The 141028-nt window shown below is 44.7% G+C and overlaps 12 protein-coding genes and 2 long non-coding RNA genes across 24 annotated transcripts in view; 10 read left to right on the top strand and 4 right to left on the bottom strand.

The window, feature by feature from the left end:
• The window catches only part of alpha-Man-Ia (alpha-Mannosidase class I a), a 66587-nt gene extending 46229 nt beyond the window's left edge, over positions 1-20358 (bottom strand). The window contains exons 1-2 of one of the 4 annotated variants that reach the window (XM_033383538.1): positions 20076-20358; positions 18219-19133 (exon numbers count right to left, since the gene is read on the bottom strand). In XM_033383538.1, the coding sequence (XP_033239429.1) occupies positions 18219-18827 (609 nt within the window). In that variant the 5' untranslated portion in view covers positions 18828-19133; positions 20076-20358. The remainder of the gene's footprint in view (positions 1-18218; positions 19134-20075) is intronic. The other 3 variants (XM_033383539.1, XM_033383540.1, XM_033383541.1) reach the window with 3 other exon arrangements.
• A 334-nt stretch (positions 20359-20692) lies between these two features.
• LOC4814859 (activating signal cointegrator 1) lies at positions 20693-22785 on the top strand. Its single transcript, XM_001354995.4, has 5 exons — positions 20693-20888; positions 20971-22113; positions 22187-22308; positions 22359-22553; positions 22626-22785. Exons 1-5 carry the CDS (start codon positions 20821-20823, stop codon positions 22694-22696), a joined length of 1599 nt encoding a protein of 532 aa, XP_001355031.2. The 5' UTR covers positions 20693-20820; the 3' UTR covers positions 22697-22785.
• Positions 22786-22875: 90 nt separating this feature from the next.
• Positions 22876-23385, top strand: LOC4814470 (migration and invasion enhancer 1). The gene is made up of 2 exons (XM_001354996.3): positions 22876-22999; positions 23061-23385. Exons 1-2 carry the CDS (start codon positions 22974-22976, stop codon positions 23323-23325), a joined length of 291 nt encoding a protein of 96 aa, XP_001355032.1. The 5' UTR covers positions 22876-22973; the 3' UTR covers positions 23326-23385.
• Positions 23321-25753, bottom strand: cactin (cactin, spliceosome C complex subunit). Its single transcript, XM_002134277.3, has one exon. It carries the CDS (start codon positions 25637-25639, stop codon positions 23411-23413), a length of 2229 nt encoding a protein of 742 aa, XP_002134313.2. The 5' UTR covers positions 25640-25753; the 3' UTR covers positions 23321-23410.
• Positions 25754-26095: 342 nt separating this feature from the next.
• On the top strand, positions 26096-29257 carry mal (molybdenum cofactor sulfurase). The gene is made up of 3 exons (XM_001354997.4): positions 26096-26491; positions 26584-26734; positions 26799-29257. Exons 1-3 carry the CDS (start codon positions 26377-26379, stop codon positions 28939-28941), a joined length of 2409 nt encoding a protein of 802 aa, XP_001355033.4. The 5' UTR covers positions 26096-26376; the 3' UTR covers positions 28942-29257.
• A 292-nt stretch (positions 29258-29549) lies between these two features.
• Positions 29550-43428, top strand: LOC4814807 (small G protein signaling modulator 1). The gene is made up of 7 exons (XM_001354998.4): positions 29550-30646; positions 37071-37753; positions 37825-38542; positions 38617-38913; positions 38984-40532; positions 40595-40872; positions 40929-43428. Exons 1-7 carry the CDS (start codon positions 30586-30588, stop codon positions 41015-41017), a joined length of 3675 nt encoding a protein of 1224 aa, XP_001355034.3. The 5' UTR covers positions 29550-30585; the 3' UTR covers positions 41018-43428.
• A 1665-nt stretch (positions 43429-45093) lies between these two features.
• tbc (trabuco) lies at positions 45094-59600 on the top strand. The gene is made up of 7 exons (XM_015186441.2): positions 45094-46054; positions 55678-56366; positions 56430-57462; positions 57531-58576; positions 58647-58951; positions 59014-59291; positions 59348-59600. Exons 1-7 carry the CDS (start codon positions 46036-46038, stop codon positions 59434-59436), a joined length of 3459 nt encoding a protein of 1152 aa, XP_015041927.2. The 5' UTR covers positions 45094-46035; the 3' UTR covers positions 59437-59600.
• Positions 59601-61535: 1935 nt separating this feature from the next.
• Positions 61536-63391, top strand: GstT3 (Glutathione S transferase T3). Of its 2 annotated transcripts, none has more exons than XM_002134278.3 (4): positions 61536-61686; positions 62389-62538; positions 62605-63027; positions 63087-63391. In XM_002134278.3, the coding sequence occupies exons 1-4, from the start codon at positions 61596-61598 to the stop codon at positions 63230-63232; spliced, it is 810 nt and encodes a 269-aa protein (XP_002134314.2). In that variant the 5' UTR covers positions 61536-61595; the 3' UTR covers positions 63233-63391. The 2 variants fall into 2 exon arrangements, with proteins under 2 accessions (XP_002134314.2, XP_033241244.1); XM_033385353.1 differs by lacking the exon at positions 61536-61686 and adding an exon at positions 62148-62237.
• Positions 63392-63819: 428 nt separating this feature from the next.
• On the bottom strand, positions 63820-115509 carry RhoGAP19D (Rho GTPase activating protein at 19D). 7 transcript variants are annotated; one of them, XM_015186444.2, is made up of 17 exons: positions 115291-115509; positions 114213-114432; positions 102945-103005; positions 89709-90653; positions 88273-88650; positions 87529-88175; positions 72216-72986; positions 71593-71912; positions 71438-71521; positions 70898-71363; positions 70733-70832; positions 70277-70375; positions 69891-70211; positions 68844-69815; positions 67961-68218; positions 67270-67777; positions 63820-67214 (listed from the first exon to the last, which is right to left on the bottom strand). In XM_015186444.2, the coding sequence occupies exons 4-17, from the start codon at positions 90030-90032 to the stop codon at positions 65560-65562; spliced, it is 6903 nt and encodes a 2300-aa protein (XP_015041930.2). In that variant the 5' UTR covers positions 90033-90653; positions 102945-103005; positions 114213-114432; positions 115291-115509; the 3' UTR covers positions 63820-65559. The 7 variants fall into 7 exon arrangements, with proteins under 7 accessions (XP_015041930.2, XP_033241240.1, XP_015041931.2 ...); XM_033385349.1 differs by having other exon boundaries at positions 67270-68218; positions 115156-115509; XM_015186445.2 differs by having other exon boundaries at positions 67270-68218.
• On the top strand, positions 82106-87018 carry LOC117185169 (uncharacterized). The gene is made up of 3 exons (XR_004470720.1): positions 82106-82784; positions 85608-85724; positions 85779-87018. It is a non-coding gene; the product is annotated as an uncharacterized lncRNA (long non-coding RNA).
• On the top strand, positions 87276-87450 carry LOC6901647 (uncharacterized). The gene is made up of 2 exons (XR_004470721.1): positions 87276-87311; positions 87378-87450. It is a non-coding gene; the product is annotated as an uncharacterized lncRNA (long non-coding RNA).
• Positions 115510-117372: 1863 nt separating the features above from the next.
• LOC4814846 (kelch-like protein 22) lies at positions 117373-120447 on the top strand. Its single transcript, XM_001355000.4, has 4 exons — positions 117373-118166; positions 118249-119098; positions 119160-119525; positions 119582-120447. The coding sequence occupies exons 1-4, from the start codon at positions 118044-118046 to the stop codon at positions 120040-120042; spliced, it is 1800 nt and encodes a 599-aa protein (XP_001355036.3). The 5' UTR covers positions 117373-118043; the 3' UTR covers positions 120043-120447.
• A 951-nt stretch (positions 120448-121398) lies between these two features.
• Tak1 (TGF-beta activated kinase 1) lies at positions 121399-129898 on the bottom strand. The gene is made up of 9 exons (XM_001355001.4): positions 129385-129898; positions 129014-129313; positions 128761-128940; positions 128557-128692; positions 128297-128478; positions 127789-128217; positions 127662-127710; positions 122143-122585; positions 121399-122083 (listed from the first exon to the last, which is right to left on the bottom strand). The coding sequence occupies exons 1-9, from the start codon at positions 129451-129453 to the stop codon at positions 121826-121828; spliced, it is 2046 nt and encodes a 681-aa protein (XP_001355037.2). The 5' UTR covers positions 129454-129898; the 3' UTR covers positions 121399-121825.
• A 1310-nt stretch (positions 129899-131208) lies between these two features.
• LOC6901649 (uncharacterized) lies at positions 131209-133043 on the top strand. Its single transcript, XM_002134282.3, has 3 exons — positions 131209-132034; positions 132091-132619; positions 132730-133043. The coding sequence occupies exons 1-2, from the start codon at positions 131359-131361 to the stop codon at positions 132534-132536; spliced, it is 1122 nt and encodes a 373-aa protein (XP_002134318.3). The 5' UTR covers positions 131209-131358; the 3' UTR covers positions 132537-132619; positions 132730-133043.
• The last annotated feature ends 7985 nt before the right edge of the window (positions 133044-141028 follow it).

Below are 141028 nucleotides of genomic sequence, written 5' to 3'. Positions count from 1 at the left end.
CAGTAGTAGAAGTAGCAGTATTGTAGTAGTAGTAGCAGTAGGAGAAGTAGTACTAGTTAAAGATGGTATCTTGTCGACTCTAAGACCGTTATCTCAAAATGTCCTCTCTGTAGTGCAACATTTCCTTGACGAAATGTGCCAGCCCGATCCGTTGAGCAGGGCCCTCAAGCCCTGGACCTCCACTCAGATTGTACTTAGATCTCTTTAAGGATTTAGAGCAAGTGTAATGCAATACTACTCCAAGTTTTTCGACCAGAGTCCAGAGTTCTTTGCATGATATTAAAGAGGTATTCGTTGAAAAAAGATATCAGAAAAAAAGGTTTGAAGATCAAAATGTTTGATTCGCTGCTGCATAGATGATGGGGGGGATAACTGTAATGAACAGATCCCAAATTCAAGTTAGGGGGCAGGTCAAAGCAGTGGCAGATATTCCCTTAAATTTACAGAAGAATCTACAAGCATCCATAAGGTTGCCAGCCAGCCATATGCACGCCAGGGATAAGTAGTAAATTGCATAATAATAACATCCATCAAGGAAGAAGCAGGAAGGAGCTCTGGCTCTGAAGGAGAAGACGCTGTGGCTGTGGCAGTGGCTGTGGCAGTGGCAGTGGCAGTGGCTGTGGCAGTGGCAATGGCTCGCTGGCACTAAAGAAATGAATGTGTAGCAATCTTTGCCGTTTCATCTTAATTATTTTCAACAGCTTTTCATGAAATTGCGGCTCAAGGCGGGCGGGCAAAAGCAAACAGCAAAACAGATTGCATTACAACAAGTTGCAAGTTGCATGGCGGCAAAAGGATGCAGCAATGTTGCACATTTCATAATCGAGAGAGAGAGAGAGAGAGAGAGAGCAAGAGAGATGGGGAAACTTTATTAAATTTACGCAAGTAAATTGCAATTTATTCTCTTCCCTCTGCCAGTGCCTGCTCCTTGCCAGTCCTTCCATTCGCCATTGCCCTACTAGAACTTCCTTTTCCCCGGTCAGGCAGGACCAAAGGACGCGGGAGGCTATCAAATTGGATTACAGGCACTGGCCACAATGCGTATGCGTCATTTGAAAGTGTTATGGCGCCGCATTAAGTTCAAGGAAATGCTCTAGAGATTCCAGTTTCGATCCATAAATATAATACAATATATATAAGAAATATATAGCACAAATCCATCAGGTTTCATGGGGAAAATGCCCATATATGTATATGCATTTCCCTGACCTGCCTGAAAGGTTTTCCCCAATTACAGAGCAGAGCAAAGCAGAGCCACGGAGCGTAGCAGCACTTTCCACCTGATCGGCCTTGAATTAGGGGGCTTAAGCGCTGACTTTTTCTCCCCCCTCCATTATGGCGGACATACTCGTATTTTGGGGTAATTTTAGCTCAAGTTTCAGCCTCGGAATCGGATGAATCGGATGGAATACTCGTAGGCTTTAGGGCGTCCAATGGTGGTCCCTGGTCCCTCCCATTGCAGGCCTGCGCCTGCAGCTACGTGTTTTCCTGTTTTCCTCTGACATTTCCCACCGAAACATTTCCTCGCTTTCCTCTTCTCTTCTCCCCTCCCCTCCCCATGGCCCTCCCGTTTTTGGGCAGCTGTGTTGCTGCTGCCTGAACGCATTATTTTGTCATTTGCATTTGGCTCTGCATTTCGAAAGCCTCTCTTCTGCAGTTCACCCCTCTCTCCGCCCCCCTCCCGCTCTATTGCAGGCACTCTTTTTTTTTTTTGCCCCGAAAAATTTTCATTTCGAGGCACGTCGAGGCTTCGGATTTGTATATCCTGCACTGAGAGGATTCCATGGGGTGGATTGGACCCAAGGCAGGTCTTTGGAATATTTCTAGACCAAATGGAGATGGCACGTCCTCGTTTGGGCACGCTCAAGCGAAATAAATGCCAAAACAACATACATGCCGTGTACATGATTTTTGTTTAATTTGTTTACCGCTGGCTGCTAATAATTTCCCCTAAGTGAAAGGACACATTCGTGCTGCCACAGGGTATCCGCGTGGACGTTTCTTTGGCTGATTTTTCTTTGTTTCTTATGCCCTAAAGGTTGGGCAGAAGCTTTCTTTTTGGCTGATGCTGTTTCTCTTTTTGTGGATGGAAGGAAGGACGGCAGGACGGAGAAATGGAAGGAATATTTAAATCCAAAATCCAATCCCCAAGGCTCTCTCAATGCACTGTGTCCTTGGCCAATGAGAGTAGTTTCGCTTTTCGCTTGTCAGAGATCCGCAAATCGAGTTAATTTCCTTCCTCCAAAAAAAAAAATAAAATAAACACAAACAATTTGTTGCCTGGCACTGTTTATATGCGGCATGTGGCATGCATTTAACCCGTGCCTTGACCCGTAACCCGTACCCCATACCCGTACCCGTACCCGAGCCGGAACCGGAGCCTCCTTTTGGGGTGAAAAATCAACAAAAACAAACTGCGACATCAGACGCGTGTGTCCTTGCGGATGCAGCTCCAGCAACCTTTCTCTAATTAGTACAACTGTTTGCCCAGCTCTCAGACCCCTCCCCACCGCCCACTTTCCCTCCGGTGGGGCAGCTCTACTGCAGCGATAATTATAAATCTGAGAATCTGAGATTGAAGGGCAGTAGAGCTGCCTTTCGCCTCCTAATGATTTATTTAAGCTTTTCTCTCGCAGTCTCACAGTTTCTTGGGACAACAAAACGTATGAAACCATTTAAAAGTACTTCTACAAGATTCCTAGACCAAGGCAAAATACTAATAATAATAGTACAAAATAAATCAAATAAGCTGGGGATTTCCTTCGGTTTCATGTCCCTTTGGCCCAATTTCGCCTTACGACAGGCCAAATAAATAATTATTTATTAAATTATGAATTAAATTCGATATAAATTAATGTGTATATGATCGAAAGTCGAGAAACAGCCTGACTGCAAATAAATGGAACATTGACTTTTGTCCTGGAAGGAGTTATGGCTGCCAGATGCCCCTCCTGACGGTTGACAGACGATGAATGATGGATAGTCGGCTGTATAATGGTTTGATTGATAGAATCCGGATGGGGGGAGGGGTCTTTGGAATGGGCACACATCTTTCACTCTCTGGAGGGAAATAAAAGATATCTATGAACTATTTTCATAGTTGGTTCTTGAACAGCGATGACTGTACTTCCGAATCAACGTTTAGTTTCCTGCAGCGGTGACTGTACTCCCCAATCTACGTGTAGTTTTCTCTTGTTTGTGGCCTTCACAACGATCGCCTTCGGCTAGGGAGGTGCCTGGGAGTGGGGGGCTTCATTTGCGTGGACATTTGGAACGTTCGAACGATGGAGGGAGCAGAACATTAGGCAGTGAGGCAGGGAGCCATGTGGCATGTGGCGTTGACAGGACGGGCCAGGCAGGCGAGGCAGAACGGATGAGCGAACGCTGTCCACTTCGACTACCTTCTGGTGGTGCCCCACTGCTGCTCCTCCCATTTATTGTGTGTGCGTGCCTCTGAATGTGGTGCGGTTTAAAGCTAAACAAAAGGACAACGCCAGCGCCAACAAGGACATCCAGAAGCCAGAACCTATTACAAACGCAAAGCCCAAAGCAGCAGCAACAGCAGCAGCAGCCAGTCGTCTATTGCAGGCACTTTGAATTATTAAAACTGCACCACAAGGATATAACAATAACAAGAGAGGATGGGGCAGGGAGAGGAGAGGATGGGGCAGGGAGAGGAGAGGATGGGGCAGGGAGAGGAGAGGAGAGTGCCTTCTAATCCTACAGCCGCCAGCACCCTCTCCCCTTCTCCCCCTGGCATAAATCGTCCTTTGTATCGTGTTTGGATCTCCATACCAAAAAATGGTAGAACCATGAAAGCCATATAGAAAATTTTAATTTTCGTAGGTTTTGCGGGAACGGAGAACGGGGAACGGGGGCTTTCGAATGCGAAATTGGTAACCGAAACCGAAACCGAAACCGAAACCGGAATCGAAGCATTATTTAATTAGTGAATGCCAATTGTTGAAAGGCGACAGCAGAAGGAGGAAACATCCACAGCAAGAGCCTGTACACTGTCTCTTCCTTTCGAAACGAGCTGGCACACAGCCAGGACATGTTTAGGGACTTCCCCTTCCACACAGAGATAGGAGAGGGAGAGAGAGAGAGAGAGAGAGAGAGAGAGAGAGCGAGAGAGAGAGAGAGATCCTCCACGCTGTCATGCAGGTGCTGCTGCTGCGACATGAGGTTTTTGGGGATGTGCCGCTGCTGCCAAAGAAATAATTTAGCATACTTTTATGCGTGTTGCAGGGCTCCTGCCTCCTGCCTCCTGTCTGGTGTCTCCTATCTCTTGTCTTTATATTTCCCATTCAAATAGAGGACATGCTCGCACATGCAAGGAACAGCAGCAGCGGAAAGGAGGAGGAGTAGCAGGAGGGGCAACGTTCGAAGCGTTCTTGTCAAGGGCACATGTGCCTCTGAAAACTTCAAGAATTCCATACCATTCTATACCATATCCGTTCAAACTATATATAAAATAAGTAATACACAAATATAATAAGTAATAAAAAATAAATGGTAAGTAATAAAAAAATATAATAAATAATAAATAACTATACGAAATAATAAAAAAAAACTATAATAAATAATAAAAAACTATACGAAATAATAAAAGAAAAACTATAATAAATAATAAAAAACTATACGAAATAATAAAAGAAAAACTATAATAAATAATAATACAAAAATGTACTAAATATAAAATAAATTATACAAAAATATATAAAATAAATAATAAATAATAAAAATACAGAATAAATAAAAAAAATAGAGAATAAATAAAAAAATGTAATAAATACAAAATAAATAATAAAATAAATATAAATATGAACATTCGCATACAACTCATCCCGAATCAACCGATGCGCACTGCCGCATGACGCGAAAGATAATGGTTAACCTTTCGAAAGGCTGGTTCTCAGTGAGTAACAAAAGATAGTTCAAATAGTTGTAATTTTACTTAGAACCCGTACAGCCCCCTGGCCCATCCTTAGTCGCCATTTGGAGTCTGCATTCCGACATCTGATCCCGTGGCGATGCTGTTTGTGTGTTGCACTTCTTATGGTTCCCATTTTTTTGCAGCGAACCTTCTCGCTTAATTGCTTTTTGGTTGTCTGTCCGTCGGTCTGTCTGTCTTTGGCCTCTCTACCTCCTCTCCTGTCAACCAGAGATACCCTTTTTGGTACCGAAAAGACAAAAAAAAAAAGAAACCCCATTCGGCTTCAATTGTTGGCCTGACAAAATGGATTGTCTCTGTGCATTGGGCCCCCGTCCTGACTTTGTCAGCCATTCACCCAGACCAAGAGGTAGACCGAGAGAGAGAGAGAGAGAGAGAGATGGTAGACAGAGAGAGACAGGGAGGGACATCAATTCTGTTGACTGGCGACAAAAGACAGTTTAAAAAAAAAGAAAAAAAAAAATTGAAACCGAAACAGAAATAAAACTAGATTTTTGCAATTAAAATGCAACATGAGGCATGGGCCATGAAATTCAGAGATGGGCAAAAGTGAGAGAGAGAAAGGGAGAGGGAGAACCGGAGCCAGGAGCATGACAGAGAAGAAGACACTGAAATGCGTGACAGAGAGAAAGAGACAGCCAAAAGAGCAACAGAGACAGCGACTGGGGGAGAGTGGGGCAAAATGTGAAGTGAAACTTTTGGGCCAAAAAGTCAGCAAATGATTTTTACAATTTCTGCTGTCCAATGCAGTTACGTGTACGAGAAGACTACCGCCAGAACTAGCAGGAGCAGGAGCCAACCCACAAACAAACAGACAAACAAACGTAAATAAAATGCACGAAAATTCTGCAAAAAAGAAGTACCACACCTACACACACGCACGCACACGGGCACACGCATTAAAAAGTTTTGTCCAAAGGGGAAAGTGCCGTAAAATACCAGGTACAAATATATATATGATATTACGACCAAAAGGATACCCCATACACAAGATAGAGATTTATGTTAATGGAACTTCACCCCGATAGAGAAAGGGGAATCAGTTGCAAATATCAGAGCTATCAGGCACCCACAACTAGAATGCAATCATGCGAAAAAACAAAAAATAAATTTAAAAAATAGATATAAAAAAAATAATATTAAAAAACTACAATAAAAATAAATATAATACAAAATAAATACATATAAGAAAAATAAATATAGTACGAAATAAATATGTATAATAAAAAATAAATATGTATAAAAAAAGAAATATTTTTAATAAAAAATAAATATAATACAGAATAAAACATCTAAAAATATTCAATAAAAACAAATATAAATGTTTTTATTTTGAAAAATACCTTTAAAAAAACTGAATATTATTTTTAGTTCTTTATAATTAATAAATTTATTATTATTAAATATTGAATTTTTTAGTTAATATAAAAATGATGTAAAACTTTAGATTTAATTACCAATTAATAAGTCTTACTTAAACCTTGAACTCGAATCATCACCCCAAAAATGATTCATTAAATGATCCCGAAACTATAGTTAATTACTTTTTGTTTCGTATTTTCACTAGTGACCCCAAGCAATACGTTTTTTTGGCAAATACAATACAGAAAGCGCCACTGAAACGTGTGACAGAAAAAGATGCATCCATGGAAGTCTTGGCTTTTGGTCTTTACACGCTGCGCGATTAACATAGATCGCCTTTCTTTTGAATGTTTTATAGCCATGGGTATAGTACTTATTGTAAAAGTACTTCCACTCATTGTAGAGAGACTGCTGCACCATCTTGGGTCTGTCCCCTGCCCCACCCACCGATAAATTGTTTGTGTGTTGTTCGCCTTTTTTTTTTTGTATACAAACGGATGGCGGGCGCCACAAAAATTATGGTTGGACAACGAGGCCACAAGAAAGGCGTGGAAAGCCCAATGAATTATTAATCCGCAAGAGGAAAAGGAAAAGGAAGGAAGGAGCAACGGAGGAAAAAAAAACAGGTGGAAACACCAGCAGCGTAAGAAAAGGAAGCAAAAAAAAGCAGATGAAATCAACAGCAAAAAAAAAACAAAGAACAGTGTAAGTAAAAATTTCAAAGGAACGCAAAAAATTTAAATACATCATAAATACAAAACACAATAAAATGCAAAAATTAGAAGAAATAAAAAGCAAAAATATATCAAGGGATAATCGAATATTTCAGAAAATATGATACCATTCGCTTATAGGAAATTTGAAGAACAATTTGTAAAAGAATTTAAAAAAAAAATACGAAAAAAATTAATAAAAAACTAAAAATAAAAAATTCTAAGAATTTCAAAAACTTGAATATTCCCGAATGGAAGCAAATGGGAAATTTAAAAACAATATTTAAATCAATAGAAAAAAATAAATAAAAAAAATACCAAAAAATACGAAAAAAAAAATTAATAAAAATAAAATATCTATAAATTAATAAAAATAAAATATCTATAAATAAATAAAAATAAAATATCTAAAAATAAAAACTGAATTCCAATGAATTATTAATTTCAATAATTGAAATATTCCCGAATGGTAGCTAATGGGATATTTGTAAAGCATCTGGCATTGCAAGACAGAGACGTTTTAGAGGTACCCTTTTGGCTAATAATTTGTGGCAGTGAATATATAGCGTAGACCTCAGGTCTGTAGAACTTCAGACAAGAGATGGAGAGCCCAAGGATAGAGTTTTCCTTTGACTTTGAGTATGGCTACTGGAGTTTTCTTCCCTGTAAATCTACTGATGTACACTTTGTCTTGCCATCAAATCAGACGTGTCAAAGTGGAAGGAATGTAAGGGGGGGAGGGGACCTTTGAGATGCTCGCAGATAGAGGAGTAGGGTACACACGCCATGGGGCAGGTCAACAGGCAGACACGAGTCGAAGGAAAGAGTTTGTTTGCCTCCGTTTTGGTGGCAGGAGGAGGGAATTCTTTAAATTCCTCTCTTCATCCTCTCAATGCTGCTGGTTTGTCGGTTGCACAGACACCTACACCTGCCAGAGCTGACACACCTGCCTCTCTCCTCGCTCCTGGCAGCATCAAGTGCAGCGTGCAGCAGGCAGCAGCATCAGCATCAGCATCAGATTGTCCTGGCCTGGCTCTGGTCTTTGGCTCGGAGCGTGCTTCGCTCTCCGTCTGTATCAGCGCTTAAGAGCACTCGAGTTGCCTGTAAACAAACACATGACTCGCTAGTATAGTACACTCGTTCGGATAGATACGGATACGGCTCTGCACAGAATATGATACGCTTTTGTCTGGGGCCTCTCAAATACTTTGGAAGATGCCCGTTGCGGGGCGGGGGGGTTCCCTCCCACTGGCCCCAAAGAAAATAAATTACGAGTATTGTTCTCAGTACAGGTTCCACGGAACAAATGTTTCAGGTTACAATTATTTCGATTCCTTGGGTTTTTTCGCTCTTTTGAGGATTTATTTTCCAGTTACATTATACGAGATCTTTAGATATGATACCATGACTTCTACTGTGAAAGATATCTACCATAAAACACCACTGATTTCCACTGCGAAGGATCTCCACTACTCCACTACTTTTGCCCTAAAAAATATATGACCAAATATCGTTTGGGGCTGTAGTTCCTAATTCCTATCTTATGCCTTTTGCCATACCATTAATCTCTTAAAACCACTGTGTCTAATATTATCCATTGTCTTAATTTTCCTAAGTTTCTTTAATAGATTCATAATAATTTTTATTGTTAACTAGTTATCAAAAAAAAAATAAATAAAATAGGATAGTTCTAGGCCTCCAATTTCCAGACTAGAATCGATAGCGCAAGAGATCGATAGAGTTATGGCGCGAGAGGCTCTTACGATGATAGACCTGCCGATAGACCAACTACGATTTGTCCTTCAGTTTTTAGATATTTTTTAAAAATATTTTCCCAAAAAAAAAAAACCAAAGAGAGACAACCAAAGACGATAACATAAGTGTTTATCGCAAAATCTGAGACCATATAAAAATGTATCTACATATAAAAAATATACATAATAATAATATATAATAGTATAAAATAATAGTATAATAATATATAATAATAATATAATATATAGATTAAAAAATATACAAAAAAGAGTTTAAAAATATACCTTTAATCGATTGATAAAAATAGGTAAGTTCCAATAAATAAAGAAATGGGATATGGAATATGGAAATATGTCTCGACTATCTTTATCGACCTTTTTTATTTCGGTCTTCGGGCTGATCTATAAAATATATCTTCCCTATACTCTTTGGATTCTGCTTGTGGCGCACCAATGGGAGATCTCACTGTACTTTTACACACTCTCTTCTTTGGCTCTTAAGCACTTTCTTCCTGGCACCCTTTTCCCTACCCGTTTCTCAGGTGTCTTTCACTTGTCACTCCCCATTCCTCCGCTCATCTGTGGGGCCTCCCCTCCCCCCCCCTTCTTCAATGCTTCCTCCATTGCGTGATGGTTATTATGGTCTATGCTCTATGCTGTATATGCTCCTTCTCAAGTGAAAAATGACGCATTATGCGTTACTTTCAAATGTGTGAAAGCCGCTTCCTTCCACACAGTCTATGTCTCTATCTGTGTGTGTGTGTGTAAACCCTTGTGGCCACACATATACCTCCATAAAGAACCAGAGGGAGGCGAAGAGTTTTGCCTATGACTGAGATTTTTATGCGTATTTTTCAACGTTTGAATGTGGATTGGCTCTATACACTGAAATCTTTCTATATATAAAAGATTATCATCTAAAAATGTACCCAAAAATGACTCTATGCCTAGCCTATCCTCAATCACATTTTGTATGCAAAAATCCCTCAGAAATGATCTAGAACAACTCTTCGGAACACAGCGTGGATCCTTCAAGTCGGAATACCCTTTCTGTGTGTATATTTTTATATTTTTTTGAAATTTCATAAACAGGGCACACTCTTCCATTCACTGCGCCATATCCCCTTCCCCTCCCCCCCTATCACCATTCCCTTGCCCATACGCCACTCTTTTATCCCATATATACATTTTTTCCCCCCTTTTTTTTGTTCGTTTGTTTTATTTACTGCCGCTGCAACATTTCGCGTGTGAAGAATTTCTCTCTCTTGCCTGCTGTGCGAATGTACTAAATATATAGTATATATACTAAATATATATATATTTTTTTTTCTTTTTTAGATTTAGTTTTTGGCTTTCATTTATGCACACAAATACGAGTACGCCCATATTCGTCGCATATTTTGTTGTGCCCCATGCTGGGAGAGTGTCGTTGCTCTGTCCCTCTGTCCCCAGCTCCCTTGATCCCAAGCTGTGCGTTGTTTTCGGTGTATTCTGGTGATTTTTTTTACCCCATCCTCATTCTTATTATTACTCACGGGGATTCCTCGTCGGCAGCATTCAAAAGTTGCTTTGCTCTGCTTCGAGTGTCAACGAATTTAAAAGTGGAATTTTGCTTGATTAAAATTTGTTTGCAAAAAACTTTTCCTAGAGATGTTTGTTCATAATTCCCGTGGATTTATATCCAGTGGCGGGGGACTGATTTTTGTTCAAGAAACATACATTTATTTCTTTTAAAGAGATTTCCCTGGTTGGAGGATGATTATTTTTAGGCTTTAGAATTCAATGGTAATTTTTCAATTCTTTGCTTATTTTTCATTCTGATTTTTAAAGAATTTCAGTAGCCTTAAAAACATTTTTCAATTAAAAATTATCCCCTTTTTTAATTGAATTTTTCGAAATGGAAATAAAAAATAGAATAGAATATAAATAAAAAAAAAAGAAAATTCGCACAAAGGATTTTGTACGTTAAATATTTACTAGAAAACGACCTTTGTTTAGCAAACAAAAAAAACCCCCCGCATGAAACACGTATTCAATATTTCCATTTTCCTGACCGGAGGGAAATTTTCTAGAAAAATATTTTAGCTTTTGTTTTCAGCTTCTGTTCTGCATCCTGTCATACTTGCACGATAAAAATATATAACTATTTATATTATTATATTATATATTATATTATCTTATTAATTATGTGGTATCAAATAAATATTAAAACATTTTGGCCTTCTAAACTTGAAATTCTAAGCTAATGGGATATGCAAAAAATAGTTATTTTCTGCATAATTTTTCCTAGAATTCTGAAGCCCCAAAAATGTTTCATATTTCATAATCATTTTGATTTTATTTTTCAGTATAATTTTCCCTGTTGAGAGCATTTCCCAAAAGTGTCTTCCACATTTTTCACCATTGTGGAATTCAATATTTCGAACAGTATTTCACTAATTTTTGTGCTTTTTCTGGGAAATGGGAGTTATTTGTGCATGCATTTAATGCCATTTTATTTAAAATATTTCCTGCATTTCATTTTTTAATTTCCCTCCATTTTTCTCTTACTTTTTTGTGGCCACAAGCACTCAAAAAAAAACCAAAAAAAAGAATGCGTATTATCCATACGAAAATCTTTTAAAATCCATTACTTTGTGGCCATAATATTCTGTGATTTTTTTGCACTTTGATTCAATTTTTAATGCAATTTCGACCCGGCCAAATGTTGCGCTGAATCTGTACCGAGTTTTCTGTCACCATTTTCCGTGTTTCATTGCATTTCATTTCATTCAAATGTAAACAAGAAAAAAGCACGTCAAAAAAAATTGAAAGGAAAAGCAAGATGGTGTCATCGGCACATTGCACTTCCGTTTCCGCTTGGCAGCGTCGCCACCGCCACTGCCGCCGCCTGATGGAGGTTTGGCGGTTTTGACCCCTCTGCACACGATGCACCACCACGCACCCAGAATTAATGGCCAACGCAAACAATAAGTTGCCCGCCCGTCTGCCTTCCTGCCTCCCTGCCTGCCTGCCTCTTCTTCCCCTTGCAACTGCAACTTTTGTTCTTTATTAAGTAAAAGAGTAGCCCAAATGGATGCTGGCTGCTGGCTGATGGCTGCAGGCCACAGCCAACGTGCCTGCTGCAGGTATAGCCTTGAACACGCACGTACCACACAGCAAGCTACCGTTACTTGCTGCCGATTTACCGTACAACTCGTACTCGCACTCGCACTCGTAATCGTAATCGTAATCGTACGCGTACGATACGGTGTACCACTCGCAACGTTACGGAAACGCGAAGCGCGCGCGCGTGCAAATGGAGTTGACGCTTCCAGTGCAGGAGACACAGTGAACGCGCCAGAGCCAAGCATCAGCAGAAGAACCAGCAGCAGCACCAGAAGCAGCACCAGCACCAGCACCAGTACCAGCACCAGAAGCGACGGTGGCAAGCAGCAGTGGCAAGCGGCAGCGGCAGTGCCAGTGCCATTGGCAGCCAGACAGTTAGCCCTTCTCCTGGCTCCCCGTCTCACACCCCTGCCTCCACGACGAAGGATAACCAGGAGGCTATTCCCAGCACACGAGCGAAACATAACGACCCGAATGTCGGGCTCTCGTGTTCGGCAGCATTCGGCCCTCGAGTCGAGAAGCGGCGAATCGAAGCGAAGTCCCCCACCGACACCGCAGTCGGAGCGTAGGAGCCATCGACAAAGGCGAGCGAACATACGCCAAGCAGGAAGGAAAGAGACGGAGACAGAGACTAAAGATAGAGCTCGACCTTTGGATACTCTTTACGACTAATGAAAGAGGTTCATAGAGTGCTGCGGTTGATTCTGGTATTCTTTAGTAACAAATACTAAAAGTATACCAAATAAATATCAAAAGTGTACCAAAACAAATACCAAAAAATACCAAATAGCTAAACAAAATTAGCCTAAAATAAATGTGTCAAGTAAATCACATATATACGAGATAAATACCGAAAATTTACCACATAGATACAGCAATATACCACATAAATACCAAAAGCGTACCAAATAGATACCAAAAATATGCTTAAAAATGTACAATATAAATCTCAAAAATGCACCAAATAGATATCAAAACTGTACTAGATAAATACCAAAAATGTACCAGATAGATACCAAAAATGTACCAATTGCATACCAAAACTATAACACTTCAAAAAAATATACTTTTGAGTATTAAATAACTATTTCGAAACTTTCTAACGGCTTTAGGGTATTTTTATTTTCAATAATTTTGGTATTTTTTATCACAAATATTAATTTATTAATTATTGATTTATTATTATTACTTTTTTATTTATTAAGTGTTTTATTTTGTTTATAATTTGTATTTCTTTTTAAATACTTATTTACAAAGTGAATTACTGTTCGAATATACCCCTACCGCATACCCTGTCTAATCTGCTCTGAGAACAAAAACAAAAACACAAACTAACGCCGCAAAACATTCAACAATCTTTTTTTGGCGCCAAAAAATCGCGTAAGCGTAGGAAAGCTCCCTAGACCAGAGCTTTTCGCAAAACAAAAAGCTCGCGGCAGTCGGCGGAACGAAATGGCAAACGGAACACTACTCTCTCGCTCTCTCAGTCTCTCTCTCTCTCTCTCCCGGCTTGTTGGATTGTGGGTGGGGGCATGCCACACACCACAAACAGCATGGGCTTGGGTCCCGCTGCAATATGCATGGGGATCAAAGCTTTTGGCCCAAAGGTCAGCGTTAAATGAAGCGTTGTTTTTTTTTGAACGGCTCAAAAACACACACATCGAATGCGTATCGAGACCCCCGCCATTCCATTAAAGTTTATAACTGGGAAATTCTTAGCTCGAAACAAAATTAGGAAAGAATTATTTGTTTTTCATGGGATATGTGGAGTGGATTTCTAGAGGTATTTATAAAGTATTCCAAGAAGTATTCCTCTATTCCCAGAGGTAATCGCTAAAGGTATTCCTGAAGGTATTGTTTTCCTAAAGGTGTTTGTAGAAGTATTCTTAGAGGCCTTTCTAGAAGTATTGTCAGAGGTATTCAAAGAGATAATCACAGCAGCATTTAAAGGTATTCCTAGAGGTCTTCCTAGACCCCTTCCTAGAGCCCTTCCCGGAGCCCTTCCTAGAGCCCTTCCTAGAGCCCTTCCTAGAGCCCTTCCTAGAGCCCTTCCTAGAGCCCTTCCTAGAGCCCTTCCTAGAGCCCTTTCCAGAGCCCTTCCTAGAGCCCTTCCTAGAGCCCTTCTTAGAGCCCTTCTTAGAGCCCTTCCTAGAGCCCTTCCTAGAGCCCTTCCTAGAGCCCTTCATAGAGGTATTCCCAGAGGTATCCGGACTCAGATGTCACAATTTGTCAAATCTGTTATCCACATTTTCAAAGAAATATTTCGCTCTTATGCTACCATAAACACTACCTTTATTAACTACTATTTACACTATTTATTTATTTATTTTTTACAACTACTATTTGTACAATAGAACTCCTCAAAAAGTGTGCGTTTTGGCTTCTATTTTTGCTTTGTAAATTTCGCATTAGTGTCACTTGTGTAACCACCCAGTCCTCCCCCCTCCGGCCCACATACCATCAATCATTCACTTAACCGTATATAGGTGGAACTCCTCTGAGCCATAATCAGGTTTTTTTTTTCACAGTTGAGCTGCCATTTAAGTGGTTTGCAATTATTACAACACAACGTACTATTACCGACTGGCTAAACGGAGAAGGTAATGACTAGTTTGATGGGATAATATTTCACATTTCAGGGAAAGTTATTGTCAATTGTCTCTGGTGAATATTTTATGGATTGGCGCGACATGAGCAAGTAGGAGGTCCATGCCAGTCTCTTTATGTATTCAGATCGTTTAGATCCATCCAGCCTCGGATGAACAGTCGTATCTTCCCAGTGTCTTCAGATTCATCCATAGAACCGACCCCAGAGCTATGCTCGTATCTGCAACAGTCCCACATCCCTGCGAGATGGAATACAGATCTTTTGTGTGCTTTTTTCGCAAGATTCTATGATCAAGACCTCAATGATAATCAAGACAAAAGATACAGTTCTTTGGGTTCTTGGCTTCACGCATGGTTCAGGCATCCCCTGGCATCCTTCAATGGAGGTCGCAGATCGATGGAATTTGCTCCATTTCCCCGGAATCTCCGGTGTTGCCACATCTCTTAAATTTCCTTTGCGCTTATCCCAGAGAAATGACCTTCCAATATATACATATTTACGTTTGTATCGCATTTCAAACGAAATTTGATACAAATTTAATTGCTTTATTGGTTTTAATGCATGGCCTTTGGTCGTGGGGTAATTTTGATGTTTAACCAAAGAGAAAACAACTATTTGTTGCGCCCAAATAATTGCGATAATAATGGGGGGGAGCAATGGGCAACATGCAAACCCATAAAACACCTTGCGCTCTACCGCACTCTCTCCACGCCCCTCTCTCACTCTCTATCTCGCTCTGTGAGTCACTGCCATCGGGGGAACAATGCCATCGACTGTGTGGCAAGCCCCAAAAGCCAGGGCGCTGGCCGGTTGTTTGGATGGGTTATTGACACATTTCCTTCTATTTGGGATCCCCAATCATTCCGTCTCTGTCTTTCTCTCTCTCTCTATGCGAATGGGTCCCCCTCTCTGTGTCCACTCTTTTACTCTCAATAGGTATATTTTTCTGTGCCTCTCATGCTGGGACTGTTTTTGTTTTGTTTTTGTATGCATAGCACACGATATTTGGTGAAAGCCAAGCCCCCAGAGAGAGTGGGGGACAGCAAAACAGTAGACCAACATGGGGTATATAGTGGGTGGCAGAGTCCAGTGCCACAGTGGCAACACTGCATCGAACACAAAATACAATCGAAATGGAAGAAAATCACCTCCGATCCTTTTTTCACAGCATGAGGTTCCACTGTGGAACCACTGTTCTATGTAAATATTGTGGGCAATGACTAAATTAACAACGCCCCCGAAAAATGAGTGGAACATTGTTCTAAGGCCCCGCCCAGAGACCCCAGCCACTGGTGGCATGAATAGAAATGTCGGAATAATTTTAAATTTCATTTCGTTTCTTTGGACACTTATGACAGGCACATACCTCCATCCTCCTCCACGCGAATAGTTACTCCGATATTTGCAGAGTCATAATCGTGCACATTTTATGCACAACTAGCTCGGAAAATGATTTTGAATAAGTATTCCAAATGAGTATTCAAAATAACATATGATGCGGGTTTATCTGGAGATCTGATGCGATGATGGATTTATAATGTGTGTGCTTAAATGGTTCGTTGAGTGCCCCGCTCCGGCCCGCCCTTCGTCGTGGGCGCTCTTTCAACCGTGAGAGATAGAGCGATATAGAGGGAGGAGTACACAGCAGGGGGTGTCTCTGGTATGCCGATTGCATGTCCATTTTGCAATCCGCAGCATGCAACAGTTGTAGGGCGGAACAGCTGTTTCTCTGGCCCTCAAAAGCCAACCTTTTCGGAGAAATGATTTTTTTTTAGATTTTCAAGGAACAAAATATGTTTGGGAGTTTTTGACGTTCTTCTAGGAAATTTTATATAATTGTTATACAACTGTTATACTACTTCTATACATATGTTATACAACTGGTATACAACGTTCATACAACTGTTATAAAACTGTTATACAAATGCTATAAATATGGACAAAATCGTTCACAACTGTTATAAATCGAAGGAAATAGCTATTTTACTTTACTAACTGTTATACATTTGTGGAAAATATTTTCAGAAACTGTTAGACCTCATAGGAACACATTTTTTAGCAACTAATATACATTATATTATATATGATAAACGTGGAAGTCACCTTTAAAACTGTTATACATCTGTGGAAAACAATTTTAACAACAGTTAACCATCTGTGGAGAACATCTCTAGCCCCTGTTATACAATTCCTATCGAAATTCAATCTCACTTTGAAATAAGTTTTGCGAAAATGGAAATAAGATTTCCACTGAATTTCCGCTTTAATCTAACTCGCGAATCTCCGCAAAAACCCCCGTTGAATCCATATTAAATTGCATGATACCAGATACGCTCAATATCGAAGCAAATTAATTAAATTTGAAGCGAAATGTTTCCATTCCTAATGGCAAGGCCAGTATCTAACGAGGTGATTCATCACGAGGTTCTTCAGTCTCCACTCTCCACTATCTACCTCCACTCGAGAGAATCTCCTCGACAATTCCCAAACATTATCCACATTCGCCGCACACTTGAAAGCGAAACTTGAGAACATTTTCGTTGTGTCTGCGATACGATCGATGATGAGTGGAATGTGGGGCTGGCTTTGAAGCCGTTGTGTTGCGAATTGTTCAATTGATTGTGAAAGCCATCCGGTCGGGTATTGATTTCGGAGAAATAAGACTGCACATAGCTCTCGACATATTTTTTAATTGATTTTCATTCTGCCATAGGAACGATCGTTCTATTCCACTGTCACTCTATCTGTCACTGCCATCTCTAGGTAAAAGTCAGCGACATCGCAGAAAATTACGGCAACCGCGACGGCGACAGCGACGGCGACAGCGACAGCGACGTCGACAGCGATCATCTCGTTTCGTTCTTCTCTGTTTCCATGTACACATCTCCCCCCTCCCCATCCCTCCCGCGGCCTGACAACAAACGTTGGCTGATTTTTAATGATAATTCCAAGACTTTGTTTTCTATTCGTTTCGTTTGCCTACGGGGGCCCCACAGCAGCGTCGCGTCGTCGGATTCAACGGATTCTGGGTCACTGGAATTTAGTAAAAGCAAAAGCAAAAACAAATAGAAAAAAAAAAAAGACAGCAACGCAGAACAGAAAACGAAACGAAGCAAAATGTAAATAAAGAAACAAAGCAAAAATCTTTATTAAGACTTGCAAATTTGTAATGGAATTAATAATTCAGCTAAATGGTGGAATTAACTGAAGAGAAAGTTGCAATTGCAAGAAGGGCATAAAATGCCGCCTAAACTATGTATGTATTTCCCATATGCTGATCCCCCCCCCCCCTCCGCCCGCAGCGTCTGGCACAATCAGGAAGCGGAAAGAGCGAGAGCAAGCTTTAAAGGGGTACGGGTGGGGTGGTACTCTCTGCAGGGCAAGAGAGAGCATGCCGTTAGAAGGTGCCAGCGGGTGCCAGACCCACAGCGGGACGTCGCGCAGCCACGTCGCGGAAGTAAGCACCAGAGATGCGAAAGAGCAAATGGGAGAGGAAGCACAAATAGCGGAATGCTGATAATTGTCCACATACCAAAAAAAAAAAACGAAAAAACCAGCAACAATTAACAAGAAATTCCAAATTAGAGCACGAGAGCGAAAGAGAGAAGAAGAGAGAGGGCAAGGCAGACAGAGATTCCAGGAATGAACAGAGTCGTAGTCAGGGCAAGGTGGGGGAGGGAAAAATGGTATTTCTAGTACAATATGCCGGCGGGACTTACCTCTTTAATCTTCTGACGTCGCTCCTCCAGAGTGGCGTCCACAGTGTCCGGCGCCTGGTCGTTGGCGCCACCTCCCATGGGCAATTGGATGATTTGCTGGGCGGGATTGTTGTGCGTGGAAACTGTGTCGGAGTCGCCCTGTGCTGGAGCTGCCAGCACGGGCACGGCCACATGGCGGGCGTCCTCCGCCTCCGCCCGCTCTTGTTCGAGTTGCTCCTCCAGCGCTGCCGCGGGGGCTGGGGCCTGGACATTGGCTGCATCCGCTTCTCCCGCTGCTGCTGCTCCTGCCTGCGCTGCCGGCGGCTCATCGAGGATGTCGCCCAGCTCTTCTCGAATCTTTTGCTCCAAGCGCTGGCGATCGCCAATAAAGTGCGGATCCTCGTTGCGTGACGCATGGGCGGCGAGAGGGGGGGCTGGTATGAATATCTCTGGACCGGCCTTCTGAAAGTGCTTGTAGACGCGGAGGACACGATCGCCGCCAAAGTTATCCGGCAGCAGGAAGATGCCGCCAAAGCACAGGAAGCACAGGGTGACCAAGACGAGGCCAATCAGACATTTCTCTCGCGAATGGAAGTTTGATTTCCGTCCAATTGGACCGATGCGATACATTTTAACAAATTAGTTGTTTTTTTTTGTGTGTTTTTCTTACTAATAATTTTATTGCTTATGCGGGATTGTTAAGGTTGTTCTTGGTTGCTTTTGATTTGTATTATTTTTTCTGGAGGCACACAGCTGTTCGGTTTTTGAGGTTTTGCCGGTTGAGGTTTACAGTTGTTCACACACACACTGACACACGCGCGCACGCTCGCTCTCGCTTCCTGCCTCTCTTGTGACGTCAGTTATGCGGCTGCATTGTTATTGTTTATTGCTATTTTTGGCAGGTTTACAGCACGCATACAAGTACAATTTAAAGAACTGTATGTACGAAAAGAAACGGTAAATAAAATCGCAGTCCAAAGACAACAACGCTGACACTGCGGCGTGGCGTACGAAAACGAAAAGGAATCGAGGGAAAAGAAGAGCAGCAGCAGACAAAACACAGACAAGCACACGCACACACAGATTTACAGGAACGTTTATGCGTGACACAATTGATGCATCGTTGGTCAAGAAAGGAATTCCTTCAGTTTTCTATTGCAAATACATTGGCAAACGCTTGAAGCACAGATCCCGCTATACCCTGTCACCATACTAAACATTGCATTTTATTGACGATTGATCACGATTAGGTACAATGACAATGAGATTTGTTTGCTTTGAGCCACATTTCTCAAGGGAGTTTACTTCAGCGCTTGATCACGACTGGGGTCCACTGCATAAACTGCAAGTAACACACTCACACACACACACAGTCACTCAAACACAGTGGGACAGACAGGAGAGAGCGAGAGCAAAGGAGAGCAAGCACAGTAATAGGCGCACACGCAATTTTTGCAATACATTTGCTAAAACAATTTGGACGTATTACGGAATATATAGACCGTTATAGCTTGCCAAGAGTACCGTTCGTCGTGAACAATAAAAAAAATGAACAAAAAGTATTCTGTCGTTACTGGTCGCTCTGGGATGCGAGGGAAGGTACGGGGTGCGGTGTGTGGGGGGTCCCTTTCCCCTTCGCTCTCACTATTTTACAGTTACAGCTGACAGACTGGCAAAGACCCAAGAGGGGTGGTTGGTGGGGAGGAAACTGAGGCATCACTTTGATTTTTTTCGCTCTTTCGTTTTGATTTTTTTTTTTTTACTGTCTCTTTCTCTCTCTCTCTCCCTGTCCCTGTCTCTGTCTCTGCTGCTTCTTCACTTCCACGCTATTGTTGGTGCTTTTGTTGTTATTGGAGGACTCGCTCTCTCGCTCAATACCTGAACGTGTACTTTCTCTCTACTAACACAATGGGCCGTTACCGCTGCTGGCGAACATAATATTATTTACAATACGGATTTCACGCAAGCCACGGTTTAATTTAGTTTACAGCAGAAATATCACATATCACATATCGCGGCATTCGATTGGTTTTTTGTTTTGTTTTACATTTTGGCTTAGTTTGTTACATGGCAACTACACGCTGACTACACGCTTGCTACATAATGGGAGAAAAACGAGGGTGTGGACAATAGGCAACACGACCACAAAATGCATCGCATGCAAGGGGAAACCTACCCCACTTGAAAAATATACCTTGAAAAGCCGATTCGCTTTTTGTCTTCAAGGTACATTCTTGGTTGTTGTCCATACCCGTTTTTATAGACCATTCAAAGTAACGACTCATTTTTTCGTCGCAAAGCAGAGCAGCATATTTCGCGGCGTTGCCGGATCAGCTGTTGGTGCTTGGTGCTGTTAGCGCGCAATTTTGCTGTTACAGCAGCTGTTCAAAATATCTGAAATTTTTTGCTATGCATTTGTTGATTGTTGTTGTGTTAATTTTAATTTAATATTTTATCATATATTATTATTACATACGTTCATAATTAAGTGAAAACAATCACAGCTCGGGATCACGGTTTAGCATCAAGAGTTAATCAACACTGCCAGCAGCTGTTCGTTTTTGCTTGCGTTTTCAAATATCTCCGTCATTTCGCATTTTGAGTAAATAATAATCGTTTCAGCATGGAAAAATGGGTACGGGACACGCTATCCAAGTGCCTGGACTGCGTGGTCACCGACAAGATGATGGAGTGAGTGACCGCCTTGGCTGCTGGTTGCCTCCCCTTTCCTTTTCCTAAAATAATACATTTTCGACCCGACCCGACTATTTAGGGCCATCCTGGAGATCAAGGATGACTACGACTTTGATAACTATTTCGGTAATCTGCTGTGCGAGGAGAACGAGGAGCATCGCATCTTTCTGCTCAACTGCCGCCGGATGCTGCTGAGCGGCAAACAGGCGCGCAACAACGCCAAGGGCGGCACACCGACCAAACAAATGCCAAATAGATCGCCAATATTGTTAAAAAAAGCGCCCGTCGCTGGTACTTCTGGCGTTGGCGGTGGTGGAGCCAAGGGTAAGCAGGGGAAATATGTGAATCTGTATTCGAACGATGGCCGGCTGCAGGGCGACACCATTATGCTGAAGGGACGCCGCCGCTGCGACTGCCAGGCGGCGCAGCACAAGCTTATCAACAACTGCCTCGCCTGTGGCCGGATTGTGTGCCAGCAGGAGGGCAGCGGCCCGTGCCTATTTTGCGGCTGTCCCGTTCACACGTCCGAGGAGGAGCTGCAGCTGGCCAAGGATGCCTCCAAGATCAGCCAGATGGCCAAGAATCCCAGCAAGAGTCAGTTGAAGAAGAAGGAGAAAACCTCGAACGCAGGCGGCAACCAGAAGCCTGGCGATGGCCTGGAGCAGGCCGTGGCGCAGCGCGATCGTCTGCTGGAGTACGACCGGAACAGCGAGAAGCGTACGACGGTCATCGATGACGAGCTGGACTACTTCCAGGAGAACTCCGTCTGGCTGAGCGACGTCGAGCGGGAGAAGTACGAGAAGCTCAAGAGCGAGATGCACGAACTGAAGCACGGCAGTCGTCTGACGCGCAAGATCAAGGTGGATTTCGCTGGACGTGAGGTGGCCGAGGAGCTGCCCGTCACCAAGGAGTACGAGCAGCAGGTGATCCAAGATTTGGCGGCCATCAGCAAGGCCGCATCCGCTTCCACAGGCACAGGCACATCCCTCACGGGCCACTCGGCCATGGCCTTGGCCCCCAATCTGGGCATGGCCAAGCCGCCAGTGTATCGGCCAAGCAAGGAGCTGAAGAACTGGCCGACGGCGGCACCCGCAGGGACCGATAATCTGGAGCGCATCTACAATCGTGTGCAGGACAAGGAGCTGCTAGAGATGCAGGACATGCGGCAGTGCATGTCGATGCATCAGCCCTGGGCCTCGCTGCTGGTGGCCGGCATCAAAAAGTGAGTGCAGTGCAGGACCCCTCGATGATCATTTCTAACTCATTAATCTCTCCGTCTCTCTCTCTCTGGGCAGGCACGAGGGACGCGTGTGGTACAGCGAGCATCGCGGTCGACTGTGGATAGCCTCGACGGCCAAAGAGCCACATCCCGAGGAGATAGCCCACATGGAGGAGTTCTATCGGCTGCACTACAAGGGTAAGGTGGTCCAGTCTTCGGTAATTTTTCACCCACAACCGCATCCACAGATCCCAATATGAAATTCCCCGAGCATTATCCCACCAGCAGCCTGCTGGGCTGCGTTCATGTGGAGAACTGTGTGCCGCAGGAGGAGTACCGCGACACCTATCCCCGCGGCGAGTCGGACAGTCCGTATGTGTTTGTCTGCAGCAAGCCGGAGCAGCTGCCGATCCTTCTGCCCGTCCAGGGCGATCATAAGATATGTGAGTGTTTGCCCTCGCACCAGCAAAAAGGGGCTGGCTTATGCTGATCCTTTCTCTCCTGCCGATCCACAGATGAACTGCCGCTGAAGACGCACAATGCCGCCTGCAAGACGCTGCTGAGGGCCAGGGCCAACAAGGGCTAAACAGCCAAGGACTTCCTCACATTCGATTTCAGCATTTAAAATGCTGATTTAATAAAAAAAACATAAACCTCAAAGGGTTAAACGTTAAATCTTCAGTTGATTTTACGTCCTGAAATCCTAAAAAGGCCATAAAGCCAGAAAAGCTAGATATAGCCTTAAAGAAGCTAAAATGTCAGCACTTTTCTTACCGATAGATGCCGCTGCTATCAAACTGTCTGGCAACTCTGCGGCGATTTTAGACCAGTTTCTGTTTTGATTGGATTTTGAATTTTATGCAATGGTCACCGTGGATGTGGAGTACTGGTAGGTAGATGCCCATCCCCATGAGCTGCTGCTGACCACTCCTGGACTCAATCCCTTGCAGCGGCGTGTGCAACTTCAAGCTGCAGTGCCATTTGCTGCGCCAATTCCTCTTGGAGACGGCCGGCCCCGGTGTGGAGGTCAACTGTCGTCAGGGCAGACGCGGCTCCTTTGAGGTGACGATCGACAAGCAGTTGGTGCACTCGAAGCTGGCCACCCTGGCCTTTCCCGACCACCAGAGCGTGCTCCAGCAGGTGCGTCGGGCGGAGAGCGGTGCGCCCGTGGAGGCGGTCCAGGCGGCTCCCATCAAAGATTGCGCTCTAATGTGATTCGAATACAGAAGGAGTGTGCATAGATTTATTCCTAGATTAAAAAAAAACAAAAAAGAATAGTGTGCATCTGTAGAGCATGGGATCAGCGACGGTAGCGATAGCGCTTGAAGTGGAACCACAGCTGGAAGATGTTGTTGTGGAACTGGCAGCGGAATCCCCGCTTGTAGCTAAACTCCCACTCCCGGTTGACTATCTTGAACGCAATATCCTCGTACGGCGGTCCCGTGTGGAAGCGCAGCACCGCAAAGTCCCCATTGTCCGCACAGGGTGTGAGGAAGTACTGCGGCGTCTGTGACTTGTCCATCAGGTCCGGATAGAAGATGTTGAATTTGTAGCCCTGGACGATCTTCGGCGGCGGATTGTCCATGTCGTAGTGCGTCTGGTTGTACTTGTTCCACTCGAAGCCCGTGTGGACGCGATTGAAGTAGCGCGGCTTGCGCGGCCGATACTTGTCCGTCGCCAGCTGGGGCACGGCATCCAGGGTGGTCTCCACGCTGAACTCGGCCTCGTCGCCCTGCATCCCCTGGCGCGCCTCGTTCCGCATGCGCTGCTCCTGCGCGGACAGCTGCTGCTGCTTGCCCGAGGACGATGCATCCACGCGCTCGGGACAGACGATTAGCATACGCTGTCGATGGATCCGGCTCTCGTCGTCGCTCTCCTCGTACATGGCGCCATCGTCATTCTCGTCTCGGTCGCCGGCATGTATCCGACGGCCGGTAAAGTCATCCTCCCTGATGTACGGCGGACTGTAGTTGCCGGCCTGGTAGAGGCGGGCGGCATTGAGCAACTCCCTCAGCGGTCTATCGCCTTCGTCGTCATCGTCCTCATCTTCTCCAGCGGAGAGGGAACGCTGCTCCTCGGCAGCTGCCGCCGCCTCATCCGCCGCTGGTTCGGCGGCAGCTTCCTCCTCCGTCTCGGGGGCCTGCTGCCTTGACTCCTCCTTTACTGCAGAGGATTGATCCTCGCCGACACCAGCTGTCAGTTCGTCCTCATTCTCCCGCTTGAGGAGCAGCAGCTTCTCGCGCAACAGGGCCTGATGACGATCGCGGAGACGGGCCCGAGCCATGTGCGCCTTTAGCTGGGAGAGCAGGCTCTCCCAATAGCTGATGTCGACGCCGTCGGCACGGCTGTTGATCTTGGCCTCGATGCGCTCACGCATCTCCTCCAGCTGCTTGGCGTTCTTGCCGCGAAAGATGTCCGCCACGTCCTTGACGACACTCTGATGGATGCCGTCGCGTCGCTGGTTGAGCGCACTGGCGTCCGAGTGGAGCTTTTGCTGCTTCTGCAGCTCGTCCTGGACAATGGTGACCATGTCGTTCCAGAAATCGATATGCTTGCCCTGCTCCAGCTCCTCGTACACCTTGATGTCCACCAGCAGATCCTCCAGCTCCTCCATGGGCAGGCCGTGGAGCAGCATATACGGCTCGTGCATTTGCATCTCGAGCGACTCCTCGAGCGGGGCGTTGCCAGCGGCAACATACTGGGCCAGCAGATCGATGGGTTTCGCCCGTCCGTCACGGATCCGTATCTCGCTGCGTAGGCGCGCCTGCTCCAGATGGAACTGATCCTCCTGGCGCTGCCACTCGCGGAACTGGACCGCTTCCTTGGCCCGCTGCTGCTGCATCGCATCGTCCTCGCGCACCTGCCGCTCCAGCTCACGCTCCTGCCGGCGCTTCTTCACCTTTTCCAGCTCCCGGCGGTTCTCCATTTGCTTTTGCAGCGACAGTACCTCCACCGTTTTGGTGGATAGATTCGAGAGACCCTCGACCTGAAGCTTCTTGCCCCAGTGGAAGGTCGAGGTTAGGTTGGAGTCCCCGAAGGGATTATCCTCGTTGGAGTACGTCTGGTATTCGTTGTCCCAGCCCATGCGCTCGCGGCGACGATGCTCTTTGGCCTGCTTCTCCTGCAGGCGGCGTGCGCGCTTCTCTTCGGGTGTCTCCTGGGCCTTCAGCTCCTCCTTGCGGGCCTGACGCTCTTCCTGATCGCGCAGGCGGCGCGCCTCGAGCGTTTGCAGCAGCTTCACGGAACTCATGGCCAATGGCGATTTCGATTGGGTTGGTGGCGTTAAGGAGCGTCGCTTTTTGCTGCTCTTGTGGCTGCTTTTCTCACTGTGCCCACTATCCTTCTCCCGACGCCGCTCACGCTCCTGCCTGTCTTTGTCCCTTTCTCTGTCGCGCGTTGTGTCGTGGTCGCGTTTACGTTCCCGCTCTCTATCCTTCTCACGATGCCTGTCCCGACTGCTTTTGTGCTCGGGACTCCTGCTTTTTCTATCCCGACTCCGTCGCCGGGATTTGGTGTCATCTCTGGGCATATTTTTTGGAATTTTTCACGAAATAACGAAATAAAAACAAATTTAATCACAGCCTCAGTGTGACCGTGGTGATCATTAAAATATACGGTCTTACCCTTAGAAATGTACCAAAATATACCGTCCCATTATCAAAATATATCGATGAAAAAAAAAGGAATTTAGCCGACTTAACCCCTATTTATTTATACTGTTTGCAAACCAAAAAACTTTCACCTTAACTCCGCCAAAATTGTACAAGTTTCATAATTTTGTGGAGTGTATTTGAATACCCACGAAGGGCAAATAATTATAATATGCCTATCGATGGTAAGCGGCTGATTGTAATCGATGTTTCGACCAATAACTAAGTAGAAGAGTGCCATCGATAGTGCGAAATCGTAGACAGGGTGACCGTTTACGGTATTTTTGATACTTTTCGGTATTTTTTGGGTTCAAAATGAGCCGACGGTATATTTTATCGATAAGTCCGCGGTCACACAAATTGTAGAGAAAACACCGATTCGTGAATACTCTTTAAACTTGAAATGTTAAATTAAAAAGTGTAATAAATACATAGGAAAAGGCAAATGCAATGAAAAACAACGAAAATCATAGAGTTTATAGTAGAATAGACCATGCCTGCAATAGGAAAATTCAGAAAACCTAGGCTTGCCAACGACTTGAGGCCCATAGCCAAATGTATGCGAAACGAAGGGTATCTTCGAATTTAATTGCGGCAATTTTTGCAAATATAAATAATGGTCTTGGTTGTCGCGCCAACAAACAGTCCAGTCCCGAACATGTCGTCATATCAATCAGAATTCAACGCCGACGAGCAGGCGGCCATCGACAAAGAATTTACTAGACTTGCCAGTGAGTGCGGTGCGACGCGAAGGGCGCCATGGTGAAATAACCCTCTATCGAAAGATAAGAATCTAATAGTGGCTGTTTTTCCGATTGTTTAGACAACAAGAGCATTTATCTGGATCATGCGGGCACCACCTTGTACGCGGAGAGTCAAGTGACGGCCGCCGCAGAGCAGCTGCAACGCGATGTGATCTGCAATCCGCACACGTGCCGCGTCACCGGCGACTATGTGGATCAGGTGCGCTTCAAGTAAGTGGAGCGGAACGATCTGCGTGTCGGTGCGTCTCGATATTAAATTTGTGTTTTATTTCAGAGTGCTGGAGTTCTTCAACACGAAAGAGGATGATTATCATGTGATATTCACGGCCAATGCAACGGCCGCCTTGTCTCTGGTGGCGGAGAACTTCGACTTTGGCCGGCAGGGCAACTTCCACTATTGCCAGGAGAACCACACCTCAGTGCTGGGCATGCGCGAGAGGGTGCAGGCCAGAGCCATGTACATGCTCAAGGAGGAGGAGATCACTGGCATGGCCTCGGTGCCATCAGCAGCCAATGGAGTTAATGGCTCTTCTCCTGGTGACAACTCCCTGGTGACGTTCTCGGCCCAGTGCAATTTCAGTGGCTACAAGATCCCCCTCGCGGCCATCGCTGGCATACAGAAACAGGGTCTGGCCCACGGTCTGGGCAAAAGGGTGTCGGGAGAGGCACCACAGACAACAGACAACAACAACTACTATGTGTGCCTGGATGCCGCCTCCTTTGTGGCCACCAATCCCTTGGATCTGCAGCGCTATCGTCCCGACTATGTGTGCATTAGCTTCTACAAGATCTTTGGGTATCCCACGGGAGTGGGTGCCCTGCTGGTGAGTCGTCGCGGTGCCGAGGCCTTTCGCAAGAAGCGCATCTTCTTTGGCGGGGGCACCATCAACTACGCCTATCCCCATGCGATGGACCATCAGCTGCGTGAGGTCTTCCACCAGCGGTACGAGGACGGTACACTGCCCTTCCTCTCGATTGTGGGACTCCTCGAGGGCTTTCGCACACTGGAACGCCTGGTGCCGAGAAGGAGTGACGTGGCCACTATGGAGCGTATATCGCGGCATGTCCATGGCCTGGCCCAGTACCTAGAAAAGCAGCTTCGCCAGCTGAAGTATCCCAATGGCCAGCCTCTGATCGAGCTGTATAACAGGGTGGGGTATGAGGAGCGCCACCGCCAGGGCGGCATTGTGGCCTTCAATGTACGTACGGACGCTGGTCCCTTTGTGGGCTTCGGTGAGATCGCCTGCGTCGCGGCCCTGCAGGGTATCCTCCTGCGCACCGGCTGCTTCTGCAACATCGGTGCCTGTCAGCGTTACCTCGGGCTGGATGAGACCATGATGGATGCCATTTACAAGCGAGCCGGCCGCATTTGTGGCGACTACTATGATTTGATCGATGGCCAACCCACGGGCGCCGTCCGCGTCTCCTTTGGCTACATGACCCGGCGCCAGGATGTGGACGAGCTGCTCAAAATGCTGCAGCTCAGCTACCTGGCCACCAAACCACAGCAGCGGCTGCAGCTCATCGAGGAGCAGGCGGGCGAGCTACCCAAGGCCCTAAAGGAGCGGGCCCAGCGCCTGCGGCCGCAGCTCCTACAGCTGGCCATTTATCCGGTCAAGTCGTGTGCAGCGTTCAAGATCGAGGAGGGTGGCGCTGGCGCTGGCCGCACCTGGCCACTGACGGCTCAGGGCCTGCAGTATGACAGGGAGTGGATGATTGTGGACATGAATGGCATGGCCGTCACCCAGAAGCGCTGCTCCGAACTCTGCCTGATCAGACCCCTCATACGGGATGACCAATTGGTGCTGCACTTTGGCGACTCGCCCGCCGGTGTCTCGCTGCCGCTGTCTCTGGCGGACCAAGCTGAGAATTCTTCGAGATGCCGCAGCAAAGTGTGCCGCCAGCCGGTCGAAGGTCTGGACTGCGGCGATGAGGTGGCCCTGTGGCTGAGCCAGCATCTCGGACTGGAGGGGCTCCGTTTGCTGCGTCAATCCTCGCAGAGGAGCACCCCCAACGGTGTGCGGCAGCAGCAGAAGCTCAGTCTGGTCAACCAGGCGCAGTTCCTGCTGGTCAATCGCTCCTCTGTTCGTTCCCTGCAGTTCGAAGAGTCTCTGGACGAGACCGTGGATCGTTTTCGGGCCAACATCATCATCGACACGGGCTCGGCCTTCGAGGAGCTGTCCTACAAACAGCTGACCATCGGCCAGGTGCAGTTCCAGGTGGAGGGGCCCTGCCAGCGTTGCGACATGATCTGCATTAACCAGCGCACGGGCGAACGCTCGCCGGAGACACTCACCACCATCTCCCGCCTGCAGAGCGGCAAGATGCGTTTCGGTATCTACATCTCAAGGATCTCCACAGAGAACAACAAGGAGCAACAGCATCTCACCTGCGGCGATGTCGTTGTGGTCACCTAGACACAGCCACCCACAGCCCTGCATTCCGTGAGTTCCATGTGGAGGGAGGGAGATCCAGTGTACCGTCCTTATGCGATTAAGTTCTAATTATCTTTAAGTATTCAATGGAATATTCATACCAAGACACTCCTGATCTGGCTTTCTGATCATTATCATTATTACGTACAATCATACGTATTTATTTATGTGCTATATATGGCCATTAACATGGAAATGAAAACACATTTCCATCAAATTCTATCCCAATATATTCAGAATTGATCATTAGCTTTGATCTTTCAACCGTTCAATAAAGTCATAGTTCATTTTTTGCTTAGTCATTATTATTTGTATTATTTTCGGCGGTTGTTATCCAGTTTAAATAAAGGCGGTTTAAGTGGGCTCGTTTTTTCACCGGTATTTTTACGGTATATTTTGAAAGTGAGACGATAATTGCTCTCTCCTGCGACGAAAAAATGAGTTGTAATTTTGAATGGACTATTAAAAAGGGTACACACAACAAGCAAGAACAGCCAAGACGAATTGCAAGGTTCGTACGAACCCTCACCTCTCGTGCGAGGACAACAGACCTTGCAGACAAAATCGGATTTTTGACTACAAGGTATATTGGGCAAATGGGGTGGATTTCCCCTTGTATGCGTTGCATTTTCTGAGCTGTGTTGGCCATTGTCCATACCTTCTAGTATGTAGCAAAATTTGGGCGGAATTTAGCAGGAGCAGCAGCGAGCGCGCACACACACAGAGCCCCCAGCACTGCACAGTGGGCGAAGAGAGCGAACGAGTGCGCCAGCAGCGAGTGCCCAAGAAAGTATGCCACAAAAGGCACAAGCATAAAAATGCACACCACATCCACTGCAGAAGAGAAGAAAATGTGAACAAAAAATACAATTTTTAATCAAAATATTCATGTGTATGTACGTATGCAGTGGTTTCGCACATATGTGTGGATTTTCAACTACAAAAGCAGCAGGAGCTGAAGGAGAAGTGGGGCAGCAGCAGCATCAACAGACAAGATCCACACACACACATACAGCAGCAGCAGCAGCAGTTGTTGTTTTTTTTATATAAGTGAACGTGAGTGTGTGCGGCTGTGCTTGTCTGTGTGTGTGTGTGTAAGCGTCGTAGTAAAAAATAGTGGAATGCAACAATTACAACAAAAAGCAGCGGAGGCAGCGCCAAATACAACGAAAATATAGGAAACATTTTTTGATACAAATTTTTTGCTAAAATAAATCCAAAGGCTAAAGCGAAAATCATAAGCAGCTGGCAGCAATAACAAATGCCCAAAACCCAACAGAAAGAGAGCGACAGAGACACACTGTGAGCGGAGCGCAGAGCAAGAGAGTCGGAAGCATAAACAACAAAACGAAACCGAAACCAAAAATATTTGCCCAAAGAATTAAGCCACATAAGAAGGACGCGAACACGACACGAGCGAAAGAAGAGAGAGAGAGAGAGAGCGGCGCAAAAGGCAACAGCCACAAGAGCAAAAGCAACGGACAGAGCAACAAAAGGGAAGAAGCAGCAGCTGGGAGCAAAAAGGAGAATCGCAAAAGCAAGGCGCTTCATCTTCATCCACCAACACCACCCGACCGCGTGCCGTGCGTACGCCCCCATCCATCGACACACAGGAACATCAGCAAAATGAACATGTTACAGAGTTTTAGCGGCGGCGCTGCCAGCACCACAGGCGATGCCACCAGCGGTAAGTGTGAGAGAGAAACTTTTACCTTCTGTGAAAGCCCTAGAACCTAAGCCAGGACCCCTGTCCTCGCCCTTCTCACTGGCACCGTAGGACCTACTCAACTCATTTCACTCGCAGCATATTCCAGCAGCAGCAGCAGCAGCAAACAAAAAATCCAATTACATATACATACACACACGCACAGCGTATCCATTGTATGTGTGTGGTGTGTTTTTGTTGTTGTTTCGGGTGTCGCGTCGCTGCTGCGTAGTAAGCGTCGCTGCTGCCGAAGAAGAAGGTGCGAAAGTGAAATGATTTGGCGTCGTTCCGCCAGAAGGAAAGAAAGAAGAGAAAACGCAAACCGAAAATATTGCGCCACAGTGGACACTGACTAAGGGGAATTGGGAATATAATTTGATTATTCTTGCGGATTATAATTCGATTATATTGGAATTGATTGTATCAGCAGCTGACCGAATTTGACATTTACTTAACTGTATGCCATCCGTAATTACGAGTATTTAATCAATAGCCATGCAGGATTTTCTATGTAAATAAGTTCGACTTATAGACTTGGATGTAATGTGCTCCCTAAACGCAGCCACCAGTTTTAGTTCGAAATATAGAATATTTCAAAAACAGACGTTCGAGTAATGGAAGTTTAACTGATTATACTATGCTTCATATTGCATCTGCTTTATACAGTCAGATATACAAGACATTATGGTCAAAAAATATAGGCTTCTTACTTGCACAATCAGTGAAATTGTTTCATTGAAAGAGCTTGATATACAGCCATGCTTCGGTATAAATTCGGCAAAAGTCGTACAAAATCTTTGTGCTCCGGCTTTCGCAACTTTTTCCTATTGATAGTATTTCGCGTTTTTTCACTTGAGAACAAAATCTGTTTTGCTTTTGGAAATTGAAATATTTTAATTAAATATGCCTTCGTTTTGGCAGTCGCATCATATGAAAATCAAAGAAGATCGATATTTGATCTGTCACAATCTTACTATTTGCGAAAACCGAAGCACACACTTTGCGATTCGGCTTATAATGAAATTAATAATAATTTTCTGCTTCTTTTTATATTCATTGTATCAATATTTGCCACGATTTCTTAGTAAGATCTAGAAAGTACAGTTTCCATCCACAAGTATAGGAAAAGCAAGACAATGTCGAATTTCAAGGATAAATCATGTATGTAAAAAGTTAAATTAGACCACAATGGAAATACAGGGAAAACAAACAAAATAAAAGCCGTTCCAAAGAACATTTAATTGAAATAAGCTTTAAAATATTGTTGCCCAATTCGGGCTGAGACCCTGCTGAAATGTTATCGAATAGATCTCCTTCAGGCCCTAGATATGTATGTCTGTATGTTGCTGAATTATCCCTCGAGGGGAGTGCCCTTAATGTTAACGATTTGTGAGCGTGAGCACGTCTCTGTACCTCAGTAAAAGGAGCAGATGGAGGAAGGTTCATTCTAAAGCAGGCTCCATTTTTGTTTGTTTATTTGAAAAGCTGTTTACAAATTGGCTCTCAAGTTCTTTTGCCAGCCAGAGAATTGCTCGCTTGTTGCCCGTACAGAGAGCTTCACTGTAAATACATATATTGAAAGTTCAGGCCAGCGAAAATGTTTTTTGTATTTTTTTTTTTGTAATTGCTCGACTAAACTGTTGAGGAGGGTCGGGGGTAGACGGTGGATGGTTGGGGGTGCGATGTGTGAGTACATAAGAGACCGACCATCAGCTATAGCATACTTCTCGGGGTATATAGGGATACATTCCAGTAGATATGTATATTGTATGTGGAATGGAATAACAAACGGAGAGCAGACACATACCTATGTATATATATACGTACGAGAGTTTAGCATTGTGTTTGTGTGGGTGGAGGATTGCAGAAATTAATCAAAATAAAATACGAGAATGTCGACTGACGACTGTCGTTGGTTTTGTCGGTTGACAGGTGGTCCCCGCAGCAGGTTGCAGTCTCTCTATCTATCTATCCATCTATCTCTGGCTGTGCACCTGTGCGGCTTTGATGTGAAATTGAAATCTGCTCTAATTGCCATCGATTTTGGTTGCAATTTCCCCCCATTTCTCCTTAATTAAATGGCGCAATAAAGACCATGAAAAATGCTAAAGTTCAGGGCCAAACAAGCGTCATTTTCGCATTAATCTTCAATGTCTATGGCCGTGGCCGTGGCTTTGATTTTATTCTAACGGAGAACTTTTGCTTGTATTTTTAATGAGAAAAACGTGAACGTGGACGTGAAGAGAGGCTAATTATCGGCTTTTAATGTCAAACGGCGACAGGTAATTGCATTATAGACGCAACCGTACGTATACTTGATGGCATTACGCTCGGTTAGCCGCCGCCACGCACCCACTTCCTGTCTCTCGACTTCTGACGGGGGAGCCCCGCATTTGAAACTCATCAAATTGCCTGGTAATTAAGTAATCAGAGAAGCCCTAGGAGGCACGATGTCTCGATGTCCATCCATGTCCGTATCATGGCCACGGCTAGACCTCTACCAAGGCCATAGTTTATTCAATTAGATATCAGTAACAGGCAGTAGGAAACTGGGCTTTGGCTCTTCCCACACCTGCATTTGAAAGTAAATCAGTATTGGGTGAATCACTGTTTTACCTAAATGTACAGTCATGTGCAAAGTAGTGACAAGACTTGGGTATGCTTCAGCAAAAGCTTTAGCAAATTAAATAAAATATATTCATATTAAAGCCATGGCTGATATTTTCTCTGGGTGCAGAGCTTGTTGTGGGAGGACACGACTCTTCTGTACCTCCTGTTGCACTCTCCAATTAGTTGATTTCTTTCTACTTAATCTGATTAGCGGTAGAGACTTTTGTGGTTCTCCGTCTGTGCCGGATGCCTGCTGCCTGGTGCCTGCCATTCCTGTGGCTGTTCTTGCTTGCAGCTTGGGCTTTGGGGTGGAGAGAGCCATGTGTGTATATACATAATACACGAGCACACGAGGAGCCAACACGTGTGTACGAGTATGCGTGTGCGTCCTTTGTTGGGTAACAAACATATGTTTGGTCCCCGCTTCCACTTACAATATGGTTGGGTGGTTCCTTTTCCTTTTCACGGTGTGTGTGTGTGTAAGGTAGAGCTTTCTCCCTGTAACTGGGAGCAAATTAAAGGAAACAGCAAAATGCATGCGCCATCCCTTTCTGATTACAGCCCAGAGTGTGCCACACGGGGCAGGCAGCACTGGCATCGTCTTTCAGCCGTGCTACTGCTGTTGCTGTTGCCGTTGCCGTTTGCCGCCGTCTCATTTGCGCCTGCTCTTCTTGCCGGTTTGTCGTTTCGTTTCGTTTCGTTTCGTTTTAGCCCTGTCATCAGCTGTTTTATGTTGTTCAGGGTCAAGTGTGTGGCCTTTGCCTCTCGCACACTCATTCACTCTCTCTCTCTCTCTAGCAGGTGTTGTGTGCCACTCTCTCTCTCTATCTCTTTGTGTATGTGTGTGTTTGTGCTCTCTCCCCCACTCTGCGTGGCATGGCTTTGCTCCCCTCGCAACGGGGAGTGGCGTCGGGCGGGTAGGGCCGGGAGTCCTGTGGTACAAAGTGTAAGGTTATAATTCAAGGAAGTTTTTTAGCATCGCCACCGCCAGTCAAGGTTACTATATCTATTGGTGGTGCGGTGGTGGGGTGGTGGGGTGGTGGGGTGGTGGGGTATTGAGTATTGGGGTGGGTCTCGACTCTCGATTGTTGTTTATTGAAATGCTTTCCCACTTAAGGACGAACGGGGGCGGCAATTGCAAATTGCAAAAGAAATGAGAAAATGAGAATAAACAACTTAGGACCAATGTCGATTTATGTACTTTCTGCTCTCACTGTCTCTCTCCCTCCGTCCTGTCTGTCCCTCTGTCCTGTCTGTTGTGTCTGTTGCGGCACTTAAAATAATATTATCTTTTGTGTACATTTTTGTTTGGTGGCTGTTAAAGCTGCAACGTTGCCGCTTTTCACACAGAGCGAGACGGAGAAGAGACTGAGATTGTCTCTGTTGTCAGCGCTGTTGCAATTTTGTCAGCCCCATCGCCTCCACCTCCTCCTCCACCTCCCACTCCTCCTCCTCCGATGTAAAAGTTTTGCTCCCTTATCGATTTTCGGGAGTTGTTTTTGTTGTTTTCTCTGAGTGTGTGTGTGTGTGTGTTTGGGGGCTGTCCTGCCGGGCATTGCCGGGCCATGTCACGTAGCTGCGTAAATCCTTTATTTCCATTCTAATTAGAAGCGCGCGCCTCTCCTTGGAGTTGTGGCGCTCTCTGGCCCCCAGCTCCTGGCTTTGCTTATATCCTATTAGCATATTTTGTATATGGACCAATACAGGGTATAACCCATACATACATACTATTGTACATACACAGTATACCGTATACAGTGTGTTTGGAAACTGTAAGACCATGAGTTGCTTCCCAATTTGATTGCTTTCCTCCATGTCGACAATTTGTACATCGAATCGAATCGAAAACTTCGTCAACGATGCAGAGATTTTATCCGATTCAAGATACAATCCGTTTATATTCTATAACACAACCATAATAGGGCTTGGAAGTGGTTTTTGTGACAAAATAGCTTGGGAAAAACTCATAAAATATGTGTCGCGCAACATGCGGCAGCGCCCTTCGGTCTGCTAACCATTTTCTGCTCCCATATTAGCATAGTTCAGGCTAGATCTAGCATTTTTGGCTTGATATATCTTGAGGTACAGTCAGTAACGACACAAACAAGACATCGTATGGAAGGTGATTCTCTTTTAAGCCAATTTTTATTAAAAAATAACGATTTTTGGGGTATATTGAAAGTACTAAGTATGAGGATGATGATCTATGCCTCTGTAGGCCTGGATGATTTATTTTTTTTATCATAGTATATATTTGTATCTCAAGCTAAATCCACTTAAAAATTTTAATTTTGTCGTATAGTGTTATTTTTTAAAACATTGTAGTTCTGTTTAAAATTTTATGCTGATGAAATTGCGATTTTCCATGGTAATATTTCCATGAATATAATTAATAGATTTTTTAGAGATTATAACGCAGAATATTAAGACAGACTGCGTGATTCTTGATGCCGTTTAGATACTTTTAAACACCGAATATACTGGTATATTTATCTGATATTTCTCTGATAATCTGAATAATGAGAAGGGTATACTTCCCTTTGTCTCACTCTTGCTTAAATCTTGCGATGGGAAAGCTTTTTGTTTTGTTATTCCAAAGAAACTTATTTTGATAATTGAATGCAAGCGAATATGCCGCCCTTTTTCAGGTTATTTTATTCGCCTTGTAATTCAGAAAAGAACTTATTTATGAATTTTGTTTAAAACACAAAAGTTTGTTTAAAAATAAATCTTAGGAATTCAATAAACTTTATAAAATGAGGTGAACTTCTTAACAATTATCTTCTATATTTAAGAATATTTATGTTCCGACTATCGAGCAATAGGACACTTGTAAATAATTTAATAATTTTTTAAATATTTTTTTAGTTTTTTTTGTTATATTATTTTTTACTTTTTCAATATTTATGTATATTATTTATTTAATTATTTATATATATTTGTATTTACGTATTATTATTTAGTATTTAATTATGTATTTATTTACATTATTTATTCTATTTTCTTGGAATTAATAAACTAATTTTGAATTTTAATTTAATTGAACCAATAAAGTGATTTATTTTTTGCTTTCCTAATATTTTTCTCTTTTGAATAAATTAATTTATTTTTATTTTGTTTTCGAAATTTGTGTTTTTAATTCTTTAAATCCTTTCTCCCCCTTTTTCAATGTTTAATCGTTTGGGATTATGATGCAGTCATCAGATATGTGTCTCAGACAGTTGTCAGCTGCCTGTTACCTGCAATTACACGTGGGCTGATGAGCGTGCATCAAAACGTGACACTCGTGAGTCTTCTGTTGTGCGTTATGCATGCGTTCTTATGGCAACGAAGCGCACTGTACGACACACAGGCCATCACATGCATACACACAGAAGTGCGTATCGCTTTCGTATCGTACATAAGTATTTATGTAAGCATGAGGCAAGAGGCTACAAGGCATGCGACTATGAGGCATGAGGCATGAGCCTATGAGGCTTTAAGAGGCAGAGGGACGACGGATTTGTGCACAGGAGCAAACAGAACCAAAATTGACAGCGATGACAAAATGATTGACGTCGGTCTGGGGCTCCGAAACGAAACGAAACGAAACGGAATGATGGGGCGAGAGGTGAGGAGAGGAGTCCACGTGGGTCTCGGGGCATGTGCAATCAATCAAAGCATATTTATGGGAGGGGCGATCCCTAATAGGGATTGGGGTGTCATTAGCCGACAAGAAAGACAGAGGACCAGGGCAACAAATTACGCTTGAGTCGCATTAATTTCCGATTTCCATCCCCCATCCACCGCCGCACAGCCGAGACCGAGCTCAAGGAGCGGCTGATAGCCAGCGTCAAGAAGGAGGTGAAGCAACTGATGGAGGAGGCGGTGACCAAGAAGTACGTCCACGAGGAGAGCAGCTCGGTGACGTCGCTCTGCGGCGCGGTGGAGGCCTGCCTCAGCCATGGGCTGCGCCGTCGGGCCCTCGGGCTGTTCAAGACCTCCTCGACAACAGCCCTCATCCAGAAGATAGCCAAAATCTGTCCGGAGGCGGACTACGTGAGCCGGCGCCTGCTCGAGCTGGAGCTGGCCCACGAGAGCAGCGCGGTGAGCGGCAAGCGTTCGTCCTCCAGCAGCGACAGCATCATCAAGCCCAAGCTGATCAGCAAGCAAACGGGCAGCAGTTGCAGCAGCAGCTCCGTGACCACCATCAATACGGTCTCCAATGGGGCAGGCGGCGGCGGCGGTGTCCTGGGAGGCGCCGGGACACCGTTGGGCAAGTACCTGTGGATACGGCTGGCGCTGTACGAGAAGCGGCTGGCCAAGATCATCGAGCATCTGGTGGGCAATGCCAGCAACTACTATGATCGCGAGGCGCTGGTCGCCGACGCCGATTATGGATCCATTCTCAGCTCCTTGCTGGTGGGGCCCTGTGCCCTGGAGTTTACGCGGGCCAAGACAGCCGACCACTATTGGTCCGATCCGCATGCCGATGAGCTGGTAAGTGACTCCGCGCGTCCTCTACAGCTGGATCTGATCACCTTTTCTGCTTCTCTTTTGTGTGTTTTCAGGTGCAGCGGCATCGGATAAGCTCGGGCAACCGCACGCCACCCACCTGCCATCGGCCGATCATTAACTTTAAGAGGAGCCTGCACACCAGCTCGGAGGACACGAGCAGCGGCAGCTTCAAGGCCTGCTCGCCGGCGAGCGTGGCCAAGGACTATGTGGAGTCGCTGCACCAGAATTCGCGGACCACCCTACTCTATGGCAAGAACAATGTACTCGTCCTGCCCAAGGACGTGTCCGAGCCGATGCCCGGCTATCTGAGCCTCCATCAGAGCATCCAGTCGCTGACCATCAAGTGGACACCGAATCAGCTGATGAACGGCTACAACGACGGGGACAACAGCGACAAGAGCTTCTACTGGAGCTATGCCCTCAATATCAACGTGGACGAGATCGTCTACGTGCACTGTCACCAGAATCGTGGCGGGGACACCGGCGGCACCATCATCCTGGTGGGCCAGGACGGGGTGCAGCGTCCGCCGATCCATTTTCCCGAGGGCGGACACCTGCAGGCGTTCCTCAGCTGCCTGGAGACGGGCCTGCTGCCGCACGGACAGCTGGATCCGCCGCTCTGGTCGCAGCGCGGCATTGGCAAGCTGTTCCCCTGGCCGAAGAGCGTGCGCCGGCATATACTGCCCTCCGTTATGGAGGCCTCCTCCAGCGACGAGACGCCCATCGACTATGTCTTTCGCGTGGTCAGCAAGAGCCAGCACGAGGAGTTCTGTAAGAGTCGAGTTCCTGTGCGATTAACTGATCGATCAATCTGTACTCATCCATCCCCCCTCTTCTCTTCCCAGTGGCCACGCATCCCATCCTGGAGCTGGGGCGCTCGAGTCCGCGCCGCAAGCACTTGGGCAGCTGCTCCACCACTGGCAGCAGCGACTGCTCCAGCAAGAGCCTCTCCATCGATCAGAGCAGCAGCGATCCGCCCCTGATCCAGGCCAGTCAGACGGCAAGCATTGAGCTCGTGTGCTCCACCATGCGCCGGCAGATCATCTCGCGCGCTTTCTACGGCTGGCTGGCGTACTGCCGTCATCTATCCACGGTGCGGACCCATCTCTCCGGACTGGTCTATGGCCGCATTATGCCCGATTGTAAGTGCCCGATTCCCCTCTCTTCAAGGGCTTTCCTTTACTGTACAATCTACCCCTCTACTCTTCACAGTGGCTGCCGACGAGGAGGGCCTCACCAGACAGAAGTGGCTGGAGATGCACGTGGATGGCGTTGTCTCTGGCGAACTGGAGCTCTATCGTTTGGTCTATTTTGGCGGCGTACAGCCGGATCTGCGCAAGGAGGTGTGGCCCTATCTGTTGGGCCACTACGCCTTTGGGTCCACCTGCGAGGAGCGTAAGAAACAGGACGAGACCTGCAAGCACTACTACGAGACGACGATGAGCGAGTGGCTGGCCGTGGAGGCGATTGTCCGGCAGCGGGAGAAGGAGAAGACAGCGCTGGCCGTGGCGAAACTTAGTGCGGAACAGGCGCGTCTGGCGGCCAATGCCAATGGGGCTGGCGCTGGAGCTGATGCTGCAGCTGCTGGTCCAAATGCTGCACGGCCAATGACCAATGGCACGCGGGAGCTGGAGCTGGAGCGTGGTCTTGGCGACGATGAGGCGGAGCTGGGCGCAGATGAGGGTGAGAACGACGTGTTTGATGATAACGATTTCTCCGATATCTCCGATCCTGGAGATCTGTCCGATGATCCCGAACTGGCAGCAGAGGCTGAGGAGCAGCCTGAAGAGGAAGGAAACGAGAAATCGGACGAGGAGCTGGACCAGGAGCAGGAGCTGGAGCAGGAGGAAAGCCGACGCATGCCGCAGCTGAGCGAGCAGTTGATGCTGGAGTTCCAGAATCTCGACTGCATGGAGCCACTGCACCTGCAGGAGAACTGCTTCGCCGACTCTGAGGCGGAGGGGGATATGGGTCTCGGGCTGGACGCCGGCGGGAACATCCTGCTGCTGAGCATCAAGAGCTCGCCCTCCACCAGCAGCTACGAGACGGTCGGCAATGAGTTCGTGGACATGGTGGATGTCAAGGAGGAGGAGCCAGAAGAGGAAATGGAGCCAGAGACAGAGCCAGAGACAGAGCCAGAGGTAGAGCCCTGCGGTCTGTTGAGTAAATTCCACAGCGCCGACGATGTACGTCGGGACGGGCAGGGCGAGGAAGCAGAGCATGAGCATGAGGAGGAGCACCCATCCACGTCCGTGATCATCACAGAGGCCGCCTCCCTGGATGCCCTGGATGTGCAGTGCAACGACGACGAGACCACCGAAGACTTCACCTCACGCAAGACCAGCCTCATGTCACCCATGAACGATGACATCACGGTGGTGGCCTCCCTGGATGCCCTGCAGGAGCCAAAGTCCGCCTGCGTCTCCCCGGCCAGCTCCAATGGCGGCGTCTACAGCGTCGAGCTGCTCGAACAGTTCGGCCTCAATCTGCATCGGATCGAGAAGGATGTGCAGAGATGCGATCGCAACTACTGGTACTTTGCCAACGAGAATCTGGACAAGCTGCGCAACGTGATATCCACGTATGTGTGGGAGCATCTGGACGTGGGCTACATGCAGGGCATGTGCGATCTGGTGGCCCCACTGCTGGTCATCTTCGACGACGAGTCCCTCAGCTACAGCTGCTTCTGCAAGCTCATGGAGCGCATGATCGAGAACTTTCCCAGCGGCGGTGCCATGGACATGCACTTTGCCAACATGCGGTAGGATCTGATCTGATCTCCTTGATGCCTTCTTTATGCTTATAATCTCCTCTTAATGGCAGATCCCTCATACAAATCCTCGACTCGGAGATGTATGATCTGATGGACTCGAACGGGGACTACACGCACTTCTACTTCTGCTACCGCTGGTTCCTCTTGGACTTCAAGAGGGAGCTCGTCTACGACGATGTCTTTGCCACTTGGGAGGTGATCTGGGCGGCCAAGCACGTGGCATCTGGAAACTTTGTCCTCTTCCTGGCCCTGGCCCTGCTCGAGACCTATCGCGACATCATCCTCTCCAACAGCATGGACTTTACCGATGTCATCAAGTTCTTCAATGGTATGCGAACACCGACTGCTTTTAGGTTATTCGATTCATATCCGATTCTCTTGCAGAAATGGCCGAACGCCACAATGCCCAATCGATTCTGCAGCTGTCCCGCAGTCTGGTCCTTCAGCTGCAGACCATCATCGAGAACAAGTGAAGAAGGGAGCCGTAATCGTAACCGTAACACGCGTAACCATAACCATAGCCACAACCATAACCGTAGATGTGTCCCCGTATCCGTATTCGTACCCGTACTTGCCGATCAGTATTGAGCATGCGATGTACTAGTAGAGAGCACCATAGATCATAGAATGTTGGATAGAAACTGCGCCTAGACATACCCGCACACGGCATACACATAGTGCATATGATATGTAGTAGATGGCAATTAGCTGAAGCTCTCGAATGAGGTTTTGGGCTCTTTTTTTTGTTGTTATATTTTTATAGAAACGGCTGGGAGTCGCCTAAGATGCGATGCAGAAGTTAATTGAAATTTAGCTTAATTAAGGAAATTGTAGTGACCTGAGATGTGACGTCGAGTAAAGTAGAACAAATATGAGAGGAAAATGAACAACGTAAATGAGAAATAAATACTATTTACTATATACAATATATATGATATACATTAACGATGCTATATATGTACATGTATACAGCCATTCCACATATATAGTAGCAGTTACATATTTATACTTTTTGTATGGGGATGGTCGTCACATGAGCGGCCATCAGGAACCATCCACATATACATATATACACTATATAACATATAACATATAACAAATACCAAATACCATATACATACATTTGCGATGCTGTGCGAAGGTTTTCGGCTTGGGCTTTCGTGGCCCGAGGCTGTGGGCCAATTGTTGTTAATGTTATTTTTTACCAATTTAGCAAATGATTAGATATACACACACACACACACCACACACACACACATGTATATGTGCATATATTAGAGGTCTGCAGAGGGATATTAAGATTCATTCTCTCTCATTTGCATTCGTGCATTCGCCACTTCGTTGAAATCCTTTTTTTCGGAGTCACTCAATGAGTTTGAATGCATTCATTCATATTCATGCAGGCCCCCTACATATATTTAATGATATTCAATTGCAATTGTTCGTTTCTTAGGTTGGATTTTGTTTGGCCTTGTTATTTTTGGTTTTAAGAAAAAAAAACATTTTCAGTTTTAGAAGCTTCGGGTAGATCCTGCGGCTATATCCCATATACAGATCGAACAATTGTAGACCCCACACACACAAACACACACACACACAAAAATGTTATAAAAATGTTGTTAAAGAAAAAAGAAAAAAAAACACAAAAAACGTTGAGTTTGAGTTGATTGCGTTATTGTATTAGAAGAATTAATATACAACAAAAATATGATACATACAATACGAATATATATACATATATTAAACGAGTATTTATACGCAAACATATTATATACATATATACATTATATATACCCTATATATAGAGAGCAAGATGTGTTAAATGTGTTACTGTATTTTGATTTGTTATGTTTTATTTTTCTTGTTGGGTTTCCCAACCAAAGAAACGTTCTCTCTCAGGCAAATGTTGTTTCTTGTGTTTCTTTCGAAAGAAATTCTTTTGTACTATTGCTGCTATGTTTTTTGGTAAGTGCAGGCGCACCAAAACTCCCTCCACTAAAGGGCTAAAGGTTTATCGGTTAAAGGTTTATACATATATATATACAACACATTATACAGATACCATACTATATATACATTGTATGGGACATAGGTAAATGCGAGTAGCACGCTTTTTGTGTATAGAAAACTAAACGATGGAAACGAAAAACTAAAAACCAAAAAAATAACTTAATGTGATTTCTTGTTGCTTCTTTGAATATTGATATTTTTGTAAGCGCTAAAACAGAAACGAAAACAGAAACAGAGAAGAAAAACATACAATATATATATATATAATGAAAGATAAAGATAGAAGATAGCAGGCAAGCGAGAGCGAGAGAGAGAGTGCGTGTGTATGTGAAAAATAAGAGATATATTTTACAGATGAAAGCGACAGGAGACGAGACGAGACGAGAAGGGCCTCTGACCTCTGAACCTCTGAGTCCAAACATCATTTTGGCCACACTTTTGATAAAAATATTCGATGAAGGATCCGCCACGATCCAGACGAAACACGAAATACGAAAGAAATAACTCTCGCTATATAATATTGTATCGTAATCGTAATCGTAATCGTAATCAAAGCTAAGCTACTATATATTTATATATATGCCCCGTCTGTGTAGAGACGATGACACCTATAGAGATGACACCTTTCGAGCATATAGTACATACATACATACAAACAGATATTATGTTACTGTTACATATAGCATTACACATGAATAGTATGACAAAATATCCTATGATATGTTCCACAAACAGAACAGCATCACACAGAACAGAAAAACATAAACAAAACCAAAACTAAACATACGATTAAATGTATAATTTAACAGAAAACAAAACCAAAAAACATAACGATGGAAAATAAAAGCGAATTATGTAAAATGTTTACAACAAATCAGGGAACACTATTCATTTGTTTATAAAAGAGTATTAGCCCTCAGATGGATGTGTATATCTCGAGAAATATATCGCCATTACAGCATATTGGATAAAAGGATCTCATACTGTATTCTTACTTATCCATATACTGTTATTTATAGCTATTATAGCCAGTAAATTTTCCACAAAAAACATCCAGAACACAACACATGATAGTCGTGTGGTGCGTCTTCTATATCAATGATTAGTTAGTTAATACAAATCCCAATCACAATTACAAATTGTTCATTTATTCAGCCGAAATACGAGCTATTTACAACAATGAATATTTAAAGAATAGTACTGCAAATTTTGATTACAAAATGAGCTCCCCACAGAGCCTTTACGCTCTTTCCTTCGCTCTCTTCCAGTGTGGCTTGGCCAACAGAAGAAAGAGGCGAATATACTGTAAATTTGAATGCCATTTCTTGAAAGTTCTTTAAACCAACCCCTCGGAAAGACAGCCATTTGGTCTCTATTATTCGGTTTATTTATCATTAAAATAAAGGGATTAAATATTCCAGAAAAGTTTGGGGATATGATAACTATAGCTAACTCTTTATTCTTTCTCTCCCGTTTAGGCTTTTTATAAACAATATAACCCTTGAAGAACCCTTAACACAAAACATCAAACAAAAAGGGATATTTTGTATCTTATTTTGTCTTTAGTTAATTAAATGTTAGCTGTTTTGTTTTTATACTGTAATTTACTAAAGAAATTTGTTTGAAAAATACAACAAATCGGAACATCATTGATCGCAGTCCAAAGTATCGGCATTATCTGTTGTATTCCTTATTTGCAATCTGTGGCATCTCTGCTTGCACCAAAACATAAAGTATAGATGCTAATTCCAAGAGTGTAGCACTATCTTTAGTTCTTCATAGAAAATTCTATTGACCAACACTCTAAATGGCCCACAGAAACCGGGAAATTAGCTAACCAACACTACTGGCATGTGGGCTCTAATGGCATCTTAGTTGCTTGCACCTGAGAGACACAGGAGCCACAAAACTGGGGCACGCACGCAAGCAAAACCAGCCGCCCTGCCCCCCACCACCCACAAGCTTAAGCACACATTTCGTATCCGTACATTTCGGTACACACGAAACCAAAGCGTGGTGCAGGTTATGTTAAGCACTCTAATGGATCGGGGCGGGCAGGGTTTGGGGCGGCGGGGAGGCCAAGCCAAGGCGTTATGGCGCACACTCAATGCGAAGCAACAGCGGGCCCATTACACCCGAAATGTTTTCGCCCAAAAAATGTGGGGCATACTTATACACACACACACACAGAGGCATAGGCATGTGCATGTGTGTGAGTGAGGCTGGGGCATGTGGCGTGTTTTCGTCCTGTTGCTTTTGGCAGGCAGATTTTCACCACACAGCGTGCGACGTCAGCAAACTGTTAACGGTTAATACGCACACACACACACACACACAACTGTATGCATACACACTGGCATACATATGTACTAGGCAAGTGCGAGCGAGATGCCCGATGGCCCAAAGGGCGCAACGCGAAAAGCTTCCGAAACGTAGCGTAATAGAGGCGGGTGTATGGAGCACAGTGGGACAAAAAAAACCAAGGCAGCGAGCAGCAGCAGCGAGCAGCAAGCTTCGTGCGCTTGTTGTTGTTGTTGTTGTCGCTGTCGTTGTCGTTGTCGTTCACGCTCATCGTCAGCGTCATAGCCAGAGTCAGAGTCAGAGTCAGAATTTGTGTCTGGCTGGCGGTTCGGTTCGTTCGGTTGCTTTCAGTTTCAGTTTTCAGTTTTACTTGGGAGTTTGTCGCGTGCAGTAGTTGAGGGCTAAGCAGTGGCTGCTACGCATTCTAAGGATTATAATTAGGGACTTGGTCAGTTGTTCGTAAAGTCGACGAGTCGCGTGGAGTCGAGTCGAGTGGAGTGGAGTCCGTGGTCATTCGGTCAGTGATTCAGTGATTCAGTCAGTCAGTCAGTCAGTCGGCTATTCCTTCAGAGTTTCCTTCTTTCGAGAGATATATTGTTGTAATGATGGGAGCGCGCGCTCGTTGCTCCTCTCCGGCGGCAGGCAGGATGCCAAATTATTTATAAAGCACCAGACCAGGCAGCAGCAGCAACTAGTTAATAGGCAGCCGAAAATATAAAAAAAAAAGAAACAGAGAAAAACAGCAAGAAGGAGCCCAAAAGGAAGAGCATCCAAGCAAAGAAAGCAAGGAAGCGCAAAGGACAGAAAGGAAAGGAACGGAACGGAAAGAGGGTCTAAGAGGGGAGTGAAAAGACGCGCAGCCCACAGGCGACACTTTACCGTTTTACCGTTCATCGCACATCCATTCTCTGCTGCCGCTACCGCTGTTGCTGTTGCTGTTGCCGCTGTGTGCCGTTTACACTCCTCCTCGCACAAAAACAAACAGCCACATTTTCGAAATACATTTTACGCGCGCGCGTGTGACAGAGAGAGAGAGAGAGGGAGAGAGGGAGAGAGCGAGCGAAAAAGGAATTACGGTGCAAAAAGCTTTGGGCAATCTGCCCGAACGACTAGCTAGGCCGCCGTAAGCGCCAAAACACACGCCCACACACCGAAATTCCACGCGAAGAACCACTCGAAAATGGTGCAAACCAATGCAGGTAATACATACAAAAAAACACATCCATATACACACACACACATAGATATATGTGTAGGTGGGTGGATGCGTTTGTAGATAGCGGATGCATTCAGGCATCACTTTTTACATTTTCGTGATTTCACACTCGCCCATCGCGGAAGCGGCGATTGAAGCGATGACTGGAAAGCTTCATGCTAATATTTCACACACATATACATATACATATACATATCCACATCCACATACATATGCATACATTCGTGTGAGTGGGTGGCAATGCATTCCATTCCAACCCATCGGTAATCCCGGGCAATCAGCGAGCGGTGCTTCACTTAATGCGACAATAGTGTGTATCTTTTTTGTTTTTGTTTGCAATGCCATAAGGTGCATGGGGCATGGGGCACACACATTCAAGGCCATTCCATTTTACAGTTCGTCTACGACTAAGCGGAGGGATGGAAGGAGATTCTCAACAGGTTATCCATCCAGAAGTACCCAATAATTGTCTGTTTTTCTCCAAGCAAAAACAACACTTTAAAGACTAGTTAAGGAGGATCCTGCTCCTGCTCCTTGCTGGTAAGCCTGCCCGGCGGCTCCTGGTTCCTCTGGCAACAGGTTATCTGGCCATCTGGCTGTCAGGCATTGCATTGCACAAACAGCAGACCCGACCAGATCTTCCATCCATCAGCCAAGGCCAAGGCGGATGAGCCTTTAGCATAATGAAATGAAAATGAATGTGTCCAGTGCTGGCGGCGGCCATGACTGTAGCCCTTTGGCTTCAGCTCCAGCTCCAGCTGCCGCTTTTTTCTGTCACTTTATCTCTGTGGCTGTTTGTGTTTCTTTCAGCTTAGCCACAATCAAGGCCGCATAAAAACTGCAACAGGTTGGCCGGGTGGTGGGTGGGGAGTAGTCTTGTCCGCCCCCCTTTAATCCAATGTAACGACTTTGGCTGTTGCTGTAACAGAAACATCAGCAGCAGCAACAGCAACAGCCACAGCACAGTCCTGATTGATTGTCTGCGAAAGATTAAGTCCGTCCGTCCGTCTGTCCGTCCGTCTGTCCGTCCGTCCATCTATTCATTCTGGCCATGACGGTGCTGCTGCTTATGACCTTTGCACATACATACATACGATTTGTATGTCTTTTTAGATTCCCAGGATAGGCTTCCCTTTCACCCGGAAGGAGCTGGAGCTGTTGCCGTGCAGTTTTTGTACACTGCAAGAAAAGCACTGATCTCCCACGGAAAGATGCAATCTAGAGACAATATTTATATGATTGAAAGAAGGGAAGGAAGAAAGAAGGGCAGGCAAATGTCCTAGATGCAACGCCAACGATGACATAAAGTGGACCCATACCCAGGGGATATCTCGCCCATCGTCCTAAGGCACCTCGTGTCGAGTCGACTCCCCAGCTGAATCGTTTTTTACGCACCTAGACCCCAACGGAAATGACCTTGTAGGTGTGGGTGGGGGTAAGGGGCGGTGGGAACTCCGTCACATGAAACAGTAATCCCACAGGCAGTAATCCCTTTGTAATCCCTTCTTTTCACATCTTCTTGGGTGCATTTTTCGAGATCCTTGGCCTCAATCTTTTTCTTACGAGCGATTGGGCCGTCCAATGGCGAATGCCTGGGGATGTTTCTAGGCTTTTAGGCACCAGCATCTCGGAAGTCCTAGGAAAAACCAAAGCTAATTGAAAAAGACGAACGAGTAGTGTTGCACAGCGTAACACTGAAAAGGAAGATTGGTAGTTTTACAACACTGAAACGAAATGAGCCTATATAGGCGATCTAGAGCTCGGAAGATAGCCTTGTACCTAAGGAAACGTTGCTCGATCTTGCATTTCTCCCAGTGCATTCATTGCAGTGACTCTTTCGTGACGGAGACGGGGCACGGGGCACGGGAACACTGACACTGACGGATGGGACGCATAGATGGCGCAAAGCCAGTTGCTTGCTTTATGGCTTCCCTTGGATGAACGTAAAACTTTTATGAATGAAAGGCAATTGGCCACATCAATGTGGTAGTGAAACGAATACTAACACGAGACTGGGAGAGGAGAGGAAAGAGCCATGCCTTAGTCAATGCCGTGCCGTGTCGTGTCGTGCCATAGAGAGAGTGGAGTGGAGCGTGGCGCTTGGCGCGTGGGCGTCTGTTTACTTTTTATTCGCCTGTTCTGGCTGGCGGCCTTGCCTTGGCCGCACACAGACATTCGTTCTCCGCCAGGACCTGGCGGCACTTCCCACTCGGATATGGGCGAACGTGAAAGGCTCTGGTGATGCATATCCGCCGCCGACACCGAAGACGGCCGACGGCCGACGGGCGACGAGGCTCGAGAGGATGATGATGATGGTGTGGCCTCTATCAATCGCTCAATTATGGCATTAGCTGTGGGCTAAGGACGAGATTGACTGGGAAAAGTCAGTCACTCAGCTCGGACCTGTCGGTGAGTCCCTTCGTTGACACTCACAGTGGGGCACAGTGGGGTCACAGAGGAGACGCGTAGGGGCACGTGTGCGTTAAGTATGCGGGTCGTAAAGCCGTATGTACATTCGAGCTGGTGCCTCCAAGGGATTGCTAGGCACCGATAATAATCTCCCGCATGCCCATAATAATGGAAGCCAAAAAGCATCCAAGGGGAGATCAAAAAGCTTTCAGCGGATTCCTCCACATGGGAGCCCATCCAATGCCGTGCCAGAGTTGGCCAAGGACTCCCACTGGGAGCACACGATCTTCCAGGGCTCAGTGCTCGCTCGGGAATGATCTTCATGTCCATACAAAAAGCAATCTGCTTGGGGTAATGGATTTCTGTTGTAGTCTCTGCCTCTCGGTCCACGGATTAATGCTCGCATTCCATCTTAAATCTGTTGTTGCAACGCATTCCGCTGCCCTTGGACCTGTCCTTGGATTTACTGCTGTACTGCTGTACCGTTACTTTGTGGCACGTTTTCTTTCCCGACAAAAGCCCTTAAAGATGGGCGACTTACTGTCAGGGCAACAGAGACTCGTTATCCGTGCCGTGCGTGTGCGTGTGCGTGTGCGTGTGCGTGTGCGTGTTTGTGTGTCCTCTGTGTCCTGTGCGTCCTATCAGAGCCATTAATATTAAGCCCAAACGTCAGTGTGAGGAGGCAGAGTCAGGGCGTCGCTCTGGTTAGGCTCTGGCTCTCCTTCAAAATTAAAAGTCCACTGTCTGGTCATCATTAATTTTACGTCCTGCCCCCCTTGGACATGACAGCACCAGTGTTTGTCTCAGTCTCAGCCCCAAACCCTGATCCCTGTCCCTGTCCCCATCTCTGACCCACTCGATTGTCCTTTTATCGTGGGTTTTTGTCGTTGCCCCTTTGGAATGCCTGCTAAAGTTTTCCCGTTTGAATGGCACACAAATTTCTCAAGTTCTGAGAGAGCAAAATTGCAAAAGAGAAATTCCTTAAATTGTCAATCAAATTCCTTAAAAGTATCCTTGGAATTGCTCTCCATATACTGGTAAATTGATAACGATCGCTGTTTGATGGGGTCATACTTTAATGGGCGATTTTCTTGCCTGCCATTATTGAATAGAGATCCTAGAGTGCTCTAGGATAAAGGCCCAGTATTATTGAAATCAAAGTCAGTTGAAGCCAGTATTATGACTTAAGGCTGAAGAGTCTAGAGATGGCTATGTTTTTGTGTCCATGCAGAGCTGAACGAGAGGCAATTTGTATCTTAAATTCCGTAGATACCGGCGACAATTGCCTGGCTATTAGTCGAACCGGCATCTTTAATTAGTTCATCTGAAAGTTTGTTCCAGTTCCTTGAGCTTCGATCTTTGAGTTTCACATAGCAGAGGCGGAACCAGAGCCAGAGCCAGAGGCTATCATATTGATTCAGGAACTTTCTTCACTTTCTATGTGGGCTGTTGGCTTCCCTCTCTCTCTGTCTCTCTTTGTGGCTGCTGTTGCTGTTGCTGCCGTAAGAAAATGCAATTTGTTGGCTTTTTGCAATTAAGATGAAATTCTCTGGACTTTAATTATCCGCCTCTGACCTTTGCTGCAGATTCCACTAGTTACGGAGTGGTCTCTGGTTGCTTTCTTGTGCTCAAGAATGTTGTGCTGCAGAAATCAGAAATCAGAAATCAGAGCTTGCTGCAATCAAAATTACCATTCCACAATTGCAGTTTGCAATTTGCCATTCCTTCATTTTCCATTTGCATTTGCATTTGCATTTTGCTGACTCCATCCACCACCCACACGCTCGCCCTCGCCCACGTCCATCTCCATGTTGAGCTGAAATCCTAATTATGCCGAGCAAACCTTTCCAATTGAGTTTGAGGAGCTCCCTCCTCCGAGTGCAGCCACGTAGTAAAATGTCAGAGGGTGCACCACATGCCCCGGGTATGCACGAGTGCACGTACGCACGGGTGCACGGCTGCACGGCTGCACGGCTGCACGGGTGCACGTCGTGTGTGTAGGCGGGTAATGGATTGCTGAAAGGGGGCAATCACATCCCCTTTTAGTGACCTTTGGCATAGCTTTAAGCCAAGCACTGATCTTTGGCTTAAGCATTCGATTCAATGGAGACTGGTATGGCTGCCCAAAAAAGTAGGCAACACTTTTTGTCTCTAGGCGACTTTGCAGATGTGGCCGAATGTCCTCCTGCGGGGACTTTGTGTCGCAATTTCAGTACAATTTGCGGTCAGAAATGGCCAGACCACTGACTGTAGCTATTTTGAGTAGGATTTACAGGCTACGGTCTGAAGGAGAGCATCCAGGGCGGATGAGTGATAATTCCATTGGCAAAATAGTGTGCGTTCTAGGCTAAATCTATACTTAAGCTCTTATTTGAAGTTTATTGGAAGATCTTAATGAAATGTGGTTTTTTTTTAATGAATTTATGAAAAGTTCTGCAAATTTGTGCGGCTTTTTCCGGCTAAAACACTGCCATAAGGCGAAATCCCTGGCTCAAATATATCAAAGATATTCGTTTTTAATCCCTAAATGAATACTTGACCTTTATCTTAGTTTTACCCCATAATTGTCGACTGCAATGAAACAAACAAACAACAAAATATGCATTCCGTATTCAGGGGGGTATGCCACATGTCTCCCATGACTCTAATTAATCTACTGAATAGCTGGCTTTTTCTCAGATTCGACAAGGAAAGTCCTCTCCTATTTGGGGAAACCGGTCCCCCTTAATGGGTATGGGATTAAGACAAACTTATGGTTCCTTAAGTTTCCCAAGAACGAAACCCCGGTAAACTTTATTCCTGAGAGGATAATGAGGGGGAGAAATAGCTGCTTTTGTTGCTGGGTGTGATTTTATTGGCGGTAAACATCGAAGGAATCCATATCCATATCTTCAGTCCCCCCGCTTTACTTTCCCCACGGGTTATGCCACATTCCCCCCCGAATCCCAAATTAAGTTGGGCTCTGTGTGGATCCAATGGTAATGCAGTTTGCGTGTTGAAACAAGCACCAGACAAGCCCTCGTACTCCGGCGCACACACAAGCACATACGAATACGAATACGAGTACATTAGACCGTAATTAATGTCGCAGTTTCGCACTTCCACTCCCACACCACCCTCCGCCGCCCCCCCCCTTTCTCTCGCTCTCTCTATGAATATATGTTTGTACATGTACGCATTTATGTGTATTTTGTTATCTGTTTATGCGGGTGTTTCTCTCCCAAAAAACAAAAACAAAAAAGAAGGAAAAGGTACAGCTGAAAGCTCATTTAGCCACAAAATGAATTGAAAGCGAAGGCAAACACACAAAAACAAAAACAGAGAGACAGATGTAGCACCGATAGGAGGTTGGGGATAGGGGCGGCACACACACACACACACACACACAGAGGAGGGCTTTCTCCTCCTACCATACTTGGCCACCATATTCCATTGTCTAATTAAGTGTTTATCTTAATTCTACGCGTACATACGAAAAAGTTGGTCAGATTGATAAACTCCCAGGCATTACATAGTACATACATACGAATACATACATATATTTAGATATTCAGATATGAGAATACCAGTGTGTTCGAGTGTATACTGGAATTGATGTCTGCCCCGTATAGTTACACTTCGAATTAAATATTTATGCCGGTATATTGGCACCGAGATCTCTTATCCTTAGCTTAAACGACGCCCAATTAATGCACCTGCACAAATAAAATATAGAAACTTAAGAAACAAATTTTTGTCGACTTTTCCCGAGTTTTCAAAGTCAAAATACCGCATAAAATGGTAAATGGTAATCAAAATTTATAGCTAAATTTTCGGAATTGCAACTAAAAAACTTAAATTTAAATACAAAAATCTATCAGAAAAAGTTCGATTTCGTAATAAAAAGACTATTTGAAATGTATATTTTATTTAAAGATGGCTGTGTCTCCTTTTACTAGGCCAGTTTTCTGTCAGTGCCTGCTCCAAGGTTTTTTTTCTTGGGATGCATTGGGGATCTCTGTCTCCTTCTACGTGAGAACTTTTAGACGCATGAAATGCAAACTTTTCGATCAGAAAACTGCCACAGTTTCAATGTCAAAGGCCTTCAGAAATTGAGGTTTGCATTGGTACTGACCATCTTTAAAATCTTTATAAAAAAAGGTCAAATGTAAAGTATTTATATCGTGCATCCACGCACAAATAGATGGCCATCTTTATAAATATCCTTTCGGGCCATCGAATCGAATCCGGACCAACGAACAGAAAAAAATGTCGCTGGCTGAAAATAGAAAAGCGATTCGCTTTGGAGCTTAATTTAAAATTGTGGCACCCAGACCGCACCCTCAATTAAGGGTTTGCTGGGTGGTTGGGTTGGCCAAAACCTGAGCATGAATCTGTTAAAGCCATCAATTGGCATTTGAGGGCCAAATGAATTTACGATTACGATCCCTACAGGGTGGCCATCGAAGGCCATAGGCCTCTCCATTCCCTAGCCAAGCAAAATGATTAAACATTCTATTGAAGTACGATTTACATTAATTTATTCCAATTTGCAATTTATTTCGAGTTTTTCACATTGAAAATGAAACGCCCTAGGGATTGATTGTGGATTAGGTGTTGAAAGCAGGTGGAATCGCAGCCAATCACGCAGCCTTGCTTTCTCTCAAACACCATCGTCATCAGGCTATGCAAATGGTTGAGAAGCACTGGGACTGACTGGGAAGCCAAGGAAGTGTCCGTCAAAACAATATTTACCAAACAAGCAAGCACACTCATCCGAAAGTGCTGATTGCTGCTCTCCAAACACTTCGATTCCGATGAGCAACAGCCAAAGGTGGCGAGGACCCATTGACCCAGTGAGAGGGACCTACAGAGTGAAGTCAAAGGGTCTTCAGATTCGGGGAAGTGCTTTATGAGGCTGCGGAGAGATTTTGCATTAAATCCAGGGCTATTAAGAATGTGGCGTTTAAACTGCAAGTTCTTTCCGCTATACTCGAATAGTATTTCCATCCGCTTCGGTGGCTTCTGTGCACCTGGAGCATACCCCAAGGAACAATCGGGTGTGGGGGATACTCGAGGTCACCTAGAACGTGAGAGTTACTCATTGGCTCTCTCCGCTGCGATTCCCACAGCTCCGTGGACCAGCTTCTGTTTCTGTTTTTGTCCTGCCTTATGTTCGCAGTCCAATTCCTGTGACTCTTGTGACTCCTGTCCCGGTACCTGTCTATTGACTTCTGCAAGGATCTGCTCATGGTCCTGCGTCATACCCGCTTCCCTTCTGCACTTGGCCCTACTCTTTGTGTGCCCTTGTTGCTGTTGCTCCTCGGTCTGTCCCTGCTGCTTGACTCCTTTTTAATATTCCTGTTGCTCCTTGCTCTTGCCCCTGCAGCTCCTTTCTCTACTCCTGTTTCAACTCCTGTCAATGCTGGCCATTCCCCGATGGTTTTTAAACTTTACTTTGTCGCCAGATCCAATGTCCAAAGGCAGTAGGTGACGGGAATGGGGATGGGGAGGGGTGTTGTGGCAGTAACCATTATCCAATGTATTTCCTTTCATTTGTGCAGCGTCAACATGCGGCATGGGGCATGGGGGGCAAACAAAGAAGCAAATAATTATACAAATCAACCAAAGACAAATAGAAAGTTTTGCTCTCTGCCATCACCATCTCTCCATCTGTCTGTTTGTGTCGCTCTTGATATTTGCATTTCCCAGCTGCCCTGACACCGTTCTCATGCCCCATGCCACACTGGCCCCATGCCACACTGGCCCCATGCCAGTAGAAATTAAGTTATTAAAACTTTGGTGCCTCCTCCCCGCTGGCCATTTAAATGCTAATTGCATGTGTGCCGCATAAAAACTAAGCGATGTTGCACACAGCAAATGAAAATGGTGCAACAAAGGAGCAGTAATTAAAACGGGGAAGCCCCGAGCACCATCCAGCCATCCATCGGAGCCGCACAGCCACAGCTTCAGCCTCAGCCCCAGCCAGTGGCAAGGACATGGCCTGGCGACAACTCGGTCGGCGTCCCAGACATCAGCAGAGTGTCGCCGCCACCAGTACACCATTCCACCCCCCCCGCCCCCCTACGCCCCATGGTAGAGTGTTGCCACATCATCATCATCGTCATCATCAGCATTAAAACGCGGAAAGGACACACATAATGAGCTCGACACGCAGCTGGCGACTTGACTTTACTGCTGAGTGCATTTGGGGGAAACCCTAAAACCGAACCTCCAATACTGGGGCACATCGATATTCCATACCCCCCGAATGTGAGGAAGATGAGGAACCTCACCAACCCCCAACAGGAGTAATCCTTGAACCCCTCTTATACGGTGATTCCCTGTGCGAGTTTCCCATAAGCGAACAGACAAGTTTCGCGATCCATCTAGATCATTTTCCTTCCCATGAACATGTATCGGTGGAAGCGAGTGAGTCGGGGGTAACGAGTAACGAGTGTGCAGATATGTATGTATCTTAAGTCATATATCAGGATCGTTTTTTCTACAAACTTCCAGCTTTCGATCATACTTCATTCTTGGAAATTTGCATTCTTTTATATGAAAATTTATTGCATTTTGCGCTGTGCAACCTTCTTCCCGCCATTTGGCTATAATTCATTCGGAATCCTTGAAACATTATTTATCATTCGTCATCCTTGGATGGGATATTTGTATCTTCTCTCTATATAGTATCTGTATCTGTATCTGCGTGTTGTCATTTGTCATTCGGGCATTCCCCCAGCCATCCGAGGAGCCCTCTCTAAATGGAAAACAATTAATGAAAATGAAATTATCCATGGCCGTAGGACATCACATCATGAATTTTGAGTGCAAATGCCATTAGCATTTGTGCTTGTTCCTGGGTGGGCGTGGCCAAAGTGGTCAACATTTGGTGGAGCAGCCAGCAGCAGCAGGCCGCAGGGGGAGCACGACCCGGCTCTGTGTTCTGTGTGCTCTGGTGATTGGGGGGCGGGGGGGAAGCACATGTTGAACATATTGAATTTCAGAGTGCAGGAAGGATGTGACGCTGCCAGTGCCAGTGGCGGGGGACACACACAAAACTCGTAGATGTGGCAGGAGGCAGGCTCTGACGGCGGGGGTATTTGACATTGGGGCGTTGTCGCTGTGATTTCATTTTAAGGCCCTGCGGGGGGCTATACTTTTTATGAGATTCACTTTGCCGCACAGATGGTGATAATGATGATGTTATTCCAGATGGCTGCGACTACAAGGAGCGGCTGATAGCCAGCGTCAAGAAGGAGGTGAAGCAACTGATGGAGGAGGCGGTGACCAAGAAGTACGTCCACGAGGAGAGCAGCTCGGTGACGTCGCTCTGCGGCGCGGTGGAGGCCTGCCTCAGCCAGGGACTGCGACGCCGGGCCCTCGGGCTGTTCAAGACCTCCTCGACAACGGCCCTGCTGCACAAGATCGCCAAGAGCTGCCCGGAGGCGGAGCACATCAGCAAGCTGGTGCAGGAGATCGAGGCGATGGACCCGAACAAGCGCTCATCCTCCAGCAGCGACAGCTTCCAGCGGCCCCCGATGCTGAAGAAGAGCAGCAGCAATTCGATGCAGTCCGCCAGCAGCAGCAGCAATGCCACCGGCAACGCCTCCACCGCATCCGCCGTCAGTGCCAGTGGCAGTGGCAGTGTCAGCAGCTCGAGCATGGCGTTGGTCAGCATGAAGTATCTGTGGATCCGCTTGGCCCTCTACGAGAAGCGTCTCACCAAGATCATCGAGTATCTGGTGAGCAATGCCAGCAGCTTCTACGACCGCGACTCCCTGGTGGCCGACTCCGACTATGGATCCATCCTCAGCTCCCTGCTGGTGGGGCCCTGTGCCCTGGACTTCACGCGGGCCAAGACAGCCGACCATTATTGGACCGATCCGCATGCCGATGAGCTGGTGAGTCCCATCTGTGTTCCCCCTGAGACGTGTCTCTATTCTGTTTGCTGTTTTCTGTTCCAGGTGCAACGTCATCGAATCAGCTCGGGTCGCCGCTCCTCGTCGACCTGCTCGCGGCCGGCGATCATCAACTTTAAGCGGAGCCTGAACACCAGCTCGGATGAGGCCAGCACCGGCTCCTTCAAGTCCATGGCAACGGCGAGCGTGGCCAAGGACTACGTGGAGTCGCTGCATCAGAACGCCAAGGCGACGCTGCTCTACGGCAAGAACAATGTGCACGTCCTGCCCAAGGACGTGGCCGAGCCGATGGCCGGCTACCTGAGTCTGCACCAGCACATCCAGACGCTGACCATCAAGTGGACGCCGAATCAGCTGATGAACGGCTACAACGAGGCGGACGAGGGCGAGGACATCGACAAGGAGGCCTTCTGGGCGTACGCCCTCAACATCAACGTGGACGAGATCGTGTACGTGCATTGCCACCAGAGCCGGGGCGAGGACAGCGGCGGCACCGTCATCCTGGTGGGCCAGGACGGGGTGCAGCGACCGCCCATCCACTTCCCGGAGGGCGGGCACATGCAGCAGTTCCTCAGCTGCCTGGAGACGGGCCTGCTGCCCCACGGACAGCTGGATCCGCCGCTCTGGTCGCAGCGCGGCATTGGCAAGATGTTCCTCTGGCCGAAGAGCATGCGCCGGCGCATCCTTCCGTCGGTGATGGAGTCCGTGGACGAGACCCCCATCGACTATGTCTTTCGCATTGTCAGCAAGAGCCGGCACGAGGAGTTCGCTGCCACCCACTCGATACTGGACTTTGTGCGGAGCACACCGCGTCGCGCCCAGCTGAGCAGCTGCTCCACCACCGGCAGCAGCGACTGCTCGAACAAGAGCCTCTCCATCGATCAGTATCCGGTGGAGTCGCCGCTGCTGCTGCTGCAACAGCAGCACGCCCAGAACACCAGCATCGAGATGGTCTGCTCCACCATGCGCCGCCAGATCATCTCCCGGGCCTTCTACGGCTGGCTGGCCTACTGCCGTCATCTATCCACGGTGCGGACCCATCTCTCCGGACTGGTGCATGGTCGGATCACGCCAGAAAGTGAGTTCCTGCAGGATCCCCATGCGGTCTATGGTTGCTTAATGCGGTTTCTGTCTCTTTTCCTTTAGTGAAAGCCGATGAGGAGGGTCTCACGAAGGAGCGCTGGCAGCTCCTCAATGCGGATGGTGTCCTCGAGAATGCCACCGAGTTCTATCGCCTGGTGTACTTTGGCGGCGTGCAGCCGGATTTGCGGCAGGAGGTGTGGCCCTACCTGCTGGGCCACTACGCCTTCGGGTCCACCCGCGAGGAGCGTAAGAAACAGGACGAGACCTGCAAGCACTACTACGAGACGACGATGAGCGAGTGGCTGGCCGTCGACGCGATTGTGCAGCAGCGGGAGAAGGAGAAGACCGCCAGGGCGGTGGCAAAGCTCAGCTCCAGCGGCAGCAACAGCGGCAACGAGCGGACGGTGCGTGCCGCCGATCTCGACGCGGGCGGAGAGCTGGAGAACGAGGTGTTCGAGGACATCTCGGACATATCCGATCCGGGCGACCTGGAGTTCGATGACGAGCAGCGACAGCAACAGCAGCAGCAGCAGCAGATCCATGGCCAGCAGCAGAAGCAGAAACACCAACAGCAGCAGCAGCAGGAGGAGGTGTCCGTTAGTGGCATGCACCTGTGCGTGAAGCCCATTCCAAGGGCCATGAAGACCAGCACCGACTCGGGCCATGTGGACGAGGGCGAGAACTTTAACGAGCTCGATGAGGAGGCCGAGCAGGAGCAGCAGGAGAAGATCAACGCGGAGCCGCCCATAGCCAGCTGCTCTACGTCAACAGCATCCTCCTACGAGACGGTGGGACCCGGCGGGGCCCCCCACCAGCCCAGCAACAGCCGCAGCCGCAGCGTCCTCAGTCCGGAGTACCTCAGCGCCGACGATTTGCAGCTGCCCGAGGACGAGGAGGACCTCAAGCCCCCACAGCAGCAGCAGCAGCAGCAGGCAGCTGTCATCATCACCAACGCCTCGGTGGACATTGCCAACTGGGAGCGCAGCCCCAAAGCGGGCAACAGTCAGCAGATGTCCCCCGTCCAGGAGCAGGCGGCAGCCCTGGATGCCCTGCAGCAGCCGAAGTCGGCCTGCGCCTCCCCAGCCAGCTCCAATGGTGGCGTCTACAGTGTAAGTAGAGCATCTCCATGATACGTATAAGTACCCTCGATGATCCTTGACGATTTGTTGCCATCCGCAGAGTGAGCTGCTCGAACAGTTCGGCCTCAATCTGCATCGGATCGAGAAGGATGTGCAGAGATGCGATCGCAACTACTGGTACTTTGCCAACGAGAATCTGGACAAGCTGCGCAACGTGATATCCACGTATGTGTGGGAGCATCTGGACGTGGGCTACATGCAGGGCATGTGCGATCTGGTGGCCCCACTGCTGGTCATCTTCGACGACGAGTCCCTCAGCTACAGCTGCTTCTGCAAGCTCATGGAGCGCATGATCGAGAACTTTCCCAGCGGCGGTGCCATGGACATGCACTTTGCCAACATGCGGTAGGATCTGATCTGATCTTCTTTATGCCTTCTTAATGCTTATAATCTTCTCTTAATGGCAGATCCCTCATACAAATCCTCGACTCGGAGATGTATGATCTGATGGACTCGAACGGGGACTACACGCACTTCTACTTCTGCTACCGGTGGTTCCTCTTGGACTTCAAGAGGGAGCTCGTCTACGACGATGTCTTTGCCACTTGGGAGGTGATCTGGGCGGCCAAGCATATAGCCTCTGGGCATTTTGTCCTCTTCCTGGCCCTGGCCCTGCTCGAGACCTATCGCGACATCATCCTCTCCAACAGCATGGACTTTACCGATGTCATCAAGTTCTTCAATGGTATGCGAACACCGACTGCTTTTAGATTATTCCATTAATATCCGATTCTTTTGCAGAAATGGCCGAACGCCACAATGCCCAGGCAGTGCTCCAGCTGGCTCGGAGCCTCGTCCTGCAGCTGCAGATGATCATCGAGAACAAGTAGAGGGGAAAACACTATACTAAACGAGTAGTAGAGTAATAGTAGACCAGTAGATCCATAGAGAGCATAGATCTTAGTTGGGATCGTCAGTCAAATTTCGTTTGCCAAAAAGGATAATCAAACCAAAAGAAATCAAAAATATAGCAAAAAAAAAAGAAAATGAAAAAGCAACAATAAATAGTATGCATAGGAAATACTTTTGTTTCTCACTCGATGTCTTCTTTATATGCGACATGCAACGTGCAACATGCGACTCTAAATGTAACCGTAACCGTAACTGTAACTGTAACTGTATCTGTATTTATATGAATGTAAGCTGTGTTCTTCCCAAACAAAACATTTCTCACGCATATCCCCAACAAACGGAAACGGAAACCGAAACAAAAACCAAAACAGGGGCTGACAATGCAAAAGACTCTACAAATCAATGGAAACGATTGAAATCTTATATATATCTACCATATACTGTATACTGTATAGGAATCTAACTGTTTTTTTTTTTGTTTTTTTGAATATGTGTGGGTGCTCATGGGACCCATGCAGATATACAAAATATATAGTTATATATACGAGCATATTCGATATACATACATATGTACGATATACGATATTGAGAATCAAATTAGTGCAATGTAATTATCACGCCTATATCAAAGGCAAATCAAATTATGAATATACACCATATACACTACTTATATATAGGGCATTTCAGAACTGCTGTGGGAACAGTGTAACGAAACCCACTTGATGGAGCGACACAACAAAAAATTGGAATGCAATGAAAAGGAATGGATGAGAACAGTCTTACAGCACTGAAACGCACTTTACACCACATACGCAATATATGTACAAATAATAAATGAAATAAATCAAAATGAGATCTGAATCTAAACTCTGATTGTAATAATCAAAACAACAATAAGTCGAGAGAACTCAAACAATTACAATCATTCCATATGTATCTTGAGTGTCTATACTATGCATGTATCTGAATATCTGTACTCTAAAAGCTGCTCACCGAAACCGAAATCGAACAGAACCCAACCAAAATCGAACTAAAACGAAACTTCAAATTCGTTGTTGTTTATTTGAGTTGTATCTTATTTTTTATATAAATATATACATATATATGTATACACATACACACACACACCCAAATTATATATAGATATATAGGGATTATATATGTACATATATGTATTACCATTACCTTCCTCCCTGTGTGATCTCTCTCTGTCTCTACACCGAGTATAAATGTTGTGGATTACTACTAAACCTATATTGTATCTTTATACCCCGTAAATTATGCGATAAACAGGAACAGAAACAGAAACAGAACCAGACAGAACTCCGACAACAATCTTTGTAAATGTACCTTTTCTCAGACCAGAGCCGGGTATAAATCATCTGCTTTTTATCTGATTTTATCTCAATTACAAGTACATACCATATACAGAACAGAACTATATACATATATACCTATACGTATGTAACAAGTACAAAAGAAACCAAATGAATGAACACAAAGAACATGTTTAAAATGAAATCAATAAATACCACATACATATACGATAAAAAACAAAATAGAACCACTTTCGGGGAGCGGAAATACAGAACATACGATAAATCCAGATCCATCAGCTGATGATCATCCCCAAAACCGAACCCAATGGCAACAGAGGTAAACAATTTCACACTATCAAGCGATAAGGCCGGCCGGCGGACGGACCTTCCTCGGACCCAGTACCGATGGTCATATATTGTATACTCTATACGAGAATTGCTGCTTTGGCTATTCCTGGTGTGGTTGCCAATGGGCCAGCAATCTTGGTCACTGTGTGGGCACTGCACATGTTTCCCCGGGGAGGCAGGGGGAACGAATGGAACGGATGATTAGGCAGGGGGAAACCGTCTTATCGCACACCTACTCGCGCGCGCTCTTCGAGTGTCCGATTTCGCCTTGCGCTTTGTTATTCCATTTCTGTTTACTTGCCTCCTCCTCATTCGCATTCGCGTTCTGTGGCTGCCCTATCGTCGCATCAGATCCGACTAGCATCCAATTTGCTAGCATATGTACTAACTACCATATAAAAGGCACCCCTGCAGCTGCAATCAACCCATTCCGCAGAAGTGGCGACCCGTGATCACACCACAAAAACAGAATGTCGTCGCGTTTGGCCACTTTGCTGGGCCTCAGCCAGGGATCAGAGGATCAGCAGCACCTCCAAAAGGCCTTTGAGGAAGGCAGAAAAAGTGAGTCTTATATGTACATATCTGCTATCCGCTTTCATTTCCCCTCTGGGTTGTTCGCAGTAGCAATAGATAAATATGGTGTGATCCCATATTCGATCCCGCCGATAGGCTAATCATTTCGGGTCTTATTGTGATTTATGAGTGAAGTGAGTGTCGCACTTGAGATTGTGATAGTGGAATATTTTCTTAAGCTTATGGCAATGCAAATTTTTGCATTGCTCAGAATAAAAATTCCAATAAAAGACACTGGAGTAAATCTTACAACATATGTACATACCACTTCAGTGATGAAACAGATTTGGTCCACTGTGCATTCTGTATTCTTTCGAACTCCTTTAAAACTTTTCCACACTTCCACAGAGCAAAATATCACGCCAGACTCGAAATACTGTAAATCTTTTCGTTCTTCTCTCTTAAATATCGTAAAGCTTATTTACGCACGCACGCACGCCCTCAAAGCTCGCACTTGCTCTCTCCCGCTCTCGTGACCTACAAGCTTTGGTGGCTGAGCTTTGCCTCATTGATCGCTCAGTCGAATAACTGTGCTTCTGGTGAGTGCTTGTGCCAAAGCACGCCATTGAGGGGCCGCTTCACCGGCTGGGCTGTCTCTTGGGAAGAGGGGAACATATTTGTGTGATCTTTGGACTGTTGTTGCAATTCTGTTTAATCCGTTCTCTTGTGCTGGTGTTTGTGTTTGTGCAGCTCCCACCAGGCAGACAACGAACCTGAAGATGTCGCCGTCGCCGATCAAGTACTACTACGACCTGATGTCGCAGCCCTCGCGGGCTTTGTTCATCATATTTCGCCTGAGCGGCATGCCCTTTGAGGACTGCGTGGTTGCCCTGAGGAATGGTGGGTGCTGTGCCCCTAATCATACGTAGCTCCAATCTAATCTTTGCACTTTGCCCCCCGCCATAGGAGAGCACTTGACCGATGACTTCAAGCGCGATATAAACCGCTTCCAGCGCGTGCCCTGCATCAACGACAATGGCAACAAGCTGGCCGAGAGCGTGGCCATACTGCGGTATCTCAGTGCCAAGGGCAAGATACCCGAGCATCTGTATCCCAAGTACTTTGTCGACCAGAGTCGCGTGGATGAGTTCCTCGAGTGGCACCACATCTCGCTGCGCCTCACCTGCGCCATGTACTTCCGCACCGTGTGGCTGGATCCGCTGCTCACCGGCCGCACGCCCACGGAGGCCAAGATCGAGATGATGCGCATGCATATGGAGCGCAACCTGGACGTCGTCGAGGAGGTGTGGCTGGAGAGCAGCGACTTCCTGACGGGATCCACGCTCTGCGTGGCAGATATATTTGCAGCCTGTGAGATTGAGCAGACACGTAAGTGGATTGGATTGAGTGCACTTTGAGTGTGAATTCTGACCTCTCTCTGACCTTAGGCATGGCTGATTACGATGTGAGGATCAAGTACCCCAAGATCCGGGCCTGGCTGAAGCGCGTGCGCCAAAGCTGCAATCCCCACTACGATGTCGCCCACAAATTTGTCTACCAGATCTCGGGAACGGGTCCACAGGCCAAGCTCTGAAGCAACGCTAACCAGCATCCAGCATCACCATTGCCTGACTGATTGCCATTTTGTACATAGAAGATCATATTCATTTCTTTAGGATAGAGTTTCTTTAGCATTCCTTATGCTACAGCTTAAATTATACAACAATTGTCTTGTTTCTGGTTTATTCTTGTACATTTATTCTTAATATTTGTTGTTTCTCTTTATTGTGTCGTCATTTATAGCATTATAGAAATCCACATTTATTTGTTGTTTGAAAAAAAATAATAATAAAAATACAATATACACATATACATATATAGTAGATGTACATACACATATATGTACACATATATAATATATATATATAATAGAAAATACAATTTTTAAAAAATAACTACCTAAACTCTAACAAAAAATTGGTTTTTATTTAATAATAATATTTATATAGCAACGTTGCGCGCTTGGGGTTTCATTTCTATCATTCGTTTCCTACTCTCCTTCCGTTTCTGTTTCCTCTTCCCTTTCGCTTTCTACATGTCCTTTCCGTGTCGGGTAACAAAACAAAATGCGTAAAAAATATATATATATATGTACCTACTGTATATCAATACATATGTATGTATGTTATGGGGGGGAAAAGGAGGAATGAAATCATAACTTTAAAATGAAAATAATTTGTATATACAGCAAAAAAAAAAATTAAATAAAAATAATCTGTTAATTGGGGATTCATATAGTATACTATACAATGCGTGTGTGTTTGTGTGTGTGTGTGTGTGTATATGTATGTAATACTACACACAACTAAAAGCTAATGTTTTTAATTATTCATACTTTCTTTCTTTTCTTTTCATTATCAAAAAAACAAACAAAAAAAAGAATCATATACAAACCACACAAAAAGTATTTCAAAAAATATGTAGTAATTTATGCGAAAAACGTACAATACTCGCTTTACCTCAAGTCGTCATTTACATAATTTTGAACGAAATATATTGTTATATTGTTGCTCAAATGTCGCCTGTCTGGGTAGCGGGGAAGGATCCCTGCCTGAGGTTGGAATATACAAAATATATCTGTATATGTATATATATCTAAAATAAATCTGATCCATTTTGCACAATCAGCTCATGCGCAGCACCATCTGTGACTCTCGAAAAACTAAATCGAATACAATTTTCGCTAATCCCAAACCAAAATTCTGTACAAAATCAACAAAAAAAAACCACAATTTTGACAAAATGTTAAAGCAAATTATTTAAGGCACCTAAAATGGGTTCTATGCACTGAATTCTCGTTTTTCTTTTTTTCATTTCTTATAGCAGGTACACACACACATACATGCTGACGAAAAAAAAAACTAAACATACGAATGGGAGACAACGAGTGGGTGGGTGGGGCACAGGCACAGGCGGAGGCACAAAATCTTCCTAAATACAAAAAAAAACGACAAAGACTGACAGACAGACAGGCGACAAATAGCATATAATATACGTCTTTTGCATGCATATATACATACATATGCATATGCACATAGGTATATATGTATTATAATGCGTGTGTTTGCGTGTGTGTGGGTGTATATGGTTAACAATTTGTTGCATTCGTTATGTATGATAACGTTACAAATATATATATATATAGTAGTATATATATAATGTATACACTATAAGGTTATTTATGCGTATGGTTTTTACTGTACTGTGTATACGGTTTACAAAATAGTTATCTCTCAAGCTCCCTCCAACCACTTCCTCTCTCTCCCTCCCTCTCACTTACGTTCTCTTTCGCTGTCTCTTTCGTTTTAACGCTAACGCTAACTCTATCTCTATCGCTGTCTCTGTATATCCCCTCGTGCGTCGTTTCTTCCGTCCGTATATCCGCTCTCCGTTCTGTTTTGTCCCTCGGTTCCCATATAATGTATGTAGTATATTTATATTTTGTTTTGTGTGTGTGTTTGAGTGTGCGAATAAATATATAATCGATTCTCCTGAAACATTTTGTTATCTAGGATTTCTTTTGTGTGGTTTTACATTCGTTTGGGGGTTGTGTCTCGCTCGTCCTTTCATTTAGAGTGCCCAACAGATCTAAGATCTAAATAGAAAGGACTCCTTTGAACTCTTGTCTACTTTTCGAGTCGGTCTAGTCGTGTACTCTGTGCGAACCAACTCTCACTTTCGCACACAACTCCCCATCGATCCTTGCATAGACATAGACACATATACATACAACATACATATATATGCATACATATATATCTCTCTATATATATATATAAACCATTATGTAATACTAATTTAAACTGTGTGTTTTGCTGCTGCTGCTGCTGCTGTAAGCTCCAAATCGTCTGCTCCGCTCCTCTAGTAGCGTCCGCGATTGATATTCTTGATGCGAATGCCCACCTCTAGGACTTGATCTCCTCCTCCTCCTACAGCGGAGGCTGCCACCACATTGGTGGGAGTGCTGCTGTTGCTGCTGCTTCCGGATGATGGTGGGGCATTGGAGGCACCACCATTGCCTCCACCTCCGCCTCCCCCACCTGCTGCATTGCCATTGCTGCCATCGCTTTGTGGCGAATTGTTGTTGTTGGCACTGCTGTTCGAGGAGCCGCCGTTGCCGCCGCTGCTGCTGTTGCTGGAAACAGAGCCGCCGCCTGGCAATGCCACCACATTCGGATCGCTAGGCACACCGCCCGTACCCGTACCCGTACCCGTTGCCGAGCCCGAAACCGATCCCAATGCTGTTCCCGAGCCGAGGCGACGCAGCACCGTGGTGGTGGTTGTCGTTGTGGTGGTTGTCTCGGCAGCGGCGGCACCATTACCGCCAACGCCGACAACCACAACGGATCCCTTGAGCAGCTGCTGCTGGTGATGGCGATTGTGGTGGTTGTAGTTGATGGCGGCCAGATCGTGACCGCCATGGGCACCGCCGCCATGGCCATGGCCGTGGCCATGTCCGTGTGTGGTGCAGCCCCCGTTGGCCGAGTAGTCGTGGGGCCCGCCAACGGTGTGGCGGCGCTTGATGGATCGATTCTGCTTGTTCTGGATCTGGCGCTTCTTGGTCAGATTCATGTCAGTCTTTTCGTCCTTGGTCAGGCCCGTGGCCAGGGCCGATGATGGTGACTGACAGCAGGCGGCCGTGACCGTGGCCACAGTCGCTGCCGTTCCGACCGGCGTGGAGCTGCTGCTGCTGTTCACGTGTCGGGTCGAGTAGTTGCGACAGTTGAAGCTGGCGCTGCGAAAGAGCCGATGGTCCCGACGCTTCTTGTTGTAGCGCTCGAGAAAAAACGATGGCGATGGTCGCTCGCCCGCCAGCAGCAGCTTCTCCTTGGGATCGCTGGTGGTCGAGCCCTCCGAGTCGTCGTCCTCGGAGCCGGCCACACCACCGCCCCCACCACCAGAGCCATGATGTCGCTCGTACGCCTGCGATGTGCTGAATCTCAGGTGCATATTCTTGCCGCTGCCGGGGAGGTTCCCTCCTCCAGAATTGCGCTGTGATCCTCCTGCTCCGCCAGCACTGTTGGTGGGTGTACCAGCCACTGGGGTGGATCCCCCTCCAGTGCTGGTGCTGGTGGGCGTTGCAGCACCGCTGGCCGGTGCCGTGGCGCTACCCGGATGTATCTGTATCTGGTGTATGGGCACCGTGGCCGAGTGCTGCAGCTTGTGGGCTGCCTTCAGGAGGCTGGGCGGCAGCGGTGCCACTCCAGCCATGGCCATGGCCTGCTTCATGGTCGAGGGCTTCTCATCGGCGCCCAAAGTGTTGGTGGCCGTGCAGGAGCGGCTCAGGTGCAGCGAGTGGGGGGCATCCAGGGGGCAGAACTGATGGAAGAGACGCTCGGGCGACTCGTCCGCATAGGGAATGTTCTCGGAGTGCAGATGCAGCGGCTGGCCGAGCGTATGCCGGCGATTCTTGGGGAATTCCGGCGACCCATTCTCGTCGTTCGACTCGGAGCCGCTCCGTAGATTCCGCAGCTTGCTGTCCAGCGTATCCGTGATGGTAGTCAGTGACATGGAACCTAAATGAAACAGTGAGAAAGGTTCATCCACGAAGGATCAGAAGAGACCACCTACCTGTGTCGCTCAGCCTGCTGCTGGAGTCGTCGTCGGTGAGGAGTATGGATATGTCCACGCTGCTCCGCTGCTGCTGATGCTGTTCCTTGCCATGTCCCAGGCCCAGACCCAGGCCGAGGCTGAAAGCCATACTGCCGGCCGAGTCCACGCTCGTTCCAGAGTCCTTTTCGTCCAGGCTCGCTTTGCGCGTCTGCGAGCGAGAGCCCCCGCCGAGGAACCCCACACCGCCGCCCATGGTGCTGCGCTTCTTGGTGCCTATCAAGGAGGCCGCGGATGATGCCTTGGACACTGCCGCCGCTTTTATGGTGGCGGCTGTTGTCGAGGTACCCGAAGCGGACGAGACCGAGGCCGCGGCGCCAGAGCTAAACTTTGTGCTGTGGCTGTGGCTCTGGCTGTAGCTCTGGCTGGTGGTGGAGGAGGAGGAGGCATTGGTGGTTGTCTTGCTGCTGCTGTGCAGCGTCGAGCTGCTGCTGGTGCTGCTGGCCGAGACCTTGGCGTAGTCCAGCGACTGAAAGTGAAGGGAGGGAGGAACGGGAGGTGCGGGCAGGATTAAAGCAAAGTCACAAATGCTCTGCACAGCCTTGCGCTGCTGTCGTCTTTGATGTATGGTTGTGTGGTTGGTGCAAGTTGTGGTGCTAGTGGTGATGGTGGAGTGGCTAGTGGTGGAGCTGCTTGGACAACCGCTGCTTACCAGAACACTCTCCCCCGAATACGTGTCCGAGTTGACGGCACTCCGCTTGCCATGGGTGCGCCGCCGCAGCTGTGGAATGAACCGGGAGGTGCGCGTCTCCCGCTCTGTGATCCTCTCGATCTTCGATAGATTGTGCAGCAGCATGTTCGTCTGATCCTCCTGCGTCTGATGCTGCGGCTGGGCAGCACTGGCCATGGCCGTCCCACCACTGACATCGGCCAGATCCGGCAGATTTCCGCCCTCAAAATAGTATTCGTACTGTAATCAACAAAAAATTTAAATAAAATAACAATTTACAATAATTCTTGGGCGAAGAAAACCCCCCTAAAGCCCCCTCCTACTGGAAATACATCACAATCTGTCGAAATGACGAGCGCAAACGTGTGAAAGGAGTCCTTGGCGAACGCGCTTTGTTCTTTCCAACAACAGGGATGCATCGTAATTTTATGAGAGGTGGAAAACTGTAGGCATATCGAAAGAGCGGCTGGAACAGATCACTTGTCCCCAGGCGCACCAAAAGCTCTCACAAATGATATCCGGAAAGGATGTGGCGCGAAAGTATAGTATAGACATTCGGGAGAAGCGTTCGTATGCACACAGCAAGATCATCTTCTCATTTGACTATGAAATGCTTCCCAATTGGAGCATCTTTGACCTTTGTTTACATTTAGGATATGTTTTGAGGCAGGGCAAAGGACAGTCAAGAAGGATCTTCAGCATACAAACTTGTATGGAGGAGATAAATGGTAGCATTGCCCTTTGGCAGCTCTTTCGCTTCTCTATACAAATATTCCAATACAATTAAGAACTGCTTAAGCTTAAATGTTTTCCAATCCCCCAAAGATCTCTCTGCCACAAGACACGTTGTGTGGTAATGCTTCACCTGTGTAACGAGCAGCTCAACGATGCGACACTGGTGCTTCATGTCCTTGACGGCCGTCTCGAGGGTGTCGTTGGGCGTGCGTATGATCGAGGGGCCAAAGATGATGGCCAGATTCTTGGGCTCCATGCGGTTCACCTCACAGTTGTCGCTGACGCGGCACAGATGGCGTATCAGATGCTTCATCGTCTCGTACGGATGACGGGGCAGCGACTCGACTATCTCCCGCAGCAGTACGATCCGCTCCAGGCCGACCTTCTTGTCGGCCTCAATGAAGTTGATGTAGTAGCTGGCCGGCATTAGGGCGTCGGGCAGGCTCCGGATGAAGAGCTTCAGCAGACTGCTCACCACATTCACATCCTCCCATCGCACATCGATGGCACAGCTCTCGAACTGAAAGTCCTTGGTGTTCACCAGCTCCGAGAGCTCCGAAATGGCCGCCTTGTTGCCGGGTATCCGATAGATCCCGACCACACTCAGGCCCTTGGTCTCCACAATGTTGGTGCACACCTCCACGAGATGGGGGACATACGGATTCAGCTTGGACATCGGACAGCTGCGCAGTGGGACCCCAATGGAGCCGCAGGTCTTCGCGGCGCAAGCCGAGGGCGAGGCCAGATCTGTATGGTGGTGGGACACTCCGCCACTGCCACTGCCGCCGCCTCGACGGAACAGCAAATCCTTCCAGTTCTTGGACTTGGGCGACCCCAGATCCTTGTCGGGCAAATGCTTGTGGGAGGACGATTTGCGGGCCTTCATCACCGGCGATATAGAGTCACTGGTGGCGGCCACAATTGCTGCGGCAGCGGGCAAGGCGGCCACATGGTGGTGCTCCGCCATGCCTCCACCCGAATGTGAGCTCAACGGGGAGCTATCCACGCCGGCACCACCAGTCACCACATCGTCGAGATAGTGGCTGGACGTGGCCACCGTTTTCTGTGGTTCCGCCAACTGTTTGCCCTGCTGCGGCTGCTCCTGGAGGAGGGGGAGAGAGAATGGGGTATGAAATATAGGAAACACCAGCATCGCCTTGGATTCGGTGGTGCTCACATTGTCATCGTAGTTGAGGCTATCCTTCCACTGCAGCAGCCCAAAGAGTCGCTTCATCTCGTTGCTGTTCTTTGTCTTGAAGAGTATCTCCGTGTAGGGCCCGCCGGTGCTGCTGCTGCAGGAGGCGGCCATTGGTTCATTGGCGCTGCTGCTGCCCGATGAGGTCAACTTGTCGTGCACATCGTCCAGATTGAGCTCGTTCCCGAGACTCGCCAAATGGGCACCGCTCGGCGATGGCTTTGACTGCATGCGGATCAAGTACTTTTTCTTGTCCAGCGACTCGTCGAAGAACTTAAAGTTTCTAATATCAAGTTCTATCACCTGCAACGACGTCAACGAGAGGGTTTAACAGATTTAGCATTTCACTTCGTTTTATTCCTTCTTACATTGTGCTCCGACTTGGCGTGACGCCCTGAGAAGATGCGCAGCAGATCGCCCTTGATCTCCAGCTTCACCTGACGCCACGAACGGTACTCGGACATGCGCTGAAACGGAAGAACAAAATTCAATCAATCAAATCAGTGGCGGATCTCTAGGGTTTGGCTTTTGGGGAGTTTCTAGTTTCAGCAAAGGATTGAGGCTATGCCTGGGGTACAAAAAAGTCTACGGAACAAATCCTGAGAGACTATCAGGGCGTGTCACACGATGAGCATTGAAGGACTCAATCTATTGGTTTGAGGAGAGGAGCATAGGGGAAACGAGAGCCCCTAGAGTGCTTCATTAACTTCATTAAAATCCTAGTTCCTGTTCCATAGAAAGTCTCCATGGAGAAGCACTTTTAGGACAGCACTAACAAGCATCGAAGCTGTGGGGAAATGTGGGAATCTTGGCCCTGGCCTTACCTTGCCATTGATGCAGGACGATTTAATTTCGATTTCCGTCTCAAAGGCCTCCAGTTCGTTGGGCACATACTTGCCATTCAGCTCGGCGTCGATGTGGATGCTTAAATGAACGACAGATGAATCAGTGGAAAAGTGTGCCAGAGGGCGAAGGAGACAGACACTCACCTGCTGCGCATATCGCTGCTCATCGAGGCCCGGCGACTACTGCCATGGGCCGACAGACGCACATCCTCGAGGCCGTTCGGTGTCTCGATGAACTCGTGGCCACCGCCTGTGCCCCCAATGACATCGTAGGTGGGATCGGGATGTTCCTCAACCATGGATTTGGTCTTTTGTGGCTCAACAACGGCCACAGGCGTCACAATGGGAATTGCAACTGGAATTGGTATCGAAACTGTGGCCACAGATGTTGCTGCTGCTGCTGCTGCTGCTGCCGCGGCTGTTGCTGTTGCACCGTCTCCAGCGGGCGCTGCATCCGGATTGAATTCGGTCTCGTTGTTGGTGGCCCTCAGATAGGAGATCCGGCGCATTGGCTTGCCCTCGTCAAAGGAGCTCGAGGACAGCGGCTTATAGCGTCGTATCACACCAGCACTCGAGCTGCCAGCACTGGCGGCGGCTGCTGCTGCTGCTGCTACAGTGCAACAGACAGGATTAGCTACTGCTGGGAATTGTAATATGTATTCAAAGTGCAGTGAAAAGACTTACCGCCACTGCCGCTGCTGCTCTCGGAAATGTCCGCCAAGGTGGCCCCTGCCTGCTGCTGCTGCTGCTCCGTCATTGCGCTAAACTCTGCCACAGGAGGTAAAGGAGGGAGAAATTAATTTCAATTAACTTTGCGAAACGAAATTCCAAGAACTCACTGCTAACCACCAACGGTGGGGCGGCGGCATCAATGGTGGCATTGGCCAGCGTCGCCTTGTGCAGCTCCATGCGACTGTTTGTCTGTCCATCCACCGTGTTGGTGCTATGTTGCTGCTGTTGCTGATGCTGGTACTTGGCCAGCGGATGCTGCTGCAGCGACTCGTACAGGACACTCTGCTTTTTCACGGTCGAAGCGGCCGCCGCCGCTGCCGCTGCACTCGTGGATGCCGATGCCGCCTCCAAGGCGCTGGTATTGATCGACAGAGGCTTGAAAGGATCGAAACCCATTGACATATGGGACACCAGTTTGCGTTCGAATCTGTGGGCAATGCAAAGAGTAGAAGAGTAGTAGAAGAGCATTTCTTATACAGAAAAACTAAAGCGGAAGCTATATCTCATTTCAGAGCCTATTCTCAATCCATACACACGCCTTTTGGGTGTCGTTTGGAAAGGTTTTTTCTTTCATAGCAACAGAATATGCAGGAGAACATAGTGACTGTAAGAGTCGCAAGAGAAAGAGTAAGAGGGAAAGTTATTCCACATGTTCTCTGGTCTAATGGTTGCCCTTTCTTTCCTTCAGATTCCTCTTTTGGATTTCTTTGTTTTCGGCTACAAAACTCACACTTTATTGGTCACTCCGGTCTCTTGGAGCGTCTCAAAGTAGTCCAAGTCCTTGGAATACTTGGCATTGTTGTTGATCATCTGCACCTGGCGTTGCTGCTGCTGCTGCTGTTGTTGTTGTGGGTGGTGGGGGTGCTGCTGCTGCTGCTGATACTGGGGATGATGCTGAAGCTGGGTGATGTGATGATAATGTGTGGATGAGCTGGACGATGCCTGTATGGGCACCGTCGAGGAACGTTGCACTAGTTTTCCGCCTGCATAGTACATGTCGAAGTTGCCGGCGACTCCCTGCTGCTGTTGCTGTTGTTGTTGCTGCTTCATGAGCACCTGATGGCGACCGCGTGGCGGTGGGGCGATGGGAGCACCTGCTGCCACTCCCGGCGGAGTGTGCGAGGGAAAGAAATGCTGCGGCTGCTGCTGCTGAGCTGGCGACGACTGGGCCTGATTCCCATTGGTCCCGGAGGCGGATGTGGAGGAGGAGCTGATGGTGGTGGGCACCGGCGACTTGAGGAACTCCTCCTTCTGCTTGATGGACTCCCTCAGCCGGATCATCAGGTCACTGTTATCGCTGCCCCCACCGTTGCCGCCGCCTCCGCCGCCGCCAGAGCCACCGCCACCACCAGAGCCTGGGGCTGAGCCATGGCTCACATACAGGGCCTGATTTAGGGCGCTGCCGGACTTTGATTGGCGTGAAATGGGCGTGGGACTGGAGGAGGTGGCCGTGATCGAGCCTGTTCCTGATAATACTGTTAGATTCGGCGGTTGATTGGCACTGAAACACACAAGAGAAAACGGAGGGAGAGAATGAGTAAGTCTTTGGTCAGAAACATATGCAGGATATTCAGGATAATGGTTCAAAAGCAATAGGATGTGTTCGTGTGTCTATCTGTGGGATTCACAATCACCTCCGCATGGGATCGGGCAATCTATAGATGCCACTCTGTCCAAAGCAGTGCAGCACAGCATTCAGCACATATCCGGCCACTAAAAACCAAAACAAACATATTTAGTGCTTACAACTATCTAACCGTCCAACTATCTATATCTAGGGGATAACTCTTCGGGGCATTTTGGTGACGACCCAAAGGCGTAAAGCTTGAAGAAAGCCCCCAGGCACTGCTACCACCTGCAGTAGGTTCCAGTATCGTATCTCCCTCAGAGTCTGGTTGGTTTTCGAAGCCTTAGCCGCCTTAGTTTCATGGCAAATATTTGTCAATTGAATCAGCGATCAACGATCAACGATCCGCGACAGGAGATCCAAATTGGCAGTCAACCAAATAGAGTGTTCCCCCCCTCCATCAAATGTCTCTGCTGTGGCACGTGCCATGCCAAAGGGGGGTTCGGCAGAGGGCGGGCTGTCGTCATACGATGGACGCATGCGCAATACCCTCCGAACGATCGATCGATCCATCGATCGTGCATGCTGGTCACGCTCTCTTCTGCTGATTGCCAAATTTTCGAATTCCGTTTTCATTCACACACACTTTAAGGCCATCACCAATTGCCACGCCCCCTTATTAATAAATTTATATATTTTTTGTTTATCCACTTTTCTATGCACAACAACGAGTATTGTGCATTTGCACATTAATTCGATTTTGATTGGCTTCCGTTCGGACACCTCGACGGGGACTGATGCAACTGCTCGACCGATGGGGCATGTAGAACGCCTCAAGGGCTTATTCCCGCGGCAGAATGCAACAGATTTCGCTCTGTTGGTGCTTCTGGTGCACCCAGAAAAAAACAGGTGCCGGTGCTGGCTTGTGGCATGCATCCCAAACTCGAAGCGAATACCAATACCAGGCGGCGGTACGTAATTGGTGAAAACATTTGTGAAAACCTTTTAGTTTTAGTTTCGCGACAGGCACCACCACACCAAACCACAAACTGCTGCTTCTGTGTCTGCTTCTGGTTTAAAAGTTCTGCTTTCCTTCGATAAGACCCGTGCCGCCCCTCGCTTAAGAAGTTTTACTTATGCCAGAACTTTGAGGAGAGTAGGCAGGGTACACCCATGGTTGATGGTTGTATGGATGGATGGATGGATGGATGGATGGATGGACTATGCAAATGTGCAACAATTTTCCTCCTTGTCTCTGGTTCTTATGGACTCCTGAGGCATTGATTCAATGTGACTCCTTTTTAAAGATCTTACGGATAGGTTTAATAAAACCTAAATAAATATACCTTTAACCCATATTGGTCTACTTTTTTAGGGAGATATTATCTTTGTTAGGGAGATATTGTGGAAGTAGTTTTATTATGAATCCAAGGAAAAAATGGTAATAAAAAAATACGAAAAATGTACCGAATCACATGGAAGTTTGTTATCGATCGATATCGATATTTATCGATATTCCAGTTCCAGGAATTAAGGATGTAAACATTCGAGGAAGCATTGTTTGCCTTTGCAGGAGGGGGTTTTCTGTGCCTTTCCCTACCCTCCCCTCCACACCCCTAACTGGACTAATTTTTGGACAACATGCAACTTTGTTGGCCATGACCCTGACAGACGCGACAGGCGACAGGAGACAGGAGACCCAAGGGACTGGCGAACCCGACGCCCCAGGGGAATGATGGGGATGCACATCCCACAAGGGACCTAGCTGCCGCTCTGCCCAGGTATTACACGCTTTTCCTATTCCGGCTCGTGTCCGAGCTAATGACCATGACCAGGACTCACGGACCTGCAGTGCACTCGCACGCCGCACCCCCCACGGGCCTCGGGCCTCGGGCCTCTCCCTCGCCTACACTTACAGTGGGTCCTGGCCCCTAATAAACTGTGCAAAAAGCCAAAGAAATTAGATTTTGCCAGAAGCAGCAAAAATAATTCAATTTCAAGCGGCACAAGGATGCCAGCAGTGTGGCAGGACACACGGGGGAAAAGGGAACGAGAGAGAGAGAGAGAGAGAGAGAGGAGGCGAAACAAAGGCAGATTGAGAGCATAGAAACATTTGCGTGCGGTTATGCACTGGAAAATGGCAAATTAGTTTAACTATTCCACAGGCACCCACGTCTCTTCTCAACGTTCGCTCTCTCTCTCTCTCTCTCTCTCTCTCTCTCCCTTACCTGAGGACTATACCGCACATCAGAGATTGCGAAATGAAAGTTCAAAGTTCTATAAATAGTTTGCAGGTCGTCTTACGCGCTTGTGTGTGTGTGTGTGTGTGTGTGTGTTTTCTAGGAAGGATATTTAATTCAATTTCGCTTCTAAAAGCCTTTCCCACACTGAAAAGCCAATGGAGGAAGGACGACAGACTACCGATGACGGTCAAGGTCAAAAGGTAATGAATAGAATTATCTCTGCGTCTCCCTCTCACTCTCACTCTCTCTCTCTCTGTTGGTGGTGGTGGTGATGGTGGTGGTGCTGCTGCTATCTCCCCTATTTCTCCCATATTTGGATGATATTTCAAGTCGCAAAATAATAGAATAGCGCCATCTCTGTCCCCACTGCATAAATTTCCATTGCCTAGCTTTCAGGGCAGGGGCAGCGGCAGCGGCAAAGGGAAGTGACAGCAGCAGAGGCAGTGACAGAATACCAGTAGGAAGCGGCAGAGCCACCAACAGCAGCAGGCAGGCAGGCAGGCAGGGAGACAGCGGCAGAGCCACCTATATCAGCAGGCAGAGAGGCAGCGGCAGCAGGAGCACATAAGCAGCGACCGAACAGCAGCAGCGGCAGAAGTAAAGCAGCAGCAGCAGCGGCAGCGGAATGCAAGCATAAAGTGGATCAGGGCAGAGGACCGGCAGAGAGGGAAGCAACGATTGCCGACAGAAAGGTAGAGTGGGAGAAGTGCACAGTGAGAGAGAGAGAGATAGAGTAAAGGGCAGAAGTGCAGAGGCAGCCAGTCGCTGGCAGATGCCGGTAGAGAATCACTGGCAGAATAACCGAAGGCAGCGGCCAGAGAGAATCAGTGCCATGAAATATGAGTAGGCAGTGGGGTGAGAGTGGAATAGAGCCACCGGTGCCAGCACAGGTAGCGCAGGCAGAGAAGCAATGCAGGAATAGAAGTAGCTGCTGGCAGCGAATGCAAGCAGCGACAGCAAAAGCAGCACCAGCAGCAGCAGGTACTCGGTTCCAACGGTAAATTCATTGGATCAGGGCGCGCGCGCTTTTTCTCCCTCCAACCCAGTCAATGCGTATGCGTGTGTGCGTGCTAGTGTGTGAGTGTTGGTGCGTGTGCATGCTTAAAATTATAATCTATGCACATGCTCCACTACACCCCCACAGGCGCACACCAAAGGGCACATAAATAGCACACCGATTAAGACCAAATTAAGCTAGATGTTCGTTTTGGTTTCTGTGTGGGACTCACAGAATATATATTTCAAGATTAATTGGATATTTGTGGACTGGCAAGCAGGCAAAAGCATTCCAGCGAGAGAGGATCTGCCTTTTGTCCCACTTTGAAATCAGAAACTGTTATCGAAACGAAATATTTTGATGATATGCTGCATGCAAATATAAACAAAGATCTCTCACAAAATACTCAAGCGACTCAACGATTCGCAAACAATTCCATCTAGGCATCATTCCAGTCTGATTCCAGATGAATTTGAGCTATCGTCAACAAATTGTGGGATTCAATACGAGCTTTGAAGACAGACAAACGAATTTCGCAACAAAATTGAGACTCAAGATAGATATGTTTATATGACTTAAGGGAATGGAAAGTTGAATAAATTTTGATGTGGTACAAACAATATAAACGGATTGACCCTATGGGACCTATTCGTGTGACCACGACTGTGCGAATGCGTATCCGTATGATCCACCGAAGCATTGACACAAGTGTGACTCTTATATGTACAATTCAATTCAATTCGCTTCGATTTGATTCCGACCTCAACCACACCCACACCCACACCTCGCTTCCTTTTGCAGATTCTAACATTCTAGCATTCTCCTTCCTTCCTTTCTTCCGCTCTCCAACACACACACACACACACTCTCTCTCGCTCTCTATTGTTGTTGTCTTATCGATGAAAGGCAGCGGCAAGCGGCGCGAATGAGCTGTATCTGTATCGTACACACACACACACACACATCCCGCTCTCTCTCACTCTCCCTCTCTGTGTGGCTGTGTGTGTGTGTGGAATTTCGCGCTTTATTGTCCGATTGTTGTATCTCTCCCTCTCCCTCTCTCTCTCTGTGTTGCACACTGAACCTATCCATTGTTGGGCCTCTTGCGCTCATTGTTGTTGCTTTTGTCATCGGTTATTGTCTGATTTGCGTTTTGCCAACGATTGCGGACTCTCTTGCGACTCTTTGCAATTAACAAGTCATAAATAAAAAAATTGTTGACACATTTGATAAGCAACAAAAGGGCGCAAAGGTGGGTGGTGGGGGGGGGGGAACCTGTCAATAGCACACACACACACACATGGCATGGCCCCAACCCCAACCGCCCTTCCAACACAATCAGATACTCGGTGTGAATGATTTTGATATCGATTTCGCTGCCGCTGCTATTGAAACTGCGACGTCTGCGTCAGCAGCAGCAGAAGCAGCGCTGCAGTGCCAGCAATTCCTCAATTGGCCCATTGTTCTCCCCCCCCCCCCCCCCCTCCCTCTCTCTCCGGCTCTTCCTTTTGAAAGGGAAACTCAAACGAATCCCAGCTAGTGTGACCCCCTGTCTGTACCGCGAAACTCTTCTCTATGAAAGGAGAGAGCAAGATCAATGATCAGCTGATCAATCTCCCACCAAAGCATTGAAAGATGGCTAAAAGCTGACATTGATCACTAGATGGTTTCATTCTCACTCTCTCGATCCGCCGAATGATGCAAACGATGAGAGTGAGAGAGGGATCACTTGATACTCTCTCCCGCCATAACAAAAATCAGCTGTGAGGCTCTCCCAAAGTATCGATCGGTAAAAGCTGAGTGTAAAAGATCTAGCACAAAAGATGATCACTTGATTACGCCTCTCCGCCCCCATACAGCAATAGAGAATACGTGTATGATCGATCCCCCACTGAGAATGATGATCGTTGGAACTGAGTTTAATCATTTGATTCTAACCTTCTTTTCGAGGACAAGCTCTTTTGTTCGGTAGACATTGTAGACCCTCTACGTATCCGTAGGACACTTCGCTATGGACTCTACTGACTGAATCAATGGACGGATGGATTTGGACGTTTGTTTTTTACGAAAAGTTCAAATATTTAGTTATTCTGAAATGATCTGGAGCACAACAGGAGCAATAATAATGACTGAAGATCATCTGGAGGATCACTATTATGGATCTGATTGATGTTCAGGATTCATTTTTAGTTTCTTTGGGTCTACTATCCATTCAGTCGTTAGGAATTCCAAGCGTGTGTCCTATATGGATAGTGTTGATTTTTTTGGAAGACACTTGAGCTTTTGATCTGTATCTGATGTCTAGTGTATGTATATTTCAAGGTCTCTGAAGCTGATGGTTTCCTGTGGGTTTTTGCTGTTTCCCCTTTGATCACACTTTTTTCTTTTATCACTTCAACAAACAAAAGGCAATCACCACGGTATTTGCATAGCATAATAAATCAAAGAGTACGAGAGGAAATCTATAAACAAACAGATGGATGGAACAACAAATATAAGCGCAAAATAAACTCACAAGAGATCCCCCAATCCGACCCAATCAAGAGAATACAAAATAGTTGGCAAAATACAAGAACAAAAAACAAAAAAGAAAGTCTGGAAGTGTAACAAATATTTTGCTTGCCGCGAATCACAAAAATATGAAATCTGCGCGCTCCGCTTGCCGTTGTCGACTAAACTAAAGTACAGCGCAGAGTCCATGCAGCTAAACTAAAATCAAAAAAAAAAAAAAAATAATAATAATAAATACAAAAATACAAAAAAAAAATACGAGAAAAAAATAAACAGAAATTGGCTTTGTGTGTGCATGTATGAAATTCATATTAAGCGGCAGAGAGACGGCGCGACTGAGGACTGCGAGCCGACGCAGAAGCAAAAGCAGCAGCAGCGGATAAACGAACCCGAGCAGAGGAGACACTGCCACTGCCAATGGTAGAGACTGGCAGAGGCGGTGGCGGAGGTGTAAGCAGAGCAGAGTGGCATGGCATGGCGTGGCGCAGCGCAGGCAGAGGCTCAGAGCTCCGGCAATTGAAAGAGACCCATTGAGTGGGCAGCGCAGCACAACGGGCGTACGTACGGGCAACCCACCGGCTAGAGATGGGCACTCGGGTCGGGTTATCATCATCGCGGAACCCGAACCAGCACGAGAACCGGCGAACCGGCGCCACAACGCACGACGCCCACACTCGGACTTCTCATATAACATTTGCGCATATAATCTCATCGTCCTCATACTCGTACTCGTCGTAGTTCATACGGTTCCCATTCCAAGCCATTCATCCCCTCACACGTAAATTTGATCTACTTAAAGCCACTCGAAAGCTATTCAACAGATGAGGATGAGCACACACACACACGCACAAAAGTTTTGGCAATCAATAAAATATATATATATGAATGCATGATAGTTATCTGAAAATGATTTTTTCACAATTTTGATGGGTAAAAAATGTTAACCGATCATCCTTATGAAAGATATAGAGCCATAGAGAGAAAGTATGTATGTATACTCGTTGATAGATACTCGTTGTATGTACTCGTTGATATATACTCGAGGTATGGGCTCGTTGATAGATGGAAAGATATACTCGTTCTTAGATAGATGTGGTCGTTGATAGATTTACTCATTGAAAGATGCACTCGTTGATATATTAGGTACTAGTTCATGGATGCTCTTATTAATATATGTACTCGTTACTCGTTACTAGATAGATGTCCCAGATGATTTTTCCCTGAATGATCTGGTTCCAGAAAATAATTAGTTTACAAGAATTTTTCGGTTACCAAATAATAGATTTACCTTCATTTTAGATAAATGTTAACTATGTGGTTTCCTCTGAGGCGCGTGCTCGCCCATTACTGTCCCACCTATCCAGTGCCCCATCCCTAGGCCACCCGACCGATGCTCGCTTTTCTTTGCCACTCATCTTTCGTTTTTTCTTCTTCTTGATTTCGTTCTTTCTTTGTGGGTTTATTTTTTTTTTTAATATTTTATAACCAATAAAAAGATAAATAAATATTAAGAGTGAAAGAAAGAGGAGTGTGACAACTGCCCACAGAATGGGTTTTTGCACAACAGAAGGATGGGCGAGAGCCGGCGATATGCAGCAGGCGACATCTACTGCTCGTTCGGGAATCGCTATCAGTGTCCACCGACTGACTGGCCAAATACTGGGCGACCCAGTACTCCTCTCCACCCCCAATAACTTTGTTTATTTATTTGCCCAGTGCCAGTGCCAGTGTGGAATTGATGCAGAGCGAGAGAGAATGGAATGTGGATGTAGTGCAGTGCAGTGCAGTGTGGAGTGTGGAGTGGCACAAGGTGTGGCTAGGGGGTAGAATACCCAATACTCGAGTATACTACGTATACGTAATGGTCAATGCAAAAACAAGTATTTAAATTTGTAATAATGCACAGTGGGCTGCAAGGGGAAGAGAACCCACTGCAACGAGAAGGAATTTCTGTATAACTCGAAAAGCCTTTCGCATTGCCATAGCCGGTCCTTCGTTTCAGGTGAAAAATTTAGAAAAAACCTTAAGCCCCCAAATGCCACAGCTGTCGCAGTTGGTTGAGTGATTTTTAAATGGAATTCGCATTAAATAAATGAACAAATATTTATAGAAATTGTTCATGCAAATGAAATACGAATGCACCGAATGAAGCGACTTGCAGCATCACCTATCGGTGGAATAACAGAACTTATTCCAGATCAATCAAAGATCATTTGATGTATCATTAAGGAAACATTAAGTAGAGAAAGAAAACCAAATCACGCGACATGCAGCATCACCCATCGGTAGGAGAAATATTCACGAATGATTAACTAAATAAAGAAAGAGATGACCTGACATGCGGTTTCGTATCGATAACTAATTGGGCAGCATGGAAAACCGTCGACAAAAGATGCGGTGGACATTTTGTTGCACAAGATACACCGCATCGCATCCAGAGGAGGAGGTGGAAGAGGAGCACACATGCCACTGTGCGCGCTCATGCATATGCCACACGCATTGTGGAAATTTTGTTATGGATTTTGCTCTTCTGCTGCTCTGCTTTTGGGGTGTCGACATTTTCGCCACCCATCAATCAATCAATCAGTCAGTCGAGTTATAAATGCACAAACAAAAACGAATGAGTGCACGTGGAAGGATAATGCGTTATAGAGCGGTACAGTTGTGTGTAAGTACTCAAAGTACCCGCGCATAAGCACACAAGTGCGAGTATTCCATATTGAAGGTCAACTTATGTTTGGGACACGGACAAGGCAGCGGCAGCGACAGCGGCAGGGGCAACGCCAACGTGAAGCCCAAAACAGCAGCAACAACGTCTGCAGCAGCGAAAAAGTTGACGGTGGATCCAGGCTCAAGAAAAACGTGTTGCCATTATACAATTATCTAGATACCTACTTACATATGCGCATAAGATACGAGTGCGAGTACTGTACAGTGAAGTACATCCATCTGTTTGTACCCATGTTAATAAATACTTACTCGTACTTATAATCGCGTATGTACTTGCGAGCTCGTACTTGGTGCCCCTGAAGTACACGTGCCGAAGGGAACGACGGCTACTCCAAACTCAATCGGAACTCGTCTCAATTTCCATCTTAATGTAGGGACAAACATTTGACAACATATACGTTTGGGACCATGGTATACCCTCTTTAATGAGCACTCTCTTTGGCCTAATGTATTTGGTGAGTGTCCAAGAAATTTTGGTTCTTGTTTTTCCTTATTTAGAAGATGATTAGTGGTTTATTATGAGCTACTCCTTCAAACAAGCCCTATATCTTACAATTTGCAGAAATTCAAGATTAGACACGACATGTATTTTGTTTTTCGATTCGCGGGGATTCTCTTCGACGCTCGTAATGCGTCAGTAATGCTCTGGAATCAATAGAGCGCCTTCTTGTGCATCATCAACAGTTGAAACCCATATGCCTCAAGGGCTGCAAAGTGGAACACAGGGTATAGGAATCTCTCTCCCAACCTCACTCTCTCTCTCTCTCTCTCTGAATGGATGGGAGAGTCTGTTGTGGTGTCTTGCTGTCTGGTTGCGTCGTAGCACACATCTCGATGAATGCATTCCTGGGCGTGGGCGTGGTTCTTCGTTTTATTTGCCATCTCCTATCCGCGCACCTCAGACGCCCCCGCTGTACCAACGAAATACCGCTCCTCTCATGGTTGATAGCCGAATGATTTGACCTATGTATGCCCCCTCCTTGCTGCTACTGCTGCCACTGCCTCTGCTTCTGCCAGTGCCTCTGCTGCTTCCACTGCCACTGCCACTGCCACTGTGCTGCCTGCAGTCACTGCCTCTGTTGGCGCTTCCGCTGCACAATTTTCTGCGCGTCTGCACTGCTTCTATTCGGCGGCAGTGTTTGTTCTGCCTTCTTGAACTGCTTTGATTGCACGGATTCTCTTATCTCTAGCACAAACCACTGCTTGCTGAACACAGCCTGAACTGCTGCCAAAAAGCAGCATCATCAACAGGTAAGTACGACGTATAGTCCTTATAGACGTATAGTGCTTAAGAAAGGTAAAATAAAGAACGATTTACAGTATCGTATGTATCTGATATCCCTGCTTGTTCCTCTGGCAGAGGCCGGCTACTGCTTTGTCTTCCATGAATATACTGCTTCTTCTATTCGTTCAGATTCCACCTGCTTCTTCTATCCGATCTTTCTGTTGCTCTGCCAGATACAGATTAGCTGCCCTTTTTTCTCACCAGCTCCCACTGCTTGTTCTTGCTCCCTCGACTGATTCTTCCTCTGGCAGATCTCACTGCTTCTTCTGTCCGCTTCCACTGCTTCTTCCTCTGGACAAATCCCACCAGTTCTTCGCTTCTTCTGCCCTGATTCCCCACTGATTCTGTTTTTTTGTGCGTCGCCCATACAAAATTCAATTAAATATTTCTCGTAATTGTTTAACAATAGAGGAACAAACGCGCGCGCGCGCGCGGTAACAAATATTCGTGTGACGACGTCGGCAAGTTACAAAAAAAAAAAAATATATATATATATAAATATATACAAAAACGCTATTGTTATTGTGTATTGTTCGGGCGAAATACTGGGGCTTTCGGGTGGGGTGCCAGTGTCGGTGTCGAGTATCGGGTATATCCATTTACACTCCGATTTCTGTACAAGGTATTGCAGTGGCTTTTATCTCTCTCTCTCTCTCTTTCTCTTTCCCCCTCTGCGTCTCTCTATCAACTGACTCTTTCTTCATTAGTCAATGAGTTGTGTTATTGCTTTTGTTGCTGAACTTTTTACTGTATATTAATTGATTTATTTATTCATATTCATATGCAACAACGCTGCGTATACGCAATGTGAGACGACGACGACAGGGCCATTGGATTATGGCCAGGGGCACAGGGGAACAGGGTAGGAGGGTCGCTAAAAGGGTGAAAAATGTTCGATATTGCGTTTTGCATATTAAAATAATTTATTCTCAATAATTCATATGCGACAACGACCACGGGGCCCCACAAACACACACAAATCTCACATTGGAGCCCCTTTAGCTTGGTTGATGGACGTGAAAACTGAATAAGTGGGAAATTGTTTAGACCACTTTGTTTTGCTCACATTTTACGTACAGTTACAGCTCGAAAGAGTGGATGGAAAACAACAAGAAAAGGAGACCATTAGCCATTCACACACACAGGCATTTCTCGGCCGACTGTCACCGCTTAGATTCTTTCACAAGAGCTCTTCCTGGATCCACAGTATTCATAGAATCACAGCTATACTCGTTCCCCTTTAATGCGTTCGAATCACCCCGTCAACATGTTTCTGCTGGGATTCGTCGGAAAAATCATCGCATGTCCAACATTATTGCACACATGGGTATTGTGCATGCACAAACATGTCGCATACTCGGCACCCATAAGAATACATATTTACAGGCGAGGGTGCTCTGTACTGCTTACTCGTTCTCTCTATGTTCTCTTTCGTTCAGATCTGAGTTGCTTCGTTCAGTCCGTGTTGGGCGAGCGATTCAAAGCGAGTCCCCGAATCCCAACGAATCGATTCGTTCGCCCGTTCATGCAGGGCTCTACTAGACACTCGCTAGCAAACCCTTTTGTCAGCTTAGGTAAAAGCATACCGAGAGCTTTTCGGATCTCAACCGATTGTAGTTCGCTCTTTTGTGGAAGATCTACGAGTATTATTCATGCCACGAAGGAGGAACTATTGTATGCCTCCTTTCCCATTCGCTCCGTTCTACACGTACCGATGTTCTGGAGAAAGTAAGTTTTGGCATTGAGTAATCTCTATCTCTGCTCTACGTCACGCCACACATCATGTTTGGAGGGGAGAAAAAGCCACATTGAGACAAAAACGTGACAAATTTCCCAGCAAAGATAAATGTAAACCGTGAACAACGAAGGAGAGGAGTAGTTGGTAAAGGTAAGCGCCAAAGGTTGGAGAGATAACATGTTTGGGGTGAGTACGACCTTGTCCGATCTATGGAGAGACGATGTGCAGCGGTTTCCAAGAGCCTACCCCGTACTAAGGCTTGCTTCTGGGACTGGAATATCATTTCCAGTATTTAAACCAGAGATTCTGACTAGAAGTTTCCCGTTTTATGCTTTCTTTCTCAATCAATTTTCTGTTTATTCCTCAAGTAATCAATTACCTTCTATATGGTCTTGTTGTTCTTTTTGTTTGAATCCTGGAGTCGGATTTATTCCATCACTGACCATATATAGAATGAAATATACATACCAGAGACAAATGTACACGCATGGCATATAAATGTTCATTCCGTACAGATGCGATGGGGAAAACAATGGTTGGAAAATACTCGTATGTATGCCAGACGAGAGACGAGAGATGAGAGTACTCGTTTGAAGAGAAATTCTGATGAAATCACCCAAAAAAATACAAATCAGAAGGGAGGGGCGACACAGAGACAGACCCCAACATATTTTGTCGGATTTTCCATAATTTTCATGGGCGAGAGACGGGTGCTGGGGGTTGGGGATGTATGCCCCTCATATAAATTATTGCCACAGAAAAAAAAAACAAAGCAAAAAACTGGACTTCACTGGCGGCGGTAGAATCCAGTGACCAGGGTTTTGTGGGTCTGATGCATTTCGTACAGTCTTCCATTTACAATTGTCTTTAATTATTCGCATTGTTCGTTACATTCCGGTCCGTTCCGTTCCGTTCTCGTTGGGTTGTTGTTATGACATTAATAATGTCATTTAGCTCATCAGCAGCCTGATTTTCTCTGCTCTTTTTCCCCTCCATCCAGAAATTGCGAAAAAAATTTCGTGTATTGAGAATTTGCTTGTTTATGTTTCAGCTCTGATTGGTTTTGGCCACTTTTTTCATGGCTCAACAGACGACTGGCCATCCACAAATCACACATGCACATATCTGCAGCTGCAGGAGGAGTGATGGCCCAGGATTCATGCAGAAAGTTTGTTCATTTTCACATACAGAAATCTTAATAGTAATTTCATTTAAATTTTAGTTATCTGGCGGACAGAGGAATACTGAATGCAGAAATATTTCTACATCGAAGAGCAAGCCCCCCCAATAAAAACTGGGGGAAATCTTAACCTGTCTCCCAATGAAACCTGTCTGAATCGTGAATGAGAGTGTCCTGAGTTGTGGGGACTTCTCCCATGACACGCCCGACAAACAACCGGGGACTTTTACATGGGAACATACGGAATTCTGCGTATCTTTCATCGGTTGTAAGACACTTGTTTAGACACCTCTAGTATGTAGTGCCATTCGATGTTCGAATGACTCTTCAGACATACCATAGTATTGTATCTTTTTCCGATATACACCTAATTTTGTTTTTACATGGTCTTTTTTTACACGGTTTTGAAATAACACGGTTAGAAAATCGAAGTTTTTACACGGTTTTATTCCATTTAACACGGTTTAAAATAACAACACAAATATATAAAAACACACACAGCTCACAAACAGCTAGAAACCAAACGAAAACAAGAAAGAGCATAAAGAGAATATGTACATATTGGTTTCTCTTTCGGTTTTTGTGCGTTTTCGATCACTGTCTTTTTTTACACGGTTTTATACGGTGTATATATTTCATTGTTTCATTGTAACAAACACTGGGATCACTTGTAACGAATGTATGCCGTTCACTTATGCGAAATTTGTGCAGAGAACTAGGAGTCTTTGATCTATTTCCTATATGCATCACCATCCCTGTTCCTTACATTTGTACATGCATAGATCTCTGTATTCTTGGTAGAAATAGTTCCTTTTTTTATCCTATTTAATGCCAACTTTTATGCTCTTGTATTCTGATAGCAATCATGCTCCTCTCTTGCTCAAATTTCCTCTAATGTGCATTCTTTCGAGCACTTATTCAATTATTCGGAAATGCTCAATCAAAATTACAATACCAATTTGTGGCTAAACATTTGTCAAGGCCAAATGAGAGGCCGGATGTCACGTTGAAATTTAACACTTTCCAGCCAGAGATCCAATGCCACACATCCTGCTTGGAACTGAGCTCAAAACTCAATGGCCATTGGCTGGATAATGATGATTATCCATTAATTAGCCCCAATATTTATTCAATTCATTTCTGTTGTTTTTTGGAAATTGGATAATCAAGTAATCCCTGTTAAATATTTCAAAGCACAACACTTCTCTGTCTCAGTCTCACAACACTTCATATACAAATTACGAATAATAGTTCTTACAAATAATTAGCCAAAAAGCCACCAGCAGGTAAGGGTCAAGAATATCAATTAGAAGACTGACTTCGTTTTAGTTTTGTTTTTCTCTCTTTACATTACAGACGGAATATGATTGATCTGACGAGCCGTGTTCGCAAGATTCGCTTTATTTGCAGTGTACTGTACAACGAACCGCTCGTCTGGGACATAATCAAGAGCTATGCTTTCTTTGCGGTATCCATTCCCATTGCCAAGCATTTCGACGGCATGATGTTGCATCCTTAAATCGCAATCTATGGGAGTCTTCTTAAATTCTCCAAAATTCTATCTTCCATCTTCAGGTGAGGACCAATTGTTAAGGCCTAATTTCTTTGTAACTCTATTCCCTTTACCTCTTTTTTTGGCAGGCTCTGGCGCTTAAATTGTTAGTGGTTTACACAATTAATCTGTTTCTAGATCAAAAATCTGATGTAATCCAAATGTTTCTTTCTTTCATTTGTGTGTGGGGGGGAGGGGTGTATGGGGAGGGGGTGGGAACAACAAAGTTTATTGACTTACCGCATGAAGGCGCCACTGCTGCCGCCGCCGGTGGAGAGCAGCTGATGATGCTGCTGCTGCTGATAGAGATGCTGATGCTGATGCGGATGCTGACGCAGGCCCAGGGCCATATCACCGAAATCAATGCTACTGCTGCCGCCACTGAGAGCCGGATGACGATGATGATGCTGCTGTTGTTGTTGCTGCTGCTGCTGCTGTTGTTGTTGTTGTTGCTGCTGATGATAATGACTCATGGAGACGACTCCTCCGCTGGTGGTGCTGCTTATGCTGGCAGATCGACTACCGCCATGCAGGGGCGGTGCATGTCCATGTGAAGGATGTGATTGAAGAGGATGCGGATGCGAATGCGAATGCGGATACGTATGTGAATGCTGATGCTGATGCGGCGAGGATGCCGGCGATGATGTGGCAGCCACAGCGGGATATGAGATCAACTGTTGCTGCTGCTGTTGTTGCTGTTGTTGTTGTTGTTGCTGCTGTTGTTGTTGTTGTTGTGGAAATGTGGATTTTTGGATTGTGGTGGCGGCGGCGGAGGAGGCATTGATCGTTCCATTGGCCAGCAGCGTATGCCCATGCCCGTGCGATGGCGAGTGCGTTGACATTGTCAACCGATTCGATTCCGGCGTATGGGCAATGCTTGTATAGTGCTTTAGAGAGAGAGAGTGAGAGTGGAAGTGAGAGATAGAGATAAGGGGTAATAGATTAGATACATAGAATATATATATATCATCATCTTCTGCTCACCATTTGTAGCACATCGCATTCCTTGGGTACAACGTGCAGCGTGAGCACCGCCGGCGTTTGCTTGATCATCGAAACGATGGTGCTGTAGGCAATGCCCGCAATCGGCTGATTGTTGACCATCAGCACTCGGTCGCCCGTCTGGAGGTTCGCATAGTGGGCCGGTCCGTTCGCCTGCACCTCTTTGATGAAAATGGTCTCCATCGCTTTCACCTGGTATGGCGGCAGCGATGTCGGTGATGTTGGTGGCGGCTCCATTCCGGCAGCAGCGCTGTTGCTGTTGCTGTTGTTGCTGTTGCTGTTGCTATTGCTGCTGCTGCTGCCGCTGTGGCTGTGTCTGTTGCTGTTGTTGCTGTTGCTGCCACCTCCAGTGGATGCTTCCTACACACAAGCGACGAAGAAATGAAGACCAAAAAGCACAAAACAGAGAGAAAACAACAACAGTTTAAGGCACATAAATCGTGAAACAAATAACAACAACAACAACACATTCACCCAGGAGAGCGGATAGCGCGGCGAGAGAGAGCGCGCGCGAGCGCAAGAGAGCGAGAGCCGAGCTCCGCCGTTGGGATCGAGAGAGCGTGCCGCTGATCCAGCTCCATCGTACGCTTTCCACCGACACTTTGTTCATCGATTGGCAAAAACAAACCTTCCACTCCATCGATCATAAATAATATATTTTTATACTCAAAAGCCCTTACAGACCACACAAAAAAAGCGTCGGTGGAAAAGGTATCGTGTAACGGCAGCTTAAAGAGAGTGTCGGGAAAGAGAGAGAGCGAGCCAGAGCGGGGGCTATGCTTTTCAATATTAAAAAGCAAAAACAAAACGCAAATTAGTGCAAAAACAAAATACAACAAAAAAAAATGAGGCGAATGTGAAGAGAAATATGGATTCCGTCCATTCGGAATACCCTTTCAATGCATCTTCTTCTTCTTCGAATATTTATATTAATCCGCACAAATTGGGTACCTGGGCAAACCTCTTGATAAGCCGCATATGCCCGCTGCTGTAAGGCATCGTCGCTCGCAAATGAAAAGCAAAAAGAAAGCAACACAAAATAGTCGCAATTTGAATAAGTCGCGCGTGCGCTGCCGCTGCCGCTGCCAATGCCGCCGCTCACGTAACGCGACAGAGCGCGTCGTCATCAGAGCCGGCAGAAGAGTTTGTGCTCCACAGCATTGAAAGTTTACTCCCTGCAAGCCTGTTTACGCTCTCCCTCTCTGTCACACGAAATTTGCATGCGGGAAAGAAAGAAGGAAAGAAAAAAAAAAGCAAAAGTGGACGGGCAGCGGCAGTCGGATGACTAATTGCACCTCTCTGCTTGACCGGCGCGCCAGCGCAGTCGGCGCTCTCTTTCAATCACTCGCTCGCTCGCTCGCTCTCTTCGTTTCCTTTCGCAAGGTCTGCCCTGCCTTCCCTTTCCCACCGTTTCTCACCTGTGACCAGCTGGTGACGCCGGCCGACGCAGCGGCCGCTGCTGCGTTGCCATCATCTTCCGGTGGATAGGCAATAAAGTGACGCAGCGTAAAGCCGAAGCCCTGATACGGACGCCTTCGTATGACAATCAGCTTCGGTTGTATGGATGAGGCGGCAATTGCAGCATTATTAGCCGCCGCCGCTGCCGCTGCTGCTGCTGCTGCCGCTGCCGCCGCTGCTGCTGCCGTTGCTGTCGCTGCTGCTGCAGTCGATGGTGCGGCCACTGCCGATGCAGCCTGCGCCGCTGCCTGTGCCGCTGCAGCTGCGTTCGAGTTTTGTAACATTTTGCTGTCGCTGCCGGTCGGCTGCTGCTGCTCTGCTGCGTTTGTGTTTGGTTTTTGATTGGATTACTCTCTCCCTCTTTTACTCTCACGCCTGCCCGGTCGGTCCTGTCGGTCGGTCGGTCGGTCGGTCGGTCGGTTGGTCTGCCGCTCTCTTTCGGTGGCTTCTCTGCTTGTTGTTTTTGCGGTTTTGGTGGTTTTCTCTGTTTTATTTTGTCTGCTTCTTTCTATTTGTCGTGTTTTTGTTGCTTTTGCTTTTGCCTTTGCCTTTGCTCTGGCATTTGCTTTTGATTTTGTTGTGGGCTTTTGCCTATGTATGTGCTCCTCAACCTGTTGTTGGCCCGTCGTTGCCCACCCCTCCTCATTTGTGGGTGGGGGCGGGTGGCGTTCGGAAGGGGGGGAGTGCTGGTGCTGGTGCTGGCCCTGGCACTGGCCCACCGCTGCGACTGCGGCTCCTACTATTATTATTCTATCTCTTTGGCTTTTAGCGTCTGAGATGCGTTGCAAATAAACGGCGCTTTGGCGCCACGAGGCCCATCGTAGCGCTGGATATTATCATATTTACTTTCCCTAGAATAAGTTTTTCACTGCTTATCCCATGGATCCCCAATGGAGTAGTACGATCTGAAATTGGGAAAAAAGGAAATTTCGTGGTTAAAAAAAAGATGGATCAAAATACTAAAATACTTTTAGATATTGGAGCGGATAGATATTGATAGATAAAAAGTCTGTGAAATATACTCTAGTATTGGGTATATTTTCTCCAGAAATAGAAAAGTGTGAGGACATAAATATGGAGAGATTTGGTTTAAATATATTTAGTATTACAAAAAAATATCTTTCATATTTAAATTGAAAATAAATTAAATAAAATTCAATATTTTATCCACATACTATTTATGTTTATTTCAAAGTAATGACGGAATGTATTTTTGCTTTTTTTATATTTATTTATTTTTGTTTTAAATTTATTGATTTATATTTATATTTTTTTATCTATTTATATATTTTTTTTATATTTATTTATATTTGTTTATGGGTGTTTTTATGTATTTTTATGACCATGTAGTAGTAAATCTTTAGGTATTCCGAATCCAATCCGTAGAAAATTCCCCACAGAGAACCATAATAATTCGTATTTCTTAATTGCATTTTTTTATAATGGTTCCTTCTGAAATTCCCTGTTCTAAAGCTCAGAAACATTAGATCAAAGTGCATGGCAGTTCATTCTTGTATACAAAAATAAATGGAAGCAAAGTATTCATAGCTTTGCTGGTGGAAAACCCCACTTTAGAGCCCAAGTATTACGAAAAGGTCAGAGATCAGTAAACCCTAGAAACAAAACAACAACAAAAACAAAAACAAAATCGTACTTTTTGGGGGGCGGTTTTTCTGTGTCGTCATGCGATTGAGTGACGAGGAGGTTCATGTGGCAAATGCGACGAGGCGTGCCTGCTGCTACAGTTTTCAGTTTTCACCGCCCCGCCCCTCTCCACCCCTCTCCACGCAACTCCTCGCCACCGATTTGATGGTCAATGTCCAGCGGACACACGATCATACGCGAGTTATGGCTGAGGCTGTATTTCTTCTTTTTTGTTTTTGTTTTTTTTTTTTATATGCATTGTAATTAAAGCTGTAAAAGGTTTTTGTTTTTTGTTTTTTTTTTTTTGTAAGCTTTGGTGTTTTTTCAGCTCCAGTAAAAAGCGGTTAAAAAGCACTCAACTAACTGTAATCGGACATATGGGGATGATCATAATGATCCCTGATATAATGACGATACACAGAGTTTGTCGTTCCACAGTTTGTTGCCGTCTGACGCCTCACAAAAAAACAAAACGAGAAAAACTTTCAAGCCCAAAAGAAATGAAAACGAAAAATGAAATAGAAATAAAAATACAGCAACTTTTAATGTTTTTTTTTTTCTGTCTTGAAGGCCAAAACAAACAGATGGGGCAAGGAAAGGGTTAATACCCCCATTCAGCGGGGCGGGGCGTTCCCCCAAATGTCATTGACAGAAAGATGGTGGGATATCACATCATCGTGGAGATGGAAACAGTGACACCACACTGGATAATGATCCGATCATCCTTTTCGGTGGCCCTTCGTCGCTTCAAATCCTGCCCTTGTGCTCATGGTTCGACTGCTTTCTGTATCCTTCCATTTAATTTTAAAAGAATATTCAGCAGAGGTTGGGTGGGGGGCCACAAAAGTACCATCCATATTGAATATTGAGTGGGGAAACCATTTCTCATTCCATCTAGAGTCTAGAACGATCTACAAGAGCTTTTCAATCGCATAATTGGTGTAGTGGCACTCTTTTCTCATAGTTCTCAAATGCTGGCACCCCCTGCTGCTGCCGTCTGGTTGGGTCCATGACCCCATGGTACCCCTGGGAGTTCCATTTAATTGGCCCAGCGATAAGGTCAAAGGCCCTGCGCTGGCCCAGTGAAGGGTCAAGCGTCCTTGACTTGCCAAAGGATTTACATATGTCTCTCTGGCTCTGCCTTTCCCTCTCCCACTCTCTCCCTCCCTCTCCCTGTCTGTCTTTGTATGATTTCCTGCTAATTTAAAGATTTGTTTTTATATATATTTCTTCATTTGCTTTTTACGTCTCGTAATTAAACAACGAGAAACCGCACTGCACGACAGACAGACAATAATAATTTCAGAGCTAAAACATATGTAATTACGAGTAACAGAGCAACAGATACAGATACAGATACAGATACAGATAGAGAGATACAAAGATACTCTATAATTGCCCCATTCTCCTCCCATTTTTTTTGTTTTTTTTTTTTGTTACTAGTAATTGCAATTGTCAAAGTGGTTTCTGCGGCTCTCCACCGCGCCACTCACTCAGTCGCTCGCTCAAGTGTGTCACAAGTCATTCAAGGCAATAGATATACGATCGTACTTGTACACAGAGAGGGAGGGAAGGGAAGGGAGGGGGGGAGAGGGACGGGGGGAGTGGGAGACCAGCAGCACAGATAATCTTCAAGTAAAACCGAAAAGAAACAGAATGGCAAATCATTAAAAACAGAAAACATGAGTGTTTTAGCCGGCTACTGACTTTTGGCTTCTGTTTTTTTCACAAAAACAACATCATATAACGACCTATATATCAGAGTTATCAGCAAATGGAAACGCGATAGACGATTGAAGGCTGAGCGAGGCAGCAGGGTAGTGCAATACCCAGCAACCAGCAACCAGAACCCTTAACGGCAGCAGTCATGCACACGACATGCATTTTGGACATTATTTTTTGCAGTCGATCAGCAATATCCAACGACATGTCTGTACGGATTTTTCATCCACACGACATGTCTGTAGGGTTTTTTCATGCACACGACATGCATGTTGTTGGTTATTAATTTTCCTTAAATTTTCTTAAGCAAAAAATAAAAACAATGTACGTTCTTCCACACATCGACAGGCATGGAAATTGATTGTTTTTCCGCCTTACAAAATATGATATCACGGACAAACAAAACAAACAGAGGAACCAGTTGCTCAGTTTTTTTCTTTCTTTCTATTTATTTATTGACGACTTTACTTAACAGCTTTTCTAGTGTTTTGTTGTTGCCTTTTCGGTTCCTTCCTTTGCCGTGCTTTCGTTGATAACACAATTATATTGATTGTTTTGCACTACTCGTTGCGCGAGTGGGAGAAGCGAGAGAGAATCTTCCGGACTACAAGATACCTTGAATATCTACAAGATGTGATATATCTAGCACAACAGCGAGTATGGGATCATAATGATTTTTAAGAGACAATGTTATAGTTCTATCACTCCATTTGAAAATTGCAATCAAAATTTAAATTAAATATTCGGGTTTTAAATACAAATGTATGGAAATTAAATAGAATTCCCTTTGATTTAAATATAAAGGCATTAAAAAAATATTTTTAATAAAGCCCATATATCAAATACATATATATATCTTAATAAAAAATACTTTAAAATATATAAAAAAATACTTCAAAATATATAAAAAATATTAAATTTGTTTAAAAAATATTGAAATTAAATATGAAAAATATTGAAATTAAATATGAAAAATATGTAATTTAAATATGAAAATTATCAAAAATAAAACATAAATAAAATATGAGAAATATTAAATTTAAAAATCAGAAAATTTTCAATAGAGTTATTCCAAGATCCACATCACTCGCTCTTGAAAAATACAGGGTATACAAAAAAAAGAAAAGAAAGAAAAAACGAAACAAAGAAGAAGCCCGAAAGAAATAAAACGAACACCGTATCGTCCGTCGTATCGCCCGTATTCCATGGAAGATTGAAGCAGAGGACCAGCAGTGGAGAGCGAATGAAGGTAGAACAGGCGTGTAATGAGCAAACGAACGGTAAAAGTACAGAACGGCCAAGCAGTAGAGAAGGCAAGAGGAACAGAGAGAGAGGGAGAGAGAGACAGAGAGGGAGAGAGAGACAGAGAGACAGAGAGGGAGAGAGAGAGAGAGATCCGCAGAATTACATCAATCAAAGTTGTTTTCTTTTGTTTCGGGGGGCGTCACATAAACAACAATCCGAAACCAAAACGAGATTAAATGAGAATTAAGTAGAAAAAAGACGGCTGAAAGAAAACAAAAACAGCCTATTAATCGGGTGGTGGGGGGTGTATGGGGATGTGGTGGCTAATGGAAATAAGAATAATCGCTGGATCAGGGCCATGGATCAATCAGATTGCAGTTGCCTCACCCCCCCATCCCTCTCCCTCTCTCTCTCTCTCTGTACAGCCCTTTAGTGCTGCCTCTCGTCGGAGCTCTCCCTTTTTTGAGTTAAGAGAGAAGTAGGAGTCAAAAATAACACAAGAACAAAGCTCAAAATGCATTCAAAGCTGAGAAAAAAGGGGTCGGTAACAGAGTTCACAAAATGCAACCTTGCTTTGGTCCTTTTCTCCACGAGAGGTCTCCTCTCTGCTGTTTACTGCTGTGGATGGAACAAGCGATGTCCACTTTAATTTTCTTTAATTTTTACTTTTTATTCAATTTAATTTTTTTAATATTTGCTATTATATATTTTATTTTTTTAATATTGGTTATATATTTTACTTCTTTATTTATTATTGATTTTTTTTTATTTTTATAATTTTTAATTGTTGTTTTTAATTGTTATAATTTTTCATTTTTTAATTTTTTTGTATTAAATTATTATTAATTTTTTTATTCAATCCATCCAAAAGCTATAAGATATATGAGAATCGTATACGCAGAATCATCACAAATCCTCTCTAGCAGACGCCAAAAATGGTTGCCTCTATCGTCTCTCTCTTCCAGTGTGGCTTAGCAGCTAACTATCCATTCCATTTCCTTTCGTTTGTTCAGTTTTTGAGCTCGATTCAAGCAGGAAAAGGAAAACGACAATTAATGTTCCAAGAAATTCCATTCGAATTCGATAAGATTAGAACAAAAGATCTTTTGTATCGGTATGGGGGGAATTCGAGTGGGGGATTATTGTGTGGAAGAGCCACTCCTGTTCTAATCAGAATCGTATATCAATCGGATGGAACGCCACCGTTAATATCAGAAGGGTACACGTAGTTTTCCATAGCCGGAGAAGATATAGCCGCAGTCCCTCTTTTTTCAGAATCTATTTAAGAAAGGAAAATACTTGCTGAAAGGATTGCCAGGAGAGAATCGCAATAGTATACCAACCATAAAGGGTGGAGGGCGGAGGGTAGAGGGTATTGCGGTAACACTCCCTTCTCTTGTTCCACCTTTCATTCTGGTGTACTCCTATCTATCGTATCTATCCGTATCTCTCCCTGTTGTCATTACAATTTCATTTCAAGAGATAGCCCCACGCCAGTGGTTCCATATCTCGGGGGACACTAGCAAACAAATAGACGGCGGAAAACGAGGGCTAGACGACACCTCTTTTATATATGATACGATACGATACGATTTGATATGGGGGCTGGCTTTTGTTGTACTAGAATCAGTATCAGAATCGATAACAAAAAAAAAAAAAACAGTCGAGCAAAAATCAAGAAAGACACACGCATCGGGGGCATTGCGATTTGTACGTGCAATTACAGATACATTTATATATATTTGTATCTGTATCTGTATATATTACAGTTATGCCTAGACTTAATTTTTATTCTTGATTTCTTTGTCGATCGAAATTCGCAGAAGTCGAAAGTCGATAAAAAATATAAAATATACAATATACTCGTACAAGTAGGAACATAAAGCCGACACAAGAAGAAACAAAAGTACAATGCAAGCAGCGATATCAACGCGATAAATCACTCATATACGGGAAGTCTGTCTATATACAGATGTACGCATATGAATCAGTGGGGGGAGCTCTGATTAACGGACAGGCGGTCTAGAGGTGGGGATAAACAAAGGCGAGCAAGGATCCCCTGCGAGAGAGCGCCTCTCTAAAAGCAGGCACAGGGAGAGGGCAAGAGAAATGGTGGGAGGGGATAGGATGGTATAGGGACGGGGCCTCGTGTCCAAATTCCACTGCTTTACGGGTGAAACAACTGCTTAAGAGGTTTATCCGTAACAAATAACTGCTTGGCAGGCCAATGAACGGACTTACATGCGAAAGCACTGCTTGCTAGCATTAAAAGCACTGCTGGGATCAGTGTAGGAACTGCTGAACATATTAAAGCACTGCTTGCAAGGTGTACTCTTGGGAATGAACAGCTTTCAAGGCAGATGAACTGCTTTCAAGTCAGTTTCACTGCTTTCCTGATCAAATCCACTGCTTTAAAGGTGTAAATACTGCTCTGCACTGCTTGCTGAAAGGCAGAATAGCTAGAAAATGCTTCAGTGACTAGTGGAAGTGAGCGAGAAGGTGGGTGGAAACAAAGGGGGGTGGGCGAAGGGGCTGTCACACCTCTAGTTCAAGTTTCAAGTGTAAGAAGTCGAGAGACCCCCCCGGCCCCATCAGTTGCACCCATCCCAGAGGTTATCTAAAGAATTTCCTCGCACCTCCACAACCCCAACCCCAACCCGCCCGCCCCCTGCCACCATCCAACCGTCGATCTGTCGATCTGTCTGTCCATCAAATGTGATAGAATCCATCAAAACAATCAAAGAAATACGAGTGCACGCGAGTGCGCGCGAATGTGTAAAGAGAATATGTGGAAAATATTGCGGCAAACACACAAACATCAAAGAGCAATTGCCGATTCTCCATATACATATGTATATATATATATATAGATATATATATATAGATATATATATATATGTACCCATCTATGTATGTACACCCATTCGCCGTCCATTCATTCGTTTATATACACGATGTATATATTACCGAACCCATGTGTCTCTCTCCTCTCTGGCAGGGATGGACTCCTGCTTCACTGCTTCACTGCTTCATGTGGCATTCAACTTGTTGCCAAGTGTCATCGGGCAGCCCTCTCCCCACGGAACGGCACACTCTTTGCCACCCATTCTCATTCGCATTCGAAAAGGCTATGTACACACACAATTTTCGATACACTATAACCATGCCAGACCGAGGGACGCTGCTGCATCACGCGTGCCGTCTTTGGAGTACAGCAGTACTGGTAATCCCCGAGAGTCTCCTCCTTTACAGGATTGCTGCCTGTTTGGGATATAATTCCAATTGATCTATTCCTTTCCTTTCCATTTTTAATTATCATTTCTTTCATTCAGATTGGTTCCAGTATATCCCGCGGCCTTTCCCTTCTCTCTGATTCGGGGAGGGTATCCCCGAGTCGCATCCACTGCCTCGAAGGTTTTCCTACTCGTGTTTTTTGTGTTTTATTTCGTTGGTGTTACGTTTATTTTCGAATTTTGTTTATTTAATGTTTCTTTCTCTCTTTTTTTTCTTGTTCTTCTTTTAGCGTCGTCGCTGCCGTCGATCGTTTGTTTGTTTGTGTTTTCTGCGTTTTTATGTATTTTTTTTTTCGTTCCATGGTCCCTGTACCTCTCCCACAATCATCTATCCCCTTTTTTTCAGGCAACGGCAGAGAGAGACAAGAGAGTGAGCGCCTTAAAAATCTCTCAAATGCCACAAATCAATAAATGATGTGGAAAATAGAAACAAAGGCAAGAAGGTGCCTCCCTTTCTTGGGGAGCCGATGACTTGGATACCCTCGATGGGAATATTAAATCAGTTTTCCCTTGAAGGATCCAAGGGGGTCTCCAAGAAGGTACCCAGGAGAGATAGCGGCAGCGGCTGGCAGAGATAATGGTCAGAGGAGAAAGAGAGATAGCAACCGCTACCTTGACCTCATTCGACGACCTTTTTTTCCCCGTAGCTGTTGCTGCTGCTGCTGCGTGTTGGCCAGCAGCGAAGCAGTGCAGGGAGGAACACTGCTTGCGTGCAAAGCTTCTTTCTTACAGTTACTCACACACCCTCCCTCAATGGCCTTGCGATTGTCTGTCTGTCTGTCTCTGTGTGTGTGTCTGTGTGCGGGTGGAATTCGTAATCGGTTTCGTATTATATCATTCATCAAATGCCGTTGCCGCCAAAACGAAAGCAACAAAAACAAAACAAACAAAAAACACACACAGAACGAGAGAGAGAGAGCGAGAACGGGTAAAGAGAGACGTGAAGAAAGCCCAGAAAGCAGTGGGAGTGAGAGGAGAGCGTGGCCAAGCATCAAGCAAGCAGTTCACAGCTAAGAAATCATCACAAGGAATAATAGCAAACTAGCTTTGGCAGCAGCATCACAAATTGGGCGACTAAGAAGGCGAAAGCAGTGCCATGAAATACAACAGAATCATGCCTTATGATAAGCAAGCAGTGCATCAGATGCTAAAGAATGCCGGAGAAGCAGGGAGAATATAATCCTCAGCAAGCAGTACAGAGTAGAGAAAACAGTCAATTATAAGAAACCGGTACAATTTAGAAGCAAGCAGTGCAATATGCTCAGCTAACGGCACAGCAAAGCCACAAGCAAGCAGTGTATAAACCGCAAACATCAGTTAGGAGCACAAAAATGCCTGTGAAGAAGCTTCAGGAACCCTAGCAGTGTAATTAACATAAACCAGCCGAAAAAGAAATGCAAGCAGTGCAAACAAAATTTGTTTTTTCAAACAGGAACTGCAATTAAATCATCGGAGTGTAACAGTGGAGGGAAAAAGCATCCGAAGGAAACAAACGAGAAGCAAGCAGTGCATTAAAAATTGTGGCAAGCAGTGCAACAACATTTTTCTGCGGAAAAGCATTCAAGCATCACAAAAATGATCAGCATTCATTCAAGCAGTGCAATGAGCAGTTCTGAAGCAATCCGAAATGCAGAAAAGTTCTAGAACTCCCCTCACGCCCATGCCTCACCCCTCTCCTCAACCCACCGACAAACCATCAAAAACAAATAACGGAACACAAACAAAAACACACACAGAACGCAACGCAACGCAACGCCAGCGAAAAACAGTTCAAGGAAAACACAGAAAAACATGACAGAAAAACAACAACAGAAAAAAAATGCATAGAATAGCATAACAAAAATTATTTAAAAACAAAAACAAGAAAACGGAATGAAAGAAGGATTCGCGCCAGGGATTTACAGAGAAATTTGAAAGAAGAGAAAAGCAAGAGTAGGATTCGCTTTCCACTGGCGAAAGGTCCTCAAATATCATCCAAATAGAATGGAATACTCTGTAAATTTCCCCCCCTCGTATCGTATTGGTTTTTTTTTGTCACGATCGAAGCCTGCTAATTGATCAGATAGACTTGTATTATTTCAGAGTTTATATTTCTATAGAAAAAACACGTAGTTAATACCAGGGACCGTCTGTGCATACACATACATATATTATATTTGTTTCCACTTTGGCAAGCATTTTATATGAATTATTCGTGCATGATTAATGGATGGATTGGCTTGTTTTCGCGCATTTCTGTATATCTGTGCGATTTGCTGTCTGCTTTTGGCCTGTGCGCGGGGCCTGTGACAAATGTAATTTAAGTGTAAAACCCCCCCCCCCACGTACCCCCCACACCCCCCCCCCCCACCCCCCACCTCCTCACCCCAACGAGTCGTCTTTAATGACGCCAGAATTTGAGAATGAGAAAAACATTTTGGGGCGAGATTTGTGGCGTGATTATGTCATTGAGGATTATCGAAATGAAATGAGATAAAAGCAAAAAAAAATATGTACAGGGCATAGAAGAGAGGAGATTGATTTAAAAGGATCTATGGGAGAGTTCTTTTGGCGGAGACAACCCCCTATCTCTCCTCCTCCTTCCTCTGTTCACTCTCTCTTAGGTCAAGGTGCACGCCCTCCTCCAACTGATTGCCTGCTGCCCCATCTCTCTCTCTCCCCGTCCCTTTTGCACTTTCTCTATGACCAGATGCCGCTGATAAAAACCAGAACAAGGCACAGAATGAAAGAGAGAACACACCACACACAAGCGAACGATAACCCAAAAACGGAATAAACAAAAACCAAAAAAAATGTCATAAATAAACAAAAACCAAACAAAAATTAAATAGATAAAAATACAACAACAACAAAACTGGGAGAAGAAAATGTTTTGTAAAACAAGGAAATAGAAAAAGAGGATGAGCATTACGGGGGAGGAGGTGGCAGAAGAAGGAGGTTGAAAAGGCTACAGTTAGAGGAAGAGAGAGGGAGAGAGCAAGAGGAAGAAGGAGGCCCAAGGCCTTTGCAGACAGAAGACAGAGGGTGTGGCAGACTCTCATGCCCTCCCTCCCACCGCCTGCAAAATCACATGCTCCTCCTCGAAACGAAAAGAGTAGTGCTATATCTTTTACATGTCGTGTGCATGACAAGGGCACATGGGCCCGATAAGGTTTGTAGATCCAACAGTGAAACAGGAGGCATCCCTACCGCCTCCTCCCGCCTCCACCACACAACCAACAAGCCAAGGCCCTGCCCCAAAATCGAGAGAACAAACCGCAACAGCAGCAAACAGAGAAAGAACGAGTAAAGGGGAGAGAGGGAGATATGCAAAACGACCAACAACCGACCTGCCCCACACTGTGTTGCATCATCACACTGTTGCCCACCCACCAGCTCTGCCTCCCTCTTCTCCCTCTACGCCCTCCCCAACCCTTTTCGCAATTATTCAGAGGCCTTTGACCAATTTATTCGAGAGCACATCCAATTCAAAACAACAACGAACAAAACAAAGAACACAGCCAACAACAGAGAGGATGATCGAAGCCTCGGATACCCCCTCAAAGAAAATGCTAGGAATCTGCCTCTGTCTGGGCCGCAGGGTATCGTGTGCGTCTGCCCCTCGTTCGGACTCTTGCGATGCTCTCTGCTGTCCCCTCTCGGGAAAGTTCAATTGGTTGTGAACTCTCAAGCAAAACGGCATACCCCTTACGTGCGAGGGCTCAAGGGTGTTCGGGCCAATGGAATATGCTGCATGGTGTCCAGAGTTTCGAATTAATGGAGATTCTGTTTGCATAAATCTATCCGTTAAGGTTTCAATCGAATATCATTCAAATCGGAGGAATTTTAACAGCCAGAATATGGTAGAAAACCTTTAGGAAATCGCACTCTCTTGTTTTTCTTGGATTCTTGGATTTATTTACTTATTTCTAGGGAGTTTTTCCATGTTTTTGCTATTAAAATACATCTGTAATTTGTAGTCTTTCAGTAGTTTTTAGCTTGTTGTTGGACATCGATTTGATCTAGTATATTTGGCTAGTATTTTTCATGTTAATTTTTCTAGAATTTCGTCTATTATTTAATCTGGCATGTCTATATATTTTTTTTAGTATGTTATTTGGGATATTTCTGGCATTTTTTCGATTAATCTTCTGGTATTTTTTTGAAACTTTTATGATATTTTTTTAATGTATTTCTTAAACTTTTCTAACATTTTTTCTTTGTTTTTTAAATTTTTGTTCTTGCCTGTTTTTGGATTGTTTCTGGCATTTTTTCCAAATACAAATCTGGTATTTTTCTAAATAAAAATCTGGTATTTTCTCAAAAGAAAATTATACTATTTTTCTAAATACAAATCTGTTATTTTTCTAAATAAAATTCTGGTATTTTTCTAAATAAAAATCTGGTATTTTTCAAATACAAATCTAGTATTTTCTAGATAAAAGTCTGTTACTTTTCCTAACAAAATTGTTTGTGGTATTCTGGTATTATTCGAAGAATTTTCTAGTTCTTTTTCGAATATCCTCTGGCCATAAGTATCTGGGAATTTCTCGCTATTAAGCAAAGTCCTACCTATCTATCCACGTTCTATATTCCATATAGATTTCCCCTCCCAGCCCCAAAAGTTCTCTTCACTTGTTTTTGGTGGTTTGTAAAGTGTTTCCCTCTTCATTTTTCCCATTACTTTTGTTGGTCATTTTTTGTGTTACGCTGTTTTGTTACGTGACTCGATTTGCATGTTGCAACACAATGATGCATTGTGGATACCTGCCTCTGCCTCTGCCACTTGCCCCTGCCTCTAGCGGCGTCGCCTCTGTGCTGCCTAATAAAGTTTTCAATTTCAAATTATGAATAAAAAAGAGAAAAAAAACGTCCACAGGGGGAAAAACAAAACAAAAACACAAATTACTTCATAAATTGCAAAGTCACTCTGCAGGAGGGGCGGGTAGTGGCGTGGCGTGGCATGCAACAGAAAACTCAATTACGAGAGGAAGGAGGAGGAGGCGAAGGCGAAGGAGGAGGAGGAGGTGCGCTTCCAATGCACTTGCAGGAGGGGGTTCCCTTTCGTATCGTGGCTTTTCCTTTGTTTGTGGCCAAGCTTTGTGGAGGCCCTGAAAATACGGGCCGGTTGAAAGGGTTCCCAGTGGTCACGGCGGAGGAGGCGGGAGGAGAATGAAACATGACTTGAGCTTTTCCAAAAGGGAAATTGGGGAAATATATTAACCAGCCGAAAATCCCAGTAAAAAATGAACACAACCATTGGGCACATTCGATTGCACATAGAAGATACGTATTGCGGAGGAAAGTCCTTACCTTTGGTGGAAAGCACTGTCTTTGAAGCAAACTTCGGGCATCTGTATCCGTATCTGGGGAGCTGCAAGGAGAAGCCAACGAAAACAATTTCATAAATTGAAGGTTTTTTTTCATTTAATTAAAAGAACGCTGGATATCGATGTATCGCTCCGCTCCCTTTTGTGGGCAATCCTGGGATTATACCCCCACATATCATTATCGTATCAGTTACAGAGACCCGAAGACCCCCGATAATCCCCATTTATCTTCGGCTTTCACTTTGACAACTTTGATGGATGGTGGGCTGGATGAGTGGATGGATTGCAACTCCCCGGGAGCTTAAGGCCAAAGAGAGAGGGAGAGAGAGAGGGAGATAGAGCCAGCATTCATCTTGGGGTTGTTGGCATTTCAGGGGTTGATTTTGTAGCTAATAATCGTGATTCGTTTTGGGTCTTTATTCAATTATCATGAGAGTCAGATCTCGTTGGAGTGCGAAAATCGTATGTGAGGGTCTGGAACTGTCGAGATATTCGGATTTTGGTATATAAATAAAGGGAGATCCATGGAGATTATTACATCCAAGATGGTCTTTAATGCAGGCTAGAGGAAATTATAGCCAGAATTTATTTCCTATAAAGATCTACAAAAGATACTAAAATAACACACAAAATATAGAATATTTTAATCGGAATTTGGTCAGAAATTACCAAATACTTAAATGAAGACAAAATAGGAAAAAATACCAAAAATACCAAAAAAATACCACAAAATAAAAAAAAATCATATTAAAAAAAACACAAAAAACCTTAGACAAAAATCAGAAAAATACCAGAAATTATCCGTTAAATACTTACAAATATATACCACTTATAAATATATATAACACAATTACCTGAAAAAAACTGTAAAAATACCAGAAAAACTATGAAAATATTAATATAAAATACTAGGAAAAAATACTAGACAAAATACCATGCTTCAAATTGTAGGAAAATAACAAAAAAGTGTTTGAGCAATACTATACAAAATAATAGAACAGATTCAACACAATATCCAGAAAATTACCAGAAAGAATTACCAGAAAATACCCGAAAAATACTCAAATACAGTATTGATTTCGATGCATGGAAATGGTCTTTAAATCGAAGTTCTAATGAGATTTTTTGCTGGATTTCGAGATTTTTCCATCATTCCATGATTTAAGAGTTTTTCACTTTCTGTAACCTTAGCCTTGGGCCAGCGCTGTGCAGAGCCTCATTTGTGCAGAGACTGTCTCGAGTGCTGGCTCTACTTCAAACAATGTACATCTATGGGGGGTTGGGGGAAGGGCTGTAGGTACATATATTCCAACGTTAATTTCATAATGAAAGCTCCTCCAGTGGAGGAGTGGAGAGTGCATACTCATGTAAATAATAGCAGCAGTTGTCCGTAACCCCCCACCTCCGCCTCCGCCTCCGCCACTGCCACCGCCTCTGCCAAAGACATACACATGTACCCCCGGGGGGCTCTGGGCGGTTCGGAGATTGCATCCACTTTAAAATCCATTTATGAATGAAAAACACACACACACACAACGACGACGACGACGACGAGGGGTGATACCGGTCCCTGGGTTAAAGGGGGATGTCTCGTCTACTCCCCCGAGGGGTGGCCCAGGGGGAGGTTGGGTTCTGCTCATTTCATGCTATCACAAACAGGATGGGGAGGGGGGAGGGAGGGGGGGATTGGGAGTGTGCCCTCCATTAATGAGTATTCAAAATGCAATCCAGGGAACAGCAGGAGCACAAGGGGGTGGCACCAGCAGCATAAGGGTGGCCCAAGCCCATATGCATAATTTTTCCAGTGTGGGTTTTCCAAAGGATCTCCCACTCGTGCAGATTACGGCTCGCTCAAGGCGATGGCTGGACAGTGGTCCTTCGTGTTTTGTTTTTTTTTTTTCGGTACAGTTTCAGCCCGCAAGGCATTGATAAATTGGATGCAACTCTGCAAAAGCAAAAGCAAAAGCAAAACCAAAAACCAAAACAAAAGCTTCACTCTCCCTCTTTCGCTTGAGTACAGTTCAATGCAATTTGCAATTGCAGCAAAACAGAGAAAGAGAGCGACAGACAGAGACAGAGAGAGAGGGAGAGAGAAGTTTCAACAGAAAGAGAAAGGAGAGGCAGAAGCAGAAGCAGCAACAGCGACAGCGGAGGAGGATCCATGAAGAGATGAAGCTGCTGTTCCAGCAAATTTTCTTGTATTTTTCACCTTTATTTTTGCTGTTGCCGTGTGGAGCCAGGGAACCAGGGAACCAGGGCCTTGCACCAGAAGCAGCTTAAAAAAGTTGAAAGTAAAACCAAGTACAGTAGAGCCCCCATGCGGCCCCACAAAAAAACAGAGGTGATCATTACATATGTAGGCAAAAAACCTCATTGAAAGTGGATCCACGTTCTATGACATTCTTGAGCATCAACTTAACTAAAATACTCAAAAAAAATTTACCAAAAGCACAAGAAAACTACCAGATAAATATTGGATACTTGACTCAAAAATAGATACATAAACACAATTTCAGTAACACTTAAAAAAAATACTCAAATTCTTATAAAACAAATTAAATAAAACAGCATTTATCTAACAAAAAAAAAATTAACAAAAAATACCAGAAAATACAAAAAATAAATATATATCAGAAACTACAAGAAATATACCATAAAATACTATAAATATACCAGAAAATAGTATAAACATACCAGAAAACACTAGAAATATACTAGAAAATACTAGAAATATACCATAATGTACTATAAATTAATGGAAAAATACTGGCACAGAAATGAATAGAAAAATATACCAAAAAAATAGCTACAAAAAGCACAAAAAAATACTAGAATATTAATATTCATTCATTAAACTCTTGAGAGATGTAAAACGATACAGATTTTCCCAAGAGAATACGAATCAAGAATTCCAAAGTAAAATTCCTCCTAATGCTATAAATATTCGTATATCTCTGACATCCAGAACTAGACATGGGCTTTCTATCATTCAGTTTCGGGTTTCGGTTTCATTTGAGCAGCGTCCACTGTGCCATCGCCATGGCCCTGGTTTGCCGAACAGCAGCAGCAGTTCAAGGACCAGGCCACAAAACAGGCCGCAAACCGGCTCCAAGTCGCTGCCATTGCTGCAGCGAGGACGCAGGCGCACACACACAGGCACACAGACACATGCAGCGGCAGAGGCAGTGGCAGCAGCAACTTCAAGGCTCCTTGACTCTGCTGCCTGTTAGCTGCTGGCTGCATCGATGTCGCCGTCATTGTTGCTGTTTTCCCATACCCTGTAAAACCGTAGGAAGCCGGCACCAGGGGGGACTCGTTTGGAGATACATTTGAAACAGGCAAACGTTAAGAATACCAGAAAAATACTAGACATATACCAGAAAAACACTAGAAATGTGCTAGACAAAAACTAGAAATATGCGTGAAAATTCTTAGAAGACTAAAAAAATATATACAAAAACTGTACAAAGGGAAACTCCAGTAAAATACTTTATAAAATACCAAAAAAAAAAATTTATAGATATATAAAAAATACCAGAAAAAACACTGGAATTTATCTCATGGTAGACAATGTTTGAATAAAAAAATACCAAAAAATACTAGATTTGATTCGTACAAAAAATTTGAAAAAATACTAGAATATACTGCAGAGTTTTCATTTTAAGAGTTGTTCTCTCTTTTTTTAGGAAGAGGAGATCTGTGTCGAATTGAAACTAACAATGAAAACATCTTCGAGAGGTTGAGAGGGCATCCCTGCAGTCGGAAGTACAGCCTTTCGTTTCGTGTCGTTTCGTTCTCATTCTTTTTTGTTATCTTCTGTCGCATCCTACGTCGCAGAGGAAGAGTCGTTATGGAATCCCCAGATTGCGTGGAGGAAGGGCAGCGAATGGGGAACGAAGCGGAAATTGTACACACAAACGGAAGGGAGTCGGAGTCGAAGTCGGAGTCGGAGTCGGAGACAGAGTCCCTCCGCTCTCACTCTCAAGTTCAAGTCATCTCCCGCTCTAAATCATTCTGGGATATGTGCTCGAGGGAGGAGGCGATAGATACACAGTAGATGCGAATGGCAATGCAATTGGCAAAAGCTTTTATCCATTGATTCATTTAAACGTAATTTCCTGCACAGTTGCTATTCGTCTGGCAGTCCCTGGAAGGCAGGCGGAGAGGGCAACAGACAGGAAGGAAGAGTCGTTGCAATTGCATTTGTTGAAAGGAATGAAAGGAAATCAAGTTATCTACGAGATGCATTCCTCCATCCTCACGGACTGGGAATCCCATCTGTTTTCTGGATTGCTTTCAGGATTATTGAATGAAAAATAAGGCAATGCCAGCGGAGCCAAGGGGGATATTGAATAAACGAATGAACAAATGACTCAATTGGTAAACACTTGACTGAATCCTACAAGGATCCTACACTTTCGTTTGCCATCCGCGCAAAGGTATGGCAAAGGTCATTGGTTCACTGTAGAAATTAACCCATAAGTGAACGGTTACATTCAATCGCGGATTAGGGAGGGACCTCTCAGGGACCCCAACGAGGCTCCATGTCCACGATGTACTGCAGACGACTCTACTAACGAGAGACACCGATCGCATCCGTCAAATCCCGCTTCAGGCCAACTCTCTTACGCTCCTCCTCCACCTTTGTTTGAACTAATGCCAAAATAATGCCAATAAAAAATCAAACAATTCAAATATCATTCAAACTATTTCGTACAGACGCAAGTAATGCGTAAAATTATGTTTTTTTTTTTTTTTGTTTTGTTACTTTTTTTAAAACTTTTTTGGTATATTTTTGGTATTTTATTAGTTTTTTTTTATTATATTAGGAAATTCTTTTCTGCTTGATTGTAATTTTTGTTGTTAAACTTTGTAACTTTTTAGTATATTTTTCGTTTTTATATGGTCTTTTTTGGGGTATTTTTTGGTATTTAATTTGGTATTTTTTGTATTTTATTTGTGTTTTTTGTATTTTATTTTTTGTAATTGTAATTGGTTCTATTTTGTTTTTTAATTGGTACTTTTTGGTATTTTATTTGAACTTTTTTTTTGTATTTTTTCGTTTTTATTTGATCCTTTTTGGTTTTTTTTCTTTGGTATATTATTTGGTACTTTTTGTAGTTGTATTTAGTTTTTCGTTTGTTATTTGGTACTTTTTAGTATTTTATTTGGTATTTTTGAGTGAAAGTATGAACGCAATCGAATGCCACCGATGGCGAAATGCTGTGCGAATGTCAAAACCGATTCACCAAGAATAAAACATCTCGTTTTCCGCTCTGTTCCTCCGTGTTTCACTCCGTTCACGCGCTCTCTGTTGCTCCATTCTTTGCGTTCCATGCCATGACACGGCACGACATGACACGGGCCCACTCACCGGCTGCTGCTCTACAGCTACTTCTTTGCTGCTACTGTTTCCGCTTTTCCAGCAGTGTTCTGTTGCTGTTTCTGATTCTGATTCTGTTTTGTTTCTGTTTGTTATTGTTTTTGTTCTGTTTTGTTATTTTGTAGTCAAGTGTTGTGTCCTCCAACGCATTCGCAATGATGCGACGGCTTTCGTTCCCTTTGCCCCGCTCTACCCGCTATCACTCGTTCCAGCACCTCTTCGCTGTTCAACCCTGACTCTGCTTCTGCTTCTGGCTCTCTGCCTCTGTGGCTGTCACTTCCACACGTTCCAACACACACACGCACACACACACACACCAACATTCATTCTGTTTGTTCAGTTTTTCTGTCTGTCTGTGGCATGGCTTCTGGATACCCTTTTATTTGGGTGGGGACGGGGGGCATGATATTTAGTTGCTTATCGGTTTGCTCTCTCTGGGAAGAATCTGAAGGGCATTTTATTTCGTCTTTAATTCGGTATTTTATTTGTAATTTACTGGTATTTTTCATATTTATTCATATTTTCTTTTTGGTATTTTCTTGATAATTTTTTGTCTATTTATTCATATTTTCTTTGTTTTGTTTGTTATAGTTTATGATATTTTACTTGTTTTTTTTTTGGTATTTCATTCGGTATTTACTTTGTAATTACTTTGAATTTTGTTGTATTTAGTACATATTTAGTATTTGGTATTTTATTTGTAAAATCTTGGTAATTTGCAGTATTTATTCATAATTTATTTGTTTTTTTTTTGTTATAGTTCTTGATATTTTACTTGGTATTTTTTTGGTATTTCATTCGGCTTTTAATTTGTAATTTCTTGGTATTTTTTTTAATTTATTCAAATTTTCTTTGTTTGCCTACTTACAGTTTTTGGTATTTTATTTGGTATTTAATTCGGTATTTTATTTGTAATTTCATAGAATTCGCTGTTCATTTCAATGTGTATTTTCCCAGGGTATGCCCCACAGGGTGGTGCCAAACGTAAAACAGCTTTTGATTCCACATTTGCTGTTTTTTGTTTTTGCTTTATGATAAGAGGAAACAGAACACAACGGCAGCTGCCACCCACTCACTAACCCTCCCCCTGCCCCTTATCACCTCCCCCTGCAGACACGTGTCTCAACCACCCGATACCCTAGGGCTGTGGTTGGATGGGGAGGACAGTGGCTGTGGCAGTGGCAGTGGCAGTGCCCCAATCAGCAGGATAATCACAATGCTCGACGTTGATAATGGCGACGTTGATGAGTTTGAACCTGAGCACTCGCCCACCATGTCAAAGAGGGGGGTAGTGGGGGAAAAACAGGTGAAAACAAAACAGAAAAAAAAATCTAGAATCATTTGTAGTGGTGGAACAGACAGAGCCATGCCCCCAATGCCACATGCCACCGAATGACAGACTGTGGACTGGGGACTGGACTTCCTGCTGCATTTCCTTTTCGACTCTTTTTCCGGTCTCCGGGGCTCGTGGGGTTTCGGGAGCGATGGGGAGATGAGGAGGAGGCGTGAAATGTAATCACATCCCTGCACCGGACGCCCTTTGGCAATCAGAGTGCCACCTGAGTGACACAGCAGGGTCCCCGTCCGTCTCCGTCACCCTCTCCGTCCCCACTTGCATCGAAAAGGTGTCCGATTGCTCCACAGGATGGACGGAGAGCACCAATCAGAGAGTGTTTTTGTGGTTTCTGACATTCGTTCGCTCGCTCTCTTCCCTCTTCCGGGATTAGGAATAGAAACCGTCACGGGTCTTGTGTCCTTGGGAAGCCCGCAAATAGTTTGAGGAACATGACCTTTTTGGGGAGAATCTTCTTTACGATGGCACCCGGGAGGGGTGTCTGTTGATCGGCTATTGCACTGCTTTCTTGGGTTGATTTCCCCACTATGATACCATTCCACTCCACGGATTCCACTGCTTTCTTTTCTTAGTTCTTTGCTTTTGCTTTTGCTTTTGCCCTACTCCCAGATTCTGTTGTTGTTTAACTCCACACACAAAAACACACACACACACGCACACACACACACACACACACACACACACACACACACACACGCACACACACTGCACACGAAAAAGAATTCCAAGGTCATTTCCATTGCTTATTTATTCATTCATTCATTCACCATCTCCCTCTCTCTTTCCATTACTACATCTTTTGCTACTTCTTTGGCTCGATCTTCCCCTTTCCCTTTCCTTTTCCCGTTCCTCTTCGTGTGTTTTGTTATTATTGCGCGTTGTTCTGCTTCTGCTTCTGCTCTTCTCTTCTTTTGCGATAAGAAAGAGTTTCGTTTCTCTAATGAAATCACAAAACTTTTCCTCAAAATGAATGAAGCACGTGGGTCGGAGGACAGAGAAACAGAGAGAGTGAGAGAGAGAGAGGGAGAAGGAGAAGGAGAGCAGCAAATAATTAAGTAATCGACACTTAAAGATGCGGAAATTCTTTTCAGATTTTAATGATTTTTCGTTTTGCCATAGATATACAGATGGAAAATCCAGTGATATCTGGGGCATATGACAGACAGGCACTGCTTGCAGCCCAGAAATTATGATCAATGAAAGGTTGCTTGGTCTCCCTGGGTCAACATCCAGGGCTGCTTCCATTAATTATAATATTTTTTCCCTTGGAGAAATACTCATTGATTGTCCAACGAAATGAGATTCATCTGATTTATTTTCCAGGCCAGCGATCTTTGAAATTTGTTATTCCACTGCTTTATTCTCTTTTAATACTATGTATATTCTACTGCTTTCCTCTTTATTTAACATGGATTATACTGCTTTCTTGTCCATTCAGCATGGATTCTACTGCTTTATTGATCATTCAGCATAGACTCTACTGCTTTCTTACCCATTCAACATGGATTCTACTGCTTTCTTCTGTTTAAAAAATATTCTAAAGAATTATTCTTTATTCAACATGGATTCTACTTCTTTCTTATCCATTCAACACAAATTCTACTGCTTTATTTAGTCACCAACATAAATTCTACTGCTCTCTTCTCGTTTTAACAAACATTCTACTGCTTTCTTCTTTTTCCACCCTGATTCTACTGCTTGTTTCCTTACCAATCGACATCGTTTCTACACCTTTTCTACTGCTTGCTTCAAAACAGATTCTTCTACTTCCTAGGGCATCCTTCTCACATGATTACACTGCTTTCTTTTCCATTCTTCAAAATAGTGTATTCTACTGCTTTTTCACGGCACTTTTTACCCCCAAAGAACCACTTTGTTCTACTTCTACCACTTTGTTCTCCCTTAAACAGTTATTCCATTGCTTTCTTCGCCATTCAACATGCGATTCTACTGCTTGTTTGTACACTGAAACTGCTTGACTGCTTTCTAGTCGAACATATGCATGATACCTCTTCTTGCAGTCCACACACTCGCATCGCATACCAGAGACAAGTGAAACGAATTTTCTTGGAGATTTTACATCTTCTGCCCCCCCTCCAACACACCCCTCCAGCCAGCAAGCAGTTGACAAGTACCGGAAATGGGCCAACAACAACCAACCAAAACAGAACCCAAAAAAAAATAGTTGAAATATTTGCTATATCATAAAGCATTTTATCGGTTACTAAAACCAACAGCCACCGAATATTATATACATATATACATATATACATATAGTAATGTATATCTGAATAATAATTAAAAGAAGGAGGGAGGGGAGGGGTGCCGCTCCCTGCCTCCCTCACTCCCACCCTCCTTGCCTTATCGTCATGCACCAGCAGCAGCAACAAATAGCGACAGCGACAGCGGCAGAACAAATGTTTAATTCTAGTATTTAAAAATTGTATAACGCTGTAAATTTCACGCGATTTACAAATGCAACAACCACAATGCCACAATGGCACAATGGCAATAACAAAACAACAACAAAAATATACAAAAACAAATGATGTTGACAAATGTCCGGAGCTTAATTAAAGCGACAGCCGTTCCCGTTCCACCCCCACCACAACAAAAACAACAACAGCATGGCAGGGGGACGATGAGTAATGAAAGGGAGAACATAGAAGTGGGAGTGGGAGTGGGAGAGAGAGAGCACTACCCATTGGCAACCTCAGTTGAGAGCCCAGAGGGGACTAAAGAGAGTTGCGGATACGATCCTTGGGTGTCCATTGGCAACTTCTTTGGAAGAATTGGCAATAGAAGCAGTAGAAAGCAGTGGCAAGTGAATGAAAGCAGTCAAATGTTGAAAGCAATGGACTCTCCTTTGAATGATAGAGCAAGCAGTGGAAAGCAATGGACTCTCCTTTGAATGAAAGAGCAAGCAGTGGAAAGCAATGGACTCTCCTTTAAATAAAAGAGCAAGCAGTGAAAAACAATGAACTCTCCTTTGAATGAAAGAGCAAGCAGTGAAATCTATGCTACAATGGAAAATATATAATCAGTGGATATCCGACATCCGGCAAATCCTTAAATTAAATCCTTATATCGGAAGCATTGGATCTTTGAGAGACTTTTGCCAATCGATGTTTTGATGGAAAAATGGATAAACAAAAAAATATTCATTCAATGGATAATTATGTTTAATGAGCAAAGAATTACACAAAGCCAATTGTTGCAACAATAGTCTGAATTTACAACCGAATGCTGGGGCCCAATAATAGCGGTCATTTTCGGATTCGAAGTCGAATTGTGGCCCCAAATCACGATTGCGCTCGGTTACTGCTTGCTGGCTTGCTGGCCTGCTGCTGTTATTACCTCAGTTTTCGTTGCTCGATTGTTGCACGCAAGAAGCAAAAGTAATACAAACAGAGAAAACAAAATTAAAGAAGAGACGACGAAGAATGAGATACACTCTTTGTCTCCGACCAAAGGAAATCCCGATTCGATTTGAATGAAAGTCAAAACTTTGCTAAAATTAATGTGGATTTTTGCAGGATGATTTGTTGAGGCTCCAGAGACTCTTTTTTCCGTATGATCTGCCGCCTGTTGGTATTGAAAAACCCCCATAACCGCTGGCCAGGAGAGGGTATTGAAAATTACATAAAACCTTGGGACACCTGAGAGACGGCGGACGGGGGGACGGTGGACGGGGGACGGTGGACGGGGGCCTGGGAACACAACTGTCTTCACCTTTTTCCGCAGAGAGCACGAGGCAAACGAACTTACCCCAACAGTTGCTGCTGCTGCTGTTGATTAACCTTCTTTTTTTTTCTTGTTTGTATCACAATATTTATTCTCCCCCCCCCCTTTTGCTTTTTTGTTTTGCTCAAAAGGTTTCAAGGCTGGCAAAAATTAAATAAATGTGCAATTATTTACTGCCGCAACGAAAAACGGTTCGACTTGTGGGGAGTGGAGGGATTGCCCCGTAAGTCCTGGAGATGCCCCATCAAGCAGTGCAGGGTATCGCGGAAACGAGAGAGAGAGAGCCGCAAGCTTAAGAGAGCGAGTGCAGAAGGAAGAGGAGCAATAAAAGGAAGAGCATGGCGGAGAATAAGACAAAGCTTTTCGGAACAGATCACCTTTTCCACCATCTCGCTCGCTCTCCCTCTTGAGAGCCATGGGGAGAGCGCGAAAGAGAAACAACAACAAAAGCAGGAAGACAACTTTCGCTGTTTGTGTTTGTTGTTGTTGTTTTTTGTGCAACGGGAAATGTGAAACGACAGAAGGTGAAGGAGAAGAGTGACAGAGAGCGCAGAGGCTCTCTTCTGCCGTTCTTCAAGCTCTTCTTTGCGCCTCCGCTTCCTTTTGCTTTTTTCCCTATCCTGCTTTCTACTCATTTCGTGATTTTTCCCATCTCGATTTCGTTCGATTTCCACCACATTCGTTTTTTGTTTAGATTCACACCAAAATACAATTTCAAATTATTCTCAAATAAACAACATTTAAGCGAGACAGAGAGGGGCAGAACTTACCGGGAGAAAGAGCGCACAAGAGTGTGAGAGAGAGAGAGAGAGAGAGGTGGTTCCTGTTGCGCTGCCGCTCCTCTCTGCTGATCGTCGTCTGCGTCGTGCGACTGCCTGCTGCTTTGCTTCTCTTTTTTTTCACTGCCGTTGCTGCTCCGATCCTTGTTTTGTTATACCGTTGCTTTTACTCTAATTTTATTTTTTGTCTTTTTACTCTTCGTTTGACTGACTGCAGGATAACGTATGCGGGGGGAGGGGAGTGTGGATTAGAAGTGGAAGAAGCAGAAAGTAAAAGAACCAAAAAACACACACACACACGCACACTTTTTTATTCTGCGGCTGATAAGAATAACAGTAATTGGAGGATAACAACAAAATGAGTCAGGTTTTCTTGTTGTTGTTTTCGCTGTGGTTTTCTTTCGTTTTTCTTTTTTGTAACTAAGCGCACGCTGCCAACGTCGACGCTGACCATTTCCTCATGTGGCGCGCCGCACGCACAAACACACACACACACACACACAAACACAAGCACACACATTTTTTTGGGACCTCCGACTCTCTGCCGCTTCTCTTATTTCCTTCATTCCTTCTTCTACTTCATCGTGTTGTTATGTTTTTTTCTGTTGTTTGCCGTTCGCATATTTGTTTAAAGAGCAGTTTTATTTTCTTTAATGCTCACATTGCAAAAATATAATTGTTTTTGCAGCCGCCGCTCTTTTTACTCTTAATTTTTTGCTTTTTTGATTTGTGTTGGTGTTGTTTTTGTGACACTGCTTGGCGTCGCTGCCGCCGATGGCATTAATTGGCGGCAGCGTAGGAAAAAAAATATATGCATACATATATAGAAAATATATTACGAATATATATTTTTTGATTTGAATGCCTCCCGCCACAACTTCCTCTCATTCTTCTTCTTCATCAACCGCTTTTACTGACTCTCCCCACAACATACAACCGCCCCCTTCTCGCTAACGACAGACGCACTTTTGAACACTTTTCGCTTTTTCCTTTCGCTCTTCAAAATGCACGATTCCCCAGAAGACAAAAAAAAGCATAAAACACACACAAGAAAAAAAGTTGAACTCACGCCACGGCCGCGACACAGTTGTTTGTTGCTTTTGCTGCTGCTCTTTCGTATTTACAGCTATTAATTAATTAATGATTCAACCAAAAATAAAACAAACACAATTATTAATGGTCGAAAATATCACTTATTTCGTCCGCGGCGCGATGCAAAACCAAGCGGCGCTGACCCTCAATACCGAACTACGTCACAAATATCAAAATATACCGTAAATATACTGACGACTTATTTGTATGCAAGGTGCATGATATTCCTCGTTTTTGATATTCGGTGTTTTATTACTAGCTAGCTTGGATCTTCAGCTCAGAACTTATAGTTTCAACGGCGTAATACAACAAATTTCTGCAAGACTAGTTAAATTTAAGTTTTCATCTTTATCGCATTGCTTGTAAAATAAGGTTTAAACAAAACCGGTCAACAACAACTTCCACTAAATTCTTGTCTTTACTTGGTAACTACACGGTAAATACACATTTGCTACATATTAACTACATTTTTATGTAATTACCAAATGCGACACCTGAAGGGGTTTTTTAATATAAGCCCCATGGAAGCGCCAGTGTGAAAATTCTCCATTAACTACTTTTTGACTTGCCTCTTGTCCGACGTTTTTGAAAAAATTTAGATTTTGATGGCAATTGATCAGGAATTCGATGCTAGTCGCGAATTAGTAATCGATGTGGCCTCGGACATGGCTCTAAATTGCATTTCTACTCGGTTTCTACATTAGTGCATTGCACAAGAGGGTGAGTCCATAACGCGTCTTAAAATATATTTTATATGAAAAGTATAAAATTTGCAAGGTGTGTGAGCTAGACATGGTGGCAAGAAAATCAGTGTGACCGCGGCCTTATCGATAAAATATACCGTCTGAACATCAGAAATATACCGTCGCATAAACCGTAAATGTACCGACGAATTACTCATTTTCCATATTTCTCGATTTTGATATTCTATTTAATATTACTAGATAGGTGAAACTCTCAGCCATGCCCACATAATTTCCCGCCATTGATGAATAAGTTTTCTACAAAATTATTTACATTTAAGTACTTATTTTGATTGTATTGTGTCCAAGGCACAGCTTAAGCAAGAAAGGACAATAAAAAAACAGTGGCAACGTAGAATGTACCTGTAGCTTGTCAACCAGTGTATGGGCAATTGTATGCCCTATTCCTTTAATTTTATATGAAGTACTAGTTTACAAGTTGTTTTAAAGCGTAATTAAGAAAAACCTTTTCTTAGATTGATATGTCTTAGACATATTCTTGCACATAATTAGTGTCTTGTACATATATATGACTCGATCCAAACACCGATTCTTGATCCCCGTTAGAAGACAATAAACTGCAAAATATCGTTAAATAGCTTTCAAACAGAGAAAACAGAGGCATTTTCTCATTTCCATAATATCCATGCAGAATTTTGCTCAATCCGCGCCATGTTGAGGGACAGTGGTGTTCGATTTCTTCTATAGGACGATATATATTATATCGCAATGAACTTATGTAGTTGATATGTATCAAAAGTGTAGTTACCGAGTAGTGACTATGTAAAAATAGGCTTGACCGTTTTCGTTTAAACCTTATATTAGACACAATACAATGAAAAAGAGTACTTAAAATTAATGTTTCTTGTAGAAAAGTATGTATCAATCGGATACAAATGTATGTTCACCACTAAGGCCACTATCTAGTAATATTAAGCCGATTATCGAATTTGACGAATTTGATTTCTGGGCATGGAATGAACGATTAACTCAGTGTGTACCAGTCGGTATAAAACTGCTTTCCAATAAAATTATGAATCCTGAAGAAATTTAGCGCAGATATCGGAGGGATGTATGTAATTTTTTTTGTAAAAGAAGAAGGATGGATGGAAAGATCGGATGGATCTACAAGAATAATTCCCACACAGTATTACTTTACCCGGATTAACTAAGTTTAGCATGTATTTAAATGAAGGCGGCTAATAACTTAACTTTACTTAATATTAACACTTAACCCCAATAACCCCGTTTTGTTCATCGGTATATGTACGGTAAATTTAGATCACAAGACGATATATTTCGGTATATCGGTATATAATGGTATATTTTGTCAATTTCATCCATATAATAAATTTCATTTTCAACTGTATAGAGATATAAAGAAATGAAAGTGTTTAGAATAGGCCAGTCAAGTAGAAAATTGATTAATAGATCGTATAAAGTTATGTGGGCATGGCAAAATGGTCTATCTAGCTAATAATATTCGACGGAATATCAAAAACGAGGAATATGTAAAATAGAACTTGAATTCTTCCGTTTATTAACAATATATTTTGGTATATTTCTGAGGGTCGGACGGTAGTGACGATAAATCCGCGATCACACTGGTCGTAAGGAAAAGGGGTAAAAAAAGAAAAGTGCAGCGGGAAAAGGGCTGGAAAATTGTTTAGCCTGTAAATAACGATTGTAGCACAACTTATAAACTCTTAAGATACGAATTTGGGTGCGCAGAAACTGCAGAAGAAACGACGGACCACAGAACCACAAACAGTTCGACTGTGAAACAGCGCAGCGCTCTCTCCCCCTTCCAGCGACGCCCCAGGGCCTTTGCTATCAACAACAAACATTTTTAATTATAGTAGCAGGCATTCAGTCTCACTCTTATCGCCCGGAACCGGCAGCAGCTGGAGGTCGCAGCGTACGGGTTTCCCCAACCTTGGGAGTGACGGGGACCCATATTGATTAAGGTTCTGTTCTGTGGTTCACCATGTCATCGGCCCACACGCAAACCAATGCCGAGGAGGACAGCCTTTTGAGCGGGCTGAACAAGCTGCGTCTCGAAGAGAAGCTCACCGATGTCACACTCATTGCAGGTGGCATACGCTACCAGGTGCGCCGCGTCTCACTCTCTCACTAAAAACCTTCCTAAAACCTTGAGTGTTCCCTCGATCTATAATTGTTCCCTTTTTCAGGCCCATCGCGTGGTTTTGGCTGCCAGCAGCGACTACTTTTGCGCCATGTTCGCCGACTGTGCCATGATCGAGACGCGCAAGAAGGAGATTGCTCTGCATGGGATCACAGGGCGAGCCATGGGCTCCATCCTAGAGTATATATACACCGGTCGCCTAGAGCTCAACATCGACAACATCGAGGAGACACTGGCCGCCTCCAGCATTGTCCAGGTGCGGGATGTGATCGACCGTTGCACGTTCTTCCTGCAGCATCGCATTGGGCTGGACAATTGTTTGGCCGTGGCCACCATGGCGGAGATCTACGGCCAGCTGGGGCTATCGGCGCGTGCCTTTCGCTATGTGTGCGCCCACTTTAAGGAGTTTTCGGCGGGGCCGGACTTCAAGGAGATGAGCGTCGATCAGATGCGCTTCATACTGAACAGCAACTATCCGATCGATGTCAGCGAGCAGGAGCTGGCGCGTCTGGTGGCCACGTACTGCCTGGACCAGCGGCTGGAGGATGCAGTGGCCTTTGACCTGCTGTGCCTCATCAACTGGCCGCACATCAACTACAAGGAGCTGCACCTGGTGGCGGCCATGAACTGTTCGATCGATGACAAGGTGAAGCGTCGGCTGCCATCGAAATACTTTGATCGCATACGTGAACTGTATCTGGCCCGTCTCATCAAGGGGGAGCTGGCTCTGGAGGATCAGACGCTGAGAGACTTGCCCACCAATTTGCGTGGCATGGAGCTGAGTCTCCTCAAAATAGGCGGCTTCGAGTGGAAGGGTCTAACCAATGAGATTATGTGCTTTTCTCCATCGAAAATGAAGTGGTACGAACTGACGACCATACCCCATATTGATCAATGTGAGTCCCTCGAATGATGCCTTGAATCGTTAACCCTAAATGAGTGCTCCTCCTCTTGCAGGCAACTTTGGCACTGCCGTGCTCAACAACGAGCTGTTCATTGTCGGCGGGGCCTATGATGTGTGCCTCAAGGAGTATATCCATCCGTTTGGCTTTCGCTACTGCCCGTTGCGCAACTCCTGGGTGACCATAGCACCCATCCAGCTGGATCGTTGCCGTTTCTCGCTGAATGCCGTCGGCAATCAGTATCTGTATGCGGTGGGTGGCATTGTGGAGAACGACGACACCTCCGAGGAGGGTATGCGCCGTGTCTCGAATGTGGAGCGCTATTCACTGGCCGACAACAAGTGGTCGTATATGCCCTGCCTTCAGGAGAATCGCAGTCAGCATGCTGGCGTCGTTGTCGGCGACAAACTGTATATCTCCGGTAGGTTTCACGAGCATTTGCTTCAAGGCGTTTCCTTAATTGTATCCTTGTTCCAGGTGGCATATATATGGCCGTCATTTTGTCCAGCTTTTGGTGCTTTGACACAAAGGCCGATACGTGGGTGGAGCTCGCACCGATGCCCACCGAATGCTGTGATCATGTCCTGGTGGCCTTAAATGATCGGATCTTTGCCTGCGGTGGTTGGCACGAGAATCAGGCGGAGGCCCGTGTCCTTGTGCAGCACATCTATGCGTACAGCATCAAGACGAATACGTGGCAGATGGAGACCCGCATACCGGCGCCCAAATTCTACTCGGGTATAGCGATGATGGGGCGCACCATATTCTTTGTGGGTGGACTCGACTCCACGGAGACCATCGATCGAGCCAGCTCGGCGACCATGGCCTACGATGTGGATACAAAGTGTTGGTGGCATCGCAAGGATTCGTGGGACACGCCCTCCGATGTCTGGGAGTCAACATGCGCCAGCCTCTATGTTCCTATCTGTGATTCTTAACTTTACTCATGTATTTTTGTACACCACAGAAGACTACACGCTACACCCTCTCTCAGCGCCTTTTTAAACACTTTACTGCAGCGGCGAACGATTAAAAAATACACCAGACGCTGCACACTCAATCTGCGTACCTCTCTCGTCGTCTCTTTCAACCCTCAACTGGCGGAAACCATTGACAAACTGTGCACCTACGTAAACGAATTTAACGATTCTCAAAACCTACAATTGTAGCATAAAAATGTACTTTAAACTAGCATAATTATACAATAATATATACAATAACAGCAGCCAGAACACGGCAGCCTGCAACCTGCGGCAAGGCCTGTCCTGTGCTGCCTTGCCTGTACAGACAAATAAATGTGCCAAGCACCGGCTCAAAATAGTGCATATTTCATAGAATATAAACCGTATTCGTATTCGTATGAATATCATTATGTTAAAGCATTCCATGCCGCTCATAGACGGCTCTTAGGAGACCTACGCAAACGCCTGCGATATCGCATGGGTGCCCCTTTTTTTTTGAAAACATTTTACACGTTCTCTTTTGAAACAATCAATTATAATTGTTTTCATCTGGCTGCTACGAATTTGCATACCTCTTGGGTATTTGGCACTTTTCATTCGAATTTTTCGGACCAATAAAAGCCCTATATTTGAACAGGGGAAATTTTGTAAATAAGCTAACTATAAACTATGCTGTGTGTAAGTTCTTCTAGTAGGATTAATCCTTGCTGTTCAGTTAAAACAATTACCGCGATATCTTTAACGTGTTCTGCATTACAATTCTTCAAGTTGCATACCCAAAAGGCTCTTAAAGTGAACTCCTAGAGTTTATAGAATGAAGAAAGAAATTTCTACCCAAGTTTGCTATTTCAATAAATCCTTCATTAACATTTCCTTGAAAAGATTGAATCAAATCTCAAGCCAAGAGGAAACCTTTCTAAAGTATTCTTTCTTAGCCGCCAGCCAATGGCCAAAAATATATGAAAAAAAAATACATACCGTGTGCGTGATGAGGCTCTCATTGCTAATAACTTCAACAAAATTCAGCCAAGCTCAATGGAATAAGGAATGAACAGAGCCCCTCAGTCTGGAATGGTATGCTTAAGCCATGAAATTAAAAAATATAAGCGCTTAAGAATCTACAATAGATATCTGTATCTTCTGAAAATAACTTATCCTTTATCTTTCTGTGACTCAAACTTAAACGTTCCGTTTTGGGGCCTGTTTTGCTGGTCAATAGTTGAAGTTATTAGATGCATTGCTAACAGAATAGAATGCATGTATAAATATTAGACCTTTGAAATCCAGAATACCTAAAATTCTAGAATATTCTTAAAGCAAGAAGCAGGATTATTTTTGTCTTTTGTTTTTGATGGGTTTTATATTGTTTTTGGTCTACTCCTTGGCATCTCTGTTCTTGGACAGATGTGTGTGTCTGGTGTGTCTCTGTCTGGTGTGTCTGTGTCTGGTCTGTCTGTGTGTATATATAATGCATATAGTACAATAGTTTAAGCCTACAAATATTTAAGTGTTCAGAGAATGCCTTTTTGGGGAAAGTTGTCGGTTAGGTAGTAGTTCGTACAATGAAAAAAACACACGGGCTAAAAGCTCACTTAAGACTAACAAAAAAACGCTTAAAACGATTCACAAAAAACAAACACACACAGACAGAGAGAGTTCTATAGCTAGAGATACAGATTAAATTACGGATTACAGATATTACAGCTTTAACTTAGTTTTGTTTAGAGAGTCATATGCGATTTGAATGCGGTTACGGGGACTACGCGTTCGGATGTGGCGGTATGACCACCCAGCCATCGTTCTCGACTGTATCTACGCCGCTTATGGGTCCACCTCCTATGCCCCCTGGCACGCCCACCTCCTGGCCACCGTTGCCGCCCCATACCTGACCAGGGGCGCCTTGCAGTGGATGGGGATGTGGATGCAAGTGCGGATTGTGGCTGGCCTGCAGTTGTCGCGAGGCGGGTAGCTTCTCCCACTGCTGCTGCAAATTGTTGTACAGACTCTGGAGTCCCTCCTAACGGACAAAACACACAATAATTGAATTGACTATATATAAAGTGATGATGGATGTACCTTATCTTTGATTTTGCGCAACAGTTCCTGCTTCTGGTCGCGCTCGGCGAGATCCATCTGGAGTATGAGCTTGTCCTTAAAGTCCTGCGCATAGTAGAGGTTCGTGTCGACGCTCAGGTACTCCTTGGCCATGTGACGGTGTTCACGGTAGATGGACTGCGACTCGGCATTGTTCGGTATGGGGGGCTCTGGCTGCAGCTCGGGATCGAGTATTTCGGCCAGCGACTGTTCGGTGCCGTCGTTTTCATCCGCATCCACGTCCAGCGAATTGATGATCTCCTCCTGCTCTGGATCGGCGGCCTCCAGCTGCTGGTGGGCATGGCTCAGCAATCCATTCGTGTGGCCATGGCCGTGGGCATCGTTGTTGTTCGTCAGATCGTTGCTGGTCATGATCACCGGCTTGGTGTCCGTCACCGTGAGTCGCTCGCGGCCATCGCTTTTGGCTGCAAAGATGCAAATTTCGTACATAAATTCAAGCAAGCATCGAAATCGATTAGGCAAATCGGAAGTCATGCGGCAGCGCCCCTCGGTCGCTTCCAATGTAACGTTCTTTCATTCGATAACTATGGAATAATATCCTAAAGATATACGTTCCCCGTAGACGACCAGAAATATGTATATGAACGCATTCTGTTCTCAATTTTCGAAAGAATATAGAAATATAATTTTGTAAGGCATAAAATCTGTGCGCATTTTATAGAAATTTACGAGTATTTTATTCCTTCTTGGAATGGAATATTCTTCTTTATTGTGGCAATTTGTAGAGAAATTATAAGAAAATTTTTTAAAATTAGTTTTTGTTTAAAAATCCGTGAAATTATGGATAAAAATTACGGATTTTAACATTCACAAAACAAAAACAGTAAAAATTAACTAAAGTTTAAATAAATCGAAGAAAATATTATAAAATTTTATTGAATGTAAAGGAAATATATTGTTGAAAGAAGGCAACGGATTGTCTGTTAAATCAACGTCAAGCAGAAAAAGATAATGGTATACAGATTGTATTCATTTCAAAATTATTATCAATTTAAAGGCAATTAAAAATTTGTCAGAATTTTCTTGAAATAATTTTCAATTCCAAAATGATTCACACAAATTTTACAGAAAAGATACAGATAATTTTCTTTAAGTTTCCCAGAATTTTTGTTCAGTTTATATTTGTATAAGAACAATTTTGAAACCAAGAAATAATATTCTTTTACAAATGATCCTTAAAGTAAGGATCGTTTGGGTGTAACCTCGCGCTAAGGAATTGCCTCAAAAAAGGGTTTATTTAGCTTATAATCTATAACCTACTATATATGATCCAACAACTGTGCAGATCGTTGGTCTGTTTGGTGTTGATCAGAGCCCGCGTGTCGCACATTTTGGTTCCTGGTTCCCGGTTCCCGGTTCCTGTGGCAAAATGTTCGATGGGAATCGCCCTTTAGTTGCCAAAAGGTTCAAGGGCTCGACTATATAATGGCCCCTGGTTCTAGATCATTTTCATTTTCACAAATAATACAGAGAGAAGACTCAAACTAGAGGGCTGCTGCTGTATGTGTCATGTGGAGGAAATCCTTCACATTGTTTCCAACTGAAAGATCGATCGATCTTTCCCTCCCTCCCTGTCTTTCTCCGATGTCTGTTGCTTCTGTTTTTCTTTGCCGATGACGTGTTTTCCCCCCCACACGCACACACAGACACAGAAACAGACACACACGCGCGCACACACACACCGCCCGTTACTCGGGGGAGAGGTCGGTCTGGTCTTCTCTGGTCTCTGTGCTTGTTGATTTTCCACAGAATCGCTTTTTGGGAAAAACAAACCACAAACAAATAGTAAAAGCTGTTGGAAATTTCACTTGATTTTTTGTTGTTGTTGTTGGGTCTTTTTGTGGGGTTTCGGTTTGGGATTCTTGGTCAGATATGAATCTGCTTGGGGCGTGTGGTATTCGCAAACTCGATTCCGGCCAGAGTCCGGCGGCAATTGACGATGTTTCGCGCGTTTCGGTGCGTCGCCCGACAATTCCGTAACATCTCGTAGAGCACTCAAGACCGCACGGCGCTCGAACGCAGACTGAGGCAGACCGAGGCACACAGAGGCCGACACCGACACCGAGACCAAAACCGAGACGGAGGCATCCAAGCAAACAGACGACTCTCGCCGGGGATCTACTGCCTCGGCAGACGTGGCAAGATGGTGCCGAGATGGTGCAGAGGCGGAGACCGTACGGATCATTGCTGCTGCTGCTGTTGCTGCTGCTGATGACGCGCCCAGAATGAGTATATTGTGGCATCATTCCGCATGCCCCCCACCACCCTGCCATGGGGTGGCAAATCGCTCGATGATTGGCGGCTGGGGGGTGGCTTAAGTGGATGTGCTTTGTCCGCCCAAAGATTGCCGCGCTAAATGGCATCACTCATCGGGGGATTTGAGATCTATTCAATATGAATTTTGATATGATTTATATGATTCCCACATCCAGACAGTCCACACAGCCCTTCTCTCCCATTCAGTCCTCATACAAAGAAAGGGATTCCGAAATTATCAGAGCCCTAAAACGTACTCCTTCGTGGAATTTGTGCACCGCCTTCTTTCGAATAAAAAATTTAATGAAAATGGATGAAAAATATGGATAAAATATCCCGAATTAAATACTGGCTTATTCAGAAGTCCTTTTCCATTTAAAGTCTTTTCAAAAACAAAACTGACTAAAGATTAAATACTTTTTTTATCAATAAATTCTTTGAAAAACTGTTACCCATAAAAATCAACATAATAGACGACGAAAATAATATTTATAGAGCTAATAGAAATCAACAAAAAAAGAAAAATGCACACAAAATCACTTCTAAAATTTAAAATTACTGACTATTAAAACAAAATTTAAATTGTAAAAAAGGGTATAAAAATGTAAAAAATAAATGATTTACAAATGTAAAAAAAATGGATATAAAAATGTAAAAAGTTATTAAAAAATCTAAAAAAGGTGTACAAGATTTTTGTATATTTTAAAATACACAAAAAAATCTAAAATAATGTTTTTTTTAAATTAATAAAATTGAATTATTGTTATTAAGGAATAATATCAAAATAATAACCAAAGAAAATGTACAAATTTTTATAGAGCTATTAAAAAAAAGGTTATAAATTATTTGAGAATTGAAATTAGATTAAAAAATTAATAGAATAGTAAATAGACATAGATAAATCCAAAAAAGGTTCATAAATTGGTTATATATTGTTCAATATTCAAGAGAGAGAGAGATAGAGAGAGTTATAGACTTTTTGCCTCCCAAAAAAGGTTCACTTTTACGATGTTAAATCTCTGGGAGGGGAGGGGTATTGGTTCCTCCCACTACATGCAACACACTGTAGAGACCGGCAGCCCATTTCCATGACGAACCAAAACCTGATGAAGATTCATTCAAATTCATTCCGATGCCAGGCCCCGAACATTGATCAAATTCGATGATTAATGCAGTTGGCATCTGCAATTGGGAAATCTCGAACACAGATCGCCCCACAAGAGGGTGGGAAGGAGAGAGAGAGAGAGAGACCGAGAGAGGAGAGAGGGCTGGCATGGTATGGGATCATATAATGGGAATCATTTTGCTAGATCTCGTAGCACTGACGCAGTAGCAGCCAGCCCAGCCAGCCCAGCCCGCCAGTGAGTGAAGTGAACTCTACGATACGGCCGGCTAGGGGGCCCGCTGGCAAAAAAAGTATCTCAAACGTATCCTCTGGCCACTGGCTGTTGATGCATTTACTATTTACACATTGCAAAGTGTACGCTATACATATCTATGCTATATTATATAGTATAGTACGTCTCAAGTGGGGGGAGATTGTGCCTCTGGGAACGCGGTCTGGCTGTTTCAAAGAAGAGCCAAACGATTTGGCTCTGCTGCCTCTCGTCTCTTATATATCTGTGTAGATCTATATATATATATATATATATGTATATAGAGATCTGTGTGTGTGATCTATACACATATATACGAGTGTGCGCCATTTAGACGAAATCAAAATAAAAGTGAGATTATTGCCGAGTGAGTCATGTCGGCGGCGGGGCTGTTGGGGCATCGTCATGTGTGCGTTTCGTACGAGCTGTATGGCTTCCCCCTACCCCTCCCCATCCCCCACCCCCTGGTGCTGCTTGGTTCTGTTCAGCGACGGAGCATGCCTTTGGCTATAAATCTGTCCCGAAATTGCCAGGCCAGCTAACAAATTACAAATTATTTAATTGTGCAGCAAAATTTCAGTGCAACTATTTGGTGTGCCTCTGTTTAGCCGTAACATCCTCACAGCCGGGTATACCGGTTTCGATATGCGATTTGTTGTACAGTTTTAGGCTGTTCTGGTAGGGATATCGATAGCCCTACTCTAAATGAAGAAAACCATAAAACCCATGGATGTAGAGGGCGAGCTGGGCTCCCAAATGGACTCATCGAACCATTAAAGAGAAGAGATTGCCCATATTGAGTACGAAACCCACATAAATGTCGTGTGCATGATGATCGATAAGGGTTTTTTTGTTGTTCAGTTGGGGGAATACTTTTTTCTTTAAGAATTAAATGGCGAAACATGTATATATTTCTTGAAGAATGACTGTACCTCCTTTAATGTACTATCTGGAAACTCGGAAATGGCAATCGCCTTTTACTATGTGTCCCAACAGATGGAATAGAGTAACTCCCAACTCCTCAAAAACTACAAAATATCAAAAGAATGCAATTTGTATCTCCTTTTAGAGGCTATCAAACTTCAATCATTGTCGTTTGTAGCATACCCTAGAGCATTTAGAGGTCGCTGGTGTATGAGTGAATCGTTGCGAATGAGTGCACTAAATATTTATAATTTATGCAGCTCAGAGCCCACTGATACAGCCACATCTCTGCATAGAGTACAGACATTGACAATTGAATAATGTTCAAAAAGACTTTCAATGCATTCGGCGGAGACACCGCAGCGGCTAATTAACCAAAAACATTCATTGAGTCTGTACGGAAAAGAGATGGCAAATCGGAAAGAGAAGGAGAGCTTTGCATTGTTTACATGCGAGTAAAACAAAATGCGTCACCTACACAGCTGTCCGTGCCACCCCACCAGAGCAGAGCTGACAATGCGCCAAGCAATTTGCAACAACAAAAGTCAACTTACAATTATAGCTGATTTATTGAGTGGCAGCTCGAAGTTTAGGCACACTTTCTGGCGAGTTCTAGTGAACAGAAATCAGAGCATTTCCTGTGTCCCCTTGGAGGAAATCGTTATGGATATGATCCGATGAACGCTATATAATAAGGACACATGTTGTGGGTATAAAGTTAGAAATAGAATAGACAAGTAGATGGGCTTTAAAACACTTTCTTCTGACTATTTATAGGTAACCTTTACCCCCAAAACGGACATGAGCAGAGTTTTCCCCGTCTTCAGGCCACAAAATCGTTTGCGATTCCAATGGAATGGCGTGTGATTCAGCGACGTCTCCTCGACCAACAATAAATGCCGCTAGTTGGGTTTGAGAACTCACCATGCGTGCTGCTGCTGCTGCTCTCGCTGCGACTCAGACCAAAGCCATTCTAAAGAGAAGAGAGAGAGAGAGAGAGAGATCAAGAAGTTGGTAGGGGGGGTAAGTATTTCAATCAAATAGCACGCACCGCCTCCACATCGAGGGTCAACTGTTCCATGGGCGTGCAGGCCATTTGGATCATGCCATTGCGGATGGTCTCGAGCCTTTGTGTGGCCTCCACAGATGAGGTTAAATTGAAGCTATCGTTCGTCTGACTCTCGTTGCTATCCTCCTCGGGTATGGCGTCCCATCGGTTGCTGCTCATATGGAATAGAGGATTATTGTCAAGTTGTCCCGAATTTGTCGGCGTTATATCTGCCGATGATGATGATGTTGATGAGGTAGTATTTTCGGCTGTCGTTGAGCTAGTCGTTGTTGCATTTGCATTTGCATTGGCATTGGCATTTGCCGCCGTTGTCGGTGTTAACTGTGTGGACGAGAGACTCAGATCCGTTGTTGAACTGAGACTACTATCATATTGAGCGGCCACAGTGCCATCGCTCTCTTTGGTGACAATCTGCAGTCACGAATAAATGAATAAGCAACGAATCGGGCACTAGAAATAAGGGATTCAAGCGTGGACCCTACCCACTCACCTGTTGATTCACAAATGTATATTCTAGGGCCTTGTCAGCGCCCGTATAGTCTTTGACAATCTCATTCATGACGCCCACAATATACTGCATGGATGGGCGGTCCTCGGGTGCTGTTTTCCAGCAGGCTGTCATTAGATTTTCAATATGCTTGGGGCAGGTCGTCAACAACGGCGGACGTTCGCCTGTGAATCGAAATTAATTGAACATTTGCAAGGATTTAGTATTTTTGAAGTCCATGAGGAGGCCATGCATTCCCCTACCCTTGTATATCTTCCATTGTATGGTGTAGGCATTGTCAATGCCTTTGAAGGGCTGCTTTCGCGACAGCACTTCCCAGAGTACAATCGCCCAGCTGAATATATCGCATTTCTCCGTATACTTTGAGCCCTCGAATACCTTTTGGAATGAAAGACACAAACGATTGATTAGAGATCGATCTAATTTCAGGTTTTGTTGCGGCCTACCTCGGGGGCCATCCAGGCAGCACTGCCACGGTTATTGGTCATCATGGTGGACTTGTCGGCCACAGTCCCAAAATCACATATCTTCAGATTGCGTCCCTTGTTGGTCAGCAGCAAGTTCAGTGGCTTGACATCGCGATGTATCAATGGCTTTGGCGTCATCGCGTGCAGATAGGCCAAGCCCTAGACCAGCAAAAGGCAAAGGGAATGAAGCGAATGCAAGACTTAGAATCGATCGGATCTATGTTGATCTTACCTCGGCACATTGACGGGCCCAGCTCATGGCATGGGCCAGCGAATAGGCCGGCTTGACCTTGCCATGCAGAAAATTGTGCAGGGAGCCGCCTTCGGCATATTCCATAATCAAATAGGTGGCCTGCTGGTACGATGAGATGCCATGTAGCGCAATGATATTCACATGCTTGACGCGCGACAATTGTTTCACCTCCTTCTCAATGTCCTTCTGCTCTGCACTGGCAAAGAACTCCTTGACGGCCACCAGTTTGTCGCGCCAGACAGCCTTACAGACCACCCCATAGGAGCCGTGTCCAACTTTCTGTGAAGGCCATACAAAAATTGATTAGATCGGTACAGGTGCATGAAATGGTTGTCGATGTGTATGCTTACCTCTCGCAGCGTTAGCTCGCTAAAGTCCACATAGAATGCCTGCAGTGCATCCAACGGTGCGGTGGCCATGTCCAGGCTGCCGCTGCTGGATATTCTTCTTGGCGCCCCAGGTGCTTGTGCTCCGCCCAATTATTGGATTGCTGGCTGGCTGGTGTTAAGTGTGTGACTATTTATTTTTAATCAGCCCTTGGGGGCTGCAGACATCGATGGGTGAACAGGCGGAGCAGGCACAATTTTTATATCGACCAGCAGAGATGCGCACATCCTCCACATCCGAAACGGGGTCTGGGGGAACGTGTGCCTGGCCTGCGGACTACACACAACAGCTGGCTGGCCTCACCTGTCACATGGAGCGCATCAGCATTGGGTAGTGGGTGCACTTGCTTTGTTTGTTTCTATTTGGGCAGCGTTTTAGCGTTTTTTTTAATAAAATTTAATTCTCATTTTTCGATTTTTGGCTTCGCAGTGTGACTGTTTATTGTGTTGGCCAAACCAATAAACATAAAATACCAGAAATATACCGAAATGTACTGTATTATTTTCAAAATATACCGTGAATATACCGATGAAAAACAAGCTTAGCCCACTTGACCCCCCTCAATTTCAATAGATGAACAACAACGGCAGGCAATACTGTGTCAATTCGTCATTTATATCCATCACTTTTCCTTACTTTCAAATTAAATGACCACGATATCTTTTACCTGAATTGTGTTAAATTTCTTCAGGATTCAAGAAATTCGTGGACAGTGTTTTAAAACACACTGGTCGACAATGGGTTAATCGTTCCTGCCATGATTAAAAATCATATTCCTCGATTCGGTATTCGGTTTGATATTAATAGCCAGCTAAGACCCTCAGCACTGAACATATTATTTTATCAGATTTATGAATCAATTTCCTACAAGATTTGCTAACTTTAAGTAATACCTTTTATGGATCTGTGTCTGAAACAAAAAAATAAAAAAGAATGCAAAGTAAGTGAAAACATTTTTATTGCCATGTAGCGCACTCTGTTGCGGATACTTTTAACCGCTACATGGTAGCAGTGTGTAAGCAATCGGCGCGATTCGAGTCGATTTCGAATTTTAATTTAAAAAAAAGCTACATTCAATTTTGTACTTGATTTTGTACTTGAATATGAATAGCTGGAACAATGCAAATTCGCATTGTCTGGAGGCGGCTGCTGCATAGCGGGCGGGTGTGTCAGCGCCGCTCTTATACGGCGAAAAATGTGGAATTGGCATCCTGCTGACGGCGCTTGGTGGTGGCCACAGCCTCGTCAAAGAGGCGGGAGAAGATCTTCTGATTGAAGTCCAGGCTACGTAGACGAGGCGATGGTGGTGGGGCCCGCACCTGCGGCGGTTCATCGCCCTCTATTCTCACAGGTCGCTGTGGCATTTCCGGCATCACATCCGACCACAGTTGCGACTTGGGTAGAAAGGTTTTACTTGGCGTTGGGGAGCTGCCTTCCCATTGCCGTTCACGCTCCAGCCCCAGCTTCAGTTCCAGCTTCGGCTCTCTCACCTTTGCCACATCCATATGCAATGGTTTGGATTCTGTCGGTCTCTTTCGCGTCGTCTCGCGACCGGCCCACTTGGCGTATGCGGCTGCTGGCGACAACGGCTTGCGATCCATCATTGTAGTTGACGATGGCACTATATAGCTAAAGCTCGCGGTAAACTCCCGCGACATTCTATCAACAATTTTCAAACAAAAATTTGCAGTACACGAAACAAATTGTAACACAACTAACCAACACTGGCAAAAGTGATTTATGACCCATCGCCATCTTGAAATACGGGACAAAATGTCAGATCTCTCAAAACTATCGACAACTTCTTACATTTTTTCGTGACCGACAAGTCGCATCGTTTCAGACAAAGTAAAAAACTTTCATTTCTGATTGAAAACATACATTTTTTTCGCGTTATTTCTCGGGAAGTTGTAAACTGATCATCCAACTACGCAATCATGTCAGATAAAACACCGAATCTTACTTGGGCTGATGTGCTCAAGGGCCGTGTAGCGCCGTCTTCTGCGGCCACAGCTGATGCTGCTGCCATAGCTGATGCTGCTGCCATAGCTGGTGCTGCTGCCGTAGCTGATGCTGCTGCCGTAGCTGATGCTGCTGCACACGAGCCTCGTGGCTCCGATGAGGAGACAGACAAAATGCCGATTGGAACAGGCGGTGACTTAGCGGAAATCTTATACGGCACTCACGTTTATGTACCGGAAGATGTCAGAGACATTGAGTTTCTTGGCCCGCCAATTGAACCGCTAAAAATGCAGGAGAATACGATTTTTCCCATTCAACAAGAGCCAACAAGTCTGCAGAACGGCGAGCCTCTACACAAGCCTCTACAACATTACGCTGTTGGGGCAGAACGTGCACAGCGGCAGGCTACACCACGCGCACTGCCACCACAGGCAGCAGCCCAGGAAACTCCACGCGCATCATCATACGCACAGAGCCGACCACTGAAGAGCCTTGACCTAAATGTTCTGCATGGGCGCTTTCCGGACCAGACCCGCATGCGCACTCCACCACAGGAGCCTATGCAGCAGCAGACTTGCGTGGCACGGGGCCCCATGCCCCAAGGTTGGCTGAATGGCCAGCTTAGTGCCTTATATTTAGCCGGCCTAACTGGTAAGTGGAATCATCTTGGACTGTGGATCTTGGATCTTAAACCATTCCTTTTACAGGGCCATTCCGTCCGCTAGTTGACCCCGAGAACGATCCCCCAGGAGCACAAGCACAGGAAAGCTTGGTGCACGGTCAGTCGACAGATTTGCTGAGTGGCCGCGGACACGGAGGCAGACTCGCATACGGACGCGGACTCGAAAGTGGACTCGGACACGGACACGAACATGGACTCGGACACGGACGTGGACTCGGACACGGACTCGGACACGGACTCGGACACGGACACGAACGTGGACTCGGACACGGACACGAACACGGAGCCCCATTGCGGGACCTGGCTCCCACTGGAGGGACACAGTCCATGGTAGGGCAGGATGTGGGTGTGTTGCCCGGGACACGCCATGACGATAACGCACCAGGGCCACTGCTGGACCTTAGTACTGAGTTTCGAGAAAGTCTCGAAGCACTACATTCCATACTCTTTTCAGAGTATTTGAAAGAGTAGCCATACATATCTGTCGGCCTGCCCGATTGTATCTGTCGGCTGGAAAGAAAGTCTTTGATCCCATGGAAGCAGAACATACAAAGGTACACAAATAAACTGGACAGGAGCACTGTATCCACTGCCTGTCCCCGACCTATATGTACACCATCTTAAACATCACTTGCTCATCTAACACAATGTTTCTTTCCCACAGACGAAGCACGACTCAAGCCAGCTGACGGGGACCACGGCCACAGGAGATGGGTATTTTTTCCGCTCGAACAACACACATATCACACATACACCATTCTATTTTTAAAAAAACTAGACTTAACAATACACTCATGGTATCAGTTCAAAATTATATAAAAGTTTCGCATACAAGACAAGACACAGAATCGATTGAACAAAAAAGAATTGTAATTTCTGAAAAATTAGAATGATTCAATGAAAATGTTTTTGTAGACATACATCCGACAACATCCTGATAAATGTACAAACAATCCATTAAATCGAATATGCAACGCATATCTTCTGCGAAATAATTTATTACTTTTAAATTATATTTAGACCTTTAAATGATGGAATATCTAAGTATGTTTCTTTCTCGTAAGAAAGAGTTTTCTCTATGCATACATATACCTACTTATATGCTATATGTGTGCATAATATTATAAAAGTTTGCTTGTTTATTACCATTATTTATCATTAGCATAACGTTTAATGGTTATATTTACAAACTACTCATTGCCTAGCCGACAAATGTGATAGTTCTAGATAAATCTTTATAGTATACTCGATTTAGCCATATGAAATTACTTGAATTATTCCTTCATCTGTATACATATAGGACCAATAGAACTAGAACAGTTTGGGTGGGTATATACCCATACAGACCAAATGCAATGCCAATGCTTGTAAATGTGGAAATGAATATCACTTTAATGTCTGATTTAGAATAGAATCGTGATACTAAATATTTAAAAAATCATTTCATTAGCCTCAAAGTGTGATAATTCGATATGAACGTAATTAGCTATTTCTTCGTCTATCTATGTCGATCTATGATATTGTACACAGGAGATTAAAAATGCTATACAGACATGGCAGATGTATACGCTTTTTATCCATGCACCTATTTATTAATGATGAAGACTCATAGTCAAAAATATTACATAATAGTTTTTAGATTATTATAAATGGTATACTACACTTATATACATACACATATACATATATATAATCCCTATATGATAGTTGATCCCCATATCAATATGAATATCCAAAATATCCTTCTTTGCGATCTCCAAAAACTCCAAAAATCACGTATATTTAAAGACTGATATATAAAGCAATTTTTTAAGGCATACATATATAAAAATATCACAAGGTTTTTGTTGGAAAATTTATACAAGTTCCATACAATGAATGTGAAAAATGTAATTCGTTTAAAATTTTGAGCTTAAATAATCGAATTAAGCGAAAATGCTTAAATCTATATATTTTTTTTATCTAATAGATTGACAGATCTTCTAAAAATAACCAGAATTTAATATGGGAAATATCGCTTGGACCGTTCTCTTAAATCCGATACGAATTTCTTTAAATATTGTATGTATAAATGTAAATTAATGTTGAAAATGATTAATTTTATAATTAAGGGTATGCTTGGAGTATGATTTTTTTGGCATTAAGTCGTTGTGTCCTAAGCGTCGAATCGAAGCATTTTTTTTGTGGTTGAAGTACACATAATATATGTGAATTGTATTTAAATTTAAATTATATATTTTGCTGGATCAGAAGTGGTCCTTTTATGTTACAAATTGTTATTTAAGGTATATATTATTTATTATTTAAAAGGTATCGAGCTAGGGTTATTATTATTTGAGTCTGGAAAGACATTGAACGAGAACTTATATCATTGCCCATATTTTCGAAATTAGTTTAATTTAAATTCTCTAATAATTGTCCAGGAATATATAGGAACATACTGTGAATGAACTGAGTTCTGGATCGTGAGATGTGTTAACACTTAGCCTGTCAATATATTTTGATACTTTCTTGTTCTTGTAATTTACAGATTGTTTTGCTGCTTGGAATAATCTTTCCTATTTTCTGGAGGGCAATTAAAATAAAAGACCGATGAAAGAATTTACACCCATCCGGGAGCAGGACGTGTGTGTGGAGCCTGCTTTAAGGTTGTTTTTATTTAATTACACACAGACAGCCAGAGATGGAGAAGGACATGCACATGCACAGGAGGATGGGAGGACATAAATGAAAATGAAATAAATTAAAATAAGTGTCGAAGCAAAAGGCAAAGGCAAAAAGGACCAAAGGACGCCAAAGTCGTTGGCTTTATATGTGTGTTTGTGTGTGTGTGTGTGTGTAAAGTAGAGTAAAGCAAAGCTCTCACATACAGGCACAGGCAAATCTCTCTAATGTGCATGCATTTGTAAAGTTCGAGTATCCTTTCTATACCCTTTAATCGTAGAGTTTACGGGTATATTGAATTCATGTGAAAGATATGTACATATTGTATATGCCAAGTCACAGAGGGAATTGTTTGGAATTAGCTGACGAACAAAGGAAAGATAATGTATAATAATATAATATAGAAATAAATAGTAATAATATGTGTGAAGACCTATAAATACAAGTGTGAAACTGTTAAGACTATTAAGAACGGAGTACGATCAATTATGGTATGGGGCTGCCATTGTGCATCCTCTACAGCGACTAGACAAGGAATTTTCCGTGGTCTTTTGGATTTTAGATTGTTAGTTTTAAGTTATTTTTGTTATAAGGAAGGCCTTACCTCCATAGTAATTATTATGTGTAATTATTTTAAGATTTAAATGGGTCTTGTCTCACGAATCCCAGCACCTCAGTGAATCTCGTCCAGGTGTTTTCTGTCGAGTCTTGTCCTGGGCTGTGCATTACAATAAAAAATGGGTATTGATGGGTAAATATTGAACAAAATTCCAGCATAAACAAAATGATCAGTTCAAACCTACTGAAAACCGACATTTTATAGAGTGTCCAAGTGTCCTTATTAGGAGATCCCATAGTCGTATCCCATAGATCCCTTAGATGCATGTGATATATGCATGTTTTTGTCTTATTCGAAGAAAGAGCAACAGAATAGCCGAGTAGCGTAGTGCTGTTATGGGAATGGGAAAGACTGTATGGGGACGGGGCGTGGAAATGGTCGAGCGAAGAAAAATTCATGTTGCATTTGTAGCTTAAGGATATTATTTTATCCCTTGCATCCTTTGTGCCCGAAGCATTTTTGTTTCACTCATTTTGCATACATACTTTATTTTTTTCCGCCCATCCTACGCTTTCCTCTTGTTGTGTCCTGTGCTTTGTTTCAAAGTCCAAAGTGAATCCAACAACAGCAAAAACGAAGAAGAAACAAAATAGGGACAAAGACAGCAAAGCATCTGAACGGAAAATTCAACAAGAAAATGTAAAGTAAAGCTCTAGGTTTCCCATAGATCTGATGGAATACTCTTACGGTATACTCTTAAGGGTAGATACGTAGATCTTTCGACTGCAATACTCAGGAATATTCTGTTCGGAATTGGTAATGAATGGAATTATTTAAGAAGCAACCCTTAGTAATAATAATAATATAATTCTAATATTCACCTCTTTTTTATATATATATTTGCGAAAGAAATTTGAAGCTTTAAAATGTTTTTGAAAGCTTAAAAGTTGCCTTAAAAATATCTAAAACTCCTCCAAAAGGTACTTCTTAAAATCATCTCACAACTTCACCGTGGGGGAGTGTATACAGAGGACCCAAAAAGGACCTCATACAGCGCCCACACACGCACAACTTCAGACGAATACATGCATGTGATTCCTCTATATGCGTGGGTGTGTGTGTATGTGTGTGTAAGTATATATGTATGCATAATGCATGTGGGCTGATGTAAATGCAAAAATACGAATAAAACTGCGAATTGCCAACTGCGGCCGGACCCGTATCCTGGCATATCTCAACCATGCAACACTGACCCCGCCTCCCCCATCCTCTTTCTCACTCTCTCTCTCTCTCTCTGTCGCTCTGTAAGTCCTGGACGTGGTCCATATCCATCAGAAATGTGCGAGTTTTAGATTTATTTGTACGAGTAGTTCTCAAAAAAAAAAAAAAAACACGAAAAAACGAACCAGAGGAAAGGACTGAAAGGGATATTATCCCCCAGTAGAAGAGTGGAAAACTTTATTTTAATTTTAATGTGGGCGCTTGTAATGCAAAGTAGGATTCTGCCAACCCCCAAGCCAAAAGCTTTTCAAATCATGGGATAGGATAGGGCTGGGGTATAGGTCTGTGTATGGGTTTTTGGGTAAGGGCTAGGGGGTGGGAGTGGGAGTGGGAGTGGGTATGGAGCAGGTGTTCTGGCTTCCGTTCGATTTTAGCCTGGACAGCTTCCGTTCCGTTCCGTTCCGTTCCGTACCATCCAATGATGCCAGACTGACTCTCTGTCGTGACTCTTGTTAATGGGCTTGCCGCACTTTTACAAATTGGCTCAATTGCAAGTTTATGCGTTGTGTCCCTTCCCCCCTCCCTATCACACACACACACACTTTGAACAACTTATGCCACCATATGTGACCCTGCTGGATTTGGATTGGGGTTGGGGTCCTCGTTATCCTTTTCCGATTCCGATTCTCTGTCTCTCCGTATCGCGCGCTTGGCCATTGTTATGGGGTATCATGGCAAAAAATTGTATTACACCTCAATAACAACACCAAGGACATGACAATGAGGGGTCCATGCCATTGGCTGGGCTCTAGGACGCCCCCCAGCCATGGCCCCTGGCCCCTGGCCGTCTGCTAAGTATGTGTGACAAGTGATGCGTGTTTTGTTGCGGCCGGAGAGTCCAGAGCCCAGAGAACAGACCTCCCCCCCCTCTCGGAATACCGAAGTTCCGAACCTCCTTAAGTGATGTCCTTTTTTATGGACTATCCATGGCACGTCCACTGCCCCCCACACGCCCTTCTGCATCTTCGACTGCTTTTTTTTTCATGCTTAATTGAATGGGTCAGTCATGGGCCGTTGTCCGGTTGCCCACATGGTTGCCATAAGCGCTCCAACTTTTCGTCCCGGAAATGTTCAATTCAATTTTTTATGTCCTGCCCCCCCTCCAACCCCGAACCCCCAACCCCCTGGCTATCCCCTGCCATGCTGCCCTTGCCGTGTGGTTATTGAATATCGAGCACGTATGGCTAGCATTTCTTGAACGCTTCTGGTCATTATTGAGGCTATCTGTCGCCCTCCCCAGGCTCACTGTCACCCACTCAACCACTCACTTACTCCACTTATTATTATACCCTGGCCTTATGGTTATTGTCATCCTTCGACCCACACTCCAGGCCAGCCACTGGATAGGTCTTCCTGTTGTCGGCGACCATTAAAACAAATATGGATTTCGATTTCGATTTTAACTATGCTTAGCACGCACCAACAGCTCGGCACTTTTTTGCCATTCAGTTTTTTATGGCTCGCTTGGACACTTGGATGTACAGTGGGGTTACAGTGGGGTTACAGTGGGGCGGCAGTTCACGAAGAGGTGCTTTAAGAACTGCGGACAGAATAGAGTCTGGCGAAATTTCTGTATACGGTTTCTTGAGGCAGAGCAAACGTTGGGATCCAGAAAATGGAATCTCACTCTCAGAGGAGCGATAGAGTAGGCAGCAGATCGGTGGATAATGGATCAACACTGAACTTCTCCATAATATACGATCCACCTCTTGTTCCTTTCTCTTCTAAGCCCATCTCTTCCATCCATTATTCTCATATCAAAATTGTGATTGCCTTGGGAGAGGAATCAAAGCAAGATTTCAATTTGTTTTACATTTTTTTTTTTTGTTTTCTTTAAAATTGGTTGTCTACAAATTTTTGGATATTCCCAGGACGATGGACCCGCAAGAGTTCTACTTATACGTATATGTATGTGTTTATGTGTGTATATATGTATGGATATACTCATGTGTTTGTGTGCAGGTCTTGTCTCAGTCGTTACCCCCCCGCCTCATCCGGGTGCTGCCTTGGGCGAGAGTGCAACCCTCATAGCCCGTCGCCAGACCCACGTTAAACGTCGCCGATTACACACATGGGAGCTGTAAACCGCGTTTTATGATTTGTTTTGGAACCGATCCGATAGATGTCAGTGCGATTTTTTTTATGGACCTGCCCCGCTTTATAGACTCTGCTAGAAAAAAAACTTTGCGAATTTTCTGACATTGCAATTTTTGTCATTTATATTTTCTGTTTATGATTGGATATGGGATACATGGCCTCCCTGTATATGGAAGGGGGCGCATCGGGGCACTTGAAAATCTCTTCGAGGGCTGAAAATATATAACAGATGAAGCCATTTACCAGCAATAGATAGAAATATTTTTTTACCCTGAAAGAGGATTTCCTTCCTTCCTTCTTACTGCATGAAATAGAGCCTGTGTAGCTTTCAGATTTCCATTGAATAGACCGCCGGCTTTAGGAAGATGATAAAAAATATATAACAAAATGTTAAGTAAAAATAAACAATCAGCGTCCAGAAGTGGTTCAGTGGGCATATGACCAATCGTTGTTCCAGGGGAAGATCATTCTGTACTTCCTTGGCACCACCAGGCGGCCCACTGTTATGGGTGTGGGAATTTTGGTTTATTTAAGTCCGAATAGTCCGAGTAATTTAAACATTTATCGACTGACAATGCAGACGACTGACAGTACAGAATTCCATTGGCTTCCCATATTTTCCAATACTTTGAGCTCTCCAAGGTTAAACCTTCCTTACCGCCAAAAGAACCGACCAGGCCGTGGACTCAGGAAGGAGCTTTGCTTTGCCCCTAGTATTGTCTGGGTTTGTGGGACAGAAGCAGAAGTGACCTGCTGTGGAAGCTCAAATATCGCTCTGCCTTTTGGGACTATTATTTGACTCTCATCTTCATCTCATCTCCGCTGGGGTAATGGTAATGCTCCCTCTTGTATGCAACGATCGAACGATCATAAAATTTCATAAATAATAATGCGGCTCAAACTCGATGAGCGCCCGATTATCCTTGGCAATCCCTCCTCCGATGCACGTTGCCTCTTGACAATCATTTTCTGTTCACTGGTCGATAGAGGGGCATCCATTGCACTCAGTATGGAGTCCTGGAGATCTATTCTGCCTGCAAACCAAGGCGGGAATTATAAGGCGGTTAAGCATGCTTACACAATCCAAATGTTACTCGTAAAGGAATCTATGATAAATATTAATTGAATCAATCATTTGGTTATTACCTTTATCATTTAGCAATGTAAAGAAAAACAGGTAAAATATTCTATAGTTATTATCCAATAGGTCGTTAGGTATTAAGGGGACAAAAGGAGTGCAGGAAGTAACATTAGAATATGTGGAACTTACATTAGTGGAACCACATCTCCTTCCCTCTATATTTTTCCCATCTCTCATGCTAAATTCGAGGAAAATTGAGAGACCTCCCGTTAGCTCGAAAGACATGCGACGAGAGCTGCGATGAGAAAGATGCCACGAGAGGTGCGACGAGAGAGATGCAACAACAGAGCTGCGACGAGAGCTGCCACGAGAGCTGCGATGAGAGCGATGCAACGAGAGAGATGCGATGAGAGAGATGCGACCAAAGATGCGCCGAGTGATTACTTGTGCTTTCTGAATACATTATTTCTGGATCATAATAGAAACGTCTATTGATAGTTCCAAATCGGTTTTCTTATTCTTTCGATACTGTATTACTGATTCCATAACATGTTTCAGTGTACATCCGCCCCTCCAACATCTTCGAACTGTTTCATTATGACCGGCCAAGTGTCGGACGGAATTTCCGCACAGAATCCTTCGCTTTTTTCACACACAGACTACAACACTTGCTCTGCTCCTTGCTTGCTACCTGGCGAGTGAGTACGAGTATTTATCATTGTTTTTATGATGGGGCTTAGGGAAGTGGCAGGATGGCTTTAAAGGAATGGGCTGTGGAAGGGAGGGGAGGGGAAGGGGCAGAGTGTGGCAGCACTTGAAACGTGCTGACAAGGGTATTTGACACAAATTCGCGTAGTTTTTCAGTTTTGACACATGTCACTCAAACACAGACACAGACACAGACACACACATACACAAGCTCATACTTGTGCATACACACAAACAAAATGCACTGAAAAAAAAAGTGTTCTAAAAGTGCGGCAATCATGCTAGAGGTTGGATCAAATATAAGTTTCCATAGATAAAGATAGTTTCTTGATAGCAAAAATATATCTAAAGATCATATATCGAAAACTTCAAAGAAAGCTTGAAGGTTTAAGGTTTTTGTCTGAGTGTTTCTGGTTTGTTGGGTCTTATTCCCCCGTTGATAAATGACTTGAGTGGGGGCTGGGCACTCTCTGGCCGACTGGTTGGCGTTTATTATTATCCCAACGGACCTGAGTCGCACACACACACACATGTCCTGGCCCTTTCCGTGTCTTTGGGTTAATAAATAATAAA

Source organism: Drosophila pseudoobscura, chromosome X (assembly GCF_009870125.1).
Source record: "Drosophila pseudoobscura strain MV-25-SWS-2005 chromosome X, UCI_Dpse_MV25, whole genome shotgun sequence".
Taxonomy (NCBI): domain Eukaryota; kingdom Metazoa; phylum Arthropoda; class Insecta; order Diptera; family Drosophilidae; genus Drosophila; species Drosophila pseudoobscura.
This window is presented reverse-complemented; position numbering and strand designations above follow the sequence as displayed.

Excerpts from the sequence above, each read along its gene's own strand:
- LOC4814859 (XM_001354995.4), top strand. The coding sequence starts at position 20,821 with ATGGAAAAATGGGTACGGGACACGCTATCCAAGTGCCTGGACTGCGTG. Across the intron at positions 20,889-20,970 it reads GTCACCGACAAGATGATGGA|GGCCATCCTGGAGATCAAGG; the intron begins GTGAGTGACCGC and ends CCGACTATTTAG. Across the intron at positions 22,114-22,186 it reads CTGGTGGCCGGCATCAAAAA|GCACGAGGGACGCGTGTGGT; the intron begins GTGAGTGCAGTG and ends CTCTCTGGGCAG.
- LOC4814470 (XM_001354996.3), top strand. The coding sequence starts at position 22,974 with ATGGTCACCGTGGATGTGGAGTACTG. Across the intron at positions 23,000-23,060 it reads ACCGTGGATGTGGAGTACTG|CGGCGTGTGCAACTTCAAGC; the intron begins GTAGGTAGATGC and ends AATCCCTTGCAG.
- cactin (XM_002134277.3), bottom strand. The coding sequence starts at position 25,639 with ATGCCCAGAGATGACACCAAATCCCGGCGACGGAGTCGGGATAGAAAA.
- mal (XM_001354997.4), top strand. The coding sequence starts at position 26,377 with ATGGTCTTGGTTGTCGCGCCAACAAACAGTCCAGTCCCGAACATGTCG. Across the intron at positions 26,492-26,583 it reads AGAATTTACTAGACTTGCCA|ACAACAAGAGCATTTATCTG; the intron begins GTGAGTGCGGTG and ends CCGATTGTTTAG. Across the intron at positions 26,735-26,798 it reads GTGGATCAGGTGCGCTTCAA|AGTGCTGGAGTTCTTCAACA; the intron begins GTAAGTGGAGCG and ends GTTTTATTTCAG.
- LOC4814807 (XM_001354998.4), top strand. The coding sequence starts at position 30,586 with ATGAACATGTTACAGAGTTTTAGCGGCGGCGCTGCCAGCACCACAGGC. Across the intron at positions 38,543-38,616 it reads GAGCCAGCACGAGGAGTTCT|TGGCCACGCATCCCATCCTG; the intron begins GTAAGAGTCGAG and ends TTCTCTTCCCAG. Across the intron at positions 40,873-40,928 it reads TGTCATCAAGTTCTTCAATG|AAATGGCCGAACGCCACAAT; the intron begins GTATGCGAACAC and ends ATTCTCTTGCAG.
- tbc (XM_015186441.2), top strand. Across the intron at positions 58,952-59,013 it reads ATGCACTTTGCCAACATGCG|ATCCCTCATACAAATCCTCG; the intron begins GTAGGATCTGAT and ends TCTTAATGGCAG. Across the intron at positions 59,292-59,347 it reads TGTCATCAAGTTCTTCAATG|AAATGGCCGAACGCCACAAT; the intron begins GTATGCGAACAC and ends ATTCTTTTGCAG.
- GstT3 (XM_002134278.3), top strand. The coding sequence starts at position 61,596 with ATGTCGTCGCGTTTGGCCACTTTGCTGGGCCTCAGCCAGGGATCAGAG. Across the intron at positions 61,687-62,388 it reads CTTTGAGGAAGGCAGAAAAA|CTCCCACCAGGCAGACAACG; the intron begins GTGAGTCTTATA and ends GTGTTTGTGCAG. Across the intron at positions 63,028-63,086 it reads CTGTGAGATTGAGCAGACAC|GCATGGCTGATTACGATGTG; the intron begins GTAAGTGGATTG and ends CTCTGACCTTAG.
- RhoGAP19D (XM_033385349.1), bottom strand. The coding sequence starts at position 90,032 with ATGTTACAAAACTCGAACGCAGCTGCAGCGGCACAGGCAGCGGCGCAG. Across the intron at positions 71,913-72,215 it reads ACCGGAGTGACCAATAAAGT|ATTCGAACGCAAACTGGTGT; the intron begins GTGAGTTTTGTA and ends CATTGCCCACAG. Across the intron at positions 70,833-70,897 it reads AGCAGCGATATGCGCAGCAG|CATCCACATCGACGCCGAGC; the intron begins GTGAGTGTCTGT and ends CGTTCATTTAAG.
- LOC4814846 (XM_001355000.4), top strand. The coding sequence starts at position 118,044 with ATGTCATCGGCCCACACGCAAACCAATGCCGAGGAGGACAGCCTTTTG. Across the intron at positions 119,099-119,159 it reads CATACCCCATATTGATCAAT|GCAACTTTGGCACTGCCGTG; the intron begins GTGAGTCCCTCG and ends CTCCTCTTGCAG. Across the intron at positions 119,526-119,581 it reads CGACAAACTGTATATCTCCG|GTGGCATATATATGGCCGTC; the intron begins GTAGGTTTCACG and ends TCCTTGTTCCAG.
- Tak1 (XM_001355001.4), bottom strand. The coding sequence starts at position 129,453 with ATGGCCACCGCACCGTTGGATGCACTGCAGGCATTCTATGTGGACTTT. Across the intron at positions 128,693-128,760 it reads CTGCCTGGATGGCCCCCGAG|GTATTCGAGGGCTCAAAGTA; the intron begins GTAGGCCGCAAC and ends TCATTCCAAAAG. Across the intron at positions 128,218-128,296 it reads ATACATTTGTGAATCAACAG|ATTGTCACCAAAGAGAGCGA; the intron begins GTGAGTGGGTAG and ends TCGTGACTGCAG.
- LOC6901649 (XM_002134282.3), top strand. The coding sequence starts at position 131,359 with ATGTCAGATAAAACACCGAATCTTACTTGGGCTGATGTGCTCAAGGGC. Across the intron at positions 132,035-132,090 it reads ATATTTAGCCGGCCTAACTG|GGCCATTCCGTCCGCTAGTT; the intron begins GTAAGTGGAATC and ends TTCCTTTTACAG.